Source organism: Daucus carota, chromosome 9 (assembly GCF_001625215.2).
Source record: "Daucus carota subsp. sativus chromosome 9, DH1 v3.0, whole genome shotgun sequence".
Lineage (NCBI taxonomy): Eukaryota > Viridiplantae > Streptophyta > Magnoliopsida > Apiales > Apiaceae > Daucus > Daucus carota.
Genome location: NC_030389.2, coordinates 5,023,617 through 5,167,795, shown reverse-complemented (window position 1 = coordinate 5,167,795; position 144,179 = coordinate 5,023,617). Strand labels below are relative to the sequence as shown.

The 144,179-nt window shown below is 34.0% G+C and overlaps 11 protein-coding genes, 1 long non-coding RNA gene and 2 pseudogenes across 15 annotated transcripts; 6 read left to right on the top strand and 8 right to left on the bottom strand.

Annotated features, from left to right (window-relative positions):
• Positions 1 to 15,769: 15,769 nt before the first annotated feature.
• LOC108201124 (CO(2)-response secreted protease) lies at positions 15,770 to 18,920 on the bottom strand. Its single transcript, XM_017369428.2, has 7 exons — positions 18,357 to 18,920; positions 18,156 to 18,267; positions 17,526 to 18,015; positions 17,319 to 17,419; positions 16,789 to 16,903; positions 16,483 to 16,693; positions 15,770 to 16,378 (listed from the first exon to the last, which is right to left on the bottom strand). Exons 1-7 carry the CDS (start codon positions 18,889 to 18,891, stop codon positions 15,810 to 15,812), a joined length of 2,133 nt encoding a protein of 710 aa, XP_017224917.1. The 5' UTR covers positions 18,892 to 18,920; the 3' UTR covers positions 15,770 to 15,809.
• An 18,941-nt stretch (positions 18,921 to 37,861) lies between these two features.
• Positions 37,862 to 40,972, bottom strand: LOC108201123 (CO(2)-response secreted protease). Its single transcript, XM_017369427.2, has 8 exons — positions 40,532 to 40,972; positions 40,321 to 40,432; positions 39,688 to 40,180; positions 39,455 to 39,555; positions 39,114 to 39,359; positions 38,924 to 39,038; positions 38,629 to 38,839; positions 37,862 to 38,525 (listed from the first exon to the last, which is right to left on the bottom strand). The coding sequence occupies exons 1-8, from the start codon at positions 40,926 to 40,928 to the stop codon at positions 37,957 to 37,959; spliced, it is 2,244 nt and encodes a 747-aa protein (XP_017224916.1). The 5' UTR covers positions 40,929 to 40,972; the 3' UTR covers positions 37,862 to 37,956.
• A 5,758-nt stretch (positions 40,973 to 46,730) lies between these two features.
• LOC108201906 (galactinol synthase 2-like) lies at positions 46,731 to 47,900 on the top strand (annotated as a pseudogene).
• A 5,946-nt stretch (positions 47,901 to 53,846) lies between these two features.
• On the top strand, positions 53,847 to 54,269 carry LOC108201122 (uncharacterized). The gene is made up of 2 exons (XM_017369426.1): positions 53,847 to 53,975; positions 54,057 to 54,269. The coding sequence occupies exons 1-2, from the start codon at positions 53,847 to 53,849 to the stop codon at positions 54,267 to 54,269; spliced, it is 342 nt and encodes a 113-aa protein (XP_017224915.1).
• A 5,470-nt stretch (positions 54,270 to 59,739) lies between these two features.
• On the top strand, positions 59,740 to 61,190 carry LOC108200895 (galactinol synthase 2). Its single transcript, XM_017369162.2, has 2 exons — positions 59,740 to 60,160; positions 60,260 to 61,190. Exons 1-2 carry the CDS (start codon positions 59,840 to 59,842, stop codon positions 60,950 to 60,952), a joined length of 1,014 nt encoding a protein of 337 aa, XP_017224651.1. The 5' UTR covers positions 59,740 to 59,839; the 3' UTR covers positions 60,953 to 61,190.
• A 2,018-nt stretch (positions 61,191 to 63,208) lies between these two features.
• On the bottom strand, positions 63,209 to 65,991 carry LOC108200337 (ADP-ribosylation factor). Of its 3 annotated transcripts, XM_064085040.1 has the most exons (8): positions 65,778 to 65,835; positions 65,594 to 65,676; positions 64,732 to 64,891; positions 64,383 to 64,453; positions 64,094 to 64,213; positions 63,735 to 63,853; positions 63,558 to 63,639; positions 63,209 to 63,470 (listed from the first exon to the last, which is right to left on the bottom strand). In XM_064085040.1, the coding sequence occupies exons 2-8, from the start codon at positions 65,609 to 65,611 to the stop codon at positions 63,465 to 63,467; spliced, it is 576 nt and encodes a 191-aa protein (XP_063941110.1). In that variant the 5' UTR covers positions 65,612 to 65,676; positions 65,778 to 65,835; the 3' UTR covers positions 63,209 to 63,464. The 3 variants fall into 3 exon arrangements, with proteins under 3 accessions (XP_063941110.1, XP_017223938.1, XP_017223939.1); XM_017368449.2 differs by lacking the exons at positions 65,594 to 65,676; positions 65,778 to 65,835 and adding an exon at positions 65,874 to 65,991; XM_017368450.2 differs by lacking the exon at positions 65,594 to 65,676 and having other exon boundaries at positions 65,778 to 65,893.
• A 739-nt stretch (positions 65,992 to 66,730) lies between these two features.
• LOC108200738 (LEAF RUST 10 DISEASE-RESISTANCE LOCUS RECEPTOR-LIKE PROTEIN KINASE-like 2.3) lies at positions 66,731 to 69,675 on the bottom strand. Its single transcript, XM_017368987.2, has 4 exons — positions 68,805 to 69,675; positions 68,571 to 68,612; positions 68,458 to 68,481; positions 66,731 to 68,311 (listed from the first exon to the last, which is right to left on the bottom strand). The coding sequence occupies exons 1-4, from the start codon at positions 69,631 to 69,633 to the stop codon at positions 67,182 to 67,184; spliced, it is 2,025 nt and encodes a 674-aa protein (XP_017224476.1). The 5' UTR covers positions 69,634 to 69,675; the 3' UTR covers positions 66,731 to 67,181.
• A 167-nt stretch (positions 69,676 to 69,842) lies between these two features.
• LOC108200739 (rust resistance kinase Lr10) lies at positions 69,843 to 71,921 on the top strand. Its single transcript, XM_017368988.2, has 2 exons — positions 69,843 to 70,629; positions 70,745 to 71,921. The coding sequence occupies exons 1-2, from the start codon at positions 69,882 to 69,884 to the stop codon at positions 71,872 to 71,874; spliced, it is 1,878 nt and encodes a 625-aa protein (XP_017224477.1). The 5' UTR covers positions 69,843 to 69,881; the 3' UTR covers positions 71,875 to 71,921.
• A 2,134-nt stretch (positions 71,922 to 74,055) lies between these two features.
• On the bottom strand, positions 74,056 to 77,394 carry LOC108202290 (WAT1-related protein At1g09380). The gene is made up of 7 exons (XM_017370677.2): positions 77,088 to 77,394; positions 76,398 to 76,460; positions 76,127 to 76,243; positions 75,300 to 75,555; positions 75,064 to 75,222; positions 74,549 to 74,700; positions 74,056 to 74,442 (listed from the first exon to the last, which is right to left on the bottom strand). The coding sequence occupies exons 1-7, from the start codon at positions 77,258 to 77,260 to the stop codon at positions 74,277 to 74,279; spliced, it is 1,086 nt and encodes a 361-aa protein (XP_017226166.1). The 5' UTR covers positions 77,261 to 77,394; the 3' UTR covers positions 74,056 to 74,276.
• Positions 77,395 to 82,034: 4,640 nt separating this feature from the next.
• Positions 82,035 to 84,877, bottom strand: LOC135149239 (uncharacterized). The gene is made up of 2 exons (XR_010287539.1): positions 84,651 to 84,877; positions 82,035 to 82,483 (listed from the first exon to the last, which is right to left on the bottom strand). It is a non-coding gene; the product is annotated as an uncharacterized LOC135149239 (long non-coding RNA).
• LOC108202680 (GDSL esterase/lipase At1g09390) lies at positions 83,140 to 109,644 on the top strand. Of its 2 annotated transcripts, XM_064084341.1 has the most exons (6): positions 83,140 to 83,456; positions 85,135 to 85,320; positions 85,901 to 86,061; positions 86,549 to 86,819; positions 87,057 to 87,334; positions 109,634 to 109,644. In XM_064084341.1, exons 1-5 carry the CDS (start codon positions 83,225 to 83,227, stop codon positions 87,284 to 87,286), a joined length of 1,080 nt encoding a protein of 359 aa, XP_063940411.1. In that variant the 5' UTR covers positions 83,140 to 83,224; the 3' UTR covers positions 87,287 to 87,334; positions 109,634 to 109,644. The 2 variants fall into 2 exon arrangements, with proteins under 2 accessions (XP_063940411.1, XP_017226685.1); XM_017371196.2 differs by lacking the exon at positions 109,634 to 109,644 and having other exon boundaries at positions 87,057 to 87,396.
• Positions 87,481 to 90,043, bottom strand: LOC108202679 (dynamin-related protein 4C-like). The gene is made up of 2 exons (XM_017371194.2): positions 89,306 to 90,043; positions 87,481 to 89,140 (listed from the first exon to the last, which is right to left on the bottom strand). Exons 1-2 carry the CDS (start codon positions 89,868 to 89,870, stop codon positions 87,645 to 87,647), a joined length of 2,061 nt encoding a protein of 686 aa, XP_017226683.1. The 5' UTR covers positions 89,871 to 90,043; the 3' UTR covers positions 87,481 to 87,644.
• Positions 96,805 to 99,389, bottom strand: LOC108201990 (dynamin-related protein 4C-like). Its single transcript, XM_017370345.2, has 2 exons — positions 98,785 to 99,389; positions 96,805 to 98,470 (listed from the first exon to the last, which is right to left on the bottom strand). Exons 1-2 carry the CDS (start codon positions 99,347 to 99,349, stop codon positions 96,978 to 96,980), a joined length of 2,058 nt encoding a protein of 685 aa, XP_017225834.1. The 5' UTR covers positions 99,350 to 99,389; the 3' UTR covers positions 96,805 to 96,977.
• Positions 109,645 to 111,578: 1,934 nt separating the features above from the next.
• On the top strand, positions 111,579 to 114,153 carry LOC135146768 (probable alpha,alpha-trehalose-phosphate synthase [UDP-forming] 9; annotated as a pseudogene).
• Positions 114,154 to 144,179: the final 30,026 nt, after the last annotated feature.

Sequence of the window (144,179 nt, the reverse complement as noted above, 5' to 3'; positions counted from 1 at the left end):
AAATCCTTTAAACATGAATTTTTAAATTTTGAAGTTTGATTGGTTTGACATAGAAATAATACATTTAAACAAGATATAACGTGTAATAACAATCATGTCATCCAGTAATGGCGCTAGCTTTGCATTGATTTACATGCAGCATAAAACGACTTGATGAAAAATTGCAGAAAATGCAAAAGGCGAAAGTAAATTATACGATTAGGAGATTCACCCTAGCTCTTATGCGTTTTTGGAGTTCTAAAGTGCTATCAAGAGAAACAATCAAAACCACCAACTCTTCTGTATTCCTTATAGAATTCAAAAACCGCTTGCAAATCCTTGAATTTCTGATTCAAACACGATTTCTTTTCAGCAACACATCTGACTATGTGAGAATGGTCTTGATAAAATCTTCTGCTTGTTGATAATTGGTTTCCCTACTATTATCAATAACTGTATAAAATCAAGAGAGAAACGTGTAAGAGAAACTTCTATGAGAGAGGAAAACATAGTATGTGCAGATTCAGGAGATAATCATATTGCAGACTTCTTTTATATTCTCGTGTTCCTTCTACTATTCTACTGAATAACATATCGATAATGCTAACCTTGAGTGATGTTAAGTTCTTCGTCTGTAATGGCTGGGGAAGCTATTAAGCTTTTAACCGAAGATAGAAACATGGAACGTACTATTCGTTCTTATTATTTATATGTCTGATTTAAGATAGAAATATTTAACAAAAATAAAAAATCTCTTTATATATGGAATACATCTTTGATTGAATATGAGTAAATCTGTATTCCTAAACTACCCCTTGTTAACTAGATTTAATTGCTTTTTTTATAAAATACTGATTAGATCATGATTATAAGATCAACGGTGATTAGATGGGTTTCTCAGTTTTCTTGATAAGCTGGGTTTTCTTAGGATCTTCCTCCATATAGATATATATATAGTTATATATTTTATATATTTATATATTTTATATAATACCCTTTTACCTAATTCAAGTTTCTACGAGACGACGCAACTAATTTAGTCTTTGCAAATGTTTTTGCTTGTATTTTATACTAAATTATTTATAATATATAGTAACCAGAAGATGGTGAGCATTGAGCCGATTGCAGACTGACTATGTTGGAGTTTATAAACATAATTATTTTTTAAATTAATGTTCTTTTATTTTGAAATATTATAAAATTATAATTTTAAATAGCCTTTTATAATATATCAATTTTTATAAAATAAAATTAATTAAAAGGAGCAGATATTCAATCCGAGATCTGTGATCCTAACGAATCCGGATATGGACCTGCCTATGAAAATTCGGGATCGATTCGATCCGAATCCGAATATGATAAAATAAATGGATATGGATATGGATTTAGGTCAATCCGATCCGAACTCGATCCATTGACAAGTCTAACTTTAACAATTAATATTTACTTTACTACGTATATGTTTAATTTGTCAAAAGGAATAGATTAAAAAAATTGTAATAATATATTTAAAAGAAATTATCAATGGTACACTTCTAAAGCTGTGTTTTTCGAATGATATCCAAAACATAACATTTGATAAACGGAGGTTAAGGGGTAGGGATATTAAAAAATGACATAATAGTATAATGGTACTATTGGAAACCAAAACTATTTTGTTTACCATTTAAAAAAGCCAATTCAAAGAGGGTATTATTGAGAATTTCTCTTTTTGTTAAGTGATCAAAAGTGTTATGTTGCTATTCTGTTGCAGATGTGCGTGCATTATAAATCCTCTACACAGTGATAATGTAATAGAGCATTTACGTTATGAATCTTTATAGATGTATATAGGGATGCTGAAGGATAGTTGAGTTAATTAAATGTAGCACTAAAGTTGGTAGTTCGAGGAACCACCCCCCAGGCTTTTCACTAGCAGAAGTATTCCTTTGTTTCCGTCTGTCGTCAACAAAAAGATGTTGAGCTTTAATGGCGAGAATATTAAATACTTCTTCTAAATAAATATTTACTATCTAAAATGTGGTAAAAAAATATTCACGAAACTATGTTTTAGATGCGCCTTAAAATACGTATCGCAATGTAAAAAGTAAAGGATGAGAGGGACAGAGGGAGTATTAGAGGGAAGTTTATAAAATGAGGCGTAGTTATATAAGAATACTAGCTTATCCGAGAGTTGTTCTTAATATTAATTGTTTATTATTTGTATTTTATATTAATTTGTTTTATAAATTTGTAAAAGTAAGATTTGGATACGTACTTAAGTGATGATAAATTACTAAGATAATTTGTTTAGATATGTTTGAATTAGCTTAACAATATGTGTTTTAAGTTGAATGGGTTTTAATTATGATATTTAAATTTATCGATATAAATTTTTTGGAATCGGTAAGAGATCGATGAGTTAAAATATATAATAATAATAATAATCAAGTTGGAAATAATTATAATGCTTCAAATTTAATAATATATTACATATAAAATTACGTATAACATAAAATTTATTTAAATAATATAAGCACATATTGAATATCAAAATCGAATTTATTCGCAAAACATAAATGTATGCATAAAATACACAAACAAATTAATCATTTATACATGAATAAGGGAGACATAAGTTTTTATATTAAACCACGGATCGTATTTAACCCAACCTTCATAATTTCCCAAACTATCATCACCGATTTTTTTGGCTTCAATAGTCAGGTGAAAGACTAGATCATCGGGACCTCCTACAAAATATTCCCCCTTTACAATTTTTATATAATCCAAATGATTGTAAGAAGTTTTCTCATGGAGTCGGCTATTGTATGTAGTTACTAGAAATTTTGCTAAACTCTGAATTATCGGGTCGTTAAGGTTTCCTATGGGCAAATCTGATTGGACAGAATAAGAAAGAAAGAGGAGGGTGATCAAAATAGTGTATGATTTTAGAGCCATTTTAAATCGTGATGGGGTAGAAGTTTTGAAACTTGTTGATTGGTTGAGTGATATTTATGGAGTTTTCGTAGGTAGTAATTGTCCATGAAAATCTTCCATCATCTTATTAGTGGGGTGATTTATGTATATTAATTGGGTGATTTACGTACAAGAGTCCCATTATTATTAATTGGATGATTTATTAGTGAGCCAATCATATATGAAAAATCCAAAGTATTTTTAAATTTAGTTGGCAATTAATGTGTTATTAGTTCAACTCACACTCATCAACCATCCAATTAAAATCTGCCAACATTATTTGGGAACACAATTTGGGATACGTAGCACTACTCGTCATATATTATCAAGTAAAATTTGGGAAAAACTTGAGATCCCGTTAATTATTATTAGTATGTGTAACCAATTAATACATTGCCAACTGAAATTTTCAAAATAATTTTCAAAGTACCTAGAACTTTTCTTTCTTTTTTGGGATACTTATTACAATTCACCATTATAGCGGCAAATTTTTGTCAGATTTTAATTGATTATAAGTATGTTTTGCTATAATGGTCCGGCGGATTTTATTATTCCAATGATTTCTTGTCATCATGGGGAAAATATTTTGAAGAATACAAATATACTTTGCATAGGTTTTGAAGAAATGACAAGAGTAATGATACATACCTCAGATTCTGTTCTCAATTTTAATAGGATAGTTTATGTGCATATAAGGGTATCATTGTTATTAGTATGAGTGGAACCATGCATATATTATAAACTAAATTTGAGAAAAAGATTTATAAACACTTTTGAGTTGACTAGCATTTTTCAAATGACAAAGCTAATGTTATACAAATTAAATAGTAAGTTCCTTATAATCATTGAGAACTAAATTTAAATCAATTTATTGTATTTACATACTCCCTCCGATACGTTCGTTTGTATTGGACACAAAAACTAAGAAAAGTATACAGTATAAAGTAATGTAAAGTAATGAGAAGAAGATAAGAAAGTAGGTAAAGTGGTGGGACCATTAATATTTAAGTGATAGATGTGAAAAAACAAATGAAAGTAGTGACTGAGTGGGATTTTTATATTATAAAAATTGGGTTAATAGGCTAAATCATAATCAAACTGAACTCTAAGTTGCAATTTCATAACTGAACTCAAAAAGTTTGCAATCGACTAACTAAACTAATATTTAGTTGCATTTTGATAATTGAGTTCAGTTATGAAAGTTCCTTCGAATTTGACCATATCTCTTTAATGATTTTGCACCTCATATTCTCCACTCACTTAGTGACTGTTTTAAATTCAAAGGTGGTAAAAAACCAGGCAGTGAAATCTGTGTTGCCTCGGTTTTGTGGAGTCTGTGGAGATCTCGAAATAAATTGGTATTCGAAAATTTCTACATGACTGTCTCTCAAGTTTTAAACCTTATTAAAATCACTTCTTTCAACTGGTCAAGGATCGCAAACATGATTTCCATCTCATATAGTAACCTCTGGTGGGTTAGCCCTCTTGATGCTATATCCATGCACATTAAAAGAAGATTGCACAGACTGATAGATTATTGGTTTAAGTTGGTGAACGTATAGGCTTTGTCGATGGTAATTATAAGAACAACAACAACACTGAGAGTGCAGGCATTGGCGGTTATCTTTACGGAAAAGAAGGCAAAGTTCTCTTTATTTTTTCTGGCCCAATAGATACAAAATCAGCATTCGATACGGGATTAGAAGCGCTATGTTTTCTGTTGCAGGACTTTTACTCCAGCCCCATCAAAAATTCAAGCCTTGCTATTTTTATGGACTCTCAACTGTTGGTCCATCACATAAATGTTGGAAAAGTGGGCCAAAATGGATTGCTACAGAGGTGAGCTAGGTTTAAAGCAGTGTTTGTTGCTAGAGATATGAACCATATAGCAGACCACTTAGCGAAGGAGGGGAGAGTTAAGAGATCAATGATGACAGTTTGGTTGGCATAAATTTTTTGCTTCTAAATCTGCTCTTCCAGATACGCATATCTTGCAGAAAGTCTCCTGAAGAGCACTGGTTGGCTGACTGAATGGAGGTTTGATTATAGTATTAATGGAAGCTTGCAAAATGAAGTCTAATAAATAGAATTCATTTCAGGAAAGCCATCATTACCTGAAGTTAGAGATTATGCTAGAAGTTCCTAACTGTGGTTTAGTAAAAGAAACCCTAGTTATGCATGCCACTATATATAGTTTAGGCCCTGGAGTGTTTTTTCTCAAGCTTTAAACAGTGCTAAACAGTGTCAAAACCCTATCACCCAGAAATCTTAGCAACTAATGGCGACAAGTACCGCTCTTCACTGGTCTCCTGCTCCCCCTAACGTACTCAAGATCAATGTCCACGGTCACTCAGTTTCTACTCCTCTCAGCAATGACAACTCTACTGGAATTGGAGGCATCTTCAGGTACTCAGGATATGACATGAAGCTCCTTACCACAGGATTCATTCCTGGGCTCACACCGCTCGGGAACAACCTCTAGGCTATGTATGCTCCCCTCCGAAGGGCTGCGGTTCCAGGAGTACGATGATGTTCGATTAGAAACCAACAACTTCGATGCTTACATGACTCTCAAGCATTTTGGAGATGGGGTGCCTGCTTCTGTCTTCGACATCATTGATCAGCTGGACACCCTTATCAGAGATGAAAATTAACTGGAAGTGTGTTGTCTCGTATGTTAACCCTTCTCGAAACCGAGTCGTTCGCTTCTTAGCAAAACTGGGTATGGAGTCATGCAACCGTCTCTATACTCTGGACAGGCCCGTAGGAGGGGTGGAAGAACTCTTGGACTGGGGGACCAGGGCTTGGGGATTCATCACCCAGACTATATGGACATCTTTATTCCAAGAGACGCTCCTGACCCAGTTAACTTTAATGTGAGCATGTCTCTGGCAGAACAAGTTGATGACCTGGGGTTAGGCCAGATCAACGCCCCTCGTACGGCCAGGATGGAGATGGAAGTGGAGGAGCTTGAAGAGCTCTTGGACGGGGCTGTTATAGACTCTTTTGTTGGAAGCTGGGGTCCCAAGCGCTCGCTCTTTGCACATGAACCACCCTTGGGAGATTTGGATTAATCATCTTAATGCAGCAGTTGGCCTCTGAGGCTTTACTATCTATCAGTCTTGCATGGTTCCCTTATGGTGTTATCAGTTGCTTTGTAGGTTTTAATCAAGTATTCTAGCAATGCTAGTTAAGTTAGTAGTCCAAGTTAGTAGTCCCAGTTATTTATGGTAGTAGTCTCAGTATCAGTTCTGAGTGCTGGATGTTGTCTGCTGGTTGTCTGTTTGACTGATGCTAGCCCCTTTAGGGTTTAGTTAGCATTCGCTTTGTTCCCCCTTATTTAGTACTCCCTCCGTCCCAGTCAATAGTATACATTGGGGGACGGGGACGCGGCACGGACTTTAATGCTTCAATATAGTATAGTTCTGTAAATTATTTTTAAGATTTTCTTTTTTTGTATAAAAGTATAACATTTATATTTTTATACAAAAAAAGAAAATATTAAAAATAAGTTGTGGAACTATGTTTTATAAGAGCCTTAAAAAGCGTGTCGAGCAGTGAAAAAGAAACGTATACAATTGACTGGGACAGAGGGAGTATGAATAAAATATTCCTGTTTTATCAAAAAAAAAAAAACAAGCTGAATTGGCTTATATTTCTGACTATCATTTGAATTGATTCCAACTGAAACTAGTTTTTTCTTAAGTACGTCCATTAGTTTATCAGTTACATTTAAAGTGATATTACAAATATTTTTAAGTATTAATAATAATAATTTATTTAATTTATATATTTTTTAAATAAAATATTTTATTCAAAAAAAATATTAAATAGGTCTGAAGTCTAACATGCAATGTCTTGTATCATGGACGAGAGGGAGGGAGACAAGGTACATGAAGAGTTTTGTTCGAGTGAGATATATATATAGACAATTGCTCAAATAGAAACCGCTAAAATAAAAAATAAAATAGAAACCAAGAGAAACTATATCTAAATGACCTCACCCCCTATATGTCATCACCCACCACCTATATGTCCTCACCCACCTAGGGCCCACCCTCACCCCACTCAATCCACCCCGGGCCCGCTAGGGCCTCGCCAAGGCTCCTGACACGCCCTGGACCGGCTCCAAACAGTCTCAAAGAGCCAAACTTTGGCCCCACTTAGATATATTACAAATATGCGGGACAAATTATTAATATTACATCAATAGAAATGCTGGACAAGAATAGTGTAAATTATAAAAATAGTTTTCAATTAAAACTAAAACTAAAACAAGAGATGCAGGACAAGAATTTTAATAATACTTACTAAAAATGCAGGACAAAAATAATATAAATTATTAATATTACATTACCAGAAATGCAGGATAAGAAATGCAGGAAAAAAAATATTTAATCATGTCCATTAATTCTCAGATTATTTTAATGGTAGATCTTGTAGTCTCTAAGGACTCCAAAGTTTTTGGTCTCCATTGAGCCCAACTCTATATATATATATAGAGAAAAGTTATTTGGAGTCCTATAATTTTTGGAGTCTTGGAGTCCAAATCCAGGCCATCCATTTTGTTTTAAATCCAATGGCTGATAGGTTTTTTTATTTAATTTGTGAAAAGTATATTTTGTTTTATATTTTGAGAAGTCTCTGCTTGTTGCTTGAATCACGCGACAGTTTCAACTGCCCAAGCGTCTCCTGGGCTAATGGAAGAAAAAATGTCCTGCATTCGTTGTTTTTTTTCCTTTCCACCTTTTCTTTCTTTGATCCTTAGAAGACAGTATATATAACTAACGGAGCACTTTATTTTGTTCTCCTTAACTGGTGTCTAATGTCGAATAAGAAACGCGATTCATGTAAGTTCTGCAGTTTTTTTATTGGTGCAGTTCCATTGAAAAGGATGCGCAAGATATTCATACATTAAGTAATTATCTGCAGAACTTGTTGAAGGTTTCTGTAGTTTGCTCCCTTCGTGATGTCATGCTAGAGTATTACTTTTTCGTAAAATGATAGATTATTCGTTGTTTATAATTTTTTTTCCTCTGTACATGCCTCTAATGTCTAATCAAAATGTAGATTCATTTAAGTTATGCAGTTATTTTTATTGTTTCAAGATAGTCCTATATCGAATAATTGTGTACAGGACGTGTTCAAGGTTACTGTATTTTACTCCCTTCTTTTTTTGTTTTGTTCCGCACATGTGGTTATATGCTTCATTAGAATCTGTGTACTGCATTCTTGAATTAGATGGCTGCGTGGTTCAATATAGCGTTTTAATGTTTTGGTTAGTACATAATTTTGAATTTGTTTTATATACAGGTGTGCAAGATGTCTATCACGTTGAGAGTTCAGATTCTGAACATTGATAAAGAGATTCTGATCAGGACAGTTGTGAAAGTGATGAGGATTTTGACTATATACATATGTTTGAGATATTTTCTTTGGTTAATTATGCTTTGTGTTAGTGTCCGATCATTGTTCTGTAGTATGTACATCCCGCTTGTGGTGAAATATTTGTGAGCAACTTGTGTTCTTCATGGGTGCAAGATGATTTTGTTAAAATAAACAAAATGATTTGTGTTATATGTTTGTTTTTTATTCAATGGTTCTACTGTCAGTTTCTAAACACTATTGTGCACTTTGGATGGTTTGAAATGTAGAGTGAGGCTCTCTCATTTAGAGTTTGTCTCTCTACACTACTACTTCAACAGTTCTCTGATGTCTTGTAAATATGAAAGTCAGCCATTCCCCATTAACTAGTTAACTATATAATGGATATGTGCAATACCACAATCCTGAAGACATCCATCACCAAGAACAAAGATTTAAATGCTTATAAAATATCATTCATTCCTGGAACATCAGTTATGCAAACAAATGTTACATATTACCCCACAATCTAATGTAGCAATTAAACATAAATTCTTACAATCATGGAACACATTAGAAATATATTAAAATCATTAATATCCTAACAACTTGCTTTTGCTGAAATTGACCATTCTTTGCAGCATTAGACGACACTTTTTGTTTTTGGCCCAACACACAGCATGCGGAGAAAACTACTTGTGATTACAACAGTACATCTTTCAGTTGAAGTTCACATGTCCTGCTACAGAACACATCAACTATTCTGTACCCAAGTCTGTGTGGGTAAGTAAGCATACGGAATACTAGAAGCTGCTCAAATCTTGCCTTTTTCACCCATTCTGACTGAGCCTCTGACATATTGAGCAAGACAACTTTCAAAATAGACAGCAAAAACTTCTTCTGGATATATCCGTCATAATTCCTCACCTTCTTAGCTTTGTCTCGCTTAGGTGGTGTCGCACGAACTCCTAAATGAGCCCTTTTGGCAATACTTTGAACTGCTCGCTTACGTGCCTGTACATGTAAACAACGCAGCCTGTCAGGTCTTCGTTCACAAATAGTACTACACCAGGTTCAGATGTTAAACATCTTTTACTTTAGTTAGAAAATTTGTTTTCCATGCTATTTAAATTCATAAGGGACATAAAATGGAACACTATATAAGATGCAAAATGAAGCAAAATACAAACTCCATTTCGCAAGACATAGAGTTAACGACGCTGTTATATTATGTTGATGTTGTTAAAACACAAAATAATAACCAGTACAAACTATGCCATGCAAAAATTGTGTTATAACAATTGTAAGGTACACGTACAAACCATGTTTTACAATGCGCAAATTCATGTGTGTTCTGCAACATAGAAAATGTAATTACAAGGAATGTGCCACCATTCCAACTGATTTACACACCACAGCAGTTGGTAATTTTTAGTATAAATTTGCAAGACACATAAAAGGGACCACACTACACTTCCAAAATTAGACCCATCACACAATCAGGTTCTTCAATAAGTGTGATGCAAACACGAAAATTATAACCAATTATGGACATTGCAATGTCATGCAGAAGACTATCAAAAAAATAATTTTAAACCTACACTGCAGAACACCAAAACCAAATGCATTATCACTGAATGTGCATCTTCAAAGACAAACCAGTAAAGAACCGCAGAACATAACTACAAACTGCAATTAGAACACGAAGATTCAAAGCAAACACCGCATACCCAAATCTCAACAAAGCATTCTACATTGTCCTAATATAGCACTCATTCAACAATTATCAATGTTTATTCTTAAAGATTAAAAATTAGTACATATCATGGCAATGTCAAGTGCAGAACACATATAGATTTTCAATGTTTACAAAGCCCAAAAAAATACTTCATTTCGTCTCCTCAAAACAAAACGGAATAAATGCAGGACAAGCCTCCACCCTTTAGCAAAGGTCATTATTAAAGATCCAAAATCAGTAAATGTCCTTGCAATGTCAAGTGCAGAACAAACAAAGTTTCATTGTTCAAAAAGCACAAAATAAAAATCACATTCCACCTCAAGGAAACAACAGGAACATATGCAGGACAAGCATTTATAGTATCCTAAGCTATTTGCAGAACTTTATTACAAATGTAGCAAATTGAAACATTTTGGGCTGAAAATAGATGTAAGTGAATCAATGTCCTGCAATATTTTGGGCTGAAAATATATGTATGTGAATCAATGTACTACACAACAATTTCCCCAAAACATATACCAAATACCTCACTTTCATCAATCTAGATTCATAGTACTCCCAAGCTATTTGCATTATTTTATTGCAAATGTAGCAAATTGAAATATTTTGGGTTGAAAATAGATGTAAGTGAATCAATGTCCTGCAATATTTTGGGCTGAAAATATATGTAAGTGAATCAATGTCTTGCACAACAATTTCCCCAAAAACATATACCAAATACCTCACTTTCATCATCCTAGATTTATAGTTTCCTAAGCTATTTGCAGAACGGTAGCAAACTGAAATTCTACAACACAACCTATAACACACCTTGTGCAGGCATTTCCTCCATGTCATATCCTAATTTAAATGTGTATAACGCAAAACAACAACATCCAAACATACCAAAAATTCAAGAGAATGATAAATACCCCAAAATACCATTATATATGCAAAGTGAATTCTGATTAAATAGAATCTTGTCATTGATGGGTACTACAGTTTGAATAAAATCGAGATAACATAGCATATATGCAGGATATTACACATCACATACCATTACCCATGATTCCCCAACTTTGGTTATTCGACTAGAACCCCAAATGTATACGCAAGACGCAACTCTCGTTGTAGGAATAGCAGATTACGTTCCTCACTCTAGATGGTTTGGCAGTTCATCGCGATAGTAGAGGATGAGGTTGATGTTGGGAATTCAAATTTTGTAACTGCCGATCTCTAGATGTGGGACAAAAGGGAATCACATTTACAGGACCCAGTAATTATCGTGGAAGTTATTTTTCTTCTTAAATGTGTAATATGTTTTTACTTTTTCAATCTTGGCCGTTGTTTTAAAAACCAATCCAATGGTAAGGGATTAGGACTCCAAGAACTCTAAAGGGTGGGGTTTCCAAGGAACCCAACTCTATATTATATATATATTAAGTTCAATGGAGACCACATTTTTTCTGGAGACCTGGAGACCACATATGTTCTGCAAGTAAAATATTTCATAAAAATATTGCAAAACGTATAGTTTTACAAATCATGTTCTCCGAAATCATTATTTTATTTAAAATCTTGAATATCATATAAGTTTTACATAAATTTACACATGGAACATTACAAAATGTTTTGTTTATGAAATATGTTTAGTTTGCAGAACATTTGTTCAACTTGCAAAACATACATTATTTACTTATTAAACATAGATGATCTTCAACAATTTTAATGAATACATGATATTTGTAGAACATATTTTACAAGATAATGTATTTTATAGTGTTTTGATCGCAGAACATACGTGGTCTCCGAGGTCTTCGATGAAACAGCGGTCTCCATAGAACTTTCCTCTCTCTCTCTCTCTATCTATCTATATATATATATATATATATGGGAAGGTTCTGGTACAAACTTACAAACTTTTTTGGTATAGTTTAAACATCTTTATAAATATATTCAACACAATGATAATTAATGTTCTACCCCCAATGTTAAACCCCAGTTACAAATGTGTTGAATGCACAATTTATTTATGCGTTATTTTTAATATTGTGATGTTTTTTCAATAATTTTTAACATAAATACTTTATATAACTAAGGACTAATAGGTTGGGAGAATAAAAAAAATTCAAAAAAAAAGTTTGCAAGTTTGTAACTTAAAAAAAAATTTATTTGATCCTCTCTCTCTCTCTCTCTCTATATATATATATATATATATATATATATATATATATCGGCATATCGCACACGATTGATTTTTGAACCACTTGTTCGATCCAAATCGGAACTCAGAACCTATCGAACTATCCATGCAAAAAATAATTATTTGTAAAATTCACCAGCATTAATTTGAGGTAGTATCTCAATTGGACTGAATAGTAGGTAATTTTTCAAACCAATTTTACCTAAAACTGCAACATATCCACTCCACTAATACTTCCTCTATCCCTCCCATTTTTTACTGTTTTTTTCACTGCTCGACACGCATTTTAAGACTCTTATAAAACATAGTTCTGTAACTTATTTTTGAGATTTTCTTTTTGTGTATATTTTATTCAAAAAAAAAATTAAAAAATAAATTACGGAACTATATTTTTTAGAAGCATTAGAATGCGTGCCAAACTAATACTGTAATTTTTGATTTTGGTTCGATTTCGAATTTTTTTGCTCGTCCCTCCACCAATTATGGCTCATTATACTTGTTCTTTCTCTTTCTTTCATTTAGGATCAATGCAATGTCTATGAGAGCCCATAAAAAATGTTGAAGACCAGATGTTCAATCATTGCAAAATTTGTTGCAAAAGCATGTAACTTATGGGTTTTATTCGTGACTTAGTCATTGGAGAAATTATTTAATATTATAATCCATTGAGAATTCATTATTAAAATTTTTCAAAAAAATAATATGTTTGTCTAAAACGCATTGGTTAATAGTCACCAAGTTGGTGTGACAGAGCAGAATGAAGAATACATCAAAAGATTGATATTATTAATATATATATAACTTGTTAGTTGACAGTTAATACAAACGGACTACGTACTCCTGATCATTACACTAAGAATGGTGTGATGTCCATGACACTGGAAGTGATTACTATTGTTTATTCAATCCTAGACTTTATGCACTTCAAAAACACAAAACTCTGTATGCAGACTCTCAACTCAAAAACCCATGTTATTCTTTGCAAGAAAAATACTTGGCACTTAGCCAATGAAAAGCCAAATCTGTTGCTTACGATAGCATTTTACAACACGTACATGAGCATGATGAGCATGTGATAGTAATTTTAGTTTCTACCTTTCAGGTGGTGATTCATGGTTTAGTACTACTGCTGTATTGACTGCTGATGTGGACAGAGTCGGGGTGTTAAGAAGTTAATGCTAGTGACCTTAAGAAAGAGCTCAGTGGCTTCCCATTGCTTGACCTGTGATAGTAGAGGCAAAACTCACCATTAAGGCCAAAGTTACAAATTTCTCTTAAAAACTGATTAGATAAATGTTTTGATCAAGATGTTGGGAGTTCAACAATATGCGAGAAAATATATGTGTTTTCACTCTTGTTTTTGTCATTTTTCAGATTTAGGCCTCCTTTGTTTTCTACCTGCAATATATAGGCCTGTATTCCAATATAGAATAATATGAGTTACTATGTAATTTTAATATAACATTTTAGTACTAGTTGCACAAATCTAATAAACAGGTCTACAGTAAATTTTGGTTCTAGTATAAAACCTTAAATAGTTCTTCTATACTAATAAATAATACAATAAATCTAATAATGAGATTTTGGTTCTATTATAGGACCTTAAATCCATACAAATATATAGTCCTTTAATTAACTAAAACATATATGCTTCTACTACTCTAGCATCACAAATTGTATATTTGGTTCTATTAAAGAACCCTAGATTAATAAAAGAAATTAGACATTATATTACTAACACATATATGATTTGACTATAGAATCAAATTTGAACTTGAAAATATTAATTAAAAATATTCTAATAAAGAATCAAAACTAAACAAATTACTAGTTTACAGGAATCACTAAATATTCTATCACAGAACCAGAATCCAAGGAATTAGTAACAGAGATTGATTGCAAAACCAAATGTATATATAACATTCTACTATACAGCCACCATCTCATATTATATGGTTCTATTATAGAACATTATTTTTAAATTCAAAAACAGTCATGAAATAGACAATACAAATGTGATTCTATTCTAGAACCACAATTTTACACAAAAGTTAACAACAAATACATGCTTCTATTACCAATCAGGACTTCACATGATTTGGTTCTATTATAGAACCTTGATTTCATATACAGAATTAGTCATTAAATAAACAATAAAAAATTATTCTACTCTAAAACCACAATTTTACACATAAATAAACAACAAACATGTGCTTCCACTCAAAGCCACTACTTTACATCATTTGGTTCTGTTACAGAATCTTAAATCACTAATCAGTACACATAGATTTAACAATTATTGTTATTTTATGAGTATAATCAAATACAAGAACACATGGATGTGGAATTAGATATAACACACAAATAAATCAAATCACGAGTCAAAACTGGAGAATAACCTATGTAATACACGCAAATCAGAAGTTTAAATCTCAGATTCGATACTCTAATGCTCGATTACTGATCTCCGCTTTGATTCTTCAGGCTTTCTCTCTAATCTCCGCTGTGATTCTCTAGACACTCTCTCTCATCTCCGCAGATTGTATGGGCTCTCTCTCTTTAAGAATAGTTTATTTTTTCCCGTGTGTCTATCGTGTGTGTATATTTTTTTCTATTCGTAATAAAATCCCCCGCCGTTAGATTATATTGTTGTAAATAATGGTTGGATCAGAGGTCTCCACGATTCTCCACATAAGAAGGGTCTCCATAGAGTGGGACTCATATATATATATATATATATATATATATATATATATATATATATATATATATATATATCGGCATATCGCACACGATTGATTTTTGAACCACTTGTTCGATCTATCCAAATTGGAACTCAGAACCTATCGAACTATCCATGCAAAAAATAATATTTATTTGTAAAATTCACCAGCATTAATTTGAGGTAGTACCTCGATTGGACTGAATAGTAGGTAATTTTTCAAACCAATTTTACGTAAAACTGCAACAAATCCACTCCACTAATACTTCCTCTGTCCCTCTCATTTCTTTACTGTTTTTTCACTACTCGACACGCATTTTAAGACTCTTATAAAACATAGTTCTATAACTTATTATTGAGATTTTCTTTTTGTGTATGTTTTATTCAGAAGAAAAAAGATTAAAAAATAAGTTACGGAACTATATTTTCCAGAAGCATTAGAATGTGTGCCAAACTAATACTGTAATTTTTGATTTTGGTTCGATTTCGAATATAATTTGATTTTTTTTCTCGTCCCTCCACCAATTATGGCTCATCTAATACTTTTTCCGTTATACTTGTTCTTTCTCTTTCTTTCATTTAGGGTCAATGCAATGTCTATGAGAGCCCATAAAAAATGTTAACCAGATGTTCAATTATTGCAAAATTTGTTGCAAAAGCATGTAACTTATGCGTTTTATTCGTGAGTTATAAGTCATTGGAGAAATTATTTGATATTATAATCCATTGAGAATTCATTATTAAAATTTTTCAAAAAAATAATATGTTTGTCTAAAACGCATTGGTTAATAGTCAGCAAGTTGGTGTGACAGAGCAGAATGAAGAATACATCAAAGGATTGATATTATTAATATATATATAACTTGTTAGTTGACAGTTAATACAAACGGACTACGTACTCTGTGCTGATCATTGCTCCAAGTTATCCAACCAAAGACAGGACTTTCATATGGGTAGTCTGTAGAGAATATCACCTCAAAACTCTGCTTTTTATTCTCTTTTGTAAAATGCAGCTTTTTTGGTATCACTTGAACATTCAGATATTTAGAAGCAGGAGGATCAACTGTTACAGTATAAACTGTATCCTCTTCATCACCGACATTTGTAACAGTCCTAGTAACTATCCTCTGTGTACCATGTTTGAACTTCGAGACTGCTATTGATGGATAATTCATATTGGAGATCAAATCTGCATCTGCATCCTTTGGACAAGAAAATCCCCTCGGAATATCTTTTGCAATAAGCCTAATTGTTGACAGATTATATCCATAGTTGCAAAGAAAATTATAGTAATCGATGGCAGTCGTCTCGTACACTAGGCCTGGATTTGTTACTTGAGCTGTGTTAACTTCCCCTGCCCCAAAATCATATGGTGTAGCTTTTTGCAATCCTGGTAGTTTTCTGATCGGAGCTCCAGCAGTATTTTTTTGAACCGCTGCAATAAGTGTAAAACTATTAGATATTTTGTAACATGTAGCCTTTTTATAATAAGAATTAAAGTAAATATATTGCTGAACATCAGGAAAACTAAATTATAACCTGTAGTCATAATCGCTGATCTGATGGCTGAATGATCCCAAGTGGGATGTTGTGACTTGACTAAGGCAGCTACTCCAGAAATATGCGGGCATGACATTGAAGTACCAGATTCCAAAACATAATCTGGCAAATCTTTTCCGGGGATTGCACGACGAGACTCCACTTTGCTCCATGCTGCAATAATGTTCACTCCTGGTGCAGTAATATCTGGCTGTAAATGGTACACATTAACGTGTTAAGAATGTATTACACATATATGTAACCAAGATTATATATGTATAAGATACATATATTTCATGTGCTTGCCTTGAGAATATTAGGAGCTAGAGCTGGCGGGCCTCTGGATGAGAAATCAGCAATGACCAGTGCTGGTTTGTAACCTAAAATTGTTTCTGACTTCAAAATTGTGGCAGTCGGATTCCTATAAAATTAAGTCCGATTCTCAAACTTCTACAAGATGCCAACTACTTAAGTAAGTAAGAGATTTATTTTTACCTATATGAATGCATATATAAGAGAATATCATGTCCATCCTCAAACCTCACCGCGCTGATTGGATGAGTGACATTAGGATAGTCGGTGTTAGGTTCAATATTCAAATCATCATCTATGAATATAACGCCCATCCCACCCCCGTCAATTATTTCAACTGCCTTAAAAGATCCTCCTTTGTCTTCATTGAAACAAAGAAGTATTTTTCCTCTGATCTTGTTAAAATCTATAGAACCTGATTCACAATTCCTAGAGACATTCCAAGTGTTTAGTAAAAAAAAATCGAGTGCATGCATTTGTGTGTACTTTGTCTTCCTAACAGTGTTTATTTATAGTTGATTTACCTTGATGCACTGTCTTTAGATCCGTTGATCTTGGCCAAGACACCATCTATCAGTGGATATGTTGGAGATTCACATAAATGAGAAAACTGAATGGCTGAACCCTAACATACATGATATCTAGACATGATTAGATTTTATCAAACATTATTATCATGTAATATATGATATGCATATGTGCATTAAATTGATGTAGTAAAATGATCTTACCTTGATAACTTCATTATTACCCAACACAACCCCCGCAACGAATTGTCTGTCAATGCTGGAAGCCCCAACCGTTGTTAGCCATGGTGCAAAATTTACTACACTTGAACTTGTTGGCCCTAAATTTCCAGCAGAGCAAACAACCATAATTCCATGTTCAACAGCATGAAATCCACCAATGGCCACTGGGTCAGTCCGAATATCAGTATCAGCTTCTCCTAGCGATAGAGACATTATATCGACCCCATCATGGATTGCTGCATCCATTGCTGCTAGAATTGCTGATTCAGAGCAGTCCAAAGATTGACATGCTTTGTAAACTGCTATTCTGAAATTTGGTGAACCACCAATGGCTGTTCCGGCAGCTAAGCCATAATAGGAAACTCCAGCAACAGCTGCTCCAGCTGCTATTGATGCGGTGTGGCTGCCATGTCCAAAAAAACCTCTGCATGTCTGGTTGTGTTTGTCAAAGTTTCTTGCTCCAATTATTTTCCTAACAGAATACAACAAATAAAAATTTTAATCCGCCTCTGCACATTATACGGAATACATAATCTACAACATTGTGATTCATATAGAGATTAAGAGTGTGGAGAAGCTACAAACTATACATAATGCAGAGTATACACGTACCTATTGCAGCTAGAAGCAGGGAAATCCTTCGTTTCTTCACAAGTTCCTCTCCATCGTTCCGGAACTGGACCCATACCTTCATCCGCAAAGCTCTTAGATTCTGGCCAAATACCTGAAAACCACCCCAAAAGAATACTCAAAACACTTAATTTCTAAGGATAATCTAAACATAAAAATATATGAGTGCAGGTAGATTTGTACCTGAATCAATTACACCAATGATTATATCAGATCCATTGGCAGTGGAACCGGAGTGGGATGTCGCGGAGATTGAATCACCAAAATAATGCTGATGCTCAAGAAAGGTCCAGGACCTTGTCGTGTGGAGTGGAACCGTCTTGTCAGGAAAGACCGACAGGACTCCTGGTTCTGCAGCTAGCAGTTTGGCTTCCTCTTCTGAAGCATGGACAGCAAATCCGGTGAACCCATGCTTGTATACATGCACCACCACAGTTCTGTTTTGTAGGGAGTACATGAGCCGGGCTTGATCCTCTCTCAAACTTCCAGATTTTGATGTACCCTTCCCGCCCATGTAAACAATATAAACATTGTCCGATGTAACACTGGTGATGATGAGAAACAGCAATGTGCAGACTAAAAGCTTCATTGCATGCATATTGATACGTGCTGTGGCTACACAACTTCTTGCAATATGAAAGAAAGTTATATTGAGGGTGGCATTTAAGATTTCAAAAGAGGACCTCTTTCTTCTATTATCTTTAAACCACACTGGCATACTTATTTCTTAAATGAGCAGCGTTAGGTTTTTGGAGAGTAATAAATTATGGGAGGCGTGGAGTAATTTTGGGATTTGTTTTTAGCAGATTTGAGTTGTTATTTTTATTTAAAACACTACAAGAAAAACGGGCATTTCCGACCGCCCAAATCGGTCGGAAATAAGCAAAATCGGTCGGTTTTGAGGTCATTTCCGACCACCGACCGACCGACCACGTCGGTCCCTTTAAACTGAGTCGGAAATGACGTATCGGTCCGAAATGAGTTATAAAACCGACCGCTTCTGTCGGTCGGAAATGTGTTTCCATGTCCATATACACGTGGATTGTATCAGATAAATCTGGCCCACCGTTGACGTGTCATACACGTGGATTGCCTCAAAACCGACCAATGACGGTCGGAAATGTGTTGGTCGGTAAAGAAGTTCAGGGCTCAGCTGTGGGGCCCAGTTGTAAAAACGACCACATTGTGGTCGGAAATTAGTCGGTCGGAAATGCCTTTTCAGGGCCCATTGGATGAGCTTCTGGTCTATAACTGACCACACAGTGGTCGGAAATGAGTTGGTCGGAAATGTCTTTTCAAGGCCCATTGGATGAGCTTCTGGTCTAAAACCGACCACACAGTGGTCGGAAATGAGTTGGTCGGAAATGGCTTTTAGGTCCATTGGGGGAGCTTCTGGTCTAAAACCGACCATCCAAATTGCATACATATGGTCGGAAATGAGTTGGTCAGAAATGAGTTGGTCGTTTTTCTGGATTTTAAGATATGAATTTGGTCGGAAATGTATACATCTAGTCGGTTTTTTGGGTTTTTTTTTACCATTTTTGGTCGGAAATGAGCAAATTTGGTCGGTTTTCTGGAGATAAAATTTCAAAAAAATGCAGTATTTACATTGTAAACTATACCATATCCCTGTTATTTTACCAAACCAACAATGCACATACAATATCTAATTTCAAAACCAAAATCAAGAATTATCCATCAAAATTCAGTACGACACAATTTAAAAGCCAACAAGCATTCATATATTTAAACAAGAACAGTTATAAAATTCAGTACGACATAAATGTTACAGCTGAACAATCACCCAAAAGCCAACAAAAGCCAACAATCATATACGTTACAGCTGAACAATCAAAAGCCAAAAGCAATGTTTTAACAAAATCAGCATCCCTACCAATAATGCATCTAGCTAGGTAGCTTCACTTCAATCTTCCTCATCGCCATCCCATCATCATCCTCATCAATGTCATTCTCCGAACTCTCACCATCGGTGACATCCTTAGTTGCCTCCGCAATTGCCTGCAATAATTAAAAATTTATATGCCATCACCATATATATCGATCTATATGCACACTAAATTAGAAAATTTAGTACTATAATACTTATATAAACATGAAACATATACATACACTGCATATATATATATATAAACACACAAAAAAGTAATAACCACGAGTCGTGCTACCTTGAGAAATAGCCATTTTCTTTTTGCCTTTGTCTTTTTTTGGCGCCATAGCCTATACATGAACAATGATATATATAGTTAGTCAACTTAGCCAATGACATATATGTTAGTTTCATTAGTATCACAGATTTTCACAAGACAACAATCAAGTGTAATAAGTAATAACATAATTATCCCTACTGTCCTAAGAGTTAAGAAAAATTCACTAATTTCACTTGTGATTTAATTAAATGATTTCAGAATCAACAGTAGTACCATTATGTGAATGCAGAAAATACATATTAATCAAATTAAAGACAGCCAGTTTCATTGGCTAGCTAGATGCCTAACACCAGCAGGTAGTAATTTATTAGACAATGCTGATCTCATTTATTTTTTGTTCGAAGTGGCTTGCATGACAACAAACGATTTCAGAAACAACAGAGTCTATTGGATGATTTATTGTAGGTCCTTCTATTATACATGCTTAATTTACAGGAATTGTTTTAGACCATCAAACAAAAGCAAAATATAACTATGAAAACCACTAATTGAGACTTTTCAAGAACATCAGAGTAACGGCCTCACAAGAAACAGATATATATTGATCAAAGATCATCAAGTTCAGTAGTTAACTTTTATCTCCAAAATAATCACCGTTTTTCCAGAAAAGTTATCGGTTTCCCTGTGATCTTGCTGGTATGAAACTAAAAAGAAAGTTCAGTATATGATGTGAATTCCAAGACAAAGATAAAATGCCAAGTATCAAGAAAGTTTGAAAATGAATGTTGCCTCACTATTAGATACACGTATTCATCTGTTACCTACATAATAATCTTGGCTACTTCTCTCACCGCAAGCTTAACAGAGAACATTTATGGCATTAGAAATTTTATAACTATTTATGTACTTATGAAAAACATTATTCAAAACTGGAATTTTGTTTTCCGTTTGTCTAGTAGTTAGTTTATGTAGTTAATTCCATTGATAACGCAGCCGAAATTACCTATAATAAACTACTTTGCTCTAAACAAGTTGTCTTATCTCCCCAATTCTTGGAGAGAGCTTTCCTTGGGAGGTATGAAGAACTTGATCTGAGACAGAGAGGTTAAGCACTAATAGTAGAGGATTTGCATTTCTAAATTAGTGACAGACATCAAAACAGAATGTCAATACAAACCTAGGACCAGTTCTCATTGTTAAGTTGTCTTATGTTCTTTGTAGAACTTCATACTAAGTTTTCTTTTAATTCACATAGCCATTTGTCTCATTAAAAGGAGGAAACTCTTGAAAGTATCGTAAGCTGGAGGACACAGTACCATCCAAGCATGTTATATAAAATGCTCCAAACTAAAACCAGCCAATTACATAAAAAAACAAGTCCAAGGTTATGCTAACTCTGTGTCTCTAAGACCAGGAAAATGTATCTAATTTGATACAAAATTTCATTTACGATATACGAATAATCTCAGACCTTGTAACCTGAGTTAACACCTAGAAAAGTAGTATATATATAAATAATAATAAAGAAAGAAATCATTCTCTTTCTCACCAATTCAAGTTGCTAATTCAAGTTGCAATAAAAGAATCTAAATAAAATTTAAGATTTGATTAATAACATTATTCATATATTTCTTATTCTTCATGTATATAAGGATGCTTTATATAAAAGAATGGCATGTATACAATTGTCTGTTCTAATTCAGCCACCGAACGTGAGAACATATGCAGCTAGATTTTATGTTCATTCTTCCCAAAGCAAAACAATAACCTCCTGTATAATAGAAGTACCAAAAGTGCTTAATAAGAGAACAATACTACCAAAAGTCCGATGGAGTTAGCAACCTGTAGCTTAGCTGTTGGATTATATCTTTACACTAGGAAAAGAAAAGGTTTCCTAAATTAATGAGTTTATGTTTCACCACAAAGAACAGAATGAGATGTATACCAAATGGTTAATGTTTAAAATCTGATCAGTACCTTCCTATTTGCAACCTTTGTTCAGTGGTCACTATAATTTGAATTAGCATTATGCAGAGGACTCAAAATGACATTGGTGACTTTAGCAATAAAATGTATGCAAAGGACTCAATATGTACGCACTAGACAACTCGCAACCATTCTTGATCATTTAACCGGATCACAAACTTAATAACACCAGACTTATGCAGGGGTGCTTATGCAGGGGTGCTTGCACAATAAACCAGACTTAATAACCAAACACAAAGACAGAAAATCCAAACTACTGAGAATACGAAAATCAAAACCCTAACTGATACACCCAGAAAATCCATGCATAGGCATTTTACAAACACAAACACAAGCTAATTTACTACTATACTTTACACAAACAAAAACACAAACACAAACTAATTTACACAAAATCTCATAAAACAGATCAAACAACTAAGACAACTAAAATAGAGCCGGAATAAAGGACATATAAACATATATAAACCAGATTAAAGCAACTTTGAACAAATTTGAGCCATAAAAAATCAAAACCCTAACTGATGATATACAGAGAGATACGAAACCCCAAAATGAGCATAGTACAGAGAGAGAGAGAAAGAGGGGGGAGGGAGGGAGAGAGAGGGGGGTAAAGAGAGAGAGAGAGAGAGATAGAGAGACGGAGATAGAGAGACGGAGAATCGAGAGAGGGAGAGAAGCACTTACAGAGAGAGATTCGAGAGAGTGTTGAGAGAGAGTTGGGAGAGATGAACGTAATGATTGAGATAATGCTGAAAATTGAGGAAACGACGTCGTGCAAGGAGTGAAACGCTGCGTTTTGAGAGAGCGCGTGTTTTAACTTTTGCCAAAATTGGAGAGCGCGTGTTTTAACTTTTGCCAAAATTGAGCCCGGGAAAGTAAGTGTAAACGGAGTGAAAAAAAACACATCTCCCTGAATCGAACCCGCGACCTCGGCCTTGTGCGTAGAGTGTTCAACCACCTGACCAGCTACAACATTGTTATAAAAATAATGGAACTTAAATATAAACCTACATCTATTTTACAAAATTAAATACCTAGAAAATCAATTTTTCATTATAATATTCCTTCAACTAATGTTCAAATCTATTGATTTTAAGGACCAATATAAGTTGAGTAATTATATTCATATCCGTATGGTTGGATTATTTAAATAAGTTATTTATTTTTTTAAAAAAATAACCCTCTGTCAATAAATAAGTACTAAAACCTAATATTTTCGCTATAATATGTCAAAAAATAAAATTCTATTGACTTGAATTTTGGTATATAACTACGATTAGTACTTAATTTACGATCCGTACGGTTGGATCGCCTAAAAACAAATTTATTTTTTTTGTAAAAAAAATAACCCTACATCCATATTTAAGAATAACATAACATTTTCGCTATAATATCTCAACAGATTAAACCCTATTGACTTGATTTTTGGTGTATAACTACGATGAGTACTTAATTTACGATCCGTACGGTTGGATCGCCTAAAAAACAAATTTATTTTTTTGTAAAAAAATAACCCTACGTCTATATTTAAGTATAACATAATATTTTCGTTATAATATCTCAGCGGATAAAATCCTATTGATTTGATTTTTGGTATACAACTACTATGACTACTTAATTTACGATCCGTACGGTTGGATCGCCTAAAAAACAAATTGATATTTCGAAAGTATACACCCTAGGATAACTTCTGATAAAATCCAAACCCTGAACGCCGACATTCACTGCAATGCATGATTCATAACAGAATAGTGTCTTTATAATTTTTTTTATATTTTTCTTCTTTTGCTATCATGATTAGTACCTTAAATTAGACCATATCACAAAGATTCTACATTTTTCTGCTATTTGAATAATTAATTTGAAATTAGTTAGTTTAGTATTTATATTTTGATATGGAAATAAAAAATTTTAAAAATCAAATATTAAGTGATGAATATTTTTTTGTTAATTTATTAACTGACTAAAATCTGGTTTCAATTTTTTTATTTTTTTAAAGTTTACTTAGCCGGATAATTTTTTTTTTGTTTTTCTCACAAGTCAAAACCGACCGCTAGAGTAGTAAATCGGTCGGAAATGACAGAACGAAATGGTTGGTTTTCTGCACTTGAGTTTGTGGTCGGAAATGAGTTAAATTTGGTCGGTTTTCTGTGTTAAAATTATGAGTTTGGTCGGAAATGTGTTGCATGTGGTCGGTTTTCTGTGTTTATATTATGAGTTTGGTCGGGAATATATTGAATGTGGTCGGTTTTCCGGATGTACAATGTTTTTAGTTTTTTTTAAATAGTTTACTTAGTCGAATAGAATTTATTATTTTTTAAAGAAGTCAAAACCGACCGCCCGGGTTTTAATTCGGTCGGAAACGAAGCAGGCCATTTCCGACCGTCAAAATCGGTCGGAAATAATCTGGGCTCCACCTCGTTCCCACTCAGCCAATGACAAGTCGACAACAAGTTAAAAGCTGGCCAATTGTTTTAAACCAGCCAAGGTGGTCGGAAATGACGATAGGCGGTCGGAAATGTTGCGGTCGGTTTTACTGACGTGGCGTCCATGTCAGCTGAAGGAACGGTGTTGAGCGGGACCCACGCCCATTATAACCGACCGATTTGGTGCGGTCGGTAATGGCGGTCGTAAATGACGCCATTTTTTACGACCGATCACGTTTGGTCGGTAAGTCGGTCGGAAATGTCCGCTTTTTTTCCGACCACTTTGGTCGGTCGGAAATTTTGGTCGGAAATGCCCATTTTTCTAGTAGTGAAACTTTCCTTTCTAATCCATTTAATTATCAAAAGTAGCATTAGTTTTTGCTTTACACTTTGTGTTTCAATACACTTGTGTGTGAATACATCTGATTTGGTTTCAACACTTGCAAAATCGCTTATTTCATACAATTTGTTGCGTGAGAGTAAATAAATTATGTTAATATAGTTATTATTAATTTGTCGCATAGAATAACTTGTTGACAATTGTACATATTCGGTATTAGTAACCACCGCATGTAATTGGGAGGTAAAGTTTAAGTAAAAGGCACTTGTCACATTTGCAAAAACTTCTTGTTAAGATTCCGGATAGAGGTGGCAAAATGTGGATTGGTTTGGTTTTGTTTCTTATAAAATGAATTTGGTTTAGATAAATGAATCAAAACCATTTTCAAATCATATATTAATAAATATGGTTATGATTTTGATTTGAATTATGGATAAACTATTTTAATAATATCAATAGGCCACAGCTTACTCATCATACAATAAGAATACATGTACATGACAAAACGCGGGAGTGATTTAGGCCCAATAGTCTGGTTTTAATGGTTATAATTTATAAACACAAGAGTTTAACCTCGCTTACTGCGCGCTTGTCACCTTTTTTCCCATTTTTTTAATTTTTCTCTTCTTTCTCATCTTTCAACACTTTCATGTTTATTTATCTATTTTTTATTTTTTTAACCACCACATTTAATTTTATTTATATTTATAAAAAAGCATGTTGAATAAAAGATTTATTTTAATATAATAATATATACCCCATTCTTCCATTTTTTTACAAACTAGAAGAATAACATGTATGTGTATAAGAATTATAAATTATGATTTCATCCCACAAATAATAACGAGGTCCCCCTGCATCCACACTAATTTTCTAATTAAAATTAGTCATCTAACTAAAATCAGTCAATTTGATATTTAATAATAATTTTATTTTTTATTTTTTTAATAATATTAAAAATATAAATGATATAATTCTAATCATTTATATTTTTTAATTCAATTTTTAGTTAGAAAATTAGTGTGCATACAGAGGGGCCTCGTTATTATTTGTGGGATGAAATCAATTTATATTTTTTATACACATACTTGTTACTTTTCTAGTTATAAAAAATACAAAGATTAGGTATATATTATTATATTAAAATAAATCTTTTATTCAACATGTTTTTTTATAAAAATAACTAAATTAAATGTCGTGGTTAAAAAAATAAAAAATAGAAAAATAAACATGAAAGTGTTGAAAAGTGAGAAAGAAAAGAAAAATTAAAAAAACAGGGAAAAAGAGTGAAAGCAGTAAGCGTTATTGAGCTGTCAACAACTACTGACATGTATTAAATACACCCTTAACCTGTGTGCCTGAGGGCAGAGGTTAAACAACCCGAATATATAATTAATGGGTTTTCTTGGAAACACAAAAGAGTACCACCTCCGACACTGTTGTGATTAGAGCAGCCAGCAACTGCCTGGGCAAGAATCGGAACAAGGTCGGCGAGTTGACGAGGAAGGTTTACAGGCTCGGAAGGGAACCTGCGACACTGTTATGATTGAAATCAAAATTATGAGATAAGAGGTTTTCTGGTTTGGAAGGAGTGTTAATGTCATTCAATTATAATTAATTTACTCAGGTAAAAGAACCGTAATTGATATAGAAGAATTGATTATTCAAATTAAGTACCATGTTAATTCCGCACTCCTAAGGAAAATCATATGATAAAGGTCAAATATGATATTTCATTTAATAATATAGTTTACAAATTTAATTTGGTCATAGATTTTAGGGAATTTCACAAAAATGCCCACATGTGACCATAAAATTTGCAAAATTACCGGATGCCTCAAATTATTGCACAAATACGTTATATTAATACATTTGCACAAAATATTTGCACAAATACGAACACGATCGGTCGTTATCTCCATCTCCATCTATCTTCTCTTCTCAGTACATACACCATCATCAATCGCTGCTTCACCTCTCTATTCTTTCCTCCACCTCCTATCATTCTCACCTCTATTTTCTCACGTCACAATCCATCAATCATTGCCGCTCTCTTCTTCGCTTTTTTTCAACACCCAACTATAATCCTGTCATCAATCGAACAACGCACCATAAAGGCGACTTCTTCTCCTAGCGGCAAAATCACCATCGACTTTTAACCCCTGACGGAAAAAAGAAATAGGAGTATAAACCGGAGGAGACTAAGTATGGAGGGTTAATTTGTTTTGCTTGGCCCTGACCTTGGTCTATGGGCATTTCAAACATAAGGAGGAGGTTATACAAGTATGTTAAATTAGGGATAATGTTTGTTTTGAGTTGATTTTGGAGTTGTTTTGTTATATTAGTATGGCCCCGCAGGGGCACTCTATTTGCAACTACTTGCAACCTATTTTGCAATTAAATATAATTTTTAGCAGATTTTTTAAAAATTGCATTTGTGGTTGCATATAAGGTTGCTAGGAGTTGCGGATATGGTTGTAGATGCAACCACCGTATTTTTGCAATTTTTTTTGGAAGATAGTATATTTGCAATTTGTTTAAAAAAATAACAGTATTTTTGCAATTTTTTTTTAATATGGGTATATATGAAAAAGCCCCTAGATTTTATTAATGATCTGTTTGAAAATTTGGATTTCATTTAAAATTCTGAATTTCAATAAATAATATATTTAAATTGTGGATTTTGATTTCATTTGAAACCGATTTCAAAACATAACATTCAAATATTAGTATAAAACTGATAATTTGAAATGATAACTTAGATTCAGTTATTTGAATTCATCATTTAAAATAAAATATATGTTTTCAAATGCCTTCTAATATAATTCATCCCCAAAAATTAAGATTTCTTTTAATACTAATCATAAAAAGTTAATTACGATCATGTATGTTTTTTGAGCAATGCTACCTATCCTCAAATTATTCGGATTTTCTTCTCAAATGACATGACAAATAGATTGATGATTTTAATTGGATGGTTCATGTGCACACGGGGTGTTCGATCATTTTTAATGTGAGTAGAAGCAATTAATATTGGAAACTAGAATTTGAGGAAAAAATTGAGAACAATTTCAAATATCTAACATTTTTCAAAAAATTCGGACTTCCTTCCATATCTATTTCGGGAAAATTAATTCTAAAGTCTCTGAACTATAGGCACTTTTTTTTCTAGGTCCCTAAACTATAAATGTCAATTCATAAGTAATTCAACTCTTGATTTTTTCCTACCTGGGTCTTTCCGTTAGATCTGATTTGACGCCGTTAGTTTTTCCGGCGAATTTGGTCAGAAAAGCTCAAATCCGGTGAGCTCGAATTTTCCGACGAGGCTAATTTGAACACTAAAAATCACGAAAATTATATGAACATGCTCATAATCACACGATCTATCAATCTACATCATTATAATTCGAAAAAAAAGCTATTAAAATGAAAACTAATATTCAACTCAAAATTCAAAAATTACCAAACTAAATTTTGATAGTATAGATGGATAGAGGATTGAAAAACGAGCAATTTGATTACTCAAGCTTCAAATTTGGATACCGGAATCACCTTCAAAGTTATCTTTGATTCTCATGAACTTAAGAAGAACTAACGGGGTCAAGCCAAATTTAACGGAAGGACCCAGATAGGAAAAAATCAAAAGTTGAATTACTTGTGAATTGACATTTATAGTTCAGGAACCTAGAAAAAAAAATGCCTATAGTTCAGGGACTTTAAAATTAATTTTCCCTATCTATTTCCAATGGTTCACAGTACTGTTAAGTGTTAAATAACTTAGAGGTGGCAAAATTTTGAAACTGACTCGAAACTAAGATTGGGAGTTTTATATTTTGAGTTTGAGATCATTTTCACCTGAAAAACTCAGGTCGGGTTTAAGTTGACCCAGTATAATTGAACCCGATCTTATATATTTATGTATATAATGTATATAATGTATTATGTCAATTATATATATATATATATATATATTATAAAATTACATATATTTATGATATATTTATATATTATTAAAATTATATTTATTCACATTTAATATCATTAATTATTATTTATATATTTTTTAATATATTATAATAAATATAATTTTTTTAATAAAAATAATTAATTTGAATAAAATTTATTCAATTATATCATTAAGATTGTTCAATTATAGAAAATTGTACATAGATTGATTGATTGATAGATCATATATGTATATTTATGCGCCAACTCTATTGTTTAATGGGTCCAGGTCCCGATCATATGATTGTTGGGGACCAATTAAACAACCTACACATTTTTTTATCGCTGATGTAAAGATGGACAGTTAGGATTTAAAATATGTCCAGCGCGTTTTTAGCGCTGTACGTCCAGCGTTAAAAAACCGCTTTACGTGTAATTTTTGTTTACACATCCCGCCCTTAAAAAGCGCCAGAAGCACAGTTAGATCTGAAACATTATTGCTGCTAGGTTAGGAGGCTTCTCTAAAGTAAATTCCCTTACCTTATCTTATATTTATAAATAACGTTTCTTGTTAGATTTATATCTTATATTTTATAAACAAATATAAAATGGGTAATTATCATAATCAAACAGTGTTGTAAAAAGCGGGAATCGGACTTAATCGATGAGGTTACGGAACAAGGATTAATCGGTGATTAATTGAATTGATCGGGGATTAATCGGATTGATCAGTGATTAATCAGCGATTTAATCAGTTCGGCGAGCTACGGAACAAGGATTAATCGGTGATTAATCGTGATTAATCACCGAATTTTAGAACAGAGAATCAAATATAAAATAATATACACAAATGATATTGGATAAGATTTAAAATTTCAAAAGTAATATATTAATAATTAGATTTTTTTTCAAAATATATTATTTTTAATTATTTAAGAAAATATTTTCACTTTCAAATTTTTATGAAAATAGGTTTTCTTCTTTTGTCTTAAAGTTTAAAGTAAATATTCTCTTAAAATGATTTTACTGTAACGTAGTGCATGTGTCTATACTCCTGTTTTACAGTGATGTACTTTCTGTTTTGATAGCTCACATAGATTATATTTTCATAAATATTTAATAAAATATTAATAAAATAAACAACATGCACATTTTATGCCAAAACCAGATACCATATAGAACTACACATTGGGCAAGTGATGGGTAGTGATACTCCTTTTGATATTAGCCTTTTTCTTACGGGGATATATTATTGCGACAAAATCTCCACACAAAGACTTTCATTTTATGAGGGATTAGCAGACGCCAAATCTTGTTCCAGCCTTCACTCTGTGTCACTGTAACATTGTTCATCTCTTGATTGTGCCACATTTTATACCCTGACTTGACATCGTAGTGTCCCTTAAGAGAAAGAAGACCAGGCCACTCGATCGCCAACCTCCTGTTGGGGAATAGGGACAGCTAAAATAGCTTGAGCATCCTCGTCATGGAAGTTAGCCTTAACTAAATTAACATCCCATTGCTTCGTGCCGGGTAGGAAAAGGCCAGAGACCTTTTCATTGCGTCCTTCATACATGTGACAATTCTCCACTTTGAAATCTCTCTTACGACGAAGCCAGGGATCTTCTACTGCCACTATTGCTTTGCCATCACCTAATACCCATCTAAACCCTTTGAATAACGCCTCCTTCGCAGCAAACAACCCTGTCCAGATAAAGCTAGACCCTGCAGTACCTTTCGAAGCTTTCAATAGGTGAGAATCGCTGAAGTAACGGGCTATAAATACTCGAGAAACTAAGGCCTGAGGTTGATTTATGAACTTCCAGCAGTGCTTACCCAGGAGAGAGATGTTAAAACCATGCATATTTCGGAAGCTTAGTCCTCCTTTGCATTTAGGAGAGCTCAAAGAATCCCAGGAGAGCCACCTAATTCCTTTATTTCCTCCATTTCCCGAATTCCACCAAAAATTGTTTAACATTCTTTCAATTTCCTGACATAATGTTCTAGGAATTAAGAAACATGACATGCAATAAAGGGTATAGATTGCGCAACATTTTTAATCAAAACTAGCTTTCCTGCTCGAGAAATTGGTTTAGACTGCCATCCCTGAATACGCTGCCAGACCTTATCCTTTATAAACCCAAACACCTTCTTCTTGGACCGTCCCACAAGTGATGGTAGCCCCAATTACTTACTATCATCGAGAGCTGAAGTAACTCCCAGAATCCCAGATAACTCAGTTTGTTTATCCATCCGCACATTCGAACTAAAAAATACCCCTGATTTCTGAAAGTTAACAGATTGTCCGGAGATCTTTTCATAAGTGTTTAGCAGTGCCTTTATCACTATAGTTTCATCCGTATTTGCTCTGAAGAACAAGAAACTATCGTCTGCAAACAAAAGATGAGTAATAGTTGGAGCTGTGGGACTAATCTGACAGCCGTGAATAGTTCCCAACGCCGCAGCATTGTCTAAAGAATTTGACAGACCCTCAACCCAGAGTAAGAATAAGTACGGGGAGAGTGGATCCCCTTGACGCAAACCTCGCTTTGGAGTGATAGGTCCTACAGATGAGCCATTAACACAAACCTCGTATGAAACTGTACTTGCACACATCATAATCCAATTAATCCACCTGTTACAGAACCCCATACTTCTCATTCGGTGTTTCAAAAAGTTCCAGTCCACCCTATCATACGCCTTACTAATATCCAATTTCAAAGCAACTCCTCCTTCCCCTCCTCCATGTTTCCTTTTCATATGGTGAATTACCTCAAAAGCAATGAGAACATTATCAGTGATACTACGTCCCGGAACAAAAGCTGATTGGGTTTCTGAGATTAAATCAGGAAGAATAATCTTAAGACGGTTGCCTAGAACTTTCGCCAAGATTTTATATAACACGTTACAAAGTGCTATAGGGCGAAAATCCTTCATACAGTTAGCACCCACTTTCTTCGGAATTAGAACCAGGTTTGTATTATTGAAATCTGCTGGGAAAGTACACTTAAGCAACCACTCTTTACAGCACTCAAATACCTCTCTTCCAAGCATTGGCCAAAAGTGCTGAAAGAATGCAGGGTTCAAACCATCTGGCCCTGACGCTTTGTCGGGGTGCATTTGCTTGACTGCTGCTGTGAACTCCTCGAAAGTCATTTCCTCGACCAACTTGTTATTCTGCTCAGTAGAAACCATATTAGCACTCACCATATCCTCTATCTCCACCTCTGCGGAACCTGCAAATATACTTTCATAATATTCTTTCACCACTAGACACATGCCCTCATGATCGATAATAGTAGCCCCATCTTCTGTTTGCAAACTCGAAATATGATTAGATTTTTTCCTACTTGTTGCAGACGCATGAAAAAATTTAGTGTTAGCATCACCCTCCTCCAGCCAGAATATCTTAGCACGTTGTTTCCAATAAGATTCTTCATGATATAAGAGTTCATTGAGCTTCTCCTTCTCCTCTAAATATCGTTTAATACTGTCATCATCCGTGCAGTTTACAAGATCAGCAATTACTGCCTTTTGTTTCTTCACTTTCTCTCTGAATTTGTTGAAAAAATTCTTACCCCACTTAGCCATAAAATTGGAAATATTTATGATCTTGGATAACGCTACATCTCATATAATGTAAGGATTTAAGACAATATAAAGTGCTTCACCATATTGGTATAAAAAGTAGATATTTCAATTCCAAATAAAATCAAAATCAAAAATAAATAAAATTATTCGCATAATATATAATGTTGCATAAAATGCACAAACAAGTTGATCTTCTATACATGGCTAAAGTATACGTAAGTTGTTGTATTAAACCACGGATCATATATTACTCGACCTACATAATTTCCCAAGCTACCATCACCAATCTTTTTGGCTTCAATGGTGAAGAGATAGTATATTTCATCATCACGGCCTCCTGTAGCATATTCTCCCTTTATAATTTTTATAAAATCAAGATGATTGTAAGACGTTTTCTCATGGAGTCGATTATTGTATGTAGTGACAAGAAATTTTGCTAACCTCTGAATCATCGGGTCGTTAAAGTTTCCTACAGGTATATCTGATTGGACAGAATAAAAAAGAACGAGAAGGGTGATCATAATAATATATGATTTTAGAGCCATTTTAATTGGTGATGGTAGAGAAGTTTTGAAATTTGTTGACTGGTTGAGTGATATTTTTGGATATTTTATTAGTGATAATTATTCATAAAAATCTTTTATGATCCCACCATTAAAGTAAAAGTAATCATATCTTTTGTCTTTCTTATGTTTCTCACAAGACTTGGCATGACTCATCTTAATTGAATAATTTATGTACATAGAAGGATACTAATATTGTTAGTGTGAGTGGATTTTTTGGATATTTATTACAATTTACCATTATAGCATATTTTATAAGATTTTAATAGATTATAGGTATATTTACCTATAAAGATCCGGCGGGGTTTACTATTTCTGTGATTTTTTGTCATCATTAGAAAAAGATTTTGAAGATCACAAATATACTTTGCATGGGTTTTAAAAAAGTTAATGCTATATATAAAATTAAATAGTAGGTTCCATGGATTATAAGTATAGTTATTATAGTTTACTATAGTAGCAGATTCTGTAAGATTTTAATAGATTATAAGTATATTTTGCTATAATGATCCGGCGGATTTTACTATTTCAGTGATTTTTTTTTTATCATTATTAGAAAAAGATTTGAAGATTACAAATATATTTTGAATGGGTTTTGAAAAATTACAAAGTTTTGAAATTTGTTGACTGGTTGAGTGATATTTTTGGATATTTTATAAGTAATAATTACTCATAAAAATCTTTTATGATCTCACTATTAAAGTAAAAGTAATCATATCTTTTGTCTTTCTTGTATTTCTCACAAGACTTGGCATGACTCATCTTAATTGAATAATTTATCTACATAGAAGAGATCCTAATAGGATTTTTTGGATACTTATTACAATTTACCATTATAGCATATTTTATAAGATTTTAATAGATTATAGGTATATTTTGCTATAAAGATACGGCGGGTTTTACTATTTTTGTGATTTTTTGTCATCATTAGAAAAAGATTTTGAAGATCACAAATATACTTTGCATGGGTTTTAAAAAAGTTAATGCTATATATTAAATTAAATAGTAGGTTCCATGGATTATAAGTATAGTTATTATAGTTTACCATAGTAGCAGATTCCGTAAGATTTTAATAGATTATAAGTATATTTTGCTATAATGATCCGGCGGATTTTACTATTTCAGTGATTGTTTTTATCATTAGTAGAAAAAGATTTGAAGATTACAAATATATTTTGAATGGGTTTTGAAAAATGACAAAGTTAATGATGTATAAAATTAAATACTAGGTTCCATATAATCATTGACAATTAAATTTAAATCGAGATGTTGTTGGAGACATAGATTTCATTTGAAATTCAGGATTTGAATTGTAGAATTACTATGCAACATTTTTACTTTGGTAAAAATGAAAATTTTAATCTTTTTTTGTGAATATAATAATTTATCGTGAAAACATTTTTTTGTAGAAAAATTATTGGATATATATCTCAAAAAAATATCCGTCAAAAAAATTTGGAGAAAAATCTTACTTAAGCAAAAATGTCTCCAGATAAGTTTTGAAATGTTTTAACTCGTTGAGTGATTTTGGAGATTTTATAGGTAGTAATTTCAAATTTTGTATCAATTTATTTCCCAAATGAAGTGACAGACAAGTAATAAGTGATAGTAATTTGGTTTTGTAACTACGTAAGCGGTCCGAATATTATTAATTTGAGCGCAACCAATCATATATTTTCAACTAAATTTTAAGAAAAAATACAAAAATAACTTTTGTTGTGTGTAGTATTTTCCTTACCGTAAATATGTTAAAAAAAAATTGGATACTTGTTATAATTTACCATAATAGCATATTTTGAAAAAATTGACGGAAAAATATTGCTTGAGAAAAAATGTGTTGAGATAACTCTCTTGAAAAAAATTTGTCTTGATATAAATTTTTCGAGAAAAAATATCTCGATATTATTTTTTGGGGAAAAAATTTCTCAAGAAAATATGTCTGGATATAAATTTTTTGGGAGGGCAAAAGTTTCTCGAGATAACTTAAAATTGATTATGAATTTTAAATAACTATATTTGTTTATAACTTCAAATTTCAAAAGGTTATATAAAATTTTACTAATCTGGAGTTAATCAATTCCAAGTTCTCATATAATTGGCAAACACCAGGTTTCATCAAATCGGGGAATTCGAATAAACCCCACCTTCTCAAAAGTGTCAGTGGTTTATGTGCATAAGGAGTATTATTACTGACTTTCTGTGAGTTCAATCAATCGTATATTATCAATTAAAGTTTAAGAAAAATTGAAAATAATTTTTGTTTCGATAAATATGTCAAAGATTTTTTAGAAACCTATTATAATTTACCACAATAGAATATTTTGTAAGATTTTAATAGGTTATAAGTATATTTTACTGTAATGATCCGACGAATTTTACTAGTCTAATGATTTTTTGTCGACACTAAGAAAAGATTATGAAATTACAAATATACTTTGCATGGATTTTGAGAAAATGACAAAGCTAATGTTATAATTGTAGTGTCTTGTAACCATTGACAACCTAATTTTAACTAATTCAGATGTTGTTTAGAAATATGAATTTCAGTGAAATCCAGGATTTGGATCGCAGAATTTCAATTTCAAATTCTTAGATAAAAATGAAAATTTTAAATCCAGAACTTTCGATTGAACCTTCTTTGTTAACATTTTAATTTATCATGAAAATATTTTGTTGTAGAAAAATTATTTAATAAAATATTTCAAAATAATTTTTGGAAATTGTTTAGTAAAAAATATCTCGAAAAAAGTGCTCCTGCAACATTGTTGTTGGTCTGTTACTCAAGTATCGTGAATGTGTTATTTGTATCATTAATCATGTTAAACGGATAAAAATCCTACTTGTATATATTTATTAATTTAAAATTTTTAATATGTTAATATTTTTTTTGAGAGCAATATGTTAATATTTTTATGTCTCTGTTCGGTTAACTCGATTCGATTTGCCATTCATATCGGGACGAAAACGTATCAGATTGATTTTTTGATTTTTTATTTTGGTTCCGATTAATTTTAAATAATTCTGTTTGTATCAGTTTCGGCTCTTTTCGGTGAATTTTGGATTGATGAGAGTGTCAACTTTATTGTGGAGAGGAGAAAAAAAGTCAAAGTGGAAAAATAAAGGCATGGCATGCCTATATTTACCGGGTGACAAAGAATGAGGTATATTTTACGGGACAAGATTGATGTTAAGATAATTTCAACGGTTTTTTTTAATTGTGTCGGAGATTTTTTTTTATTGTAATTTATTATTTTGCATATTTTGAAAGCACCGGTGAATAGATGATTACTTTTACTAGAATATTAACTTGTCATCAAAGTTCGTGTGTTTGAACACATTATATTTTTCAATTTTTTATTTCTGTTCAAATCCGTTTTTCTACCGAATTTTATCGATTTCTGTTTGATTTCGAATATAATTTGATTTTTATGCTCGTCCCTCCACCAATTAATTACGGCTCATCTAATACTTTTTTCATTGTACTTAGTTCCCTCTTTCTTTCATTTAGGATCAATGTAAACTCTATGAGAGCCCATAAAAAATGTTGAAGACCTAGATGTTCAAACATTGCAAAATTTGTTGTAAAAACATGTAACTTATGTGCGTTGTATTGGTGAGTTAGTCCTTGGAAAATTATTTAATATTATAATTCATTGAGAATTTATTATTAAAATTTTTCAAAAATGTAATATGTCGATCTAAAACGCATTGTTACTATGTCCTAAATAAATTTGGCCACAGAACAAGATTAAGGATGGTTAGTAGTCATCAAGTTGGTGTGACAAAGCGAAAAAAAAAGAAATCTAAACAAGTTATAGGATATATTTAAAAAATCTTATATCAAAATAAAACATTTAAGGTAAATAAAATAATATGTTCCGTTTTTTCGGTTCTTTGCCATCGAAATTGGAACCAAACCACTTGTAACGGGACAATTTTTCAACTTTCAATCTCGGTTCAGATCAATTTTAAACAGCTCGGTTTCAATGATTTTAACCATTTTGGTTTGTATCAATTTTTACAGATTTTTGTTTGGTTTCGTCTATAATTCGGGTTGTGTGCTCGTCCATACAACAAATATAGCTCTAAAAACCTCTAATATTTTCCTCTGGTGTCCTTATTCATTCTCTTTCTTTCATTTACGGGGAGTGTAATGTTACATATGTCTTCTAAACAGCCGGAGAATGGTAAGCTAAAAGTTAATGTGGATGCCTCCGTATTCTCAGGGAGCTCCAGCTATTCGATTGGAATGGTCCTTCGAAACCATGAAGGAAGCTTTTGCAAAGCTAGAAATTACTTGCGTCTTGATGGAGGAGTCTCAGTATTTGAAGCAGAAGCTCGAGGGGTCCTGGAGGCTCTTAGATGGGTTATGGAACTGGGGATTCATGATGTGGTGGTTGAGTGTGATTCACTGCTCACGGTACAATCTCTTGCTAAGGGTGCATCAAATTTTCTGGAAGTAGGACACATGCTCCAGGATAGTAGGTTGATGTTAAGGGATCGTCCAGATTTGTTAAAAAGCAAGCCAACAAAGTAGCTAGGGTACCTTGTGAGGCTAATTGCTTCAATGATTTTTCTTCTCCTCCACGTTTAGTGTTGGAGAGTATTTTGTATGATACTTCGCTTATTTAATATAATCCCCTTCCTTTCAAAAAATTTGGCCATAGAACAAGATTAAGGATCGGTTAATAGTCAGCAAGTTGGTGTAACAAAGCAGAATGAAGATTACATCAAAGGATAAATATTAATATTCATAACTTCTTAGTTGATGTTTAATACAAACGGACTACGTACTCTGTACTGATCATTGCTCCAAGTGATCCAACCAAACACAGGACTCTCATATGGGTAGTCTGTTGAGAATATCACCTTAAAACTATGCTTTTTATTCTCTTTTGTGAAGTGCAACTTCTTTGGCATCACTTGAACTTTCAGATATCTAGAAGCAGGAGGATCAACTGTTACAGTATAAACTGTATCCTCTTCATCACCGACATTTGTAACAGTCCTCGTAACCATCCTCTTTGTACCATGTTTAAATTTCGAGACTGCTATTGATGGATAATTCATATTGGAGATCAAATCTGCATCTGCATCTTTTGGACAAGAAAATCCCCTCGGAATATCTTTTGCAATAAGCCTGATTGTTGACAGATTATATCCATAGTTGCAAAGAAAATTATAGTAATCTATGGCAGTCGTCTCGTACACTAGGCCTGGATTTGTTACTTGAGCTGTGTTAACTTCCCCTGCTCCAAAATCATATGGTGTAGCTTTCTGCAATCCTGGCAGTTTTCTGATCGGAGCTCCAACACTATTTTTTTGAACCGCTGCACCAAGTGTAAAACTGTTAGATATATTGTGACATGTAGCTTTTACTCTAAGAATTAAAGTGAATTTATCTGCTGAACATCAGAAAAACAAAATCATAACCTGTAGTCATAATCGCTGATCTGATGGCTGAATGATCCCAAGTGGGATGTTGTGACTTGACTAAGGCAGCTACTCCGGAGATATGCGGGCAAGACATTGAAGTACCAGATGCAAAAATATAATCTGGCAACTCTTTTCCGGGGATTGCACTATCAGACTCCACTTTGCTCCATGCTGCAATAATGTTCACTCCTGGTGCAGTAATATCTGGCTGTAAATGGTACACATTAACATGTTAAAAATGTATGTAACCAAGATTATATATGTATAAGATACATATATTTTGTGTGCTTGCCTTGAGAATATTAGGAGCTAAAGCTTGGGGGCCTCTGGATGAGAAATCAGCAATGATCGGTGCTGGTTTGTAACTTAACATTGTTTCCGACTTCAGAATTGTGGCCGTCGGATTCCTATAAGATTAAGTCCGATTTTTTAAACTTCTATAACATGACTACCACTCAAGTAAATAAGAGATCTGTTTTTACCTGTATGCATGCATATATGACAGAATCTCATACCCATCCTCAAAGCCCACCGCGCTAATTGGATGAGTGACATTAAGATAATCGTTGCTAGGTGCAATATTCATATCATCACTAATGAATATAACCCCGATTCCACCCTTGTCAATTATTTCAAGTGCCTTAAAAGATCCTCCTTTGTCTTGGTCGAAACAAACAAGTATTTTTCCTTTAATCTTGCTAAAATCTATAGAACCTGATTCACAATTCCTAGAGACATTCCAAGTGTTTAGTAAGAAAAAGTCGAGTGCATGCATTTGTGTGTACTTTGTCTTCCTAACAATATTTATGTATAGTTGATTTACCTTGATGCACTGTCTTTAGATCCGTTGATCTTGGCCAATACACCATCTATCAGTGGATATATTGGAGATTCACATAAATGAGAAAACTGAATGGCTGAACCCTAACATACATGATATCCAGACATGATTAGATTTTATCAAACATTATTATCATGTAATATATGATATGCATATACTTATATATGGGCATTAAAATGATGCACTGTAATTCTTACAAAGTAGAATGTTCTTACCTTGATAACTTGATTATTACCCAACACAACACTGGCAACGAATTGTCGGTCAATGCTGGAAGCCCCAACCGTTGTTAGCCAAGGTGCAGAATTCACTACACTTGAATTTGTTGGCCCTAAATTCCCAGCAGAGCAAACAACCATAATTCCATGTTCAATAGCATGAAATCCACCTATGGCCACTGGGTCAATCCGAATATCAGTATCCGCTTCTCCAAGCGATAGAGACATTATATCGACCCCATCATGGATTGCTGCATCCATTGCTGCTAGAATTGCTGATCCATAGCAACCCAAAGGTTGACCGCATGCTCTGTAAACTGCTATTCTGGAATTTGGTGAACCACCAATGGCTGTTCCGGCAGCTAAGCCATAATAGGAAACTCCAAAAACAGCTGCTCCAGCTGCCGTTGACGCGGTGTGGCTGCCATGTCCAAAAAAATCTCTGCATGTCTGGTTGAGTTTGTCAAAGTTTCTTGCTCCAATTATTTTCCTGACAGAATACAACAAATAAAAATTTTAATCCGTCTCTGCACATTACACGGAATACATAATCTACAACATTGTGATTCATATAGAGATTAAGAGTGTGGAGAAGCCCCAAACTAAACAATATGCTGAGTATACACGTACCTATTGCAGCTAGAAGCAGGGAAATCCTTGGTTTCTTCACAGGTTCCTCTCCATCGTTCCGGAACTGGACCCATACCTTCGTCTGCAAAGCTCTTAGATTCTGGCCAAATACCTGAAAACCACCCAAAAGAATACTCAAAACATATTTCTTTGGATAATCTAAACAAAAAAATATATGACTGCAGTCTGCAGTGTGCTGGTAGATTTGCACCTGAATCAATTACACCAATGATTATATCAGATCCATTGGCAGTGGAACCGGAGTGGGATGTCGCGGAGAGTGAATCATGCTGATGCTCAAGAAAGGTCCAGGACCTTGTCGTGTGGAGTGGAACCGTCTTGTCACGAAAGACCGACAGGACTCCTGGTTGTGCAGCTAGAAGTTTGGCTTCCTCTTCTGAAGCATGGACAGCAAATCCGGTGAACCCATGCTTGTATACATGCAGCAGCGCCGTTCTGTTTTGTACCGAGTTGATGAGCCGGGCTTGATCCTCTCTCAAACTTCCAGATTTTGATGTACCCTTGCCGCCCATGTAAACAATATAAACATCGTGGGATGTAACATTGGTGATGATGAGAAACAGTAGTGTGCAGATTAATAACTTCATTGCGGAGGAAATTTTTAATAGTTTGCAATTGCTTGTGGAAAAATGAACATTACAAAACTATACAGCTGAGCTCTACATATATACAAGTCTGATGTGTGTCACGTCAGCATCCAGTTTTACATTTGCAGTAAGTATAATTTCTCAAGAAAAGGTAATAATAAGTAATTACTAATTGATTTAGCTAACAATTGCGGATGATATATCCACGTTTCTTCCCGTGTCAAACATATCCTATTGTCTTTGAATGCATTATCCTTACTTGTTTTCTGGATCACTACAATGCATGAGAAAAGTTAAGAGTATGTTTTACTCGTTTAAACATGAGGAAATATTGTTTATAATTTTAAAATAATTAATGCATGCATTACAATCTTGTTATTTTTTATTTGGCCAAGATATATAAACATTATTTTTTATTTCAAAAAACTAGGTATTTTTGTCTCCAAAAATATTACTGAAGCTTTTATAAGAGTGAAAGAAGGACACGGCTTCTTGCCACTAGAACTCAACATTGTACGTACCATCTCTATATTATTTATTATTGGAATAGACACCATCGACGGCTAATCTGCCCGATTAAATGTGTAGCACTACTTTGGCTTTAATCGATCAAATATATTCCTAGAACCATGTACCTAATTTTGATGATCTATAGATCTATATTCCACGCAATAAAATTATGTTAATTTCGATTATGACATTTAACCTCTTCTACAATATTCGGAGGCTAACAAGTTGAATTAAAGAACCAGAAAAAGGATATTCATAATCATTCTTTGATGTTTTAGGGTATATATATAATATATAATAATTTCAAAATAATTAATGCATCGCAATCTTGTTATCTTTTATTTAGCCAAGATAAATATTATTAGGAAACAAAGTTCCTAAAGTGAAGCCCGTTTATAAGAATATTAGTTTATATGCATGAGTTATTTTTAGTATTAATTATTTTATTATTTGTAATTTAAATCAATTTGTAATATAATTAAGATTTTAGATATGTATTTAAGTTATAATAAATTTTTAAATATTACAATTACAACAATTTTTTAATTAAATCGGTAACGTATACCTGATAACCATGAACAATATATAATATTAGCATCACTAAATTCCGAACTTGACCATATATTATTTAATAAATATTATTTTAATTTGCTCTTCTTTTTGTTATTCACGTGTTAAGGCATCTCTTTCTTTTTCGCTTTAAAGAGGTTAAACATTGGAGGAGCAGATTTCTTCCCCTTTCTTGGAGCGAATGTTTTCTTCTCTCACTTTTCATTCCATGCAGATGAAAAATAGAAAATATCGTGGAGTCCATGCAGAGAATTGCTAATTTGCTATGCTTATAAGATAGCTATTATTCTATGATAATAAGGTGAAGTCTATGCAGAGAATTGTTATATTTGTCATATAGCTGTTATTCCTTCCATGTTACTCAATTATATACTATATTTATTGTTTTCGGTACTCAGCACGCATTTTAATATTTACATCAAGTTTAAATTTATAATTTATTTTTGTGAACAAAAATTTAGATATTAAAATTTGTATTTAAAAAAATAAAATCTTAAAACAAATTATAAATATATATATTTTATTACAAAAATATTAATATTAATATATATGTCGCGTCCTCGTAAATGTATACGGATAAGAACTGAGGGAATACATTTTCATTTCCTTGTTAATGCTGTGGTGTTTACTATACACAACTTCTTGCGTATTGATCCAAAAATAAATGTTTGATTGTACCTGATCAGTGTTATGAAAAGCGCAAGTCGGAGCTAGGCGGTGGGATGACCTCTAGCGCTTAAGCGTTAACACGGGTGCTTAAGCGGTTTTTAAAGCGGGTCATTAATCGGATTATAAATAAATAGATAAATAAATATATAATATTAATTTTTCTTAACCAAATATATTCCCATGTTATAATAAAACCTACAAGCCATAATATCTTTGTTCACAAAGTCAAATGTGTACTTGACGAAACACATATCACATATGTTCAAGTTATAATTACAATCAGGAGACACAACAATTTTTCACCATCCCTGTTGATCATAATCCTCAAAATCAAATGTGAGATTTTCATTGTCATTAGCTTCATCATCAAGTTCTCGAACATTCCTTCTAGTTACTTCACCAATATCCTCACTTGTGATGTTAGAATCCTGGGAAAGCTCTTCTTCATCATCACCCCCTTCTTCATCATTAGCTATCAATACATCATATTTTTCTTTCATTTTCTTTTTCTTGTTGAAAAGTTTTGAATTAAATTGCACATATACTAGATGGCTCATTCTTGCAGCATCTAATCTATTCCTCTTTTTGGTATGAATCTGTAAAATTTATATAAGAGCGAAATAAATTAATCCTTGTAAGTTATAATTATAAGATACTAATATAATAAATTAGTTCCATTAAATCATTTAACCAACTTACTCCCTCAAATGTACTCCAATTTCTTTTACATCCCGAAGAACTTGAAGTTAAAGAAAGTATCTTCATGGCCATGATTTGCAAATTTGGAGTTTCAGCACCGTAATTTGACCACCATCCAACTAAAATAGGAGAAATGAAAGCATTAGTGAAAGATTAGATAAGATAGATATTCAGAAATTTAGAAACAAATAAATATTTACTTACCAACATCAAAAGTATCATTATTGGTCATTCTACCCATTTTTGCTAATTTTTTTCCAAACATTCCCTCCATTCCTTTATATTTCAGCAACTCAATATTAGAAACCAGGTGCTGGACATGAAAATTCTCCGAAAAGAATGCTTCAATACATGTTAAAATAGCTGTCATACATGCCGGATCTTTTTGTGCCTCGTTAGTAATAAGGATTTAACAAGTAGCCGGTTAAGTGTAAAGGACTATCAAGTCGGTCCTTGGCCCTCGAGTCTATAATTTGGATAATAGGCTCGTATATCTCTTTTGTATCTTTACAAAGTTTAATAATTTCTTTCTTTACATCTTTGAGTTCACCATATACAAAACCCATAGATGGACGCCAATCTCCGTCAACAAGTCTTAGAACCTTTACTAAAGGTTTGAACAACTCAAAACACATTGCAAGATTAGTCCAAAATGATTGATTAACAATTGTTGCATAAGAAGCCACAACTTCTGCACTAGTTGAGAATTTACATTGACCCCGTTCCTCCGAGAGAAACATAAATTTCAGCTTTTCTTTTTTCTCCAATATACTTTGCATCGTAAGAAAAGAACTTGCAAACCGTGTAACTCCCGGCCTCACAATATCTCTTTTATTAGTATACTTCCTCATCAAGGCAAAGGTCTTATGGTGCGCATAGATAAAAATGGTCAGAGCCTTTACTTTGTCAATCACGAATGTAAATTTTGGTGTTTTTCCTGAAATAAGAAACAATAAACAATGAAATTCTGCTCAAATATGCCACAATTCTGCACAAAAACTGCAGGAAAAGTTTGCCACAAATTTATGATAGGCACGCGAAATTAAATATTACTTCTTCCGTCCCAGCCAATTTTATTACGTTTGGTTTGAGCATGTAGGTTAAAAAAATATGTATAAAGTATTGGAAAAGAGAAAGGAAAGTGGGTGAAGTGGTGGGACCCAATAATTTTTAATGTATAAAAAGAAGATAGTGGAGTAAAAGTAGTGTGAAAAGGAATTAGTAAAAGTAGTGTGAAAGGGAGGGAAAATTGGGAAGTGGTAGGACTCATTGACTATTTTTGGTAGGTTCTGAAATGTAAAGAATTGGACGGGACAACCAAAAAAAGAAACCGTAAAGAATCTGGTGTGACAGAAACCGTAAAGAATCTGGTGTGACGGAGGGAGTACTGGATATGCAACCTGAGAGTGAGGCTAGAGCAGAATGTTGCAACCTAGCCAGCTATCTTTTTTTTTTTGTGAAAAGCTGAATATATACATCATAAAGTCTCAGAATTTCTTACAAAGAACCCAAAAGGGGGACCAAAAACTGATACAAAATAGAATTCCACAAGATTCCCAAACAACTACCTAAAACAACTACAGCAAAAGAGAGCACATACTACGCCGCTGAGAAAGAAAAACCTAGCCAGCTATCTAATTTATGGATATGTAATAGTTGTTTAATATTCAAACAAACTTTTATGATTAAGATTGTTCAATTATAGAAAATTGTATGACATAATTGCTTGATAGATAAATCATATATATAAGTACATAGGGATAGGATCAAATAAAAACTTTTTTAAGTTACAAACTTACAAACTTTTTTTGGAATTTTTTTTATTCTCCCAACCTGTTAATCCTTAATCATCGAAAATATCCATGTTGAAAATCATTGAAAAAAATCACAATTTTAAAAATAACGCACTGAAAAATCGTGCATTCAACACATTCGTAACTGGGGTTCAACATTGGGTGTACAACATCAATTATCATTGTGTTGAATATATTTGTAAAGATGCTTAAACTATACTTCTGGGGTTTGGGTAGGGTCTGGAAAAATAAATATTGGTTATTAAATACGTTTAACTTAGTTTTTATATTGAAAAACTAGTTTATCTACTTCTCCAACACAATTTTAATCGATGTCAACAAAATATCTTAAAAAAATGTTGAAATCAAGTTATATATGTGTTGAAAAAAAAAAGTTTGTAAGTTTATAAGTTTGTACCAGATGCCTCCCCTAAGTACATATGTGTACGCAGCAGCTTATGTACAGTCCCCTAAGTACATATGTGTACGCAGCAGCTTATGTACAGTTGGGACATGTAGTTTACGCACTGGCAGGTAAACATCATCATCCGTTTACTCCATTTGACGGGTTTTAAGAAAGATTTACATTTGCAGGTAATATATCTCAAAAAACAGATATACCTCCCTAAGTTGAATTTGTTTTAATAAAACAGATATTTTATTACAATACAAAGCTGGCAATCGAATATTGCAGCAGCTGAATTTAGCCATGGTTTGTTTCAGAAATTGTAGGAGAGTAATAAATTATGGCAGGCGTGGAGTAATTTTGAGATTTTTTTTTTAGCAGATTTGATGAGTTGTTATTTTTATTTAAAACTTTCCTTTGTAATCTATTTAATTATCAAAAGTAGTATTAGTTTTTGTTTTACACTTGTGGGTTGCAATACACTTGTCGGTTTAGCCAAGGGTCTTCGAAAGGTCAAGTATGCCTATCCTCTTGTTGTGGCTGTTCTGCCTGATGTACCTGAGGATCACCGCCAGAAGCTGCTGTCTCAGGGCTGCATTATTCGCCACATTGATCCCGTCTACTCTCCCGAAAACCTGCAGACTCGGGGGCTGTTTGGCAACGGCTTAAAAGCCGGCTTCTGGGTTTATAAGTTAGAAACACTTATTTCGTACCGTTTGTGTAAAAAATCAAGAAGCACTTATAAAAAGCTAGGAATGCTAGTTTTTGTTTCAGGAATACTTATTTACCAAACACTTTAATCACCTGTAAGTCTTAACTTGCTTCTAACTTCTACTCTTCTTATTTGTTTTAAGCAAGAAGCACTTATTTTAAACTCACCCAAACGGCCCTTCAGTTTGCCATGGCATACTATGTCATCAACTATTCCAAACTCCGCATATGGGAGGTAATTAGTCAATACTTAAATTCTACATTTTATTTTTGTCAATACAAGACAAGTTTTTTGAGTTTAGTAACCAGACAAGTATTTTAAGTATAGTAACTCAACTACAAGTTGGTCATGAGTTGAGTGACTTTTTAGCCTATTAACGTGTATAGTTAATTTAAACATATTTTTTGTGTTTTGAATGTGCAGTTTTAAAAGGGAGACTGGGAAAGAGCAGGGCTTGATGTGGGTATAGTAAGATGATATATTTGAATGGAGATATTCAAGTGTTCGGCAATATAGACCATCTGTTTGACATGCCTAAAGCGTACTTCTACGCGGTGAAGGACTGTTTCTGCGAGAAGACATGGAGTGATAGTCCACAATACAAGATTGGGTATTGCCAGCAGTGCCCCAACAAAGTCCAGTGGCCTGCTAACTTAGGTCCCAAGCCCCCTCTCTATTTTAATGCTGGCATGTTTGTTTATGAGCCTAGTCTCTCCATTTACGATGATCTCCTCTCCTCTGTCAAAACCACCCCTCCCACTTCCTTTGCCGAGCAGGTAACTTCATGTTCTTAACTTATTTCAAGTTATTATAGTGTAATTGATGTGAGGTGTATGCAAACTTACTTTGGCTGATATTAATTTTGTGCAGGACTTTCTGAACATGTTCTTTAGGGATGGTTATAAGCCAATTCCATCGGACTATAACTTGGTTTTGGCCATGTTATGGCGCCATCCCGAAAACATAAAAATGAGTAATGTGAAAGTTGTGCATTACTGTGCTGCTGGTTCTAAGCCCTGGAGGTACACCGGATCGAAGAAGAGAACATGGACAGAAAGGACATCAAGAAGCTAGTCAAGATGTGGTGGGATATCTACGACGACAAGTCGTTGGATTACAAGCCAACCACTATTTCAGCTCCAATTGTTGCTGCAGCTGAGGTTGATCACGAGGGCATAGCAGAGCTCCTGGCAGCACTGTCAAAGTCCGGGATCGTTAAGATCATTTCGACTCCACCTGCTGCATAGTCTCTAATTGTTTGTGTGTTAATTATCTTTCTTATTAGGCTAGTCTTTCTAGTTTTTTTAAGGAAAGACAGGGTTGGTTATGGTACCTAGGGCTGTTTAACGAACCGAGCTGTTCGCGAACAAGCTCGAGCTCGGCTCGTTAAGAGCTCGTTCGGCTCGGCTCGTTAAGTTAACGAGCTCGAGCTCGAACACAAAAAATTGTTCATTAAGTAAACGAGCTCGAGCCGAGCTTTTAGTATGTTCGGCTCGAGCTCGGCTCGAGCTCGACTCGAGCTCGCTCGGCTCGAGCTCGGCTCGTTAAAGCTCGAAAAAATGTAATATTTTTGGGGTTTTTTTTATAATTTATATATGTTATTGAACTCAGAATTCAACATATAATTTATATATATATATTTTAGTGATGTAACCAAAATTTCGGAAAATAATAATTTTATATGGTTTGCTATTTTAACAGTCAAGTAGAAGGTAACTAGTACCGCTAACTAGTGTTTAATCCTAAATTAGTGTTCCAATTTTTTAAAAAATATTTCTTACCGATCCAACCGTATGGATGTTAACATATATACATTTTAGTGAGATAAACAAAGTTTCAAAAAAATTAAAATTATTTGGTTAGCTATTTTAAGAGTCAACTAGCGGTTTGTCTTTATTTTTTTCTGGCTCGGCTCGACTCGACTCGACTCGGCTCGGCTTGTATTTGTTCGCGAACAAGCTCGTGCTCGGCTCGTTAGTTAACGAGCCGAGCTTGAACACAATTTTTGTTCGATAAAAATGCTCGGCTCGGTTCGACTCGTCAGAAAAAAAATTAAAGCTCGGCTCGGTTCGGTCAAAACTCGGCTCGGCTCGGTTCGTGAACAGCCCTGATGGTACCAATAGCACTGTTAGATATTTGAATGAATTTGATTATTTGAATATTTGATTTTGATTATTTGAATATTTGATTTGCATGTATTTATTTGATATTTTTGTAATTTATGATATAATTTTGTAACCAATGAAATTGATTTGTAACTCCTAATAATAACTATGGTTTTAGTGTTATGTGGGGGTTACAAATTTAAATTTATTGCATTGTGGGGGTTACAAAATTAATTGGGTTGTAAGTTACAAATTCTTACTCCTATATAAGGAGGCCTTTGCACATTGGTTGAGTACAAGAAAATATATCACTCACTTGCATTCCTCTTAGAGCTCTCTAGGATTCAGTTTTTGTGAGATAGAAGCAATACTTGTTCGGTTCGTAGGAGGCGGGTCTCTAGTGCTTTAGATCACCTCTATTCGTTGTATCCTGGGAGACGGAAGCCACAACACCTTCAAGCACCACGTGGAAGGGGCTAATCTGTTTTAAGGACAGCGTGGTTTTCACGTGCCTCGAATATTTGTTCGGTATTTTTATTGTTGATTATTGATTTCAGGTAATTTCTTGTGTTATACTTCGTACAAGCACTTCCTTGCTACCCAGCTTATACTGTATTAATTTTATGCATTGTGTGATGTAATCGGATGGGATACCATTCAAGAAACTCTTGTAAGGATCAATATATGTTAATATTGTACATGATTATTTGTACAATATTAACATAATATTGTAATCGGATGGGATACCATTCAAGAAACTCATCGAATAAAGACGAATCGATTTCGGTTTCATTTTCCAGCTCAGGTTGCACCGAAACATACAACATAGTCAAAAATATGGATGCGCAGATTTATTGTAATCTTATTGTTGTCTGAAGATATCCTGTGTAACAAAGAAGCTTGAGCTGTTAAACTGAAAGTGAACTTCCGTAGTTCAAGGATAGTAGAAGGACCGATTACTGATGAATATCTTTATTATCAAATGTCATACCTTATACCATAGGATCTATAACTTCAAAATTTTCAATTTTTTTTCGTAGTTCCATTTCTCACCCCCTTATACCATATGTCATACCTGGAATGCTACATTCTACTACCCTCAAATCTCTACTCACTGGTAATTTTTTATCAAATCATAATAATTTTGTAATGATTCGTATTTTTATCAAAACTTCCTTCCTAACTCTCATATATTTTTTTTATTTTTATTATTCTATTTCATTCCATCCTCTCCAACAAAAAAAAAATCATACTTTAGATCAGAGTTCGTGATAGATATTGATGAATTTGATCCAATATGAAATTTTGTCTTTTAAATTTAATTAATTTATCAGTTGCATTCGAAATGATATTGCACATATTTGTAGGTATTAATGATATAATTTCTTCAGTTTTTATATTTTTTGAATAAAATACTTATTTTAAAAAAGAATTATTGGAAAATATTGATTAGATCTTTAAGTCCTGCCTGCAATGTCTTGTATCATGGACGCGCGAGAGAGTATATATATGTAAACAATTTTGTTCTACTGAGATATATTGTACACGATTGATTTCTGAACCACTGGTTTGATCTATTCAAATAGGAATTCGGAATCAAAAAATATATAAAAATATTATTATTTATTAGCAATTGGAATGTAAGAAATAATTATTTATAAAATTGTAACATCTGGATTTGACTGAATAGTAGCTAACTTTTCAAACCAATTTTACCTAAAACTGCAACAAATCCACTCCACTACTAAAATTAAATATATGATCAGAATAAAAAATTAGAAATAAGTTGAAGTGGAGGTTAAGTAAAAACACTTGTCACAATTCTCAGAAATCGGTGATTTAAAAAATGTGCCATTATACGAGGAAGCAACATTGGACCAGGTTGCAGAGAAACACGAATTCATAAATTGATGCAATTTTTGCTAAGATTTGGTCGGTTACATTTAGTGTGAGGCCACTGATCTGGATTTGGTTTGACTGGAATCTAGCTACTTAAACTTCATTATCTTCCTTAAATACAGTTTGGTTAGTTAGGATTGCAGTTAGGTTACGTAACAGAGTTGTACTAGAGTTGTCTTCCTTTTAACTAAATAAAAGTAGTGCTACGTACAGAATTGGGTACAAAATTTTACACAAAATAAAGTGGCAGGTAAAAAGTTTTAATCGGTGGCAGTAATGCATATACAGGAGGCCCATTCTAATCAAAAGTTAACACATACTCTCTCCATCCCATTTTAAGTGTCCTGTTTGACTTTGAATGGTCAAATTGACCAAATTTTGAGTGAGATTTACACACATAATATAATTTTTAAAAATAAAAAAAATTATGTCATTATAAAGTACATACAATATACTATAAAATGTAATTTTTAGTTTTTTAATATAATAACGAATTTGTTCTTTATGCTTAGTCAAAAATTGGTCAATTTGACTGTTGAAAGTCAAAACAGGACACTTAAAATGCGATAGGACACTTAAAATGCGATGGAGGGAGTACTCATTATGCAAATATTTTTTACCAATTTTTTACATCTAGCATTTTCCGCTAAATAATAAATGCATGTGCTGCTTAGACCTTATGCTCAATTTTGAATTTGTACTTTATGTTAGTAGTATTTAAAAAATTGATAAGTGTATTTTATTAAATTATTTATAAGTTTCTAAAATTTTCTATTAATATAAAATTCTATAAATTTGATTTTAAAATTAAGATATTTATTAGTCTTCACGCTCTAAATTAGGATATACAATTTCTGTAAAGTATGAGTCGAATTACTATATCTTTCTTAAAAAAGTGATGATTGGGATAATGTTGTTTACGAGTGAGTAATATAATTTAAAAATTGATTTAGTTCAACCAACTTGTTGATTTGATGATAAATGGGTGTCATTCTCAAGTTTTGATAACGAGTTGAAAACGCGTACATTTCTATTTCTTCTTTAATGATTTATATTTAAAGTGTCAAAGAGGTTGTATTTTGTTGAACAAAGCTGGTTCAGAGGCTGTTAATAAGAATAAACCGAACCACAATTTGATAAATTTGATGTGATAAGAAGTTTTGACAATGACAAGAAAATGAGGCTATTTGTTTGACAGAATGCTTCTCTTGATCCGTTTGTGTAAATAAGTGAAGCACTTTTAAGAAGTTAGGAATGCTAAATTCTCTCTCAAGGCTTTTACTTCTTTTCAAAACACTTTATTAACTTATTTACTTCTCAATTCTACTCCACTTCTTTAGTTTAAACAAGAAGTCACTTCTTTTAAGTTAACACAAACGGCCCCAAAACACTTTATTAACTTATTTACTTCTCAATTCTACTCCACTTCTTTAGTTTAAACAAGAAGTCACTTCTTTTAAGTTAACACAAACGGCCCCAATATATGCGGTGTGTACACGTTCCACAAAAACTAACCTGCAACTGCAACAAATCCACCGCCAGTAATAACAAGTGAAGTGAAGGTTAAGTAAAAGCACTTGTCCAGGTTACAAAATTTATGATCATTATTTTATCCATAAAGAATATTATTTCATATCTCGTTTATTTTTATACAGTTTGTTCACAATATTTTTCTTAAGATTTTAATAATAAAACAAATTTAAAAATCATTTTTTAAAGTTTTGCTTATAAATGAAAAGTTTTATTTTTATATTTTTAAAATATGTGTCGGAGTCCTCGTGACGAAGGAAGGGGCCCTCAATAATTTATTACTACGAGGAAGCAACATCGGATCGGACCAAGTTGCTAGGAAATGTGGCTTCGTTGAGTGTCATACTACTGATTCATTGTTGGTCGGTTACAATTGGTCAGACAGTTGGGTCAGTTGGCTGGCAGTTGATACTAGAGTTGGCTATGCTCATTGTTTAGGTAATGTAAGAATTTAATGTAAAAGATTTTGGTTGGATATTTGGATTTTATTATTTGCAAACAAATATTATTCCGAAAAGAATTTATGCCATTTTCTTTATTAAAAAAATTTTCAACCACTTTGTGAAGCATATATGAGTTTACTATTACTTTTCTGTATATGTGTGGTATACTTTATAATAAGTAGGTTTTTATAAATTTACTTTCAAGCTTAGTCTAGAAAAATTATTTACTTAATATATCTCCGGTGCGATAAATCGGAAAGTATGAAATATGACTGCCTTTTTAAAATTTGATGTCGTATAATTTGAGTTTATTCAAAGTTGAATAATATTAACTAAATCTAAATAATGAGTCGGTCATATTTCTGTAACCTTCCTAGAAAAGTACTAATTTCGATAATGTTTGTTTTATACCAAAATTGGATAATGTTGTTTAATTGGTGAATAAAATAATACACAAATTTGTTTAGTGTTTTGATTCAACTGCCACACAATATATACCAATATATCAAGTTCTGAGTAGTAAAGCTTTTTCTTCTTTTATTTTCGTATCATGATTCTGATACGAGGATTCAAGAATCCTCACTTAGATACCGGAATATACCGTTGCCGACAAAGTGAGAGCAAGTACAGACGTTAGTAAGAAACCATTTTTGTTCAGAAATTTGTAACATTATGCACTGAGATTCACAGAAAAAATGTCTTTCTAAAAGCGTATTCCCTTTTTCCTGAGTATAGAAAATTAGTTTGAGTAAATTTTTTCTGACCAAAATTTACACCGATTTTTAAAAATATGGTCAGATTTTCAAATTCTCATATCAGTGGCCAAATTTTGGCTCCACTTTTTAAAAGTGTGGCTTCCATTAAATGTCACTAACGGGTATAACGAAAACATAGATAAAAATGGGTTTTCTACAATATTTCAGACATAACTGCACATCAGTTGTTTAACACTTCCAGATGCTTGTAACATAAATAGATGAAATAAACTGCAACATAATAAGAGTATCTTCATTTCAAAAGGATTAAACTTGTCATAATTAATTGTATCTGAATTTAACCCAAAGTCGTTGGAAGTTTAGCCATCGTTTTGAAAACGGTGTAACGTTTGGTTACAACTTTGAATTTTACTCTGTTATTTTTAGAATACCTCCAAGTTTTGATCATGCAGATTTTGTTCTTAATCCCTCTATGGTTGGACTGAGTTTTCGGTTGATCCGAGATTTTTGGCTCTCGGCAAATATGTGAAGTAACAGAAATAACCATATATTATTTATTTATTTCCTTTGATAATATAAATAGGCTTAAATACATTTTAACCATCATGGTTTGCACTCGTGTACACCATAACCAGCCAACTATCAAAATATACGGTTCAGCCACTGCAGTTCAGAGAAGTAGACGGTTCGACCATTGGCTCGGTGGAGAGAAAAGAACCGGGAAGCAGTGTATGTCACTCTCGGCTCGTTGCTGTGCTTGAATTCTTGTGAAGTATTACAGTATTTAAATGAAGCTTAATAAGTGGATTAAAAGCTTTAGTTTTTCCAATTTCTTACATTAAAAGCTGCAGTTGCTACTCGCTCCAATGTCTTCCTATAGCAGCTCTACTGTTCAAAATACCGATCTATGTCAATGCGGCCTGCTTCCAGTTTTGAAGACATCCTGGACTGACAATAACCCCGGCAGGAGGTTTTGGAGCTGTCGAATGTACTTGGTAAGTAGTCATTTGGTTGTTTATGGATGGGAATAATGTCTGAGTTTGTAATCTAATTTGTGCATCTTGTTAATCTTGCAGAGAAATGAGCGTAAGGGCTGTGGGTATTACCGTTGGCATGATCCACCAGTTGAAGGGAGATCGAAGAACATAATACCGGGTTTGCTCAGGAAGATTGAAATGCTTGAGGAAGAGATAAAAGAACTGAAGAGGAAAGAGCAAAAAGATGCAATGTGGTTGAGGGTTGTGATTGTTGTTGTTGTTTTAATCTTGGGACTAGCTCTGTTACGTTAAATATTTAAGCCATGGAGCTAATGTTTGAAGGTGCTAGGTTGTAATTTTGCCCCCTTGAAAAAGGATTGTACAACATATTTCATATTGATCCAGAGTTGAATTTATTAATGTTTGGCCCTGTTTCTAGTTAGCTGACATTCTTTAATTTGTTTAAATTTGCAAGGCTGCCTACCTTTTTAATGTGGTTGTAGAGGCTCAACTGTCAGTAATTGCAGTCAAGCATTGAATTCAGGCGATTCTAGTTGTAATTTATTGATATGAGTTGTGTAGTTGGCTCTGCAAATCTACTATTGGCTTAATCCTTGTAACTGTTTTGGTAACAACAACTTTGAATGTCTTGAAATGGACAGCCTTGACTGAATCAGCCAATGGTAAGGGGGAACTCTTTCCTTGCACTATAAAATCACACACCTGGAGCTCTTGTTTGCAGTACACTACACATTGCAAATTTACTTGTTACAAAAACCTGTGTGATTAGTAATGGCAACATGGAGCAGTCCCTCAGTGAATGTGGTCAAAGTTAACTGCAAGGGCATGTTTGATAGGTCTAGGATGAGAGCATCTGTTGGTTGTGTGATGAGAAACCATCGAGCGCGATGGATGAAGGGGGCTGCAGGCATGATAGGGTTGTCTGTGCCTTTGGGGGCAGAGCTGTGGTCGATCTTCTATGGACTGAAGTTGGCCTGGGAGTATGGTGTAAAGCGTGTGGTGATTGAGTGTGAGTGTCTGGAGGCTGTCAATGAAGTGAACAATCCAAATCCCTCATTCTGGTTTGCTGAAATGATTGAGATGATCAAGACCATTGAGGGGGAGGCGTGGGAATCCTGTGTTATTCAGCACTGTGATGAGGGTGCCAACCGGGCTGCACAGACACTTGCAAGTCGAAACCTTGATGGCGAAGGTGGGATCAACGAGCTTGCATCTGCCCCTGGATTCATGCAAGCAGTTCTCCAAGCCGATCGTGCTTAAAACACTTTGTTGCATGCAGCTATTTAAGGTTGAATGTTGGCCACTTTGTTATTGATTTCAGTTATTGTCTTTCAGTTAATGTTGTTTAAGACGCTTGTGAACTTTGTTCGTTTATGTTCTGTGTGGTTCATTTTCCAAACTATGATATGATATTCATGTTCTTAATGCTTATTCACTATGAACATAGCTTGAGTAGTAGTAATGCCATATAATAAAATTATGATCATTACATAAGTAGATTAGCCACGGTTTTAAGTCACTAAATAAACATACTGGCAAAGATTCCTAATTACCACAAAAGTACTTGTTCCATAACTCCCTAACTTTCATAACTAGCCACTCTTTTGAGGTTGCTCCGCGGTATTGGCATTGTCCGTGGGCTTTGATACTTGCTTAACCTTTGACTGCTGCTCACACACCTTTGATTGTTGCTCACACACCTTCATTCGTGCATCACCCATAGCTTTGTGTAGTGCTCCCGAAGTTAACACAAGTTGGCCATTCTTCACAAACTTTGCACTTTCTATAGTCACTCCACCAACTGCAGTTGTGTACTGCTTAACAGGGGCCTCCTTTGATAAGCCATGCACATTAGGACCAGAGTAAAGTGGTGGTGGCATAGCTGATTTCTTCCCTTTACCCTTACCACCTTTGCATTGTAGCTTGCCAGCACTTGTACTCGTAATCACTTCACTACAAAACCCTCCCACTTTTTCAACTCTAGGCCACGCAGGCCACTCAGTCACTGTCTCAGCAGGTGGAATTGGCCACTGAGAATTCACCGATTCTTGTGTGCCACCTGCAGGAGGCTCCTGATCAATGGTATCATTATCATTTGGCCCAGGCACCTCAGTGCTTACTTGATCCCCACTACCAGTTCCTACGTCTTGACCCTCAACCTGTGCCTCTGTTGATGAATGCTTATCTCTACAAGTCCTTTTGTTGTGTCCCTTTTGCTTGCATGAAGAACATCTTACTGTCTGAAATTTGCCCTTCTTAAGGGTGTTTGAGCCTGCAACCTTCCCTTCAGTGCAACCCTTTTCATCATTCGCATCCTTCCTACGCTTTTTTGTTGGCCTTCCAGGCTGCTTTTGAATGGTTGGTGGCTTCACAATATTCCCAGTCTTCACCCATTGAGACTCACCATTCATTGGATAAATGATCCCTGGCAAGAAGATTATGGCATTATAAACAATTTTTGTAATTAGCTCTGTAAAGAACAAAAAGTAAATTCATACCAGAATATGCATCTCTATATGTCTTCACAGAGTATGCTGCATCGATGAAGTCGTATGGATCATGTTGAAGCCTATTCATGGCTTGAATTGCATGGTGACATGGGATTCCAGTCAAGTCCCATCTTCTACAGCCACATGTCATTTTGTTCAAATCTACAGCAAATTTATGGCCACTAACTGTGTTTACCTCAAACTGATTGTACCCAGCATAGCTTGAGTAGCAACCTCCACTCCATTTTTTGTACTTCTCAACCAACACACCAGCCTTGGGTGTCACAGCAACCTCCCAAGAACTACTAATCTCCCTCTTACTCTGTAACCTTCTCATTAGGTACTCTCTAATCATCTCAAGCATTACCAATATACCTTGTTGTCTCGCAAAAATAATACACCTGTTAAACGACTCACACATGTTATTCAACAAGATGTCACACTTGTTCTCTGTTGTAAAGTGAGCTCTACTCCAATGATGTGGAGGTATAGCTGCCAACCAATCATATGCTCCAACACTTTCATTTTTGATTAACTCCATGTACTCACCAAATGACTCCGTATTGGCTGACCGCGCAGCCCCCCAAAGCTTACCTTTCAAAGAGTTTCCTGGGAACTTTTGCTTGAAATTGTTGTGCATATGTCTCACACAGAATCTGTGCTCTGCACAAGGAAGCAGAGATGCCACAACATTAAGCAAACCTTTTTGTCTATCACTCATAAGGGTCCAACCAATGCCTGAATCCAAAGAGAGATCATCTGCCAATAACTTCAAAAACCAGAGCCAAGAATTGTGATTTTCTGCCTCAACCACAGCATAGGCAACTGGATACATGCAATTATTTGGATCAACCCCAACAGCTGTTAGAATCTGCCCCTTGTAGCTGTTTTTTATGTGTGTCCCATCAAGACCTATCACCTTTCTACACCCTAACTTAAAACCATGTTTCAAGCCACCAAAACATATGTACATCCTCTTGAACACTCCTGGCTTGCCTGCAGAAAATAGTTAAGGACATATACATTTTGACCCATTAAATTCTTCTAAATCAAGAAGTTTACAGAGTAGTTTACCTTCTTCAAATTCCATCTCCACAGTTGAGTTGGGGTTCCTAGACAGCAATTCCTGTTTGTAGTCCCATAACTTAGCATATTGGTCTGCATCAGAACCATTGATGGCTTTCAAACACTTCCTTTTGGCTCTCCTAAGCACATGGGCCTTGAAATCAATCTGCAGCTCCTGCATCACCTTCTTGTGGAAAGCATCAATTGGCCAGCTTGGATTCATCCTGAAATCATTTAGATACCTCCTTGATAGAAACCCAGAGTTGATTAGAGGAAGACCTCTTTGCTCTCTAACACATATGTGGTCTGCAGAGCATGTTTTAGATCTAGGGTTAGAGTTGAACAGTTGTGACTTAATTAAACAAACAAATAATAGAAAGTGAGGTATAAGATGGGGTCCACAGTAAAGTAAGGGATACCTGGTCCTATTAATTTAATCTGGAAACTTTGGTTGAAGTTGAGAGAGGCATAAACAAACCATTTGCATGGCTCTTTGCATATAGCCTTAACTCTCTTCTTGTCTGACAAAAAGAAGCTCACCATCCTGCCCTCTTCATAGCTATGTCTTGTGATAGCATCTCTGAATTTTACATGATTTTCAAAGATCATGCCAACCTCCAGCTTTGAGGGATTAGACTCTTTGTAAATAGGCCATTTCACTTTGCTCAGTCCAGGCACACTCTCCCCATACAGGTCTTCAAACAATGAGTCTAAAGAATCACAGTCAGATGCATCACCATTGTCACCACACTCATCATCCTCTTCCTCTCCACTTTCATCCCCATCACTAAGACCTAGATTTTGTCTGATGTTCCCAATCCATTCAGCACCCTCATCGACATTTTGATCAAAGAGAGCATCATCATCACTCATGGCATAATCACTGTCTGACCAAGCAGGCCACTCCTCATCCTCTTCATCCAAATTAAAGACCTGATTACTGCCCCTCCTCTCATAATCCTTGGGGCATATATTCTCATAATCCTTGTCGGTGAGTTCACGATCATCGTCTTCCTGGTCATTGAAATGTTTAACATAAATGTCAGCTCTGTAATTGTTTTCTTCAGAGTAGCTCATCATCAAATTAAAATCTCCTGCATTCACCAAGGGAACCAAGCCAGTGTCCATACTTTTTGTAGGCACTCTAAAAAACAAATCCTTGAATCCACTATAACCCAGTGCACGCACTTTGTCTCCAATGTCCTCAAATGTTAAATTCTGAATTCCATGGAAATCGTATATGCTCAACTCACCACCCACATACTCTGCTCGTGGTAAAAACCTCAGCTTCCCTCCATGATACAGCTTTACACTAAGCATATCCTCATCATCCCCTAAACAAGCATACCAATTTTAAAACTCCATGTAAATGATATTGTACAATCAAACATGCACTGTAAACATAGTATGTACATAAATATATAACAGGAAACACAAGCATAATAGTTTTGAGGCTTAAATACACTACTTATGGGTGTTCTCCTGCACAAAATCACCTCTTTAGATAATCTCCTAACAAGAACCTAGCAAGATGAATATTACAAATGTAGTAACCAGAACAGAGGAGCTCACCGTAAGGGGGAGAATCAGTTGCGTCGGCTGGTCTTATGGTCATGGAAGGCCTCACTATCATCTTCGGAACTCAAGCAGCAGATCGTCAAACCCTAGAACTATCGCCTCAGTTGAGAGAAAACACACTGAGCTTTAGTTTGTAACTCAAACTTTAACTTCCAGTGTACACTTTGCACACACAAGTTTACTTTAAGTTCACTGTAGCTCAGCAACCCACCAGCCCTTCACTCTCTACAGCCGAGAGTGACATACACTGCTTCCCGGTTCTTTTCTCTCCACCGAGCCAATGGTCGAAGCGTCTACTTCTCTGAACTGCAGTGGCTGAACCGTATATTTTGATAGTTGGCTGGTTATGGTGTACACGAGTGCAAACCTTGATGGTTAAAATGTATTTAAGCCATATAAATATCACAATACTTTAGTAAAATTATAACTATTCATGAAAACCAGATTGTAAATTGTTACCCCAGGCCCAGCTTAAAGTCTTAAACCCAACAAAAGCGACGTACATTGACCCATACACTTGGAGCAATAGAATACGTACTATTAAATGTTGTCCATTTCTTAATCTAATATGTGACTGTTCCTAATGCCACCAATCGCCTATATAAACATCCCAATCCTATGCTCCATATTCACAAACTAAAACACAACAATCTACACAGTTAAACATTCTTGTATACTTCTCTTGAGCAACACATATTTAGCATTAGCATTCTCTTAAGCAACACAAATATGGCCAACACTAACAATGTTTTTGCTACTCCTCTAGTGAAGGCAGCTAGCTTGCAAAGCCGCGCTTACGTTACGTTCTTGGCTGGTAATGGTGACTACTGGAAAGGTGTGGTTGGTTTGGCTAAGGGGCTCCGAAAGGTCAAGTCTGCCTATCCTCTTGTTGTGGCTGTTCTGCCTGATGTACCTGAGGATCACCGCCAGAAGCTGCTGTCCCAGGGCTGCATTATCCGCGACATTGAGCCTGTCTACCCTCCCGAAAACCAGACTCAGTTTGCCATGGCGTACTATGTCATCAACTATTCCAAACTCCGCATATGGGAGGTAATTAGTCAATACCCAAGTTGTAGAATTTATTTTTGTTGTAGTTTGTAATTTTGGTATCAGTTGGTTTAAACATGCTTTTGTGTTTTAAATGTGCAGTTTGTGGAGTATAGTAAGATGATATATTTGGATGGGGATATTCAAGTGTTCAGCAATATAGACCATCTGTTTGACATGCCTAAAGGATACTTCTATGCTGTGAAGGACTGTTTCTGTGAGAAGACATGGAGTGATAGTCCACAATACAAGATTGGGTATTGCCAGCAGTGCCCTAACAAAGTCCAGTGGCCTTCTAACTTAGGTCCCAAGCCCCCTCTCTATTTCAATGCCGGCATGTTTGTTTATGAGCCTAGTCTCTCGATTTACGATGATCTCCTCTCCTCTGTCAAGACCACCCCTCCCACTTCCTTTGCTGAGCAGGACTTTCTGAATATGTTCTTTAGGGATGTTTATAGGCCAATTCCATCGGACTATAACTTGGTTTTGGCCATGTTATGGCGCCATCCCGAGAACATAAAGATGACTAATGTGAAAGTTGTGCATTACTGTGCTGCTGGTTCTAAGCCCTGGAGGTACACTGGAGAAGAAGAGAACATGGACAGAAAGGACATCAAGAAGCTAGTCAAGATGTGGTGGGATATCTACGACGACAAGTCGTTGGATTACAAGCCAACCACTATCCGTGCTCTGGTGAACCCTGAAGCTGAAACCGACGATGGTGTTGCAGAGATCCTGGTGGCTCTATCTAAGGCCGGAATCGTGAATATGGTTTCGGCTCCAAGGGCTGCATAGCTTAACAGTGTGGTCATATATATATTATGTTTACTTTCTTTTTTCCTAAGGTATATCATGTTATTAAGCTTGTCTTTCTGGTTTTTTAAGGGAAGATGGATAGCTAACAAGTACTATAGCTGCTGATGCCAGCAGCCTATGAGTGTGTGCCTGTATGGATTACTGTGTGAAAGTTCTTGTAATGATAATCAATATATTACAATTATCCAAAGATTTGTACAAGAATACTTGGATCTAATCTTTCACTCTGTAATTTTCACAATTTATTTGTACTAGCAGAGTACAATTCATTTGTATCTAGTTCATAATGAAACAACCCTGATTACATGTATAACATATTATATTACACATAAAAGATTTCAAAATAAAAACAAGCTCTTAAGATATTATTTTTCCAAACCAACTTTCTTTAGCAAAATCATTTACAGAATGAATTTTCTCGATGAACAACTTTACTAACCTACACTGAATGCATCAATCTCAATCCTGGAAAAAAGTTGAGAAATTTTACCTCTGATAAGTACAGTAAACGTGAAATTTCGAAGAAAAAAACTCTATTATAAGTATAGTAAACGTGAATTTTCAAAAAAAAATCAAAAGAAGTATGGAGAAGACAAAAATATACTAAAATTTTAAAATATGATGATCAAGATTTAAACTTCCTTTAAAATTGTCCGACTAATAAAAATTACTCTACGTGTCAACATAGGTTTGAATGAAGTTTAAGAAGGGGAAAAAAAACCTTTTTCGGCTGTCTTAACATGCAAGGAATACATTTTGCATTTTATAAACTCGGTCCCTGATCAGGAAGTCTAAGACTAGTAAACTATCCGTCACACTCTAAACTTAGATGATGTAAGATTAGTAAACGATCAATCACACTCTAAATATAGATGATTTAAGACTAGTATATCACACTCTCAACTTAGATGATCTAAGATTAGTAAACGACCAGTCACACTCTCAATTTAGATGATTTAAGACTAGTTTACGATCACTCTCAATTCTAGATAATTTAAGGCTAGTATATCACACTCTAAATTTAAATGTTCTAAGATTAGTAAACGATCAGTCACTCTCAATTTATATGATTTAAGACTAGTATACGAAATTAGATGATCTAAAATCAAACTCTCAACTTAAATGATCTAAGACTAATAAACCATCAGTCACACACTCAATTTAGCTGATATAAGTCACACTCTCAACTTAGATGATTTAAGTCACACTCTCAACTTAGATGACCCTTAACTTGAACAATAAATTCACTAAAGCGTGTAGCATATATTTAGGGTCTGTTTGGGAGTGCTGTTAAAAATTGCTGTGCTGTCAGAAAAAGTGCTGGTAAAATAAGTGCTGTTGTAGAATTCAGATATCTGTTTGGTAATTTTTTGATATTTACTTATTTTGAGTTATAATATAAATAATAATAATATTTTTGGTGAGGTTTTATAATGAAATCTATAACAGCATTCTGCAAAAGCTGAAAAACAGCTTTTTCCAAAAGCATGGGAGGACCTGCTTTTTCTAACAGCAGCTTTTCAGCTAAAAGCTGCTGTTCGGAAAAGCTGCTTTTCGCTTTACCAAACAGTTTTTCACCTGTTTTTCAGCAAAAAGCTGCTGTTGCTGTCTGCAACAGCAACCCCAAACAGTACCTTAGTAAAGTATGTTGAGATTAAAAAAATCTCGTCAGGAAGAAACAAATAGATAAAAGGTTTACGTAAACAACTTATATTAATAATTAATTGTGACAATTTTTTAGTGCCGGAGAATCTAAGAGAAACATTTCGGGATCTAACTAGCAGAAATTTGAAAGTATGGTGCACACTTTATGGATCAAAGCTACCCAAGGTTCTCCTACATCACAATTCACAGATTGAGGATATTATATTCATTCATAGATAAACGACAGACTTTTCAAGTTGTGTGTTTTGGCTTGGCTTATATACAGGACAGTCTCACATGGGGTGTGGGTTTGTGGGTGTGTTAGCTTATAAACAGGACAGTCTCACATGGAGAAGTTGAATTTTGATCATCAATGCTAATCTTTTATTCACAATGACAGATTCAGACCAATACTAACTTTACATTAATTACATATAATCGCGGAGTATGGCCAAAACTTTCAACACTCTTCCTATAGTAACTGCAGATCATGGCCAAAACGTTCATCACTCTTCCTATAGTAATCGCAGAGCATGGCCAAAATTTTGGTTTTCAACACTTTTCTATGCCTCAATTAAAATAATTTAAATGTTATGGATGAACTTCATTTCATTACTAATAGGAACCTTGATACAACTAAAGTTTAAAGAAACTCATGGACTAAAAGGCCACACTTGTCCTAACCATGCCAAGGTCAAAACTTATACAGATAAGTACTATGAACAATAAGCTGAAAACCAAACAGATCATTCACGGAAGTTAGATGAACATAACACAAACTCGAAAGAAAATGGGTCACAAATTTTTCTGACAGCTTCCACTCAAGAAGATATGAAAGATCATGTCATCAACCCTGCAACAATGTGAGACAATTAAAATGTATCAGGAACCTTTAAAAGAAGATGACCCAAGAGTATAGACGATTAGTATTTCAACATACCTTGCTAGCAATATTATTGGAGAGCCAGTCCAGACCCTCATACAGCCCTTCTCCAGAAGTTGCACATGTGCTCTGGATATACCTAAGAAATGAACAGAAACTTAATTTGGGACCAGAGGCAGAACATGCACAAAAAGGCATGACAGTATATACACAGATCAAGAATGAGAGAGATACCAGTGGCGCTGCCTGAGGGAGTGAAGACCAAGCTTATCAGTTATCTCAGCAGCATTCATGGCATTCGGTAAATCTTGTTTGTTAGCAAATACAAGAAGTACGGCATCCCTCAGCTCATCCTTTAAAAAAATGTACAAGGTGATTACTAAAGATAAAACAGTATTAGGAATGTAAAAAACAACATTATCATTAAGCATTAACATTATCATTGAACATTATCCCTAAGTTTCGAATATTAAACATTAAGTAGTTTGCAAAAAAAAAATAAAAAACTGATGCGGCTCATCCATTCTCATACCAAGCATGGAACTCTTACAGAGAAAAAGGCTAAAGAAACTAATGTCCACTTGTATAGTTACCTCATTCAGCATCCTGTGTAGCTCATCCCTAGCCTCAACCACACGATCCCTATCATTGCTATCAACCACGAAGATGAGACCTTGGGTATTTTGAAAATAGTGTCTCCACAATGGCCGGATCTACACAAGCATTACACAGTGAACATTTAAACAAGAATTTTTTAATCATCCATCAGAGCAACAGTATAAAGCATTTAGTAATATGCACATTTGTAACTGGTGCATGTAGCAAAAGGAAACTTTACTAGCCAATTGAAACAAAACTGTTTCTGAGAAAAAAACTGTATACCTTGTCCTGACCACCAACATCCCAGACTGTAAAGCTGATGTTCTTGTATTCTACAGTCTCCACGTTGAACCCTGTGCAAAGACAGTATTGAGTTTAATTACTACTTAAATGATAGGAATCAATAGATTACAATTAAATTATCAGAATCAAACCACTGAAAATTTACAACTTTAACATTATTCACAAATATTCTGCGAGTTACATAAGAGAATATCTTCTGTTGCGAACTTTACTTTAATATATTCAAATACCATTTGCATGATAAAGGCTGGAATAGAACTCGCAACAGATAGATACATACTACATACAACAGTTATTCAGAATAGATTACAAATAGTAAGAAACATACCAATTGTAGGTATGGTAGTGACAATCTCTCCCAGTTTGAGCTTGTACAATATGGTGGTCTTACCAGCAGCATCGAGACCGACCATAAGAATACGCATCTCCTTCTTTGCAAACAATCGACTAAACAGCTTGGTGAAAGACAAACCCATTTTTCCTAATATCTGGTTAGGCCAGTAAGAAAAGTCAAGCCTCGTACTCAAGTTGAATAATCAAAAACAGGACAAAGGGGAGAGGCAAAACATTATTAATCCTGAGGCTGATAAAACCATATAAAGAAAATTTGGGTAGCTATTTCTTTAATCATTCTGTACAAAACAGATGCTCAACAAAGGACTGTTCACCAATTTCAAACTACATTGACCCAACTCTACATTTCATCTCGAGTACCCAAGTCAGAAAGTCGAAAATATACATTAATGCTCAATACTTCATCAAGGACCAAAAAAGGGGCGAACTCAAAATATTGTCGAGCTCGACACATGAGCAATGGACACTATCCATTGGGAAACATGCAATTCAAAACAATGGACACTATCCATCGGGAAACATACAATTCAAAACTTACAACCAAAGTTTATCGATAATTATTCCTCAAATCCTACACCTTCTACAAAAATAGCTGAATTTACACAAAAAATCTAAATTGCCCACCGAATTAATAACCCCTCTGATTCAAAATTCAAATTCCAATCCTCCCCAAATAATTCCCAACACAAAACATCAAAAAACAATATCAATCACAACAACATCCCGACAAGAACATACAAAACAACATCCCCACAATCCAACAATCAAACACAAGAACAACATGATCTCTAACAACGCAAAACATAAAACAAACAAAAGTACACCTAATCACGGACCTTCTGAACAAACCCCATCTAACCGATCTCCGAAACAGATTCTAATGTAAACGAGTGATTAGTACTCTGAAAACAAAACACATCTGAGACCATAAAAACAACCCTTTAAATTTTCATCATCATCATTACTGTTATTATTATAATTATTAAAATTGAAAACCCAGAAAAAAACAATTAATTTAACCTCAGAGTTGGAGAGAAATCGAGAAATAAAAACAAGGAATGGATCTGAAATGAGAAAAGCGATAAAAAAAGATGTGTGTGTAGGAGAGATACTTACAAGAAAATGTTGGAGGGAGGGAGAGAAATGGTTGGGAGAGAAATGAGAGTCCTTCGTTTTAATTTTGAGTCCTGTGGCTCTAACTCAAACTCACTCCCTCTCAGATCTTGTTTTTTTTCATTTTTCTTTTTCTAAAGTTATATATTTTAAATTATCAAAAAAAAAGTTATATATTTTAAGTATTATTCTTATGTATTTTTAATAAATCATTTTTATAACTCAAGATTTTCGGTGGATATATATTTTTTATGGTTGAAAATATCACAGTACATTGTAAAGTTGATCTTCATAAATGAAATTATATTTATGAAGAAAATTATAATATTAGACATGAGTAGTCATAAATATCACCAACTCAAGTTTGAAATATATAACTTTGCAAGATACATGTGAACATGATTATTCAATAATTTATATATATAAAGTGTATTATTTTTATTTAGCAAAAAAAAATGTATTCTTTTATTTTTAAAATTTATTTCTTTTGAAATTATTTATATATGTTAGTTTATTTATTTTGGTATCTAGTATATAAGATTTTGTGTTGAAATGAAACTTTCAAATATTATAATTTTGAAAGTCTGGCTGTGAGGCTAATCAATTGGAATATTCTGTATGAACATTATGGAATATTTTTTATATCAAAATTTTTATTCTTACTTGATTATCAAATATTTGATTCTTATGCTTGGTTAGTGTTTGGCCCAGCAAATTGGTTTGATGTGCATATGAATTATGAACCATCAAAATTTGATATCGAATTTAAATGTGAGCAAACTGATGCTTTTCTTTAGAACTCTAGTTTACAGGAATCCACAGGAAGAACACCAAGGAAAGTCTAAAGAGGCTCTTCGATAGTATTATACATTCCAAGTGTCTTAACTCTTAAATAACAGAACACAGAAGAACCAGACCTCAAATAATCTTGAAGAAAGTGAATGAAAGAAATAATTTTTTCTACAGTTCATTAGTAGCAGCATAAGCAAGGGGAGAGCAATCCAGCTCTCATTGTGAGAATACTGGAGACCTGGACTGTGACAGAGACCAGATGAGAGAAAGTACACAATCCTGCGCATTGCTAATTATCTATCTCGCGGAACATTGAGCACTACATGGTCAGCTACCTCTTTAGCATCAGGTCACTATAGAAGAGAAGATATAGTCTTAAATTTAGCACATACTATAGATTGCAAGAACTTCCAGGAATGAATGCGCAGAAGCATATGTCTCTTTTGGCGGTCTTTGTAGTATTGAGTACAAGCCAGATAAATGCGGATAATTATAGGAAAGTAAACTTGAAGAACACATTCATTCCTCAGTTTGTAATAAATTAAGGGAAGAGTGAGTTGAGTTGTTTATCTCTTTTGGATCTTGTTGAGGATATAAAAAAGGCTTAGGAGGCATTACCAAGTGTTCAATATCTCCTTCTAGCATTTCAATAACTTTGTTCATAGAAGGGCGCTCACTAGGTTTCATTTGTATGCACCACAATGCTACTATTATCATCTTCTTCACCAACTTCCTTTCTTCCTCGGAAGCATTTTCAATCTCAAACTCTTTTCCTTCACTGAATTGGTCGTATACCCAAGAGGGGAAGTGAATTTGGCTAACATGGTCCGCAAATGGAGTCAAATTTTTCTTCCGGCCAGCCATATCCATCAGCAACATTCCAAAACTATAAACATCTGCTTTGTAAGAAATTCCACCAATGTTTTTGTAAAACATTTCGGGAGCCATGTAACCCATTGTTCCTCTTGCAGCCGTGAGAGTGACAATGCTGTCATCTGTGGCGTAGGATTTTGCAAGCCCGAAATCAGATATGACTGGATTGAAATTCTTATCAAGGAGAATGTTGTGAGGTTTAATATCAAAATGCAATATTTGAATGTCACAACCGCGATGCAAGTAGTCAATTCCACTTGCTACCTTGTAGGATATTTCATACATCTTTTCCCAACTCAAGGGAACAATTTCTTCTTCCGTTCCTTCTGTACTGAAAATGTACTTCTCTAAGGATCCGTTGGGCATGAACTCATAAATCAGAGCACGTTTTGGACCTTCAAAGCAAAATCCTATAAGCTGTACAACATTAACATGATGGATCCTCCCACTAGTAGCTACTTCATTAATAAATTCTTTCGCAGTAGCATTAGACTTTCCCAGTATCTTTACTGCTACAAACAAACCGCTACGGAGCTTTCCTTTATATACAGTACCGAAGCCTCCTTCACCCAGTTTATCTCTAAAATTATTGGTAATAGTTCTAAGATCTGAGAACGCATACCTTATAGGCATCAAGTTGTTCTGAGCTTGAAGAAAATTCTTGATGGTATCATACATTGATAAGTGCCTTCTCCTAGCTTGATAAGCCAATACAGCAAGCAAAAGTGGCATCCCTAGAGTAAATCTTGCAGCAAAAATTATTCCTGCATATTTACCTGATTTTTCGAAACACAGGAAAGTACAGTATATCACATATCTTACACAGTGACTTCTGGTAGGAAGTATATTTGCTAAGACACCAGATTGCAGGTAATTCCTACTACTTGAAAAGGAAAAAAGATATAAAAGAGATGTATCTTACCAATGGCCTCTTGAAAGTTTTTGTCTGTCAGTGAAGAGAAAAAGAGGAACATAATCAATAAAAACATTGATATTTTCATTTTTATTGAATAAAGCATAAACTGAAGTACTCACTCTTCATATACTCAACAATTACAGGCCATTTTTCACGCATGCCTACACGGTTCATACAAATAGTTGTTAGTAAGTAGTTCCTCTTGTAATTATACAAAATATCATATCTTGGCATGTCTGAGTAGATCATAGAAATAACTTGACAAGACCACGAGAAAAAGAAAACTGAAACGCCTCCTAAATTGTCACTTTGCTATAATAAAATGATTAATAGAATCAAGCTTCTTTACTTACACCTATCTGAAAGATCATAGAATTGGCACGACCCATAGAATGAGCAAGACCAAAAATGATGATCTGGGTGAACGGCATCGCAATTGTGATTGCCGTCATCACACTTTGCACAATAGAAGTAACTCCATCTGAAATGAAATCCATAAACCATGGCATCATGAATTTCAGAAAATTTAGAGGAGGCGGTGATTCTAAAAGGCGACTGACGTGAAACCCAAACCACATTGCTGATCCTGCAATTTTCCTCTATTTTTGATATTGGTACATATCCAAGCACTACATAAGCATAAGAATAAACATAAGACTTTCCCAATACTGCAGCAGAGAAGGAAGAAAACGTCGAAGTAATATTGATGTATTGCCTAGATATTACAGGAGAAGGACATTCTATCATTGTAATCGGCTTATTCATACTTTCCAAATCTGTGTCATAGGTTGAAACCAAATCTTCCTCTGTAATAGCATGAAGTGGACGAGAAAAATAGTTATTTTTTGTAAGGCCTTGATCAACAACCCTGATGTAAAGTTTATCATAATTGATAGTCTCAACATAATACATATACTTCCCTGGAAACAAATATATGATGGTACGATTATTAACGCAAGACAGTTCTTGGATGAAGAATGAAGAATCGCACTTCTGCTTGTCACCTTTAAGTGTAAAAGGACAGCTTATGTTTCTTATGTTACCGCAAGAAGAAGGAGATGAAGCATTGCAGCATGATGAGCTTAAAAAAGATAATACTGTGAAGACTATTATGAATACTGAAGACAGCATCGAGGTTTCTGAAGTCAGAGAAGGAGAGCTCTTGATGACTGTATTCTTCATTATCAGCTGAGTCTCAAGTTAGGTACAGAGCAAAATAGAATGTTGCACAACTCCCATCTTTTTTTTATTCACATTAGTGGGTAGTAGGTAATCGCATCTCGAGGAAAATTGCAAAAGATTGTAATAAAAAATGATTGAAACAATAAGGTCAAGAAAGTTAAAGTGCATGCCAAAAATTGCTAGATTTATAAGCCCAACTTTATCTTTAACAAAATAAATATCAATATTTGGGACTGGCTGATCTATCCATGGGTTTCCAAGTATTTGTTCATCTTTTCTGGCCAATACTACTATTTGCAATCAGTGGAGTCTTAGCAGAAAAAGCAGAAGTTGCAGGTGAGAAGTGCAAGACCAGTCGCTGCTCCCATCATGGCCCTGAAATTCGGTTTCCATTTCAGCTTAGAGACAGGCAGCCTGAGCACTGTGGCCTCCCTGGATTTCGAGTTTCATGTCACAAAGGAAAAACTCTTTTGGAGCTACAATGCACTGCAAACACCACCCTCCCTGGAATCCAGCTCTCCCTTTCTAAAGAATTAGTTATAATGTTCATCGACTACACATCTCAAACCATATTTCTATCCGAGTCACTGTCTCAAAACGCCAATCTCACACTTGTTTCCACGCCAACTTCATCTCATAGGGCAATATCTCCTCCTCCCTTTGATCTAAGTCCTCGGCTCATCCCTTGTACATTTGCCAGTTGTTCCTCCAGAGCCGAAGGTCATCAATTGCACCTTACTTCGCTTAGTGGACAAGCTTTCCCAGTCTACTATTTCACCGAGATGGTCACTAGACCCGATTACACAACCTCCTGTACCAAGTTGTTTAATTCTTATCTCCCAACATTTCTTCTGGACGATCAATCATCTTTCCTCACTTGGTCAACTCCAAATTGCGAGAAATGTGAAGCCAAAGGGGAGTACTGTAAGCTGATGAAGAATAGTACTGGTAGTAACATTCAAACAGTTGATTACAGTACTACATGTTTATCTAAAAGTATGTTATCACAACTCAACTTAAATTTACTCGCGATCATAATATTCCTACCTACCTTTACATAGTGAGGATTTGATCAATGTATATAATTTACGTTTCTTTAAATACTTTACAGGGAGGCGACGGAGTTCAGTTCAGCCAATTGCAGTTATAATTCCAGGTGCTACTTTTATTGTGCTTGTGCTTGTGGTGTTACTGTATTATTTTGTCAGATCATATAGACAAAAGAAATATGATCAACTGAAGATTGAAATGTTTCTGACGGATTACAAAGCCATGAAACCGACGAGATACTCCTATGCTGATATCAAGAAAATCACTAGCAATTTTAGTAATAAATTAGGACAAGGAGGTTTTGGATCAGTCTACAAAGGTCAAATCACGAGTGACATTATTGTAGCAGTTAAGGTCCTCAATACTGATCCAAAAGCTAATGGGAATGATTTTATCAATGAAGTAGGAACTATAGGGCGAATCTATCATATTAATGTGGTTCGTTTGGTGGGGTATTGTGCTGATGGCTGCAATCGAGCTCTTGTCTATGAGTTCCAACCTAATAATTCTCTAGAAAAGTTCAAATACTCTGCTCAAAATCACAACAATTTCCTGGGGTGGGAGAAGATGCAAGAAATTGCTCTAGGCATAGCTAATGGAATTGAATATCTTCACCAGGGGTGTGCTCAGCAGATCTTGCATTTTGATATCAAACCCCATAACATTCTGTTAGACCATAATTTTAACCCCAAGATTTCTGATTTTGGCTTGGCCAAATTGTGTTCCAGGGACCAGAGCATTGTTTCTATGACTATGGCTAGGGGGACCATCGGCTATATTGCACCTGAAGTATTTTCTAGGAACTTTGGGAAGGTTTCATCCAAATCAGATGTTTACAGTTTCGGTATGTTATTGCTTGAAATGGTAGGAGCAAGGAACAATAACGCAGTGGAAAACACAACGGACACCTACTTTCCAGAGTGGATTTATCATCATCTGGAGGAAGGGGGAGAAGTGGCAATTCAAATAGAGAACGAAGAAGATTCAAATATAGCAAAAAAGCTAACAATTGTGGGACTATGGTGCATAGGGTGGCATCCCGCGGACAGACCTTCAATGAAACATGTTATCCATATGTTAGAAAGTCCAGAATGTCCGACAATGCCACCTAATCCTTTCGGAACACCGAGCATAAGGTCATTTGGAACTGATCTAGAAGTCATTTCTGAATCTAATGACCAAAAACTATAGACAGAGGATTTACATTCATGTTTAACATGTCAAGCTAATTATTTATAATATTTTTGTACGCATTTCATGTTCATGTAGAGTTTAATTTGATGTCTGTTACAGCATGGAGCTCTTAAATCGTTTGTATTGAAGCTGTTTTGACGGTCAAGGCCTGATAAGAAGAGTTTCTGGCAAAACATGCAAGTGGCTAACCAAATTTGAAAGTAAATTAAGAACTATTCACAACAATAACAACAACAAAAGTTAGGTATCTAAAAATTAATAATAACTTACTCGCAAATTTGAATGCGCGCAAGACTCGTCTGAAATTTTGAAAATCCGCCCTGGCTCAAAAATCATACTTCCCCCGTCCCGCCCCGCCCCCCCCCCCCCACACACACCACAATTTCTTTGGGACGGGGCTCGGCACGGATTCTAATACTCTTGTGAAATGTAGTTTAATAAATTATTTTGAACTATTCAGTAAAAAAATAATGTTGTAGAAATCAATTTGATGTTAAAGATTGTTGTAAGGTACAAAGAGTGTGGGTAGAAAAACAATATTCTAGAAATTAGATAATTGTTTGATAATTTTTTTTATTTGTATATTTTGAGTTATAATATAAAACTTTAATATTTTCAGTGAGGTTTGATTATGAAATTTTTTGACGATTTTCTGTAAAATTGAAAATGAGTTTTTTCTAAAAATAAGAACCTATTTTGTCTGAAGCAGTTTTTTAACTAAAAACTCTTGTTAAAAGCTGTGTTGCAACAGCAATGGCAAACGGTGTCTTAGCTAAGCCCTTAATTGAAAATTAATACATATTATAAATAAAAAAATATAAAGATTATATTAAAAAAACTAGCTCTAATGATATATTTTTCTTATCTGTAAATATAACGAACCTTCTAATCGTTACATTATTTGTCGAATATCTGCAGACCTATAAAAAATCTATAAGAAGATTCTACATTATTTATTAGTATATTTAAATGATATATCGTATTCATAACAATATAAAATATTAATAAAATACTATTTTTAAAATATACTCAACCAATATGAATAATAGCATTGAGATATAATATATTACAAGTTCAAATAAATTTTATACGTCAAGTGGTCAAGAGCTTATAATCTATCGTCCCATGTCTGTGAAAAAACTAACTCGTCATGTTAAAAGGTACATCATGGGTCATGTTTAAGAGAGAACCGTTAGAGGGAGAACCACAGAACCTTTACCTTATTAGGTAGGGTTCTACAGCAGAATTTAAGTATTAGTTAGGGTTCTGCAGCAGAACTTCACGTACAAAAAAATGTCAATATCTATGTATTATATTTTAAAATTATCTTTGAACACACACAACAATTGAAAAACATGAAAAAAGAACATGTATTTAGATTTAGATTCTAAAAATCTATTTAAAATTTAGGGTTCTGCAGCAAAACCTTAATCATTTTATGGTTTTATTTTAAGAACTGGTTCTATCCTCGATCAATATTAACTTTGATAGTTACCGCCAACAATAAATTAAAATGTTCAAATATTAATAAGTAAGAACAGTATAATTTGTTAAAATATGTTCAAATGAAAGAGGTAGGTAAAATATCAATCCATTGACAATGTATCCAAAATTTCAAATTTCTAAATTGAATTTTATAATAATAGAGTTACGAGTTGGTAATCCATTTATTTTTTCTCTTTAATTAGGCAGGTATGTTAACTTACGATGGTTAAATTATGATGGAAACGAAAACCCATTTTATTTTTATTTACTTTTTGTCTTTAATCATGTAGATATGTTAATTTACGACGGCATAATTACGACGGAACTGAAAACCATTTTATTTTCATTTATTTTTTGTCTTTAATTAGGTAGGTATGTTAAATTAAGACGGGTTTTTTCGCGGGGAGAAATTTATTATATTTTATTAGGTCGCGCCTGAATTCTAGCGAATCATACGATGGAAGGTTGGTACGTCGTAAGTATTGACGAGAACATACGACGAATGGTGGTGTTCCGTCGTAGGTTTGGCGCTCCGCCTTTTCTGTCGTAAAATTGACGAGAATTGGTGTAGTTTATGTCTTATTCTAAAAATAAATTGCAAGTTGAAAGTCGCTTTCCCCAAAACACAGTTTCTGTGTTTCCGCAGAAAAGAATATACGAGACAAATGCAAAGTATACGTAAGAAACACAATGTAACAAAAGCAAACATTAACATGAGTTTGGTCCTCCATCTCTTCACAATTCAGGAACATGCATGCATAAATCTCTCTCCATACTTTTCTTAACTTCCATCTCTCTCTCTCTCTCTCTCCGTTCATACAATGTGAATGTTGTTTACACAACTTGGAGCTAGCTACCCATGCATTGATTTAGCATTCATACAAAACAAAACAAAATCAAATTTTCCGGATTTCTTATTTTTCACATTTTACAAATTCTATGTCGCCATTTTCGAGCTTGGCGATGTCGAATTCTTCTACATGCTTGATCTTGAAATCATTAGCAAGCGAAATCATCTCCTCCTTCTTTCCCCAAAGAACCGTATAGAGGCCCGTAACTATCAGTCCTGACCCTGCAACACTGAATTTGCGAAACGCAATTCAATTTAATTATGTTAAGTTACCAGCTCTTCTAAATCGAGTCTACAAGAGAAGATATATGTCTATATATAGCATGAAGGACTTACGTGCCAACATATAATTTTTCTTCAAGCAAAGCCCAGCTGAGAATAGCGACAATAACCAACAAGAAGGGGCTAAAGACAGAGACGTAGAGAGGTCCTTTTCTTTTTATGCACCACGACATTAAGCAATATGATAATGCATTGCACACAACTCCCTGAAAAAAACAAAACCATAATAACAAATTAGTAAATGACGTCAAATTCATACTTGATATGAGTTGATTATGAAAATATCGAGACTAATCGATTACAAAGATATACTCCTCGGTTGCATGGGATTGTTAATATTCCGTAGAGCTGGTTCGACACGTATTTTAAACCTCTCATATATTATAAGTTTATAAATTCTCGTAATTTTTTTCTTCTGAACAGAAATTTATTATCCAAACTTTAGTTGAAAAATAGAAAATTTCAAAAATAAATTATGAAATTAAATTTTAGGCACCTCTTCAAATACGTGCCAAACAGTGTAAAAAAAACTGTCTACAAATAGAAGGGACGGAGGGAGTAATTTATACCGCGTAGATACTTGAGAGAGCTCTGATCGGAGGGTTCAATGACCATGAAGAAATATGGTGATCCGACACTAGACCGATGATTACACACTGGAAACTGGCCATGAGGCACATCAAAGCGGAGCTTGAGTACGGAGCTGGATACGTACTGCTCATCTTGGCCTGATCATGACCAAAGCCGATAATTAGATAAAATCGCTTGATTAATTTTCTTAAATGAAATTGCAGTAGAGAATTACTTGGAGGATGAACCAGACAGCCCAACAGACGGGACTAGCTATGAGGAGAAAAGGGCCTAACATGAAGTTGTGATGGTTGGTTTGGTTTGTGGAATTTCGAGAATTTCGTATGATATAATTCCAGTGAATTTTGGATTCCCCTATGGGGACTTGGGAGCCATGGTAGAATGACAGCAACATTGCACCTCCGACGCATACTATTGTTCCCACTACTTTGGCTTGCCCTGATCTGCTCTTGATTGCCACACTCTCTAGTCTACATAAGATAAAAAAAATTGATGAATAAAGAATGAGAGATCAAAATTAAAGCATGTGCAAAATATAATTAGACGTTTTAAAGAACACTCACTGCGTCCCAACCATTTCGTTACCCCGTCTCAATATGATAGTCTTTTTTTGATTTGACTCCATCAAATTAGCCAAATTTAATTTGAACAGTATTACACATATTATATACTTAAGAAGATCTTAAAAAATTATATCATTGAAGTATATTTGATCAACATTTAAATGTGGTTTTCACTTTCTAAAACTTATAAAAGAATAATTTTTTATTATTATCAAAAATTAGTCAATTTGACTATTGCAATATATAGATGAAACTATTATTTTGAGATGTAAAGAGTAATATTTAAAATCAACTACTTTCACTGTTTTCCTCGGTCATATTCACCTTATATGATCGATATCAACCAGTGCTATCATTTTACCTACCATTTTTATCTCTTTCTAAATATTTTATATATTTTTATTAATTTCTGTGCGCAACTCATTTATAAAAAAAATGGAAGAAATATAAGAAATGTGACCAGAAATAAAGTAATTACCGGCAAGGAACAGCCATGAGGAAAGTAACAGCAGGAAGTAAGTTTGTCAATGCGCAAGCTATCGTCGGAGTGGAATGACTTAAGCCCACGAAGTACGTAAGCTGATTTAGTGTCAAACTGCACCAATATATATAAAAACTCGATTATTACCTTCAGAATGTACCTGTATTTCTCTTAATGGAACTGCTATAATTTTACACTGTGCCTTAACAAGAAGTAAAGCACTATAATCTGGACGCTACTTAAATTAAACTTAAGTTGGTGATGGTACCCGAAAATAGATGATAAGAAAATCTGCAAGAAAATGGGCAGTGTCATCCGAGGCCTTGTTTTCCTGCGTTTAGATGGATAAAACGTGATCAATACTTGATTAGACTTAGTTACGTTTCATCTAACTATACTAACTCTAATAAACATAAAATTAATCATGCATCTTGCTTAATTACATAGTGACTAATTACATGCTACTCCGTCCACCCCATTTTGTTTGAGGTTGTTTGACTAGCTAGCCCGGTTGTTAATAAATGAATGTTAGAACTCATTTTCAACTACATAAAAAGAGTTGGTGGATATCAAATGAGTGCAGTTTATGAATGTGTGATTGTAATAATCTTAAAAAATACTATAAATAGAAGGTTCATTCTTTTCGGGACATCTAGAAAAAGAAAATGATTCAAATAAAATGGGACGGAAGGAGCATGTGCTAACGAAATGAGCTTCTTTAATTAGTGTTAAGTTCAAAACATGTTAAGCCCGAAATTCTAATCATCTGTTTTTAGCAAACTAACTAACTTGCTTGTTATGGTGGATAGCTAGGGTTACGTATAGCTCATCTCTGATGTAAGAAATTTATAGTGGCATAAAGGATTGCATGTCATGAACAAACTCAAACTAGATATGCAAACGCACACGCATACTACACATTCTGTGCATGCATGTCCAAACAAAACAAACACTATACCTCTCCAAGAAGTAAGCAAACGGGACCAAAACCACAGCAGCAAAGATCTGCCGGTACGCGACGTGGATGAGAGGGTTCATCCCCGAATTCATGGCTAGTTTCGACAAAATGTTCATACCCGCGTACCCGGCTTGCAGCAGAACCATCACCAAGAATGGCAATGAATCCCCCATTGCATAAACAAACAAGGCTATTTACGACGGATTTATGCTGTGTTTGGAGAAGGTACGAGAGGTAAGAGGGGCTGATTTAGGTACTCTTACTGATCTCTCTGTGCAGAGAGATGGAGAGAGATGTGGGAGAGAATGAGAGAAGTGAAAGAAGCTGGGGAGGAGATTTATAGGTGCAGTTTGAGTTGCTATCGTAGTTGAGCAACAGAATGATCAAAGAGTAAAGCAAACAATTATTATAAAATATAGAAAAGAATAAACGACTTCCATATTTCTTGTAACAATGAGTATTCATATGCATGAATCAATACAAAAAAACAAAACAAGAAAAGCTTCTTTTTCTGTTGAGGAATTGTTCAAGTCTCAAGTGTTTTGCTTGTTTTGGCTCTTTCCCATATTATTTGTAACAACCATATTTGCACCTCTGAATTCTCGAGGATGCAAGGGTCCTCACATTTATTTCCGAAAATATTATTAAAAAAAAATAGTACTTAGTATATTTAAATGTATATCGTTCAATTTTGCAGGTAATAATTGCAATTGTTTGTGCAGACTATTATAGAGTATCTCTACACTACACATAACTTGCAATCTTAATCTGGCAGCTGCATGTAAATTCAAGGGTATAAATGAGCTGAGCCGAGCCGAAATCTAGAGTGCTTGTGTATTGTTTGTTAAAAAAAATTAACGAATTCGAACTCGAGCTTGGTTCGAGCCAAAAATATTGTTTTATGATCGACTCATTAAGGAATAACTATGCTCACGAACGGCTCGCAAACCGCTCACAAACATGTCTCACGAGCTTTTGCTCACAAGCCGCTCATTAACTTATGCTCACGAACATGTCTCACGAATTTATGCTCACCAACCGCTCATTAATTTTGTTCACGAGCTTGTTTAATAAACTTTGCTAACGAGCTAGCTTATGCTCGTGAATTTGTTTACGAGCTTGTTTGTTATTTAATTTAATTAAAATAAATAAATTAACATTCTAACAATATTTTAATTTATTCTCTAAGGAATCATAAATATATAATAAATCATCCATTAATAAAATTCCCACATCATTAATCCAAAATAAACAAAAAAGAGAACTTGTATCCTCTTATAAATAAACAAAAAAACAAAATTCGACATAAATAAATTAAAATATTGATCACGAGTCAAGTTCACGAGCCATGTTCACGGGCCGAGTTCACGAATCATGTTCACGAGCTAGTTTACGAACTACTCTCACGAGTCAAGTTCACGAACTCATAATTCGAACTTGTTCGCGAACTATCGATTCGAACTCGATTGTGCTCAAGTTCAGCTCGTTTATAAAACGAACCTTAAAATTGTGTTCAAGATCGACTCGTTCATGAATCGAACCAAGCTTTTTTCGAACTGAACACCGAGCGTTATCGAGCGTATCAACTCATTTACAGCCCTACATGTAATCACACATATGTACTGTTAAAAATTAAGTGAGTGTAAGATTGCTATGATGAGATTTAACAATAAATTGGGGATCCGAGTGAATGAAGCAATTCATCTAAATTAATATTGTGATTTTTGACACATGATATATAGAATGAAGGGAGGAAGGAAGGAGACTTGTTAATTACGTGTAAACATATTTATTTTTTTTGAAATCATATGTAGACATATTTTATTTTCGTTTCATTCCTTCCAGAATCAATCATCCAATCAAACACAATATTAATGTCTCGATGTCTTATCGAAATTCTTTCTATTTCTTTTGATTTCAGTCAAAAAAAAAAATCAGAAATAGAATAGAAATAAAAACGTTACACCTTAGGCTTAATGTTACTCGATTCAGTGTATTTGATATCTTTTCTATATTAAATTAAAATATTCAGATACTTTTCGTGAACATATTTTTAAATCATCAGATCGACACTTGTCCCTTAATTACTGAAGAAGATAAGTTTCCTCTGAGCTGAACTGGAGTTTGTTAATTAAAAAAATATTTTGATCATTATGACGAAATTAATAGTATGGGATCTTACGTAAATTAATCTTGTTATGTGATTGTGAAGAAGTCCAGGACTTCTGGACCTGCCAATTTGGAGTTTAAATCTCAACGAAAGGATTAATATTAAAACTGATTTAAGTATGTTTTAGTTTCGCAAAAAATAATAACGAAGTAATTTTTTCATAGCACAAAAAATTTAGCAAAATGTTTTTTTTTATAAAAATTTGTAAAATTTTCTATATTCTTGAAGCAGCGAGGCATGTTTTAGTTTCGCAAAGAATAGTAACAAGTAATTTTTTCATTGCACAAAAAAATTAGCAAAACGTCTATTTTTTTTGAAAAACGTCTATTTTAAAATTTTGTAAAATTCTCTATATTCTTGAAGGCAAGTTTGCATCCAGTCCACCACTTTGACAAATGTTCACTAAAAAAAAGCGGTTTTTTTTCTACCGCCAAAATCTGGTCGAAAATAGGAAAATGTATCAGCCATGCATCTGATAACCACTTGAAGTTCCAGAGACAAAATTCCACACTTCAAGCTTCGACATTCAGGGGAGTTTTCGTTTATTCTTTTAATTAATATTATATAATTGTATTAATACATTTATTTATTTAATATGAATCTAAATATTTATATAATAAATTATTATAAACTAGAATATGAAAATAGTCTTAATATAAAATATAATAATATAGAGTTAAGTTCTATGGAGTACATAAAAACATTGGAGTATTGGAGTACAAATCATAATTTTTTAGTTTGATCCTATATAATATCTTTGATTATCCAAATTTTGATATAATCTATCATTTATAAGTTGTCCTGCACATAATTGTCAATTAATCATTGATATCTTTCAACTTTAACAAGTATTAACATTATTGTTCTGCTTATTAGTTATATTGCATAATATAGAGTCCTATGATTTATAAAAGTAATTATTCTACCATTTGATCACGATGTTTATGTTGCAGAACATAATGTGCAGGTTGTCAAATATTTACAAATATTATTGGACAAAAAAAATTGAAATCTAGATGACTAGATTACATTTTATCAAACTTTGTACTCCAATACTCCAATTTTTTTTGTACTCCATAGAACTTAACTCTAATAATATATATTCATATATTATGAACATCTTGTTTATCTTAAGGTCACTCGCCTGAATATTATCTATCTACGTTGTTGATCAGTTTATAATTATTCTTAGTGCATTGCATAGAGTTTTGTTTTTTAGATATTTCCGAGAGATGTAATTTTCAGAGTAAATATTAGAATGTTATTTTCCCGATTATTTTTCTATGTGATTATGTTATTTAAAGTTGAGTATTATATTTTGATATCTACTATTTGTGAGATTGTTTGATTACATTGGTTGATTGCAGATTTGAAAATTATACTATTTATTCTTGTTTCATCATATTGTGATAACAAAAATGTCACTTATGTAATTCAATTTTAATTAAAGTTAAAGCTTCACCAGTTGCAACCACTACTACAACCTTCACCAATCCACAACGTACCAATGAAGGAGCAAGAAACTAGTTAATGAGGTATTTTTAAATCATCACTTAGTCAACTAGCAACGGTGTTTAACACATCATTAGGCATACAACATCCGAAATTTCGCAAAAGAGGAAAGTACAAACCTAGCTTGAAGAAACTTGAAATTGCAACGAATGCAAGGGGGGCAAACATTTCAAGAAGCCTTAGTTGAGAACTAATTTTATTTTTATCTGTTAAATGTGAATTAGGTATTCCTTGATTCAGGCACTGTAATTTTTTATTAGATTTTCTTTGTACATGAAAATCTAATATTATTAGCTTCGATGTAGTTTCAATACAAGGAATTATTTATTTTGTAATTAACTTTCATCTATTGAGCTAATTAAATTATTTAACTATTTCATAGTTTTCAATCTTTGCTTAATTTTCATATCGTGCTTCATTTATAGCATAACTTACATGTATCGGTCACTTTAGTCATAATTATGATCAATTGCTTTGTTACTTGCAAGGCCTCCAACTTATATTAGGGGCATGCATTAATACAACCATCCCATTTTTCATGCATCACCTATACAACCTCTACTACAGATGGATTCACCAAGAACTTCACACACACTCACTCAACAAACAAAAAAAATACAAAACACACTCACACATGGCAAACAATGGCCTCATGGACGAATCTAATTTCCAGTTACTACAAGATTAATGTCAAGGGAGTTTTCAACAGCGCTAAGATGAAGGCTTCAGTGGAGTGTGTTATCAAGAACAGTTACGGAGCTTTGGAAGGAGGTTGGTAGGGGTTTGATAGGCTCGGTTGTCCTTACCACTATAGAGCTCTGGGAATTTTTATGGCTTGAAGGAGGCATGGGAGAAGGAGAAAACTCGTGCAGTTCTCGAGTGTGAGTCCGCAGAAGCTCTACACCACATTATAAATCATGACGCCGACTATAATATGACTGATTTAGTTAGTCTTATAAGAAACCTCTTGATTGAAAATTGGAAAGATCTTCAAATCCAACACATCTCTCTTACTACAAATGGTGCTATTTCTGCACTGGCAAACCATTGCCTATCTATTGCGCGCGCGATTGGGGTGGGGGGGGGGGGCTAATTCCATGGTGGATCCACCAAGAACTATTAGGAGTGTTATTGAAGTAGAGATGTAGACGACGTTGGGAAGGCATGTGTGTTTTCAATAAGATTTTTTTATGTTTTTAATCAGTTTATCAGTGTTTATATATCTATCTATTTATCAACTTGTAATGGTCTTATATTTATGAATGAAATGAGAACTTAAGTCTTATATATAGCTCCACCAAAATGTCATTACATGATCACATAATTACACTAAAACAACTTGTCCAAACTATAAACTAACATTACAACATCCAAAATGTTACATATACTAAGACCAATAAAAACAACAAACATAACATATTTTAGCTACTTGCTTCCTCTCTTCACTTCTTGTAGTTCATCCATGTGCACCATCTTCAAACGCTTCATTTCATCTCCGTACTCTTTAATTTGACGCAAAAATCAGAAATCACTCTACGTGTTGTGTCACAAACAGGAGGATCAAACCAACATAAGTACTTATACCCGCTCCTTCCATTCACGCAACCACTGAATCTTCGCCCTTATTAAGTTCTGTCCAAGTAACTCGTTGAACAACCCATTCATCAAAATCACATTTTTCAACCCATTTTCTCTCCACTATCTCAAGCTCAAACTGCAGATTTAAGGATTAACCGTAAAAAACTGATGCAAAATCCTACAATATAACCGTTTTATGGATCAACCCGTTTGGCTGCTGAATTTACTAACCTATCTTTACGGTGTTAAGTAAAAACTTAACGATAGTACACGAGCTGCAATTTTTTAGACAGTAGAGATATACAAGTTACATTTTACATATTTCATGTACACATTTAAATAATGATAAAAGTTAATATACACGTTTCCATTTTTCTCTTATGATAATATTTTTTCTAGCGATGTATACTATCATAGTACAATATACAGACCTATCCGAGCACACAACAAAGTAATAATAGTATTCCCCACGTCTCACCAAATATTTACATTTGAGTCGGGAACGAAGATTAAAATAAGTGAAGTAAGAGTGAGAAGTAAGAAAAATGAGGATTGTGATGGGACTGATTGATATTTAATGTATAAAATAAATATAGTGAAAAAAATAATTGGAGTAATTAATTTTTATATTATAATTATATAATATCTGATAAATTTTGAAATATAAAAAATTGGATGCAATATTTCAAAAAGAAAAGTGTAAAAAAATAATGGAGACGGGCAACATGCGTTCACACTCCGACAAGGATCCAACAATGTACAAAAACACCGGTCAATTTGAATCTACCCAGTACCCACACACCAATACATACACAAACCCCCATAAATATTCACACACATGCTCAATAAAAACTAAACAAAAAACTCCTCTCAACCAATGGCTTCCAAGCTTCTGCTTCTTTCACTCTTCACTCTCTTTGTACTACCCAGCTCAGTGCTCTCTCTGTGCAAAAACCCACCAGTCATTTTCAACTTCGGAGATTCAAATTCTGATACAGGAGGATTAGTTGCAGGCCTTGGCTACACTGTTAATTTGCCTAATGGGAGGACTTTCTTTCGTAGATCTACTGGCAGACTCTCTGATGGTCGCCTCATTATTGATTTCCTCTGTAAGTGCAACTTTTAGACGGGTCTTGGTCAAAATCAGTTTATCTTCAAAGGCTTTCGAAAATTTTGTCCGTCTATAGTCGGGGCCACCTTATGGTATATATGTCTGTATATGTGAAGTGTTGTGTCTTGCTTTGGATTTTTGTGTGTTAGTGTCGGTGATCACTATGTGTGTTTTGGTTATTATGTTACCTACTAAAGCACAGATTAAATGTGTCAATGTTAGTGCTATTACTTCATTACTCCCTCCGTCCCCCTCAATTGTTTACATTGGTGGGGGACACGGAGACCAAGACAATGTATGAAAAATGAGTAAAGTTAGATGAAAAGTGGGTAAAGTGGTGGGACCTACCAATATTTAATAGTAGATTTGAGATAGTGGAGGAAAATAGTAGGTGTAATAGTAGTTTTTATCGTTAAATATGAGATAGTGGAGGAAGATAGTGGGTGTAATGATGGGAAAAATTTACTATTTATAGTAACGTAAAGAAATGGGAGGGATATTCCAAAATAGTAACTGTAAAGAAATGAGAGGGACAGAGGGAGTATTTTTCAATTTAAGCTTTATAAAATGTGCTTATATTTGGTCATTTATTCTACCTCTCACTTCTTGATTTATACTTGGGTTGTGAAGTAATTCACCGAGAATAAATGAAATTAAAAACTTTAATTAATCTTAGGATATTAATTTAAGGAGACTGTGAGGTGCTACTGTATTTGCATTGTAGAGTTGTAAAGAGATATTTTCCACATGTTACTTTCTGGATCCAGAAGTTTATGCATTTTTTTGTTGATACTTTGTCTTTGTTGTATTGAAGTATTAGCTTGGTTAAAAAGTGCACTAGCTGGGATTATAGAAATGGGATAAAGTTATATACTTAAATTATCGGTGATTTTTTCGCAAAAGCTAATGGGAGTCACATGTTATATGTGTAACATATTAAGCAATGTTGTAAACTGTAGGCATTCTATCTTAATGATCTTTGCTTAAATTTTAGTATTTAAAATTGTAAGAGTGAGCACTTGTTGATGGTTTGGTTTGTGTTGTGCTGAAAGTGGGTTCCAGAATTTTTTTTGCGGTTCTTTTACAATCTGAACCCCACCAATACAATTGAACTGTAAACATCAAGCATACATTATACAATACCCCGAATATATATATATATATTGTGAAGTATTATTTATTCACATACTACCTTCTATTGCCTAAGAGCTGAACCAATATGCCTTTTACTCTGCTTACTTTTGATCCTGGAGGCTCGAATCCTCAATCTCCTGTGATGAAGAGGCGAGGGATATCGGCTGTGGTCAGGCTGGTGAATTGTATAGCAATATTAGGATGTCAGTTCAAGAGCTTGGCTCCCATATATAATGTTAATATGGAATGCAATAATAGCTTTACAAGAAAGAACAAACACAAAATGTAGGAAAGTGGAGGAAGTGCATTATTGTTTTAATTTAACGTATAAATATACAATTTTTTTGATGTAATGCGTGGGCCTTTTCTTATTATATAATGCTATCTTTATATGTAAGGTAGAGACTTGAGATCACATGTGGGCTTGCTTTTTTCTTTATATTTTCAGTGTGCTGACATTGTGCTTTGGTCCCCTGTGAATCCTGGGTTGGAATATGCAATACAGGGTATGAATTTGAGGTGTTTTAATTATTTCACTGCAGGCCAAAATGTAAATACTAGTTATCTGAGCCCATACTTGGAATCAATGGGGTCCACATTCTCAAATGGAGCAAACTTTGCAATAGTAGGTTCATCAACCCTCCCTAGATATGTACCCTTTGCCCTGAATGTTCAGATTATGCAGTTCCTTCGATTCAAAAGCCGGTCACTTGAACTTGTTACTGCAGGTATACATTCTAATTTTCTGTACAGTTGAATCTGTTTATTAGTTCTCAATACGACGACCACTGAGGTTCCATAATAAACTTCTCAAGTCATGCACATCTTTTTCAGTACATTTCAAGCTTAAGTTGTGTCATTATGTGAAGTTGAGGGCTTGTTGTGAGACAATAAAGACTGGACATGTTTTTGACTTGAATTTGCTTAATGCTTACAACTCCTTTTTAATCCCTGATCCTTGATATGATTCATACTTGAAAAGAGCAGGAAAGTTTTTTGGTTTCTTCAAAGTAACCAAGATGCTATTGGTAGTCGAATTCAATTATTAAAATTAGTTGCAAGTAGTATATGGAAGACAAATTTACCAAGAACTATCACTTTTTCTCTTGAACCTGCAATCTTTCATCAAACCACTGGAAATACAAAACCTGATCAAAACTCTCTACCATTAAGAGCTCACAGATACTTCTGTTATATCATTTTTGCTTTTTAATGATGGGTTACGTATTACAAATCACAGATATATGTTGTGAAAGTTATTAATGTATACATATGCAAAAATTGACCAAACCTTAAACTTCTATCTAGGTTCACAACGTATGATTGGTGATGAAGATTTCCGCCGTGCACTTTATGTGATCGATATAGGCCAAAACGATCTGGCTGATGGATTCAAAAAGAACCTTTCATATGCACAAGTTATCAAAAGCATCCCTTCTATACTAAAAGAGATCGAGATTGCCGTGAAGGTGAGATAAGCATTTCTCTCAAAATATTTTCTAGAGAGCTTGATGTTACACATATAATTTGTTAGCTTTTCATCTTACTTTTCAAGATCTATTAACTTTTCTATTTCTCTGATTCCCGATATCCGACACAGATATATTTCATCTCCTAAATATTTTCGTATCTTTACTGAGAAAATGGCTCCTGAATATTTACTGTTCAATATAGTATCCGTAATCAGGCTCTCTAGGCTTCTGATTCTACCTAGATTTATTACTTGAATAATCATTAATATCTAACAGTTGATATTGTATATTCACAACGAAAATATTTCTAATCAGTATTAACACACCACGAGAGAGAAAAAGAAAACAAAGAAGAAGATGTCAATTAGGTTAATTGCATTTTGTACAGTGACAAATTGCAATTAATTAAACAGAACTGTTAATTTTGTTTCAAGTTTTACCAGCTTTTTCAGTGGTCACTATCTTTTGTTATGAAATTCTACAGACACTATATGATCAAGGTGGCAGGAATTTTTGGGTGCACAACACTGGTCCACTGGGATGTCTCCCTCAAAAACTTTCCATGGTTGAGAAAACTTCCGGAGATCTTGATCAACATGGATGCATTTCAAGATACAACAACGCTGCAAACCTGTTCAATGAAGGACTACACAACCTATCCCAAGGATTAAGATCTGAACTGAAGGATGCTACTGTTGTATATGTCGATATTTATGCCATCAAGTATGATCTCATAGCCAACTCTAGCAAATACGGTAAGCTCATCAATAACATATTATCATACAGCTTCCTGTATATTATAAAATACATGTTAGATTTTAAAATGCACAAAATGTTTAAAGTCCTTTAGCTATTGCTATCACCTGTTTCTTTCGATTGAGTACTGGTGCTATCTATCGCCTAAAATTGGAAATCAATATTTATAGAAACAGTTAGTGTTGATATGTTTTGCTGTGTTTATATGATTTTTGATTGATTGATGAACCATGCAGGTTTCTCAAGTCCGTTGATGGCTTGCTGCGGATATGGTGGACCTCCATACAATTACAATATCCATATGACATGTGGTCAACCTGGTGCTCAGGTCTGCGATGAAGAATCTAAATTTGTTAGCTGGGATGGAATCCATTACACTGAAGCAGCCAACAACATTGTAGCCTCAAAAATTCAATCAAATGCTTTTTCAACACCACAGGTCGCCTTCGATTTCTTTTGTCATTGATGTACTTTTAGTTTATTGTCCAATATGCATCATTGTGATGTCTATAAATTATCAGAAGGTTTAATGAAATTTTTTGATAGAAAAAACCTTCATATCAAAAGCTCATTGTCCCAATCTTTTCGTTAAGCTTGACAAAAACCTTCACAACTGGGACAACACAGTGTTGTAGGTAATTAGTGTTGAAATTCATGTAGTTCCAGAAGACAAACATAATAAGATTGATGAAAACAGAGACCAGGATTAACAAACAAGGATGACATAGGACAATGAAGTTCTTAAAGATTAAAGTAACAAGAAAGCACTATATGACTGCAATCACAGAAGAGCTAGTCCCAAGGATCAGGAGGGAGCAAGCAGACTAGTCATCAGCGATAGCAATTCGATCTATGATCTCAGCCAGAACATCCTTTGATTCCTTAAGTAAACCAATGCTTTGGTTTAATCTTCCCCTCTTAATAGTAACCGAAGGTGATTCATCCATCAGACGCTCAATGCCGCCACCTAGTGGACCCAAAACCTCGTTCACGATCTCTTCTTCCATACCCTGGTTAACCAACTTGTTTAAAGCAAGAAGCAGGTAAAGAGCAATAGAGTCGACCATTCTCTTAAGAACGATGTTCCAGTAAGCAGTTAGCCTCATCTTTAGATCAAACGCTACATCTCTAACACCTGGATAATCATCTAAATGACTAAGGTCAATACGCCCAAAACTTTCAATATCGGCTATCCAGGTAACAGGCCCTTCAATAACCTGCTTGAAATTGTCAAGTGATTTCATGAGCTTACTCCACACTGCCAAGTACTCTGGATCACACGTGTAGTCAGCAAGCTTCTCCATCTCAATAATTTCCAGAACTTGAGATGTTGACTGCTCTTTCATTTTGGAGATCAGATTCAAGGCTGCTCGTTTAGTAGAAGATTGCAATGGTGGATAGTTTCCGCAATGATGCATTAGAACTCCAATCACCACGGTCTCAATGTAGTCCCACACTTCCGCGACAAAGCTAACAGGTATCTCTGAAATCGCTTTAACCTTTAGTTGCAGAAGTGAGAGGAATGCAGATCTGGGAAGGAAATTAGGCAGCGCGACACTTTTAGTTTCCTCGAGCACAATTATCTCATCAAGTAAAAATTCCCTGTCAGAAATATTCTGAGAACTGTTTTTCAAGTCTTGGGAGAATTTGTCAAGCATTTCAGCTAAACGAGCAGTACTATGCATATTCTTATTGTCAGGATATTCATCAAACTCACCTCTCACGAGAAGTTTTTTCAGTGACTCTCTCGACAATCCCAGAATCCTCATTAGAGCAGTCAATGCTTCAGAAACAGTCGACAGTTTCTGGGGCAAATTGTTAAGCTCCGAAACATTTTCATTCAGCTTAGCATTGATCTTCCTCACAATTTCTGGCAAGCATTTGGCTATAATTGTGGCTTGAATTTGCACAAGTTTCCTAGCTAACACAGGGACACTAACCATAGACTTGTTAATTCTGGAGAGCAGTGGGTGGGATTCGAAAAGAATACTTTCTGCAATCCTTGCTTCTTCATAGGATTCATCACCAATCCGGTTCCTCACACAAACGTATCCGAGCCCTATATTCACATCATCAGCCATGACCTTTTCACGCAGTTCTTCTGGAGCTTTATCTGACTTTGTTACGACAGCCAGTGTCCTGTCCCCAGTTCTGTCCACAGACTGAGACATTCGAATAGACTCACAGGTAGGAAAATCAACAGTTGCAGATAGAACATTCAGTATAATGCTTTCCTCTGGTTTTATGTACTCCATTATTATACCAGAAATTTGCTCATATATATTTTCAGGTTGCCCGTGAACCGGAACTCTGGTAATACCTGTGGTAAACATTTGTTTTCTCACTAACATATTAAAATAACTGACATAATGCAACAAACAATACATTACTTCAAAAATTATGCAACATAATGACCTGGTAGAAGTAACTAAACAAGAATAAGCAGAGAATATGAGGTATTATATTAAAGTTAAGGAATGTGTACCAGGCAAATCAACCATAGTGAGATCAGGAACTCCATTCTTCTTAACAACAAGTGTCAGTGGTGTATGAGATATCCCCTTTCCATTCCCAGCAATCTCTGCAGTGGCCATGTTTATAGCTTCTGCAATATTTATCTCATCAGTAGAGACCACTTTGCCACAATACTCCAGATGAAGCTCCGACTCAGGTTTCGAGTGATGATGCAGCCTCATTATCAGAGGAACCCTGGTACAAATTCCCTGACCACGCGGCAAGCTGATCCCAGCCAGTGATTCAAGCACACTAGACTTACCACTAGACTGATCACCAACAACAACAATGGTGGGCAGCTGAATCCCCTCTTGCATGACCTTTAAGTTTCTGAGCTTGTCAACAGCATCCAAGAGTGGTCTGATTCTTTCATTGTAAGAAGACACAATGGGTGCATGAGAAGAGAGAGGCACAACTGATTCATCAACTTCAGTAACAACTAATGACATGTTGGTCTGTTCTTGATCAGATTTCACAACAATTTGCTTAAACTTACTATCACCATTCTTTATTCTTTGTTTTGGAATCCGTTCCATGACTCCTCACTTTCCCATTCATCTCTGCATAGTGCATACACACTTTGTTGTTATCAATCAACTTTATTCCACTTTAGTTTAAAGATTCCCAACAAAAGAAGCAGACCAGGCTACCAAGATTTATATTCGTAACTACATAAATTATTTAGCCAAAAAAAAAAAAAAAACTACATAAATTGGACCTCATGTGTTAGAATTTAGCTTAATATTATCATTTTCTTGAATCGAAAATCTCATTATCTTTTACATGGATAAATTATTTCATAGTTTAATATTTTTTTATTCTTATTTACGGTTCACACTTTTTTTTAGTAAAAGTTCTTCATTAAATCAAGGATAAATCAAACAATATTATCTCCAACAAAAACGATGAAGGAGACGTGAAATGCAAGAAGCAATTAAGCGCATGAGGAATTTTGGCAAATTTTTGTGCTACCCTCTGTCAGGGATGGAACCAGAAATTTGGATTGGGGTGAGTTTGACAAGTCAATAACGAACAAAAATATATCCACCGGTATATTTATGAGGTCCAAAGACCTCATGTGTGAGATTTAATAGAGATATACTCATTGCATAGCTTTTAGAGATCGAAAAAAAATAGAATTTCACCTAGTTCCTCTCCATTTTCTATTCTATTGTCTGTATCTAGTTGATTATATTGATGGGGCAGACTTAATTAATATTGGGCTTGAATTCAAGTAACACATAAATTGCATAATATATATAATTATTAGACTTTTTTTTCAAAAACTACCCTGGCTTAAGTCCAAGTTAGCCCTTGAGTAGTTCCGTCTATGCATCCTGTTTGCTTGCTTTCTAACAAAATCTACATAACACCCCGCCTCTACTGCTAATCACAAATCTGCACTGGTGAACCAGGTTTCCGAGCTCGAGTAGATTGGTGTTGCCTCTGTATATTGCATTGATTCAAGCAAACTAAAGGTGGGGCATCTCCAAAGCAAAATAAAAGTGGGGTAGGTCACTTCTGTAGTGTTGCACAAAATTTCCACAATTTACGTAGCCAAGATGCCAACCAAGTAGAGCATGCCCCATCAAAGATGCTTTCCGTCCATAACTTTACATGTCACTGCATATAATATCATCAACCATTACGTATGGGCAATGACGCCATTTACTGTTTTTGCTCATGTCACATGTTTCTCTATCCTTTATTGTAATACTCCCTCCGTCCCGCCAGATTGTTTACGTACACTGTTTGCACGCATTTTGTGACTCTTATAAACTATATTTCTATAACGAATTTTTAATTTTTTCTTTTTCTGACTAAAAGTTTAAACGTCAAACTTTTTTTAAAATTTTTATTTACTATGTAAGTATATTTTACGGGAGCTTAGCTTATAAATGCGTGCCAAAAAATAACGTAAAGAACCACGGATGGGATAGAGGGAGTAGTATTAAAGGAATTCTTAAACATCATTATGGTCTAAGTGGAAATTAATAATTTTATTTCGTGGTCGTCATTATAACATATATTCCCTCCACCAAGTAGTGTCGCCTGTCGGTCATTTTTAAGTCATTGATAAATCGAAGAAGCTATACAGAAATATTGTCTGGCTTGGTATAATTCTATGACACGATATGTGATTCAACTAAGACGGGGAATTTCGGATTAAGATCGGGATAAAAGCAAGTTGTTTTTTTTGTTAAATCTATGTCCGGACCAACTTGAACGCACCTCAACTAATCCGTTTTTTCGGATCAAAACCCATTACTTTTCAGATTAAGTTATATTCATGTTATTCCTCACTCGGAGAATTTATTTTTATAATTATAATGACGGTTTTACAAATTGATAAGTCTAGAAATGATTCTTGTCAAAGTACTAGCCGAACTAGAAACTTAAATTGTCCTGGACTAAAATTCAAAATAATTTTTTCCTTTAGAGACGACCCGTAATCGGCACTTCTCCCATCTTTCTATTCATGCCTCAAAGTAAATTATGGTTTATTCAAAATGATAAATTTCTTAAGATCTCGTTAGGAAGATTTAAGACCGTTTGGGTGGGTATAAAATAAATTGTTCTTACTTAAAATAAATAAGTGAAATAGAAATTAATATTAAGTTAAAACTTATAAATGATTAAAGTGTTTGGTAAAGGGCAGAGGTTATGAAACAAAAGTTACTAAACTCAGCTTTTTATAAAAACTTCTTTAACTTTTTACACAAACGATAAACGGCATAAAGAGAGGCTTATACCTTATATATCATATAAGCCGGGCTTAAAAAGTAAAAATTATACCCAAACACCCCCTTAATATATACACCAAACTTGTGTGTTAATCATAAATAATTGATTTGTGGAAAATAGTATAATCAGGTGTGGCTTTATCAAATTACCCTTGGTTGTTAGGAAAACAACCCCACTCAGAAGACAGTACAACTCCAAACCCTACCAACTTGCCCATGAATTATGATCAGCTGAGAACCCTGGTATATATACTTGTGAGTACCCTCTTGACTAATCTCAATAACTATTGAAAAACTCATGTTATTCTAGTATTTCACTAGTATTTCACTAGTTTTTCAGCAGTTCCCACGTAACATGCACCTGTTAATAACATTCTCATGCCATAAAAACCCCCCTCAGACTCACTCTCCATCATTTTAGCAGACATATATGGACAAGGGAACGGAGAGAAAGAAGAGGAAGGTAGAGGATGATGAGGAAGAAACCGAGGACGAAGAAATGAAGAAATTCTTCGCGCTGATCAAAAGCACGCGACGTCTAGGTGGAGTACTAGACAAATGGAAGGAGAGCCAAGAAGATCCGGTAAAGGAAAACCAAGAAAAGCTTCTAGAAGCAGCAACTGGTTGGTGTCCCAAGTTCCAGCCCGAGGATTTCGAGATCGATAAAATTATTTCTGTCCAAGCTCCTGCAATTAATGTTGCAGGTCCATCGACCCCTGCAGAGGATGATCAACAGAAAGAAGAGATTGCAGGGGAAAAGAGTGATATCTTGAACCTCAAGCTATCTTTGTAAAATGTCATCAAGTGTACTTTTGTCCATATATGTTGCATAGTAAATAATATTAAATCGAGTCTTAAGGTTCCAGATGTAGATGGAACATCTTTATCATTGTACATGGAATGATGAATTTAGATTATGCAGTGTAATAATAGAGTTAAGTGTTCAAACTAAACTCTATTATTGTGTTGTTTCAAGGTAGAGCCAGTCAAACGGGCGGTTTGGCAAGACCCAAGTCGTTCAGAAAATCGGTCAAAATACGACACAAATCGGGTCTGAGTTGGGCACGGCACGAAGAGAGCCACAACCGGTTTACGAGACCGTGAACTGGCATGGACCAGTCTGTCTAAGCGAACCGGCCCGCCCGCTCTTCAATATCACTGCAGTGCAACGGCTACCACTGAAAGAAAGCAGCAGAAAGCACTGCACCTCTGTCCTCTGCTCACTGCAAGGGCATTTCCTTTTGTAAAAAGTCAGATTGTTTGATTAAATTGTTTTTGTTGTGTTTAAATTTTTAACTTTTATTCATTTTTGTGTAAATCAAATTTTATTTTGGTGTATAAAATTTGATTTCTAAAATTTTTGGTAAAATTGCCTCATCATTTCGTTTTGCAATTTCTAATTTCATTTCGTTTTATAAAGATGATTTAATTTCTAATTTCTAATTTGTTTTTCAAAACATTCGAAGCGTTTGAATAATTATGAAATAATTCAAATTTTAATAAATTCTAATTTACAAACAGAAATAACTTAATTTAAATAAATTCTAATTTACAATCACTAATCACAATTTAAAAATTATTCATTTGTGTTAAAATGTACAAACCAATATTCTATTAAGATAATATATAAAAATTGAGTGAAAATAAAATAAATCACAAACCTGCCCAGTCTCCCGGGCTTGTTAGTTGTTAGAGTATCTCCAACCATTGAAACCCCTTAGTTAAAAAAAACTGAGTTGGCATACTATAAATACAAAATTTTAGCCAACTACTCGAAAAACTCAACTTCAGCTTTTGTCTATAATTTTAGTCAACCTCCTGGCTAAATTTGTCGAACATCTGCAGGTCTGTAGGAAATCTTACAGGTTCATCAAATTTTAGATAATATCATGTCTCATTTAGCCACTTATAGATGCTCTTATAGGTTACGTTTCCCGGCATTCTGTGCACAGATGGGACGAAGTTATTGACCTGCATGACAAGACATAGATCGAACCACTCATCTGACTTGCAATGCTCGAAGGTGATTGCATCTTGGTTTTACATGCTCCAGAGTATTACTCCCTCCGTCCCAGTCATTTGTATACAAATAGTTGGGACACGGAGACTAAGCAATTGTGTAAGAAATGAGTAAAGTTAGATGAAAAGTGGGTATAGTGGTGGGACCTATTTATATTTAATACTCCCTCCGTCTCTTTGATTTCTATACACTTTCTTTTTCGGAATGTCTCATTCAATTCTATACATTTCAAAACTTTCCCAAAATAGTAAACTTTTTATAATATAAAAATCCCACCCACCCACTAATTTCATCTACTTTTTCAAATCTATCACAAATATTAATGGGTCCCACCATTTTACCTACTTTTCTTTCTCTTTTTCATTACTTTACATTACTTTATACATTTTTCTTAGTCTCCGTGCTCAATACAAATATATATATCCAGATGGACGGAAGGAGTAATAGATTTGAGATAGTGGAGGAAAGTGGTGGGTGTAATAGTGTTTATATTATCGAATTTTCTATGGTGTGCCCATGAGCACACAATAGTCACTAACTCCCATGGAAACACTAGTTTTTGATTGGTGGATAGATAATAAATGTTGATGGCGCCCTTGCATTTACACCAATTCCACCAATCAAAAAAAGCTATTTTCATGAGAGTCGGTGCTTATTGTGTGCCCTTGGGCACACATTAGAAAGACCGTTATATTATTATAGAATGAAGATCGTGGAATAAAGTAGTTGATGTAATGATGTTTTATATTATAAAAGTTTACTATTTTTGGAATGTATACAATTGATGGGACATCCCAAAAAGGAAACTGTATACAATTCATCGGGATGGAGGGAGTACTCCCGTATATATCATCATTATGTCGTTTTTAAAAATAAAATTTAAAGTTTCTAGTTTACTACTCCCTCTGTCCCCCTTATTTCCTTACGTTACTTTTTGGCACGTTTTTCCACACTCATTTAAAGTATAGTTTCATAATATATTTTTTAATTTTTTTTTCTCTGAATAAAAATTTTATGTTTAAACTTTTATTCAAAAAAAGAAAATTACAAAAAAAATTATGAAACTATACTTGATAAGAGTCTCAAAATGCGTGCAAATAGTGTACGTAAACTACCACGGGACCGAGAGAGTATCAACAAATTTGGGATCTCAGAGTTTAAATGTGTTGCTATCTTCTTCAAATTACCACTGAAAATTTTGATTTTTCTTTTAATTATATAATCACCAACTTCATATTTAACCCTGAGAAGATAGACTATTGGATAATTAAGAGGATTAAGAGTTGATGTGAAAGAGGATTTTAGAATTTTCAATGCTGCACCACCAGATAACTCCCGGTGGAGGGACCCCAGATATTTGAAGTCTCGAGAAAGAAAAATTTGCGTCCAAAATATTTGGAAAAAGGTAAAAATTTGACATCAATGAAAATTTTAACAGACCAACCAAATAATATATATGATTTGACAATTTCACTCGAAGTATTTAAAAATTTGATGCTCTTTCAAAATAAAATTATAAAATATGTGTCTTGTAATTATATATTTTTTGGAAAATTTTTTACATCCATTTATTAGCATAACCAGCTTGATCTCGGCCTGACTCACACTAAATATACCATTAAAAAGAATTTGTCTGGTGGATGCTTACGTACTAAACACTAAATTTTATATGTTTCAGGTCATTTTCATGTATTGTTATTGCATATATAATGGATCCACCATTATTAAGAAGGGTTTGTCTAGTGTGTCCATGGGCACATGTTAAGCACTAAAATCTATGCATTTGGAGGGTTTTGATTGGTGTGGTTGTTGTAAATGCAGGGGGGTCCACCATTATTAGAGAGTGTAAGCCAATCAAAAGCTTCCAAATTCATAGATTTTAGCACTTAGTGTGTGCCCATGGGCACACCATAAAAAAACCGTATTAAGAAATAAAAGACTATCAAAATAAGTTAAACTTATAAATTTTAGTGGGTGTTTGGCGGGGCTTTTAAGCCCCGCTTCTGGACTTTTAAGTTGGAAGCACTTATTCGTACCGTTTGTGTAAAAAGTTGAGAAGCACTTATTAAAAGCTACGATTCCTAACTTTTGTTTCATGAATTCTACTTTTTACCCAAACACTTTTATCACTTATAAGTCTTAACTAACTTCTAACTTCTACTTCACTTTTTTATTTTAAGCAAGAAGCACTTATTTTAAGCTCACCCAAACGGCCCCTTAGTGTTTAGCATCTCTATAAGCACAACAGAGAAAAAACCGATATCTTAAGTGTAATTTATACTCCCTCTACGGCTCTATCCCATCCAATTTTTACCACGTCTAATGATATAGGTTAAAAACCTCTCCTCTTGTCAATTATAAGAGGTCAAGCGTTCAGAAATCAGTCGATACAAATGTGTTTATGTGTGTCAAGTGGTAGTGGTGTATGATCGCTTCTGTAATAAGAACCCGTCACAAGCCATCCTGAAAATGATAAAATCCATTAGCATCTCCTAAGATTATTTCTTGATTGGCAATTTCAGATATCAGTTTAATAACGAAATGGCAGTTTTTACAAACCCGAAAGTTCTTCATTACTCGTATATACGCAGCTTCATGCACAAAAAACTTATGGAGGAAAACTTTGAGACACAAACAGAAGTGACATGGACTACAGCATTTCGTAACATCAAGTCATTAACAAGAAAACAAAGTTAATTAACGAAATTAGTGCAGTTCCAAAACACATACATGACAAGTTTCATGAAAACAAAGTGGCCAGAATCAGCAAAAAGGATTACTTAATTTGGAGAATGCAGTTCCAAAAGAGAACAGAGAGTTCAAACCACTTCACTGTAATCACAAAACAACTGGCCAAATGGATTAGCTAGGACTAGACTTTAGTCATCGACAAGAGCTATTCGATCAATGATCTTAGCCAACACATCCCTTGATTCCTTAAGCAAACCAATGCTTTGGTTCAATCTTGCTCGCTTAATAGCAACCGAAGGCGATTCATCCATCAAACGCTCAATGCCACCACCTTGAGGGCCCAAAACCTCGTCCACTGCCTCTTCTTCCACACCCTGGTTAACTAACTTCTTTAACAACAGAAGCAAGTGAAGAACAATAGAGTCAACCATTCTTTTCAGAACAATGTCCCAGTAAGCCGTGAGCCTCATCTTCAAGTCAAATGCTTCATCTCTAACACCTGGATAACCCCTCAAATGCCCGATATCAATTTCCCCAAAACCCTCAATATTAGCTATTGACGAATCACTATCAAAAGCCTTTTTGAAAGCTTCACATGACATCATGAGCTTACTCCACATTGCCATGTACTCGGGATCACACGTATAGTCAGCAATCCCCTCCATCTCTATTATTTCCATCACGCGATATTTTGATAGATCTTTCATTTTGGAAATGAGATTTAAGGCTGCTCGCTTGATAGATGATTGCACTTGAGGATAGTTTTCACAGTGATGCATCATTATTTTAACTACCACAGTCTCGATGTAGTTCCAGACTTCAGCGACAAAGTTAACAGGAATTTCTGATACTGTATTAACCTTGTGTTGCAAAAGTGAGAGGAATGCAGACCTGGGAAGGAAATTTGGGAGTGCAACACTTTTAGTCTCCTCGAGCACAAAAATCTCATCAAGTAGAAAGTTCTCACAACTATTATTCGGAGAACTGTTTTTCAATTCCTGAGAGAACTTGTTAAGCATTTCAGCTAAACGAGCAGTGCAATGCATACTCTTACTTTCAGGATACTCATCAAACTCGCCTCTCAGGAGAAGTTTTCTTAAAGACTCTTTAGACAATCCCAGAATCCTCATGAAAGCTGTCAATGCTTCTGCAACAGTCGATAGTTTCTGTGGCAATTTATTAAGCTCCAAAACATTTCCATTCAACTTACTATTGATCTTCCTGACAATATCTGGCAAGCATTTAGATATAATCGTGGCTTGAATCTGCACAAGTTTCCTGGCCAACACAGGAACACTAACCATAGACTTGTCAATTTTCGACAGCAGAGGATGTGATTCGAAGAGCATGCTCTCCGCCATCCTTGCTTCATCATAAGATTCATCACCAACCCGGTTTCTTACACAAACATATCCAAGCCCAATGTTCACATCATCAGCCATGACTTTCTCACGCAGCCCTTCCGGAGCTTTATCTGACTTTGTAACGACAGCCAGTGTCCTGTCTCCGGTTCTGTCCACAGACTGAGACATCCGAATAGACTCACAGGTAGGAAAATCAACAGTTGCAGATAAAACATTCAGTATAATACTTTCTTCAGGTTTTATAAACTCCATTATGATATCAGAAATTTGCTCATATATGTTTTCTGGTTGCCCATGAACTGGAACTCTGGTGATGCCTGTTACAAATATTTGTTTCCTCACTACATTATATATGGCATAATGACCATAATGCTTAAAAAAAACCTATAAGAAAACTCTGGCCTTGAAAGAAAACAAATTGAAACATAAAATTTGCTATCAACAGTAAGTTATGTAATCTATATTTCTTGCTCTAGAATCTATACACAAAGTAAAGAAAAAGGTTCAGAATCCATTGTTTCTTACTGTACAAATGTAAACAAAATAATGCAACAAAATGACATGATAGAAGCAACTAAACAAGAACAAGCAGAGCATTTGAGGGTTTATGTCAAAGTTAAGGAATGTGTACCAGGCAAATCAACCATAGTGAGATCACGAACTCCATTTTTCTTCACAACAAGTGTCAGTGGTGTGTGAGATATCCCTTTTCCATTCCCAGCAATCTCTGCAGTGGCCATGTTTATAGCTTCTGCAATATTTATCTCATCAGTAGAGACCACTTTGCCACAATACTCCAGATGAAGCTCTGACTCAGGTTTGGAGTGATGATGCAGCCTCATTATCAGAGGAACCCTGGTACAAATTCCCTGACCACGCGGCAAGCTGATCCCAGCCAGTGATTCAAGCACACTGGACTTGCCAGAAGACTGATCACCAACAACAACAATGGTGGGGAGCTGAATCCCCTCTTGCATGACCTTCAAGTTTCTGAGCTTGTCAACAGCATCCAAGAGTGGTCGGATTCTTTCATTGTAAGAAGACACAATGGGTGCATAAGAAGAGAGAGGCACAGCTGATTCATCAACTTCACTTATAACTAATGGCATATTGTTGGTCTCTTGATCGGGTTTTGCAACAATTTGCTTCAACTTATTGTTATCCTGCTTTACTCTTTTTCTGGAGCTTCCTCTCATTTGGTACTAGCATATTTTGTTTCAGATGAGTTTATAGAGAAAATGTATTGCAAAAGGATTTTTTTATTTGATTGGATTTACATGCAGGAAGTTCTTCCGACTACCGACTGATGTGACAAGTGACAACCACAGCCGTCAACTTTTTCACTATCGATCAGCTTCTATTTTAATTAGTATAAAGAGTAGTGCTACATGCACAAAATTGGGTACATAATTTTACATAAAATGACATGGCAATCTAGGTGGGGAGTTTTAATTGGTGCTATTAATGCATGTGCAGGGGGCCCATTCCAATCACAAGTTAACACATACTCATTCTGTGAATATTTTTGTACCCATTTCTGTGCATGTAGCATTTTCCTAGTATAAAATCGAGAAAAAAAAATATCAATGTGTCTTAACTAGACCTGGTAAACAATTCATGTGGTTCACTTTTGTGCATGGTGTACTTTCGTATTTTCGTGTCCAGCAACCTAAATCTGAATTCGAACTGTTTCGATTTCATGTATCAATTTCTTGAACAAGTATACGAACCGAATTACTTCATGTATCTTCCGTGTATCACAAGTGGTCCGGAATGAAATGTACACTAAATATACATGTCTATATGAAAGTACACGAATTTCACAATAAATCTAATATTTTTTACAATTTTTCTATGACAAACAATTGAATAATAGATTAGACATAAGATAACAGAAATGAAATTGATTAAAGAATATAAAATAAATAAGCATAATATATTTTTTCATTTTATTTATTTATTTAGTTCATGTACCTGTATTAAAAACCGATCCCGACACTAAATGTAAGTGTGTATTTTTCGTGTTCGTGTATCGAATATTGAAAAGTAAACCTTAACTTTTTGTGTCGTATTTCGTGTCGTGTACCGAATTGTCAGGTCTAGTCACAACAAGCCGATAGTTAAAATAACAAATTTCGGAGAAATGTTCTAAAATATTACTCATCAGTCCCATTTTATTTAAATTTGTTTGACTTTCACGAAGATTAAGAAAAAAGAATAAATTTAGTTGAAAAGCGGGTAAAGTAGCGAGATCTATCAAAATTTAATACTCTCTCCGTCCCTTTTTAGTTGTCACGTTTCCATTTTTATCGGTTAAACTGAATAATTTTGGACCCAAAATTTTAATTTACTTTTACATCATTTAAACAAACTAAAATTTACATATTAAAGTAGATTAAAAGTTATTTTCGATGACATATTTTTTTATTATTAATTGATAAAATATTAATAAAGTAGTAAGTTCTATAATATAAAACTCAATCTCACATCCTAGTTTTATCTACTTTTTTAAATCTATCCATTTTAAACATAGATGGTCCCACCACTTTCGCCACTTTTCTTTTTATTTCTTATTATCTTATACTCCCTTTGTCCCTCTATATTCTTTATCGTTTCTTTTTTTGGACGTCCCACTCATTTCTTTACATTACACAACTTTCCTAAAATAACTAATGGGTCCCACCACTTTCCCACTTTTTCTTCCTTTTCACACTACTTTTACTCAGTGTTCTAAAAATCAGTCTAGGCGGTGCCTAGGCGCTAGGCGGCCCCGAAACGCCCCGATTCAGTCCTAGGTGGTGAATTAGGCGTTTTTTACAAAAATCGGTCCTAGGCGGTCAACATCCCGCGGTCTTGGCGGCCAATAACCAAAAAAAAATTAATAAATAAAATCTAAAATTATGATTTTATTATAAGAAATTAAGTAGTCACTTGTAATTAACTTAATATCTTATAAAAAAAGTAAAATGATTAATATTTTTATTTAATATTTCTTACATTATTTATAAGAGACTGATTGGTATATATTTATTTAATCAACGATTTTGTATTACATGTATCAACTATCAAGTATTTATTTTATATATGATATTATATTGTTTACCAGTTTGACTCTACTAGTAGTGAAAAGTAGATAAAATTATTAAATTACATTTAATTATAATAATTTAAAAATAATATGTTCGATTAATGCTCCGATTAATCTTTCCAATTAATCCCCGATTTCCCGATTAATCGCTAGAAGGTACCCCGCCCTCCCTGGGACGCCTAGCGATTTCTAAAACACTGCTTTTACTCCACTATCTCCCTTTTATATATTAAAAATCAATGGGTCCCACCACTTCACCTACTCTTCTTTCTCTTTTCCACTACTTTATACATATTTCTTAACCTCCGTGCCCAAACTCAATGTAAAGAATTGAGGGGACGGAGGGAGTACTACTTTATATATGTTTCTTACATCGTGTCCAATCTCAATGTAAAAAATTCACGGATATAGAAGAAGTATAAATACTAACATCGTGTCCAATCTCAACGTAAAAAATTCACGAGTACAGAAGGAGTATAAATATGACATGAATTGAGGCAATTATTCTTTTCTTACTCACTCCGTCCCACCCAATTGTTTACATCGGGTTTGGGCGCGGAGGTTAGGAAATATGTATAAAATAATGGAAAAGTGAAAGAAAAGTAGGTGAAGTGATGTGACCCATTATAAGTTTTAATATATAAAAATTGAGACAGTGGAGTAAAAGTAGTGTGAAAGAGAAGGAAAAATGAGAAAATGGTGGGACCCATTAACTATTTTAGGAAAGATTTGTAATGTAAAGAAATGAGTGGTACGTCCAAAAAAAACATAGGGGCTGTTTGTTTAAGAGAAGCAGAAGCTGCTTCTGGCTTCTGCTTTTCTTGACCCGTTTGTGTAAATAAGCAGAAGAACTTTTAAGAACCTGAAAATGCTAGCTTCTCTCTCAGAACTTCTGCTTCTTTTCCAAACACTTTATTCACTTATTTATTTCTCACTTCTTATTCACTTCTGCACTTTAAGCAAAAAGTCACTTTTTTTAAGTTTGCCCAAACGGTCCCATAAAGGGGTCATTTGGGTGAACTTAAAAGAAGTGACTTCTTGCTTATAGTAAAGAAGTGAAGTAGAAGTGAAATGTAAATAAATTAAGAAAGTGTTTGGAAAAAAAACAGAAGCTGTGAGAGAGAATTTAGCATTCTCAGCTTCTTAAAAGTGCTTCTACTTCTTTACACAAACGGATAAAGAAAAGCAGTCGTCAGAAGCACCTTCTCCTTTTTTCAACAAACACCACCAAAGAATCCGGTGGTAATGAGGGAGTATCCACAAAAAGCCACTCCCTCTGTCCCATTTAATTGTATACGTTTCTTTTCAACTGTTCGACACGCATTTCAATGCTCTTGTAAAATATAGTTCTGTAAATTATTTTTGAGATTTTCTTTTTCTGAATAAAAATATAACATCCAAACTTTAATTCAGAAAAAGAAAATTTTAAAAATAAATTACACAAATACACTTTACAGGAGCATTAAAGTCCGTGCCGCGTCCCCGTCCCCCAATGTATACAATTCAGGGGGACGGAGGGAGTACATGATTCAACATCAGTTGTCAACCTTTCTGGCCATCAATCAAGAAACGGGGCGTTGCTGTGCCCAAGAAAGCTCTGTCTGACCCTCTGGCCATCAAGTTCCAGAATGTCGTCATATTTTGTACAGTAACTCTTAATCGGAAGGTAACTAATTTGGTCCGGTTGTGACCTGGTTCGTCTCTTTCATGAATAAGTCCATCACCAGCTTATTAATTTTGTATTTGATTTATAATTAATTGATTAATGAATAGATAAAATATAAAAATTTATTTGATATTTTAAAAAAATTTATTGTCTTACCTCATTATTCAGTTTCTAAAAATAAATATGTAAACTTATACTCCGTCTGAAAGCAAATAATATTTTCTAAAATAAGAAATGACAAATACTCAACATATATTTATTTTTTGAAGAAAATATGTGAAAATATTATATTTAAAAAATAAAAAGATATTATTATCTATGATAGCCTCATGTATTTGATTTTTCCGGTTGGTACCATTACATTTCTAACTTTCACACATGATATCTTTCTTGTATTAAAACTTTCCAAACAACACACTTGTGTTAGAACTTAGACTTATTATCATATTGTATAAAATGACAATAATGATGTGTAAGAAGATTACACATCATTTACTATCATATTGAACTGATATATTTTATTTTAATAATTTAAAATATTAATAACGTATTATTTTTAAATTATAGCGAATCAATATAGTTATACCCCACCATACCAACCGAAGCGTGTGAGTGCCTTTTATAACCACTTTACACAAAATACTGTCCAAAATGACTATGTGCGGACCTTAAATGACCACTCAAACACGCATTCACCACATGCGTGTATAGAAAACAAAAAGAAACAAAGAATACGCATTCGTGATATGCGTATCTGGTATTGAATAATTACATTCACGCATTATCTGCATGCGTATGCCACTATTTATGTGGCCCACTATTTATGTGGCCCACCTATCTGCATGCCATCTCACGTGGTCAACTGGTACATGTCTTTGCTTAAAATATTATAACACAGCTTGGAGGCAACTGAGCAGAGTGAATGCGCATTTGCTCAGTGCGTCTTCTTTATGTTTAAAAAAATAAAATACATACGCATATGGAAGATGCGTGTTTGAGTAGGTAAAATGAACACATTTTTTGTATATGGTTATTTTGGGCACATGACCCCTGAAAAACAGTTATTTCTGGCATTTTCTCCACCGAAGCATAATCTCTTACAAGTTACCAAATTTTACATAGTGGGTGTTTGTTTCGGACTTATAAGTCCAACTTCTGGATTATAAGTTAGGAGCACTTATTCGTACCGTTTGTGTAATAAGTTAAGAAGCACTTATAAAAAGTTAGGAATGCTAGCTTTTGTTTCAGGACTTCTACTTATTTCTCAAACACTTTAATTACTTATAAGTCTTATTTTGCTTCTAACTTCTACTATACTTATTTATTTTAAGCAAGAAGCACTTATTTTAAGTTCACCCAAACGGTCCCATAATATCTTGCATGTCAAATTTGACCAACAATTATTGCCAATCTCAAACGATAAGATCTTAAAAATTCTCAGAACCATGTAATCAAAATATCACCATTCGCCTTGTATACATTCTTTCTGTCCCCTTCATATTTTTACGTTATTTTTTGACACGCTTTTCAAAACTCATTTAAAGTATAGTTTTATAATATATTTTTAATTTTTTTCTGAATTAAAGTTTGATGTTTAAACTTTTATTCAAACAAAAAAATTTTAAAAGAATTTATTAAATTATAATTTATAAGAGGTTCAAAATGCTGCAAACAGTGAACGCAAACAACTCAGAAAGACAGAGGGAGTATATAATATTAAATTAAGAGTAGGGTTTCCCATTTTGGGCTACTACACAAAATTTCCACATTTGTCGTCCCAAGCGGGCAAGCAGCCATAGGCCCATAGCTTACGATAGAAGATGCTTCCCACCATAATTTTCATTATATTTTCTTTTAATTTTCAGAAAAAGTAAATTTTTATATAATTTTTAAATTTAAAATATTAAATATATCATATTTATTATTTAAATTTTTTATAAAATTTTTAAATTGAAAATATTAAAAATATTATATTTATTATTTAATAAAAGATTAGTTACCTATATATTTATTCATTTTTATGTAATTAAACTTTTACTCTCAAAATTAAAATATAGCAAATACACTGTTTATATGGTGAATATCATTTTTATCATGTTTTCATATCATCTCGTCCAAAATAACGTTTCTCGGAAAAACTGTCCAAAATAACATATTATACACGCAAGTAAATCATGCGTGTCTGCACACACGCATTCGAGCCATGCGCAGCTACTGCCTACGCATCCATAACATGCGTGTTACTATTACTTCATATGGTATTTATACTTCTCTTACTTGCGAACACGTATATTTGCACATATTCTTTTTTAAATCTCACATATTAATATGAAGTATTCTCTTGATTCTCTATTAGCAATACATAAGTACACATTTCTTCGTTTTCTATTCAACTTCAATCTCAAATAATATCACAACGATTAGCGTTTTCGAGTTCGAGGATATTGTAGAATATCCAACTAATTTTGATTGTGATGAAAACAAAAATATGCAAGTTGGAAGTAATGTGCATAATTCCCGACGAGTCTTCCCGGTGTGAGCTTTTATATGTAATAGATGTATAATACAAAGTGATATGAATACTTGGTCACGTGAAGATAGATAGTAGAGATAGTATGTTAATTATACAGGAATGAGAGTATGCAGAGAGTATGCAGAGAGAGACATGAACATTTGAGTTTATTATTTACTTGATTATTAAGAGGACACGCAACACGCATCCAGAAACTGCGCATAAAAATGGTTAAAATGGACACCTTGAACGATATCTGGTATTTTGGACATATATGTATATAAATTATGATATTAAGGTCATTTTCTCTGTTTATATAGTATATATGACCAACAATGACGTACGCGCACTGACGCAAGGCATCTGACCATTCCTAAAATTTTGAAGTGGCTTTCTCGTCTGCCCTCTTGTTTATGGTGGTAGGACTTGGGAGTAACAAATAATTCCAATTAAGAAGAAGGTTTAATTGAACAAAAAAAAGGGATAGATCTGCATATTTTGGGAAATGACTATCACATAAAATTTGTCTAGACTGCTTTCTTTAACATTTATCAAATATTTTTTTTTCTTTTTTCGACAAATATAGCTTATATAGCCTTAAGTATCTGTTCTACGAAACTCTCATTCGACCCTGAAACGACAGAGGATAAACTCTTAACCACCGAGTTATCCAACCGCTCAACATTTATCAAATATTTACTTAATTAAATTGGACCCTTGGTTTTCGTAAATAAAAAATAAAAAAAATTGGACCCTTGGTTGTTAAGAAAGCAACCTTACGGGAAGACAACAGAGCTCCCACGGTCCAACCTCACCAACTTGCGCATGAATTATATATATTATAACAGTATCTTATCTGGACACACCATTATTGTTGGACCGGACAATTTTTGATCGGATACGATACAAAAATTCTGTATTCAAATTTAAATCTTAAATATAGATATGAAAAATATACGAACATCCAAATATGACTTTGATTTGTGTTTTCTTCTGGAATACGGATACCACATGACTTCACGATATTAAAAATAAACATATCAAGTAAAAATAAGTTTAGGCTGCACACTTTAAAGGGATAATTTTTTATTTTAAACTAGAATATTTCGTACTTCTGTAGTAAATTATAAAATAAGGCTAAGAATACTCGTTAATATATTTAAGCAACTTTAAGTAGTTTTTTCAAGTTTACCCGAGCTCTACATAATATGTATAAATACTGATAAACTCATGTATTCTAAGTATTTCAGTAGTTCCAAAGTAACATGCAATTGTTAAATAAATAACAGCCCCGCTCCATAAAAACCCTTACAATCTCAATCATTTTAACAGTCATACATGGATAAGGGCAAGGAAGGAAAGAAGAGAAAGGTAGAGAATGATGGAGGAGAGACTGAGGATGAAAAAATGGAGAAATTCTTTGCACTGATTAAAAGTACGCGACGTGTAGGCGGAGTAGACAGACCGAAGGAGAACGAAGTTCTGGTGAAGGACAGCGAAGAAAAGCCGAAGATCAATATGGTTGGTGTCCGAAGTTCCAGCTGGAGGATTTCGAGATCAATAAATTTATCTCCGTCCCAGCTCCTGCAGATAATATTACAGGTCCATCTACCACTGCAGAAGATGATCAAAATAAACAAGAGATAGTAGAGGAAGAGAATGATATCTTGAACCTCAAGCTTTCTTTATAAATTGTAAGAATTTGTTGTCCATGATTTCATTACTTCGCATTGAGTTTCAAGTTTAATGGATCATTTCTACCATTGGAAATGCATTAAACTAATAATCGGTCAAGGATTTCCTTTCTGCCTAAATTTTTAACCCCCAAAAAAAAAAAAAGAGTTGATCAGAAATACTATTTAACATGACCTGTATCTCAATGTTTAGTTGCGCTCGACAATCTTTATGTCAGTAAATTATAAGTGTGTGTGTGTGTGTGTCTATAGAGCAATACTTACTGATCATTTTTGAGTTGAAGGGATGGACAAAACCTCAAGATGATGAACTTGGATTAGAAGTCGTCTGTTCTTAGTTCAAACTCTGGTTTTGTTTATTTACGTGAAGCTTTTATGTTCATTTAGTACAGGTCGCTAGCAACTGGGTTTTTGTATGCTTTAAAACATTAAAACATAGAATTCATTTAGTGGCATTCCTAACAAATAAAGGTTAGGGAACTGGGAAGAGATAGGAAGTCTCATATTCGACCCCTGATATTAAAATTTAAGGTTACACTCGTTCATAGCCCAGGAAGATGTGATTCTAATGGTTGACTGTTTACTATGATGGTAATCGGAGTATTACCTAAACGTCAAACGACTTCAAGGGTTTAAAGCTCAGTGAGTGCCAGAAGCTTATGTATTTGTTGTATGTGCTAACAGATCTTATTTAATTGACCACCAACTGAATAAATTAGTTCAGTAGGTGGTAACTTAAACAAACACATACAAAAAATTTGCTAACATGTGTTCAAATCTACTATTCTAATTGGAAATTAAAATATATATTAGATTATTGATCTGCTTACACAACAGAAATATAATTCTCATCTGCAGATCAAGAGTTGGTGGAGAAGAGTCGAGATTCATGAGTTCTGACTAAGAGAGACAAATGAAGATTGGTTAATAAAAATTGAATCTTTAACACTGCAACCCTAGATATAGTCAGCAACCAATGGAGTTAAATAGATGCTCAAGAGAAAATGATATATAACTCACAGTAAATATAGCAATAAATTTCTCAAAAATTATGTTTATACCTTTCAAGAAAAAGTGACATGAATATTGGAGTAGTTTTGTAGCCTAGCTAGTGGATACCTCTCCCTCTTGAAAATGAGAGATCACGGTTATCTTGGTTTCCGGTGTCAGTGGTGAAACATGTGTATATGTACATGTACAATGACGCCGGTCATTTCACATAGGATAAATTGTCTCACCAGCCATCCTCAACTCTTCTATTAAGCTTTTATATATAAGTGTTCAACGATCTGTATTCAAGCATTGGACCTCTCAAACTAAATTAGTAATCATTGGATCCATAGAAATGTAAAGAAGCATGGTTCACGAAAATCCTCATCCAAAACTACTCCGGCCATGACTGCAGACAATATAGCCATCACCAATAATCTTTGCAAGAACACAAGCCATCATTAAAATGATGAAATCTATTAGCATCTCTTAAGATTATTTCTCGGTTGGTGATTTTGGATATCAATTTGATAGCAAAATGGCAGTCTCCACAAACTTGAAGGTTCTTCATTACTCGTATAGGCACGTCTACAGGGACAGTCAAAAGTCCATATGCCACAGCCAACTTCTCACTGTGAAGCTTCAAGCTATGTGCCTTTTCTTCTTCATCAACATCTGCATCACAAAGGTACCATCAGGACAATATCCTGCTGCTTCTTTTAACAGATGACCCAATACACCGTAGAAATCATTCTTCACGCAACATGACAACGAATCAAAAACGCAACAAGACATACACCCAAAAATTGGGGACAATCAACAACCCAAAAAGATGGGTACGGTAACAAGATCACACTCAAAAGGATTCAGATCTCGATTTTATTGAAAACTATTATAATAGAAATTAAAGATATAGAAATGGAGGAAACGGGATGAGAGGATGGATGGGATGGATGTGGTTTTGATGGAGGAAACGGGATGAGAGGATGGATGGGATGGATGTGGTTTTGATGGAAGAAGGGGGCGCTGAAAGATGGATGATAATTATGAATGGCGGCTGACTCTCATTAGGGTTTTGAGAGAGAAACTTCTTGCTTAATCTTATACAATACAATAGTTTAGTTCACTCTAACTAAAATAGAAAACATAAGATAAGAGGATAAGATGTAAGTTATCTAATAAGATTTTTGAAGTAAACTCAAAAGTCTCTATAGTATAACGATTATGACATCAAATATAACTAAAAGAGCAAAAAGGTTTGATTCTCTTTGTCTAACAATCACTTTTTAGTTATGTGTCTATCGATTCTAATCTTATTAATAATGATGACCATGCGTAAAAATTTACACTAATCAAAATATCTCTAAACTAGTTAAAAATAGTTGTTAGTGTGTGCACATGGGCACACACTAGAAAAAGACCCTTAAAAATAACATTATTTTGGATTCTGTTATGCATTCCATTCTGAATTTATAATATTTCTTATTAATAATTTGGATGAGCTTGGATGTTAAATTTAATATGGGTTAAATATCAGAGTGGTCACCGAAGTTGAGATCATATATCACTTTGTTCACTAATCTTAACGGGGTTTCATTTCAATCATTAAAGTTACAATAAATATCAATCAAGTACCTTCAAATTATAGTTCAAGGAGTAAAAAAATTATTTATAGAGTTTGACACATTATTTTTTAATACTAACACAACCAAGTAAAATGTTATGACTTCTAGTATTTATGATAATATATTTAGATTTTATAAAATCTATTTACTATTTATTTTTTATTATATTAATATTTTCTTTGTTTTAATTAAAAATAAATAGTAACTAAAATTGATAAAATCTAAATATATTGTCATAAATACTAAAAGTCATAACCTTTTAATTGGTTGTGGTAGTTATCAAAAGTAATGTGTCAAACTCTATAAATAATATTTTTACTTCTTGGACTAAAATTTGGAGTTACTTGATTGATATTTATTATGACCTTAATAATTGAAATGAGACCCATTAAGATTAATGAGCAAAGTGATATATGACCTCCACTTGAGTGACCACTTTGATATTTAACCCAATTTAATATATTAAGTTTTATTGGTGTTTAACTATATTATTATAATCTTAACAAATCATTTTTTATGAAAAATAAAGTGTTATGATAGTGTTTTATATTGTTATTTTTAAAGGGTTTTTTGTGGAATGCAACCCATACACACACACACATATATCCACACACATTTACTTTACGTGTACATTAAATTAATATATGATATCTGTGTGTATCAATCGATTACTTTTTAGTTGGCGAGTACATTTAAATTTTGTTCACATTTGTATCATATCACTCGAGACTAGATACATATCCGAAAACGATAACATTATGTCACATGATTGACTTTTTATAACCATTATGTTTGTGAATTTGTTGAAGTTAAACCTTATTTTTAAATGAACACTTTTTAAAATGTTCAGATTCAAATAAATATAAATATTTAATTATTTAAATATTTGATTTTCATGGAAAAAAAATCTCATGTATATAATAGATATGGATTAGATTTAAGAGGATTAAAATAGTTTGTATCAAGTACAAAGTATACACAATAAATGAGAAATTTCTTCCCATTTTATCTGTACCATGCATCACTATTTAGTTGAGAGTCTTACAGCTCAAATCTACAGTCGCTTTTAATTCTCTCTACAGCTGAAATCTTAATTCTCTCTACAGTTGAAATCTACCTTGACTTTTAATCCTCTCTACAACTGAAATCTACATTGGCTTTTAATTCTCTCTACAACTGAAATCTACATTGGCTTTTAATTCTCTCTACAACTGAAATCTACCTTGGCTTTTAATGCTCTCGCATTTTCATCACAATCTATAGTATTTTCAAACTCACATCACTTTAGCAGGATCGTAATAAACTCAAAAACTAAGGGCAACTAGACTAAGCAAGCAGCTCCAGAAAGTGTATAAAAGCACCCCGACCCCCCCTCAAGTTCTCATCCAACGAAAACACATTTTATACTTTAAGGTATTTGATATAACTCCAGCTAGTTCAGCTACTTAAATACCGGTGTACAATATTAAACTAGCTGTGTTCCAGCTTGTTTAAGCGGCCGAGATTTAGTGATCATGATCATTTATCATTACAAATTTATGATTCAATTATTGAATTCATAACTATTGATCATGTTTCCATGATTGATCATGTTTCCTTATAAGTATATATATCAATTGTATCTGCAAGAAGTTATGATTATAAGTATAGAGCATATCATCATCAATTATCATGGCCTATAGTATAATAATCTTTTCCGTTTTCAATTATCTATAAAAGAATTTCTCTTCAAGCCATTAGATTTACTTGTCTAACTTTAAGGAGCTCTTGTGTTTTCTTTTTACAGAATATAATCAGATCAGATTATATTCTTGTTTGGAAATAAATCGATCATTGATACAAGTTCACGTATGAATTTTGCAAATCTGGCTTTCAGGGACCTGAACAGGACTAATCCTTGTATCAAATATGTGGATTCAGATGGTACCTCATCTACAACTTTCAAAATTATCATCGTGTCAAACATGTTGCCTCTTCACGCACATAAGGATGGGGAAAAAAAGGGCTTGAGCTTTAATTACGATGAAGATTCACCTCTATGGCAACGAAAAGATGGATTTTCACCTGATACAGTGGTTTTTTATGTTGTTTCACTAAATGCCGATATAGATGTTAATAAACAGGAGGAGGTTGTTGAGAGACTGATGGATGATTTCAACCGCGTTCATACTTTTCTTGTGAATGAACTCTTCTCTGAATTCTATCATGGTTTCTGCAAGCACCATCTATGGCCTATATTCCATTACATGCTCCCAATGTGCGGAAAGCATGTTGACCAATTTGATCTGGGACTGTGGCAGGCTTATATCTCTGCAAATAAAATATTTGCAGACAAAGTATTGGAAGTGGCAAATCCCGAGACTGATTATATTTGGATTCATGACTATCACCTCATGGCGGTCCTTGTGTTCTTGAGAAATAAGCGCTACATGGCCAAACTCGGATTCTTTCTCCAAAGTCCAGTCCTTGCATCAGAGATCTATCGAACACTTCCTGTAAGAGCAGACATTCTGAGGATTTTTTTGAACTATGATCTCATCGGGTTTCATACTTTCGATTTTGCTCGCCACATCCTCTCATGTTGTAGTAGAATGCTAGGACTGGACTATGAGTCCAAACGAGGACAAATTGGGCTGGATTATAGTGGTCGCACGGTGTATATCAAGATTCCGTCTATAGGAATTCATTTGGGAAAAGTTGAAAATGTTCTGAATATTCCTTCTACATCAGTGAAAGTTAAGGAATTCAAAGGGAAGTTCAAGGGGAAGCATGTAATTGTTGGTGTAGACGACATGAACTTATTCCAGGCAATTATTCTGAAGTTATTAGCATTTGAACAGCTATTGAGGTAGTATGAAAACTTGCGGGATATTGTGGTTCTTGTTCAAATTATCAATCGTGAAAGAAGCTCAAGAGAGGACATCGAGGAAGTGAGAAGGGATACATATGGAACTGGTAACAGGATTAATTAAATTTATGGTTCTTGTGGTCATCAACTAGTGATTCTAATTGATCGACCAGTTGATCAATATGAAAAGAGTGCCTACTATGCTGCCTCTGAATGTTGCATAGTAAATGCTGTAAGAGATGGAATGACTCTAGTCCTTCACATGTATATCGTTTGCAGGCAGGGCTCTTCAACTGTGGATGAAGATAGGGGAATTATGTCATATTTTCCTCGAACAAGTGTGCTAATTATTTATGAATATGTTGGCTGTTCTCCATCTCTGAGTGGAGCAATCAGAATAAATTCATGGGATATTAGTTCCATAGCTGAGGCTATGCGTTCTGCGGTCTCCATGGATGATTCTTTAAGGCAATTAAGACATGAGCAGAACTATAGTGACGTTCAGTCTCATGATGTGACATATTGGGCTCGCAGTTTCCTACATAGCATGGAGAGAGCATGTCTTGATCACTATAATTATCAATGCTGGGTTTTGGGATTCAGTTTCACATTCAAAGTTGATGCCCTCTCCCTAGGATTTCAAAAATTATTTTCTAAAAGCATAGTTCCTGCATATAACAGGACAGATAGGTGGGCTATATTTCTGGACTTTGATGGCACCCTTGTTCCTCATTCCTCGACCAAGAAAAATCTCAGTAGTGAAGTTGTCACTGCTCTTAACACTCTGTGTGATGATCCTAAGAACACTGTCTTTATCGTTAGTGGAAGAGGTAGAAATTCCTTAACCGAGTGGATGGCTCCATGTGAAGGTCTAGGACTAGCTGCTGAACACGGGTACTTCATAAGGTATTTTCCTTCACAAACTTCTTAGAGACCTTTTCTAGTGGCATTTGTAAATAAATTGCCTTTGGCTTGCAAGTGGAAGAAAAATTCTGAATGGCAATCCATTTTGGTTGTGGATCTTGAGTGGAAGGCAGCAGTGGAGCGTATAATGAATCTGTATACAGAAGCCACATATGATTCCACCTTCGAAGTCAAAGAAAGTGCTTTGATTTGGCACCATCAAGATGCATATCATGATTTTGGATCCTTGGAGGCAAAGAAATTGTCGGATCATTTGAAACACGTCATTGTTAACGAACCTGCAATAGTTAGAAAGGGAAAAAAATGTTGAGGTTAAACCACATGTATGTGTCTCTCGTCTCCCTCTTTCGGTCTCCTTGTGCATTGTACAGTAATTTACTTAACTAGCAACCTAAAATATATAGGATGCAAGCAAAGGCTTGGTCACAGAAAAGGTAATCGCGACAATGGTTAGCAATGGCGAGATCCCTCATTTCATTCTCCGCATTGGAGATGATAGGTCAGATGAAGACATGTACGACGGTACTTTGAAAATTGTTTCATCTGTGGTGGTCCCTGCTGTTCCAGAAATCTTTTTCTGCACTGTGGAGCAAAAGCCTAGCAAGGCCAAGTACTTTTTTGACGATACTTTTGAAGTTCAGAAGCTACTCTAGTGGCTTGCTAATGTTTCGAGTACACAGCCAAGCTCTGCTGAAAATCCGCCAAGTATTCCTTGACAACTGACAAACATAGTGTTCGTGAACATTGGTATAGGAGCATATATAAATGTAATATAGCAAGTTCTTTTTTGTAAAGTCAGCATCTGATCTATTACTATGTATTAATGCTTGTAAATTTGTATTTGGCCAAAAGCAGAACAGGTAAATGTATAGCCCACTTTAAATGGATATTTTAAAAAACAGTCCCAGTATAATAAAGATATTGTATATTAAACCTCGTTCAATTAATAATCTTGTTAAATTAATAAAATTTATCATTTTTGTGACTTAATACTCTCAGATAATTTACTATATTGTATAGGTAAACTTACAGAAGTTTCATGTTATATTTACTATACAAATTGAGGATGTTATATATCTTTTTCCCATTTAAGAATGGAACTGCATAAGAAATGCTTGTTCAGGAAGTAAAAAAAGTTTGGATTTCTAATTCCAACATTAAAACCTTGAACAATGTCATACAAGCAAATCATATTCAGGTTTACACATGCTGGAGAAAGGTCTCTAAATACAAACAATACTTCAGAGATCAGATATCCAAAGTAAGACTGACACTAAAATATGATACACTGCATTAGAGAAGCTTGTAGCCTTTACTTTCAATGCTCATGACAGTACTGGAACTGTTCCTGACTAGTGAGGCAGCGCCACCGATTCTGTCTGGTTAAAGAAATAAATTAAATCACATTGTATCTTTTTTTTCCGATCTGGCCAATATTGTTATATGAACTATCACCTAGTTGTTCAGTCCTAAGTCTAATCTAACAACATAGTTAGACCTGGCAATATAGTCCCAAAACCATATATCCAGTCCAAACCAAACCATTTTTTAAAATTTGGTGCAACAAAAAAATCACACAATTTATTTGCATATGTTGGTTTTGAAATAATGTTTTTTATTTAAAATATGGACCCAATATATGATAACCATATTTAAAAAAAAGACTTTCATTACCCGTACAATTCAATTCGTTGCTTACCTACACTCGTACAATTCAATTCGATCTCTCCTACTTCTCCTGTTGGATCCCTGCCTCCACCGACCACATCATCACAGCTGAGAAACGTCTTCCCTCTCTTATCAAATACTCTCTCTCTCCCTCCCCCATTATCTCCCTCCCTCCCTCTCTCTCCCTCTCTGATTTTCGTGTTATCCATGTTTATGTTGTCTCCTTGTTTTACTTGCCGATCTGTTCTGTATAGATAGGCTTACGCGATTTGAATTGATTTTCATAGTGTGCCTAATCTGCTTAATGCTATTCTCTAAATCGATTATATTATGTTTAGGACAGATTTAAGCACTTGCTAATTCAAGTTAGGGCACCTGTTGTTTAAACAAGGCAGCAGACAAACAATTGAGTATCATGTGATAATTACATCAAATTGAGTATCATGTGTTTATGTATTTTTCTCATTTGGGTAGTCTAATTCTAATGTGTATATTTATATTTTCGTGTTTCTTGGTTGTTTAATGTAGATTTTAAGTTGTAATGGAAGAAGAACAAAGTTCGACCTCTAGTAGAACTACAAAAAGATATAAGAAATCTACACCAATAATTTGGGAATTATTTCATAAGTTTGTGGAGAATGGAACACAAAAGTCTAGATTTAAAAAATGTGATCAAGTTTATATAAGTGAACATGGTACCTCAAATATGCGAAAGCATATGATGTCAAAACATGGAAACGTCTAGATGCAAAAAATGTGATCAAGTTTTGACATCATATGCTTTCGCATATTTGAGGTACCATGTTCACTTATATAAACTTGATCACATTTTCGTTTGGCCATGGATCTTTTCATTCAAAGAACTATATAGACAATTGTTTTGTTTCCTGCCAAGCCGATTGTGCATAATTTATTATGTAGATGCACTACGCCATAAGTGCTCATATGCAACATTTCGTGTTGTTGCATTACACCCCATATGCTGTTGCCTTAGACTAGAAATCGATATATCCAACACTTTGTATGTGTTGCGTCTGTGGCCGTTGCCTTTGACCTCTAATGCAACACTTATCCTTTCTAATGCAACAGCAGAAATATATTGCTTTAGAAGGATAATGGAACACCAAATGGTCATAAATGCAACACATTACAGTGTTGGGTATTAGGGGATGAAACTTGCATGGTCAGCAGTGGGGCCCACAATGCCACATCAGCAGGGGGCACTATGCCACATCATCTGTGGGCCCCACACTGCCACATCAGCTCTGGGGCCCGCAGTTGCTACGTCAGCACTGGGGCCCACTCTGCCACGTCAGCACCGGGGCCCACTCTACCACGTCAGTAGGGGCCCACTCTGCCACGTCATCTCTAGGGCCCGCAGTTGCCACGGCAGCACCGGGTCACACTCTGCCACGTCAGCCGGGGCCCACTCCGCCACGTCAGCTGTGAGGTCCACTTTGCCACGTCAGATGTGGGGTCATTTGCCATGTCAGCTGTGGGCTAGTTTGCCACGTCAGCAGTGGGCCAGTTTGCCACGTTAGCAGTGGGGCCCACATTTCTTATGCAACACTAGCATGGTTTTTTAAATTTGAATAATGCAACACTAAATTTTAATATGCAACACCAGGGTAGATAAATACAACAATAAGTTGTAGATAAAGGCAACACTGGGGAACATAAAATGCAACACTTTTTATAAATTGTTTGCAATATCAGTTTTGTAACTACACCATCCCATGCAAATCAACCAACATCCCACAAATCCAAGTCTGTGCACCAACATCAAAATACCAACTGTCCACCAACAAATCTACCAACTAAACCTCCACCAACAAATCAAAATACCAACTGCCCACCAACAAATCTACCAAATAAACCATACTGACTTAACAAAGTGACCAATTTTTCAGTCCAAATTACATAATCCCCTTGTCTAAACCACATTACCAAAAGATAATTATATTACAAACAGATATATATCCAGAATTTCACGAAGTCGCTCCATCTTGAGTCATAGGTGTACCATTTTCGTCATGTTCACTTGACGAGGCTGGACAATAGTCTACAATGTCCAGTTTAAGCCCAGGATTAGCATCTCCCAGTTTTTTGAGGAACCATGCCATATTCTCCTGCACTTTCTTGTTGACCTTGGATTCCAATTCTTGTTCAAGGTCGCGCTTTATTTTTGTGGCCAACTCCTGCACATAACGGTCAGAAGGGGCATGATCTTTAACTCCAGAAGCTTTGCCTCCCCTTCCTACTAGCCAGGTGCTGCCATGCTCCTTATCATGACTGACCAAAGCATCAGCCTCGTCTTGCTGTCCAGAACTAAGCATATATTTGAGATTGGTCTACAAGAAATTAAAACACGTAAATATTTGAAATCAAGCATGTAATCAGGACGCTTTTAATCACTAAATAAATACATACAATTTTTTTTCCAATACTTTAGTATTTATCTTGTACTCCTTCCCCTTCTTGCGCTCACGGGTTTCGACAAATACTTTAGCATCTGATGGCTCGGCATGTTCTGGGTCGTCAATTTTCTATAGATTATTGATATAACAAGTCAATATAAGGGTGGCAAATTATACCGCAACAGATACATAAATTCAGAATTAATCTTCAGTGATTTTAATTTGTTGGCAAATATTTATTTTAGATATATTTCTCAAAAAGACAATATTTAACTACAATGGTCATGAATTAAAAATCTATATGAAATGAGGGACACATACCATCTTGTGTTTAAACTGCGCTAGAGATTTTGGACCCATGGTGTGTGTATCAATAATTGAACAGCGACTTGCTGTATTATCCCTTGCAATTTTCTAAAACCACTCATAATGTCGTGTTATACTTTGAAAATATTTGCGAGAAATTGACTAGAAACAATATATGAATTAATTGTTTAATGCAACTTAAAATGTAAAATTGAAGCAATAATAAATACAGTAAATTAAGGAGCACAATTTAATTTTTGATACTAGTACTTTACCTGGACATGCTCGTCTGCCCAAAACTTCAAAAGTGTTTTAAATCCTCTAGTGGGATGTCATCAGGCCTTTTGGCCCTCCTCTCATCATCATTTGGAAGGTTTGAATAATGCTTGGTCTTCATAGGACTCTTGTATCCCCTCCAAGCATCATTAAGTGTAGAGTAGACCCATTTTTGACCTTCATTGGAATAATATACCTAGCCTGCCATCATATGAATATATTAATAAGTTGCTAAACAAAGGCTATTATGTAGTAAATGCAAAAAAAAAATGAATTATTCAAGCTGTGTTTTAGGCAATGAAAAATACTCGAGTATATTCCCACAACTCCTTCTTCAATTTGTTTGGAACTACATGCCAGTTTACATAAGTCAGGGACACATTATCTCTTGCAAGTGACCCCACAAAATTAGTCAGCTCAGTGATAATCTTTTGATTATCGGAAACAGGTTGATGATCTTCATTCATTGTTATAGGTATCTTTTCAGCAAGACTCCTAGCATGAACCTTAGCCATTTTTCTCCGTCCCCTTGGCTTTCTAGGAGCTAGTACAATATAAATCACAGTATATATAAAATAGCAACTATTAATATAAATCCCCAAAAAATAAAATGTTCACGTCAAAAAGGAATAAATGCCTTACGCATTACCTGATTTAACAACTTCAGCTTCAGGTTCTTCCAAGTTCAGTTCGGGAACCTCGTGCGGTGTTGTTGGAATTTCAATGTTCTGTTTTTGACATTCCCTCATTGCTAGGTAAGCATTTATCGACCCAGGAGCTTCTTCCATGTTTGCCTGTTGAAAAATTTTACTGCAGGTTGGTTTTAAAACTGGTCTAGACTTCGAAGTTCCAACTTTCTTTGCATTTTCAACTCCATCTTTTCTCAAATCCTTCTCGAAATCCTTCTCAACCACAGCTGTATTCGCTCTTGAACGAGTTCTCGGTCCCTGCACAGGCCTCTTTTTCTGAACAACTGCCATTTCCTATAAGAAATTATAAGATTAGTACATGTGCAAATCATAAAGAATTCAGTGCAGGCAATTAGCATATAATTATTATCTACCTCAGCTGAATTGTCACTTTCACCATCATCCTTTTTTTCTTGATTGTATTCTTCATCCTCATCATGATCCTTATCATGATCCTTATCATCACCATTTTTTCTTTTTTTGTTACCCTGTCCCGCAGAAGCCTTTAGACTAGCCACTAATGGCCTGATCCCAAGTGATTCAAGCTTTTGATGATTTTCTTTCAAATGTGAAATTCTCTCTTTTTCATACTTTGTTAGGGGTGGTTTCTGCACAAGCCAAATTTATTTAATTACATTACTAATATTATAAGTTTCCCTAAATTTATCAATTTGTTATTAAATTTCATATATTAGTCAGAAGATCCCCAAATATAATTAGCACTTGGTTCACAGATATGGTGGAATATTATCACTTGATATTAATCACTTGATATTCTTATAAATAGTATATCTTTTTTCTATTTTCTTATAAACATATCAAATAAACAGTATACATATTAATCAATTTTCTTATAAGCCTAGTACGTATATTTTGGATAATATAATTAAATAAACACGAATATAAAAAAAAGACGTGGATAGTTTTTCTTAAGTAATTCTAATTAAATTGAGGGATAAAGAAACTACCCTTACAAGAACATCATTCTCCTCTGTTCTTTCTCCTTCACTTGGACCAGTATGTAGATCCAACTTCCTCCTTGCCGTAACTTTATCCTTCACAACTGGAGCTTCTCCAGTACTCGTCCCACACATATCCTTCACAACGGGAGCTTCTCCACTCCTCCCACACAGCCAAGGAGACTTCCTAGTTATCTTTTGTTGTAATTGTTTCTGTTGGAGCTGATGCGTGGTAACGAACTTACGCTTCAATTGTTTCTTAGCCGAAACTGAAAGAAAAAGTTCAGACATATAAGAATAGCATCAACATTACAAATACATATATTATCTCATGTGGACCATAATTGTAAATATACATCTACCTTGAACAAGGTTATTTCTCGGTCGTACAGTCACATGTGGTTGCATTTGATTTAGAGGCTCAATATCTTTATCAACAGTATTGTCGACATATAAGTCTATTTCTTCTCCATGTTTACATCCTGCAACAATATCCATCAAATCTTTGTCGTTGCTTATTAGCTGCCAACCACCCTTCGTCATTTTGCTACAGACCCCTCCAATTTCTGTATAATGGAGGTAATCTCTCACAAACTCCATGAGGACAGTGTAAGAAAAGGTGTCGACTTCGACACGTGTTACAACCATACACATTCCACCAACATAATTTTTGGACTTAAACTCCCCAGCACGGTTAAACCTTATATTGATTTCAATATCACTCATCCTGCATAAAATGAACACACGAGAATGAGTTAAATTCAAATTAAAAATGGCAGGACAACATATAACATTGTGAATTGATAGAACAATATTGTCAAGGGCAAACGAAAAAGCATATTGCATAGTTAAACTCAATTAATATCATAAATTAAGACAAGTACTTAAAACATTTATAAATGGAGCAAAATACATATCAAAAAGTTAGACTACAATAACACAATAGGAGAATTATAAAGAGTGACAGTTACATTCCAAAAACTAGGACACAACTTAAATAATCAAACTAAGATGGAATAGGGATTTGGGTCAGAGGAACGTCATCCCTTGACCAGCTGCCATCAACAACTTCAGTTTGTACCCGTGGTACGAAATCATCTTCCTGTGAATTAGCTTTTGTTATGTCTTCTTCAATTGCATTATGGATTTCAGAATCACACCAATCTCTAGGGAGTTTTTTAATAACATAATTCACCAACTTCTCAATGGGATCTTCCACGTAAAAAATTTGTTGAACTTGAGAAGCAAGCACATAAGGATCATTTTTGTGGCACAATCTACCAAAATTCACTTTAGTAAGACCAAAGTTATCCTTCTCTTCCTGGTACCAAGAACATTTAAAAATAACCACTGTCAAAGATCCCCAGTAATCAAGTTCAAAAATTTCCTCGATTGATCCATAGTAGTTGACACTGCTGACTATAGGGTTTTGGTCTTTTGAACTTGCAAAACTAGTCGTTGTAGCAGTTAAGAATACACCACTATTCTGCGTGGTACATCGAGAGTCCCTAGACTTTGTATGATATCTATAACCATTGATTACATATCCGGTAAACCTCTTAGCTCTACGATTAGGACCTAGTGCTAAAACCTATAAATCTCTTGAATTGTAGCCGCTTTCAATAACCACCTCCTTTAACCACTTTGAAAACTCATCTGTATGAGCGCGCTCTGTCCTGTATCTTTTTGGACCAGCATGACCATTCATTAAAGCTCGATGCTCACTAAAGAAAATTTAAGGTACAAACAAGCAAAGGATTAATATGTAGGTATATTTTATATTATTACATTATTATTTAATTATAATTCTCTTAATAAGAGTATAATATTATAGTGTTATATGTTGTATTATACCAAAAAAAAAGATGTTTAAATTACAAAAATAGAATACAGAACTTACTCAATTAGCATCTCAATGTCCTCGTTACCAGAGTTAAACAGGACATATCTATGAGTTGCTTCCCATTCACTTTCTTTTAATTTGAATATTTTTCCATCTTTATTCTTCTGTGTACCAATATGATACTGCACTGCTGCTGGGCAGTGCTCCAAGTTAGTCGAGTACATGGAATTTTCCATCCCCCCATCACCACCCAGGAATCTAGAGCAGAATGTTACACATTCCTCCGCCAAGTAACCTTCTGCGATTGATCCTTCAGGCTTACTTCTGTTTCGAACATAGGATTTGAGCTTCCCAAGATACCTTTCAATGGAAAACATGCAACGAAGGTGTTCTAGTCCATCAAGCTCTACTTCATTGCATAAATGAACAAGCAAGTGGACCATGATATAAAAAAAAGGTGGTGTAAAAATCATCTCAAATTGACAATGTATTTCAATAATCTCTTGTTGCAGCCTCTTAATATCTTCCAAGTCAACCCATAACCTTCTAAGAAAAGCACTTAATCTTATCAATGGTAATGCCACCTCAGGCTTTAATGTTCTCTTGACACAAAATGCTAGCAAATAGTGAAGCATAAAATGTGAATTTTAATAATTTCAAGAACTTCAAAAATATTATCTTAAAAAAGAATCATTGGGTGTATTTTTCTTTTCAAGACATACATGTTTATTTTATTTCTTTATTTCTATTTTAAACATATTCTATTTATCAACAATTTTATGAGTTCTACTTCATCACTCTCTCATATACGTACTCCATGAACTTACGTTCATTGTAAAGGAATTTTCAAGTTGTCTCTCATATACATACTCCATCAATTTACTTTGGCGGTAAAAGAATTTTCTAAGTTTTTTTCTTGTTATGTTGCAAGTTGATCAGTTCCATATATGTCTAGGCTTATTATTAAAAACCATTTACTAAGGTAGGTATGAAAAAGTTAGTGGTTGGTTAGGCTTGTCCATGTATGTAGCTGTTTGGATCTTTTAGAGTCTTAAAAATTTCATTATTAAAAAAATATTGATTATTAAAAAAAATAGCCTTATGTCATGATTTGTGAGAATGTTTGGGGGATTTCATAGTTTAGCTCAATAAATTTTTGAGTGGGTTGGAATTATCAATTTAAATTTTACATCGTTATATTTCAAATTATATATAGGAAAATGCTAGGTACTCTAAAATTTGTTCCCTTTTTTTTCACAAATCCTAGTTGGCGATGTCTGATGGGTTCCAGTATTCATATTAATAATAATTAGTCATTTATTTGTCATATCCTTTGCGAAAAAATTGGGACAAAATTTGGGGGTAACATTACTCTTAGTATATGCATTATTCTTATAACAAAAATTACATTAATTGATGTATTCACAACACCAAAAACATATTGACCATATTTATTAGCACTAATATGTTCTTGTTTGCACATTTTAATTTTTCTTTTTCTGTTCCTGGAGAATTTTCTTGATAACTTATTCACAATTGCTTCCCGTTTGTGTTGAAAAGTAGTTTCATATTCTTTTCAAGGAATCATGAAGAAAAGAAACTTTTTTCAAGGGATAGCCTTTTGTATTTAAAAGCAAAAACCACATCGTCATATTCTAGTGCATTCATCATAAAAGTTACAAACTTCAATATCCTAACATCACAACATGACCTAACATTTACTTAACTCATTATATATCATATCATACAAATAATTAGAAAAATTCAAATTTTAGACATGTTCCAAACCTTAAAGAAGTTCAAACATTCAAATTAATACAATTTTAATAAATAATAGGGATGACCACTTGTTACTTTTTTAAAAGAAAATATTTAATTAATTGAAAAAAGGATAAAGCAAACTCAATTCGAACCCTTACTAGAACAAGGATTAATTAAACGAGACTAACATAAAATGTAATGAGACTAAACACCTAAGACCACAATAAATTAGATTTAAGGCAAGTACAAAAATCTAGCAATTACTACATCCGTCCAGTACATCAAACAATAAGTTTACTTGAAAAATAAGCTAAAAATTTTCTCCTTGTTTGCTTACACAACCTACGTTATTTACACCTTTTTCTATGACATTTTTCTTCCTCTTTTTCCCCCGGAGTATCATTTATGGAGTTTCAATTAATCCCTATGGTGCAGCACATCCGTGCCAAGATTCTTCGGTGGCCTTCCCCTGCATCGTTTTGCACTTTAATTAAATACCACTTATAGAGCAAAACCTTATTCCTTAGGGAGTGGAAAAATTCATGCCCTGATTCTTTCATGGATGTCGCCTTATATGTTTTACACTTTTAAGTGCCATCTCTGCTGCATCATACTAATCATTGGGCAACAACAACATCCCGGTCATGGTAGACAGTCAAAGTGTCAAGGTATATAACTTCCACCCACATGCTCCAAGGCTTCTTATGCCGCCTTCCCCGGCCTCATCTTGTACATCTTGGCTCTAGTTGTTCAATAATAATTTTCTAGGGTGGTGCTTCATCAACAACCTACTATGTGCCATAACACTCTGAGTGTGTCTCAATGTGTCGGATAGTGTTGCACAGGTGATGTTGTAGCCAGGCCATTCCCAGCACCATAATTATTACTAATCATTTGAAACTTCACATAATTGTCGTGTTTATCACCAACAGTAGTACGAATCAGCGGAATAGATGTTAAGCACAAGTTTCTCCTGAATCCCGATCGGGTCATTTTTGTTCTATTACGTCTCCAATTGTAGAGTCATTGTGTGAATCAGAGCAATAATATACAATAAATTGTTATAAATTTCTCTCATTTCAATTTTGGTTGTAAGTACTAGGTTCCAACCCTCGTACATGCTCGCAGGTATTGGTAGTATGGTTAAGTGAAAGATGCATCAAATAAAATTTTAAATTTTGTAGGTAAACCACACTACCATGGCCATGTTTTTGTTTCCAAGATCCGGGAGTGAAGTCATAATAAGGCCAGGAAATTCCCATCATAGTTACCGTAAAATGAGCGCATTGTTAAAAGAAGAATTCTTGGTAGCATTAATAAAATGTTTTAATTGTTAGAGATCTTGAAAAAATCATCATGGGGCTCAATTAGTCAAGTATAAACGTTATCTATTCTAATCATTTTATTGGGATAATACATTAAAGATTCAAATCCTTGAACATAAGGATTAATCTCTAAACAATCCTGCAATAATAATAATATCATCACTAACAATAAGTAAGGAAAGAAAATATTCTTAAGAATGAAAAACACATACACAAATACACATAAAAAAAATAAAAAAATTTTTTAGATTACTTTCATTCCGGAGCACAAACAATAATCTATCTTGGATGGTGAATCAACCCGGAAAAATTTGAGAAAGATGAATTATGAATTGGCTGATGTGGGGGGTCATGGTAATTATATACACATAAAAATATAGATTTTGTAGTCTAGTGATACTTTATGCCCATGTTAGTTTAAGTTTTGCAAAAGGTCATGCAATTCAAAATTTAAATTATGTGTTATTTTAATATCTTCAATGAAATGATAAAATGTATGTATTTATCTGAAGAATTTAGATGATATTTTTACAAAATTATTATGAAAAAAGATATTAATATTTTGATGATATCTTATGTCTATGACTAGTTTTGATAATTCTTGTATAAAAACAATCATCAATTAGAATCATCAACTCTACTCATAGACCTAAGATATATCATCTAAATCTCAATATTCCTGTTCATAATAATTTTTCTAAAGTTTCATCTAAATTATTCATATAAATTCATATATTTTTATCATTCTACAAAAGATATCTAGATAACAAATAATTTAAATTTGAATTTCACCACCATGTGCAACATTTATTATTAACATGGATATAAAGTTTCATGCCGACTAAAAGAGCTATAATTTTTATATGTATATAATTATCATGACCCCTCACATAACTCAATTCATAATTCATGTTTCTCAAATCATTCCAATTTGATTTAACGCTGAAGATAGAAAATTGTGTGTGCTCGAGAATGAAGGTAATCTATAAATTTATTTTATTTCATTTATGTGTGTATGTGTGTGTATGTTATGCTTGTGAATATAATTACCTTTCCTTACTTATTGTTAATGATGATATTGTTATTATTGTAGGATTGTATCTTTAATATAATATCCTGATAAAATGATTAGAAAAGAAAATCATGTACTTGAGATTAATCCCAACATAGATTATTTCAAGATCTCTGACAATTAGAACCTTCTATAAATGCTACCAAGAAGTCTCCTTCTAATAGGCACTCATTAATATGGAAATTATTGTGGGAACTTGTTGGCCTTGTGTTATTATGACAGCTTCCTCCCGCGTCTTGCACACAAAAACCATGGTTAATGTGGCTTACTTATAAATTTCTAGAAATTTTTTTGATGTGTCTTTCACTTGACCATACTCCAAAACCTACGACGAGATCTAGTTTGTGGTACTTACAACCAGAATCAAAATGAGAGAAATTTATCAAAATTTATTTTATATTATTTCTCTTATTCATAAGATGACTCCACAAATAGGTGATCTAAAAGCACACAAGTCACTCAGGACTCATCAAAACTTGCAATAACATCTATTCCGCTGATTCATACAACTGTTGGTGTTGGTCATTATGATCATATGCAAGGTTTTTTGTTTCAAAAGTTAATAACAATAATGGTGATAGGAATGGCTTGGCAACCACATCACATGCGCAACAACTTCGACCTACTAAGATGCATTTAGAGTGTCATGGCATAAAGCGGGTTGTTGATGAAGTACCATCCTAGGAAACTAATATTGAACAACTGGAATGAAGATCGAGGTACAAAATGAAGTAGAGGAAGACCGGGAAAAAAGCCCTTGAAGCGGGTGGGAAAAGTTATGTGCACACCTTGTTTATCTTCGGTGATCGGGATGTTGTTGCCTAAGGATCAAGTAATGCACCACAAAAAGCCTCTAAAAGTGTAAAACAGGTTAGGGAAATACGGTGAAAGAAACTGGGCACGAATGTTTTCACTCCCCAAGGATCATTTGTTGCTCTACAAGTGGCACTTAAGAGTACTGCAAAATAATGCATGGGAAGGCCACTAAAGAATCTGGGCTCAGATGTTCGCTACTCTACATTGATTAATTGAAACTCCAGAAAAAGTATCTAGGAGGGCAAAAGGAGGGGGAAATGCCATAGAAAAAATCATAATAACATAGATTTTGAAGGCAAACATGTTCTAAACCTTAGAGAAGCTCAAACTTTTAAAATTATACAAACTTACAAATATTAGGGTATAACACCAGGTTATTTTTTTCAAAAGCAAATATTTATCTAATTGAAAAAAAGATAAAGCAAACTCAATTTAAACCTTTATTAGAACAAGGAGTAACCGCACCACACTAGAATCAAATGCAATATGACTAAATACCTAAGACCGCATTAAATTAGATTTAAAGTGACTACCAAATTTAAGAAATTACTTCATCCTCATACACCATACTATAAGTTCATTATAAATAAGCTAAAGACTTTCTCCTTGTTTACTTACACTACCTACGTTAGTTACCGCTTCTTTTATGACATTTTTCTCTACCTCTTTTTACCATTCCCAGTACCAGTTATGGAGCTTCAATTAATCCAAACGAGTAGCACCTCCGTGCCGATATTCTTTGGCGGCCATCCCCGGCCTTGTTTTGCACTCTAATTACGTGCCACTTGTAGAGAAAAATCTCATCCTTCGAAGAGTAGAAACATTTGTGCCCCAATTCTTTCTTTGTCTAAAACTTATTTTACACTTTTAAGTGCCATTTGTGGTGAATCAATTAATTATTAGGTAACAACAACATCATGATCATATATAGGAGATAGAGAAGGTATTCACGTACATAACATCTTCCCACCTATTCCAAGGGCTTCTTGTGCGGCCTTCCCATCTACCATTTTGTACCTTTTGGCGCTAGTTGTTCAATAATAGTTTCCTCGGGTGGTGCTTCATCAACAACCCACTATGTGCCATAACACTCCCAGTGTGTCTCAATGTGTCTCATGGCGAAGCACCACCCTAGGAAACTATTATTGAACAAGTGGCACAAGAGATAGAAAATGAAGCAGAGGAAGGCCACACAAGAAGCCCTTAAAGCTGGTGAGAAGAGGTTATGTGCACACCTTGTTTATCTCCCATGATCAGGATGTTGTTGTTGCCCATAGATGAATTGATGCACCAAAAAAAGCCTTTAAAAGTGTATAACAACTTTTGGGGATACCTTGAAAGAATCAGGACACGAATGTTTCCACTCCTCAAGGATAGGTTGTTTCTCTACAAGTGGCACTAAAAGTGCAAAAACATGCGGGGGAAGGCCACCAAAGAATCTAGGCACGGATGTTTCTACTCCGCAAGGATTAATTGAAACTCCACAAATGTTACTCGGAATTAAGGACAAAAGAGGGCAATAAAATGTCATAGAAGAAGCAGTAATAACATAGATTGTGGAAAGAAACAAGGAACAAGACTTTACTTATTTATTTAAAGAAACGTATAGTATGGTGCACCTCATTGATGCAATAATTGTTAAGTTTTAGTAGTTCAAATCTAATATATGGTCTTAGGTGTTTAGTTTCATTTCATTTTATTCTATTAGTCTGATTTAGTCATTCCTTGTTCTAGTAAGGGTTTGAATTGAGTTTATTTTATCCTTTTAAATAATTAAATATTTTCTTTGAAAAATAACCTCGGATTGTTCATATTATATTATATTTTAAGATTGTATTAATTTTAAAGTGGGAACTTCATTAAGGTTTGGAACATGTTTAAAATCTAAACATTTAATTATTTGAATTATATGATATAATGAGTTAAGTAAGTGTTAACTCATGTTGTGATGTTTAGACATTGAAGAATGTAAAGATGATGCATTCACTAGAAAAAATAAGAATGTGATTATTGATTTGAAATACAAAACACTATTCCTTGACAAAATTTCTTTTCTTAAGGGATTTCTTGGAAAAAGATAAAACTACTTTTTAGGACAAAGGTGGAAGCAATTGTGAATGAGCTATCAAGAAAATTCTCATGCAAAATAAAAATTAAAATGAGAAAACAACATATTTGTGTTAATTAATATGATCAGTATGTTTTTGCTTGATGTGATACAGTAATGTACTTTTTTCTTATAAGAATAACCCATTCAAACAGATATTTGGATTCATTTCTTTTTCTACTCTAACTGCCTGATTCTTCCATGAACCTCTTTACATTTTGTAACCAGCAAGAATTTCAATAAAGACATTATTCTATATTTGTTTGGGGATGGGTAAAGGGTGATCCACATCCTTCATAGAGCAGCTTCTTCATTACTTTTCTGGATTTATAGTTTAAGAATAGTAATCGATGGAATATGATAGGAGGCTTGAGGTTACAATGATTTATCAGAAATTTTATTACATATGTGACATAAATTAATAACAAACATGGGCGTTAACATACAGGAATAAAGGGTATTTTATAGCAACTTCATGAATGAGAGTATAGCAAAATATAAATTCAAGATTTAAATCAGAGTTAAGACGGAAACATGATTGCAATGCATGAGCCTCACTATTATTGAAATTTGACAAGAAAATTAAAAAATGTCGAGAATAACATAATAGATAAAAACAAATAAACTAAAAATAATCACTGATATATGATACATGCTAACACAATTCCAATAACATAGTACATCAAAAATCAAGTAAATATTAGAATGGGCATAGTAAGTTTATATACCATCTGGTTAGCCACATTATTTAGGCCAGAATGTTTAATTCCACAAACAAGTCGGTGAAAATCCTGTATATAAGCATAACAATCAATTAGACATATCATTTGCTAAAAAAAATTTAATATTATTTGTCCATCTTCTTTGTCCAATACAAATATTATACAAGTTTCAATGTTAATATTTATTAGGCCACACAATTTTCATGATTTACGATGCAAAATTATGTTGACTTTAAATGAAAATTTACTAGTATTTTTGTATAACCAATGCATGACAATGATAAAAACATGTCACATCTAATATTTCTTAATATGTATGAGTTGTGTAAAATGGACTATTAAAATGAGAAGGAGGGAGTATATGTTAAGTGGGTTGGAAGGAGAAGAACACATCTATGCATTATAAATATTACATAATGTAATATCATATAATCATGAACCCTATCACTTTCCCTCATAATTAGTATAATTCCAACCCACTAAAATCATGTATAAAAACAAATCAACTAGTTAAAAAAGAAGAGTTATTGAAAAAACATCAATAAAAGACTTATATAACAACCATCTTTTGGAGAATTTCACCCTCTAATATGAAACAATAACCATATTTATAGAAAAGTAAAACAAAGTCAAATCCATACGATGCTTAATAATAAGATGATATACATCACAAGATAGATAAAATAATCTTACCTTCCTTATTGAAATGGTGAGCCATTGCTTCAAATTTATTTTGAAAGGAGGCTCTGCACAAATCCTTCTTATTATTATTGGTTTCGCCGCCTTCTAATATGAAGTACAAACCCTAATGAAGGGTGTTGTATTCTCCGCCCAAGTTTTAAAATATTGATTCTATTAGGCCACAACTAATATCTAGAGTCAATATGTCTGGTTTGGCGGCCCTTCTAATATGAAATACAAACCCTAATGAAGGGTGTTATGTTCTCGGCCCAAGGTAGATTTTATTGGGCCACAACTAATATCTCGAGTCAATAAGCCTTATTCATGTACACGTCTGTGAAATTCACGTCCAAACATAATGATTAGACTGGGCCGTTCAAGGTTATTTATTTAAAAACACGTACTAATTATGTGTCATGACCTTACAATTAAATTATCTTCATCTTCTGTAGTAATTAAAATTTATGACATCATAGTTTAATGATTATTCAAATGAAAACTTTTTAAAGAGTTAAATGGATTTCATGCATAGTTAGAATTGATTTTTTTACAAAATTGATTTTTTCTTTGAATTAAAATTATAAAATATAGTATTTCTATCAAAAGTTTATAATTATATTATTATATTTTTATACATTTTTAATAAATGAAAATAAATCGTAATAAAGTTTCATAAATAATGTTGGATGAAACTCAAAAACTTAGTGAAGAATAAATTAAAAATAATAAAATATATAAATATAGGTAATGAAGATAGAGAATAATGTGTGTGAGTGAAATTTTATAATTTTAAAAGATGGGTGATTGGGTACGGCCACAATTGTATTTATAATATATATATTGCTTGTATAAATCTCTTAGATTTCTTCAAAGAAGTATAATGCTCAAAAACAACAATGTCCTGCATAACTTTTTCAAGAAAGGAATTGAACAAGGGGGGAAATGGAGGCTTTTTTAATTATTTTTTTAATAAATAAAAAACCCCATGGACAAGATTATTTTAGGATTACCTTTTAATTCACCGTGCCACTCAATTTTACTAACTTATAACAGTTATAGTCAATCCTAAACCTCCTTCTTTAAGCAACCACGTACAATCTCCTTTTGCTAGGAAGAGATTGTTCATGGCACAACCTCTTCTTTCTCTTCTTTGGGAGTACAATTATTGGGTCACATGACACCAAAAATGTAATGACCAACACAAGAGAGTTTAAGATCGCAGTGACGAGTCCGTTCGATTACTTATGTCTTATGATCAAAAAAATCAATTAAATAATAACATTTTAAAAATTTATTTGAAAGAAAATTAATTTTTTACATATAATGAAATTTAATTAACTCCAAAATTTAAATTTATAGATTATTAAAGTTTTTCTAAAATGCTTAAAATTAAGTATACCCAACAAAAATAAAACTAATCATCACAAATAAAATTTAATTCTTAAAAACAAAGTAGGAAAAAATAATAAGATAATGAATGATATATTAATATTAATAAAACACCAAATACACGTAGTAAAAAAAAGATTATAGTATAATTCAGTATCCGAACATATAAAAAAAGTTAGTGAAAATTGAAAAATAAAATAACTTTTTATCTAATAATATTACTAAGGGAAATCCTCAATTCATAAAAAAACAAGTGCACTCAATCAAAATCTATTCTAAATATGAAATTTTTAGTATCATATATTATTATTTTTCTAGTTATCAGACTAAATTTGCACTCATTAAAATTTAAATTACTGCACTCACAATCATAGGATCTCATATCTCCGATAGTTAATTAAAATTTTCTCAAAATAATTATGCTCTATTCACAAAATCTTGTATCTCAAAATTTAATCACCCAAAATTTTATTCAAATAATAAAAATAACTAAATTATGACTATATTTACTATAAGAATTTTTTTTTTTTTACAACTTGCTAAGAACCTAGATTTAATACAACATTTATAGTCCACCTCTCGTCCAACCATCTCTAATTTATAATTTCACTTTCATTAAAATGTCATTTGAATCCATCTTTCTATTTTATTAAGCAATTCATTATCCAACATTGATATACGAGTCTCCTTTTTTCGACAATAAATAGTTGAATATTTTTATTTTCGACCTTTCTGCAACTATTCGAAATTAAACATGTCAAAAATAAATAAACGATCGAACTTAATTAATTCCGACCAAAATATGAAAACCGGGTAATTTCGACCATGAATGATCACGATTAGCATTTTGAATTTTTCAGCCGAAAAATTATTTCAGGCAAAAAATGTAATTACCCACCCAGAATTAGAAAAAAAAATGCAAAACTGATTGAACATACGTATTAATTTCGACCAATTAGAGTCGAACATACTTGGTCGAATTTAATTGGCCAATCTTTATTTTTGATCGAATTTAATTGAACAATAGCATGAATCATGTGGTCGAAATTAATATATCATTCTCTTTTTATAGTCGAATTTAGATATTCGAATGAAATCGAATCGCCTCCAATAATATCACATAAATCATTTTGAAATGTTTTTTTGGAACAATGGTGGGAAAATTTCCACTCATGGAATTAATTTTGAGCGCTATCTTTTCAACCAATATAGTGGAACGAAAAACTTTCTCCATGAGATATTTTCGACCAGTCACATCCGATCCCCGGTGGAACTTATATATGTTTTGGACCAGTTATTTTTTTATCAAAGTTATTTTCAACCTCTTTTAGTCGTAGTTCGTATTTTAGACCATTTATATTCTTCCGTGTTTATTTTCGACCATTTATATTCGACTGCCTTTATTTTCGAACTTATGTTAATTGATTTGTGTAACTCCTATAATGATGAGTCAAGATTAATTTGTTCATTACTGTGTAGGTTACAAATTATTTAAATTGGGGTTAGAGAATTAATTTATTGGGTTACAATTTTAATTAGCTTGGGGTTACAATTTCCCCCCTATAAATTGAGCCCATTGCTATATTGTTTGACACATAGAAAAATATACAACTCTCTGGTATTTTCTTGTATTCGTCTAGAGTTTTAGGTTCTAGCTTTCCCTGAGATAGAAGCACTGTTTGTTATGTTCGTAGGAGGCGGGTTTGTAAGTACGTCAAAACACATATATTCGTTATATCCTGGAAGACAGAAAGGTAAAACATGCATGTTACCACGAGGAAGGAGCTTATCTGTTTTAAGTACAACATGGTTTTCACGTGCCTTGGAAACTTGTTCGGTATTTTGGTGTTGATTATTTGATGCGAGGTACTTTCTTGTATAATATTCTTACACAATTATTATAACTATCATGCAGACCAAGATTCGACTCACTCAGGATACGCCTAGCACAATAGCACGCTTGCCCTTAGTAGTTGGCGAAGAGTCCATAACCCCATAATTGAGATCCCCCAATAATGGGGTAGTTCCTCGTACAGGAAAAAAGAAAAGAAAAAAAGATTCCAGTTTTAATTCGACCTAAAATATCATGTTTTGATAGATTTTCTACCTTACTTCATGTTATGTTTATGAAGAAATAAAATTGTGAAAGAAGCATCATAAGAGTTACGGCTCGCTGACAAGGTGAAAATATACATATGAACCAGTTTATGGTATAAATAATATACATATAACCAGAGGAAAATATTATATTGAAAGTTCTGTCTGCAACTACGGATTTTACTACTTCTGTGCTATTCGAATGTTGCAGTCTGTGGACAAAACAGGCGGATATAGGACACTGGCTGCACATACAAAATCAGATAAACCTCCGGAGGGACTGCAGGACAAAGTCACAGCTGATGATGTCAATGTTGGGCAGAAGCAAGTCAGATAAAACCGGGAATTGGATTGGTGATGAATCGCCGAAAGTATGCTTCCATCCACTGTTCTCTAAAGTTGACGAGTCTATGATCTGTGTTCCAGTGTTGGCGAGAGGAAGCTTGCGCAGATTCAGGCTACAATCATATCAAGTGCTTGCCTAAAATTGTCAGAAATATTACTTGTAAGTTAAATGGTAAGTTTTCAGATAATTAAGTTTCGAAAATGGAAAAGATCAACGAGTACTGGAAATTATAGAGATGGAGGAGATTGCTGACTATACCATACTTGTGATCCACAGAGTATATGGAAATGTGGAGTAAGTTCATGACATCACCTTACACTTTTAAGGGGAGTTTTGATGGTGATTTTTCAGACAGCTAATATTGAAGGTTTTGGGCAAGTTGATATTCTGTTGACTTGAAGATGGGGCTAACCTCTTGAGTAATGCTATCACAAACAAGAGTTGGTAAGGATTTGCTATACATTGCACTAAAATCTATCCCACAATTTGTTTGTTTATATTTCAGATTACTTAATTATACTATGTGACCGATACCTTTGTCCTCCTTTAATATTACAAAACACTACTTGCATTATGTGCATAGAGCCCTTGGCTAAAAAATGAGCCAAATATACCATCAAGATGCAGATCATGATTTTGGATCTTTGCAGGCAAAAGAATTGTCGGATCATTTGAAACACGTCATTGTTAATGAACCTGCAGTAATTAGAAAGGGAAAAAAATATTGTTGAGGTTAAACCACAGGTATGTGTCTCTCGTCTCCCTCTTTCGGTCTCCTTGTGCATTGTACAGTAATTTACTTAACTAGCAACCTAAAATATATAGGATGCAAGCAAAAGCTTGGTCACAGAAAAGGTAATCGCGACAATGGTTAGCAATGGCGAGATCCCTGTTTTCATCCTCTGCATTGGAGATGACAGGTCAGATGAAGACATGTATAACGGTACTTTGAAAATTGTTTCATCTGTGGTGGTCCCTGCTGTTCCGGAAATCTTTTTCTGCACTGTGGAGCAAAAGCCTAGCAAGGCCAAGTACTTTTTTGACGATACTTTTGAAGTTCAGAAGCTACTCCGGCGGCTTGCTAATGTTTCGAGTACACAACCAAAAGCTCCGCTGAAAATCCGCCAAGTATTCCTTGAAAACTGACAAGCATAGTGATCGTGAACATTGGTATATATACGAGCATATATAAATGTAATATAGCAAGTTCTTTTTTGTAAAGTCAGCTTCTGATCTATTACTATGTATTAATGCTTGTAAATTTGTATTTGGCCAAAAGCAGAACAGGTAAATTTATTGCCCACTTTAAATGGATATTTTAAAAAAAGTCCCAGCATAATAAAGATATTGTATATTAAACCTCGTTGAATTAATAATCTTGTTAAATTAATAAAATTTATCATTTTTGCGACTATTAACTCTCAGATAATTTACTATATTGTGTAGGTAAACTTACAGAAGTTTCATGTTATATTTACTATACAAATTGAGGATGTTATATATCTTTTTCCCATTTAAGAATGAGACTGCATAAGAAATGCTTGTTCAGGAAGTGAAAAAAGTTTGGATTTCTAATGCCAACATCAGAACCTTGAGCAATGTCATACAAGCAAATCATATTCAGGTTTACAAATGCTGGAGAAAGGTCTCTAAATACAAACAATACTTCAGAGATCAGATATCCGAAGTAAGACTGACAATAAATTATGATATACCGCATTAGAGAAGCTTGTCGCCTTTACTTTCAATGCTCAGGACAATACTGGAACTGTTCCCGACTAGTGAGGCAGTGCCACTGATTCTGTCTGGTTAATTAAAGAAATGAATTAAATTATATTGTATCTTTTTTTTTTCGATCTGGCCAATATCAATATTGTTATATGAACTATCACCTAGTTGTTCAGTCCTCTAAGTCTAATCTAACAACATAGTTAGACCTGTCAATATAGTCCCAAAACCATATATCCAGTCCAAACCAAACCATTTTTTAAAATTTGATCCAACAAAAAAATCACACATTTTATTTGGATATGGTTGGTTTTGAAATCATGTTTTTTATCCAAAATATGGAAAGCATATGATTTCAAAACATGGAAAAGTCTACCTCAAATATGTGAAAGCATATGATGTCAAAACATGGAAGAGTCTAGATGTAAAAAATGTGATCAAGTTTTGACATCATATGCTTTGGCATATTTGAGGTACCATGTTCACTTATATAAACTTGATCACATTTTCATATGGCCATGGATCTTTTCATTCAAACAACTATATAGACAATTGTTTTGTTTCCTGCCAAGCCGATTGTGCATAATTTATTATGTACAGGGGATGTGAATTTTAATAATTTCAAGAAGTTCAAAAATATTATCTTAAAAGAGAATCCTTGGGTGTATTTTTTTTATTTTTAAGATATACATGTTTATTTTATTTCTTTAGTTCTATTTTAAACATATTCTATTTATCATCAATTTTATAAATTCTACTTCATTGCTCTCTCATATACGTACTCCATGAACTTACGTTCATTGTAAAGGAAATTTCAAGTTGTCTCTCATATACATACTCCATCAATTTACATTGGCGGTAAAAGAATTTTTTAAGTTTTTTTCTTGCTTTGTTGCAAGTTGATCAGTTCCATATATGTCCACGCTTATTATTAAAAACCATTTATTAAGGTAGGTGTGGAAAAGTTAGTGGTTGGTTAGGCTTGTCCATGTATGTAGCTGTTTGGATCTTTGAGAGTCTTAAAAATTTTATTATTAAAAAAATATTGATTATTAAAAAAATAGCCTTCTTTCACGAGTTGTGAGAATGTTTGGGGGATAGTATAGTTTAACTCAATACATTTTTGAGTGGGTTGGAATTATCAATTTAAATTTTAAATCGTTATATTTCAAATTATATATAGGCAAATGCTAGGTACTCTAAAATTTGTTCCCTTTTTTTTCACAAATCCTAGTTGGCGATGTCTGATTGGTTCCACTCGTATTAATAATAATTAGTCATTTATTTGTCATGTCCTTTGCGAAAAAATTGGGACAAAATTTGGGGGGTAACATTACTCTTAGTATATGCATTATTCTTATAACAAAAATTACATTAATAGATGTATTCACAACACGCAAAAATGTATTGACCATATTTATTAGCACTAATATGTTCTTATTTTCACATTTTAATTTTTCTTTTTCCGTTCCTCGAGAATTTTCTTGACAACTTATTCACAATTGCTTCCGCTTTGTGGTGAAAAGTGGTTTCATATTCTTTTCAAGGAATCATGAAGAAAAGAAACTTTTTTCAAGGGATAGCCTTTTGTATTTAAAAGAAAAAATCACATCGTCATATTCCAGTGCATTCATCAAAAAAGTTACAAACTTCAATGTCCTAACATCACAACATGACCTAACATTTACTTAACTCATTATATATCATATCTTACAAATAATTAAAAAAATTCAGATTTTAGACATGTTCCAAACCTTAAAGAAGTTCAAACTTTCAAATTAATACAATTTTAATAAATAATAGGGATGACCACTTGTTACTTTTTTAAAAGAAAATATTTAATTAATTGAAAAAAGGATAAAACACCTAAGACGGCAATAAAAATTAGATTTAAGGCAACTACTAAAATCTAGCAATTACTACATCCAACCAGTACATCAAACAATAAGTTTACTTGAAAAATAAGCTAAAAACTTTCTCCTTGTTTGCTTACACAACCTACGTTATTTACACCTTTTTCTATGACATTTTAATTTCCGCCTCTTTTGCCCTCTGGAGTATCACTTACACCTTTTTCTATGACATTTTTCTGCCTCTTTTGCCCTCTGGAGTATCATTTATGGAGTTTCAATTAATCCCTATGGTGCAACACATCCGTGCCAAGATTCTTATGTGGTCTTCCCCTGCATCGTTTTGCACTCTAATTAAATGCCACTTATAGAGCAAAACCTCATTCCTTAGGGAGTGGAAAAATTCATGCCCTGATTCTTTCATGGACGTCCCCTTAATTACTTGTTTTACACTTTTAAGTGCCATCTGTGATGCATCATATTAATCATTGGGCAACAACATCCCGGTCATGGTAGACAGTCAAAGTGTGAAGGTATATAACTTCCACCCATCTGCTCCAAGGCTTCTTATGCCGCCTTCCCCAGCCTCATCTTGTACATCTTGGCTCTAGTTGTTCAATAATAATTTTCTAGGGTGGTGCTTCATCAACAACCTACTATGTGTCATAACACTCTGAGTGTGTCTCAATGTGTCGAAACTGTTGCACAGGTGATGTTGTAGCCATGCCATTCCCAGCATCATAATTATTACTAATCATTTGAAACTTCACATAATTGTCGTGTTCATCACCAACAGTAGTACGAATCAGCGGAATAGATGTTAGCACAAGTTTCTCCGGAATCCGATCGAGTCATTTTGGTTCTATAAGGTCTCAAATTCTAGAGTCATTGTGTGAATCAGAGCAATAATATACAATAAATTGTTATAAATTTCTCCCATTTCAATTTTTGGTTGTAAGTACTAGGCTGCAACCCTCGTACATGCTCGCAGGTATTGGTAGTATGGTTAAGTGAAAGATGCATCAAATAAAATTTTAAATTTTGTAGGTAAACCACACTACCATGGCCATGTTTTTGTTTCCAAGATCTGGGAGTGAAGTCATAATAAGGCCAGGAAGTTCCCATCATAGTTACCGTATAAAATGAGCGCATTGTTAAAAGAAGAATTCTTGGTAGCATTCATATAAGGTTTTAATTGTTAGAGATCTTGAAAAATTCATCATGGGGCTCAATTAGTCAAGTATAACGTTATCTATGTTGGGATTTTAATCTAAATTTTATGTTTACAATATGTTTTGTTTATTTGAATAAGTCAGCCTGGTTCACAGCTTATTAGTAGCAGTAGGATTAGTACGTGGAAGTAGTAGTCAGTTAGGTTTAGAAGTGGAGAAATAATAGGAAGTAGTTGCTGTTTTTACGCTACCACCTTGTTTGTTTAGATATATTTAAACTCTTGTAATCTTTCTATTACGCAGAAGATATACAATGTAGTCTCAGGAGTTTATTGGCTCTTGTACATATATATTTTCATCTTGTCATATATGAAGTTATCATTTTAGTAGTTTAATTTTAACATGGTATCAGAGCCAGGGCGAGTATCAAGGCTTAACAGCCTTCCCTACGGTTCCTTGGAAGGATAACGATTCATTTCGAGAAGAAGCTCCATGGGATGAAGCTGAAGGCCAGGAAGAAGTCCCAAGAAAAGCATAAACAGAGGAGCAGACAAGAAGAATCGTTTGTCATTTACAGGGGTTTAAAGGTGCAGAGGTCCATTCACTCTAGGCCCATTCACCATATATAACACTCACATTGTAGCACTGGAATGTGGTAGAATCTTGGAGGCAGAAATAGCGCTGTTTACTTGGTTATTTTTGAGCTGTATTAAAAGGAGTGCCGAGAGTGTTAATATGCAGTGTGTGAAGGCCGGGAAACAGGAGGAGGTTTGGATGGTCGGAACTGTCGACTTTGTGTGGACTGTGTGCATGCATGTAGGTGTTAACAGGCTGATGAACAGGATGCCAGACGGGCAAAACAAAGGCCAGACGGGCCAGGCAAACAAAAGGCCAGACGGGCCAACCAGACGGGTTAAGTTTAAAAGCCATACGGGCTTGTGAAGAGTAGCCATACGGGCTCAGAAGAATAGCATACGGGCTTAGATTAATAGCCATACGGGCTCAGTTTAAAAGCCATACGGGCTTAGCCAAAAGGGTTGATGAAGGTGTTGTAGAACACAGCATTGTTAAAAAGACTTACGGGCTAGGAGGATTTCTTCAGGCAAATTTAGATTAAGGGGGAGATTGTTGGGATTTTAATCTAAATTTTATGTTTACAATATGTTTTGTTTATTTGAATAAGTCAGCCTGGTTCACAGCTTATTAGTAGCAGTAGGATTAGTACGTGGAAGTAGTAGTCAGTTAGGTTTAGAAGTGGAGAAATAATAGGAAGTAGTTGCTGTTTTTACGCTACCACCTTGTTTGTTTAGATATATTTAAACTCTTGTAATCTTTCTATTACGCAGAAGATATACAATGTAGTCTCAGGAGTTTATTGGCTCTTGTACATATATATTTTCATCTTGTTATATATGAAGTTATCATTTTAGTAGTTTAATTTTAACAATCTATTCTAATCATTTTATTGGGATAATACATTAAAGATTCAAATCCTTGAACATAAGGATTAATCTCTAAACAATCCTCCAATAATAATAATATCATCACTAACAATAAGTAAGGAAAGAAAATATTCATAAGAATGAAAAACACATACACAAATACACATAAACCAAATAAAATAAATTTTTAGATTACTTTCATTGCGGAGCACAAACAATAATCTATCTTGGATGGTGAATCAACAGAGAATAATTTGAGAAAGATGAATTATGAATTGGCTTATGTGGGGGGTCATGGTAATTATATACACATAAAAATATAGATATTGTAGTCTAGTGATACTTTATGCCCATGTCAGTTTAAGTTTTTCAAAAGGTCATGCAATTCAAAATTTAAACTATCTGTTATTTTAATATCTTCAATGAACGGATAAAATGTATGTATTTATCTGAAGAATTTAGATGATATTTTTACAAAATTATTATGAAAAAAGATATTAATATTTTGATGATATCTTATGCCTATGACTAGTTTTGATAATTCTTGTATAAAAAAATCATTAATTAGAATCATCAAAGCTACTCATAGACCTAAGATATATCATTTGAATCTCAATATTCTGTTCATAATAATTTTTCTAAAGTTTCATCTAAATTATTCATATAAATTCATATATTTTTATCATTCTACAAAAGATATCTAGATAACAAATAATTTAAATTTGAATTTCACCACCATGTGCAACATTTATTACTAACATAGATATAAAGTTTCATGCTAACTAAGACAGCTATAATTTTTATATGTATATAATTATCATGACCCCTCACATAACTCAATTCATAATTCATGTTTCTCAAATCATTCCAATTTGATTTAACGCTAAAGATAGAAAATTGTGTGTGCTCGAGAATGAAGGTAATCTATAAATTTATTTTATTTCATTTATGTGTGTATGTGTGTGTATGTTATGCTTGTGAATATAATTACCTTTCCTTACTTATTGTTAATGATGATATTGTTATTATCGTATATACAATCCTGATAAAATGATTAGAAAAGAAAATCATGTACTTCATATTAATCCCAACATAAATTATTTCAAGATCTCTGACAATGAGAACCTTCTATAAAGGCTACCAAGAAGTCTCCTTCTAATAGGCACTCATTTATATGGAAATTATAGTGGGAACTTGTTGGCCTTGTGTTATTATGACTTCCTCCCGCGTCTTGCACACAAAAACCATGGTTATAAATGTGGCTTACTTATAAATTCTAGAAATTTTTTTGATGTGTCTTTCACTTGACCATACTCCAAACCTACGACGAGATCTAGTTTTTGGTACTTACAACCAGAATCAAAATGAGAGAAATTTATCAAAATTTATTTTATACTATTTCTCTTATTCATAGGATGACTCCACAAATAGGTGATCTAAAAGAACACAAGTCACTCAGGACTCATCAAAAATTGCAATAACATCTATTCCGCTGATTCATACAACTGTTGGTGTTGGTCATTATGATCATATGCAAGATTTTTTGTTTCAAAAGTTAGTAACAATTTCGACCTATTAAGATGCACTCAGAGTGTCATGGCATAAAGTGGGTTGTTGATGAAGTACCATCCTAGGAATCTAATATTGAACAACTGGCATTAAGATCGAGGTACAAAATGAAGTAGGGGAAGACCGGGAAAGAAGCCCTTGAAGCAGGTGGGAAGAAGTTATGTGCACACCTTGTTTATCTCCCGTGATCGGGATGTTGTTGCCTAAGGATCAATTAATGCACCACAAAAAGCCTCTAAAAGTGTAAAACAACTTAGGGAAATACAGTGAAAGAAACTGGGCACGAATGTTTCCATTCGCCAAGGATCAGTTGTTGCTCTACAAGTGGCACTTAAGAGTGCAAAATTAGGCATGGGAAAGCCACTAAAAAATCTGGGCTCAGATGTTCGCTACACTGCATGGATTAATTAAAACTCCAAAAAAAGTACTTAGGAGGGCAAAAGGAGGGGGAAATGCCATAGAAGAAATCGTAATAACATAGATTTTGAAGGCAAACATGTTCTAAACCTTAGAGAAGCTCAAACTTTTAAATCTTTATTAGAACAAGGAGTAACCGCACCAGACTAGCATCAAATAATGCAATATGACTAAATACCTAAGACCGTATTAAATTAGATTTAAAGTGACTACCAAATTTAAGCAATTACTCTATCCTCGTACACCATACTATAAGTTCATTAAAAAATAAGCTAAAGACTTTCTCCTTGTATACTTACACTACGTACACCATACTATAAGTTCATTAAAAAATAAGCTAAAGACTTTCTCCTTGTATACTTACACTACCTACGTTAGTTACGGCTTCTTTTATGACATTTTTCTACCTCTTTTTGCCCTTCCCAGTGCCAGTTATGGAGCTTCAATTAATCCATATGAGTAGCACATTCGTGCCCATATTCTTTGGCGGCCATCCCCTGCCTTGTTTTGCACTCTAATTACGTGGCACTTGTAGAGAAAAACCTCATCCTTGGAGAGTAGAAACATTCGTGCCCAATTCTTTCTTGGTCTTACCCTAACTTATTTTACACTTTTAAGTTCCATTTGTGGTGAATCAATTAATTATTAGGTAACAACAACATCATGATCACAGGAGATAGAGAAGCTATTCACGTACATAACTTCTTCCCACCTATTCCAAGGGATTTTTGTGTGGCCTTCCCATCTACCATTTTGTACCTTTTGGCGCTAGTTGTTCAATAATAGTTTCATGGGGTGGTGCTTCACCAACAACCCACTATGTGCCATAACACTCTCAGTGTGTCTCAATATGTCTCATGGCACATAGCAGGTTGTTGAGGAAGCACCACCCTAGAAAACTATTATTGAACAAGTGGCACAAGAGATAGAAAATGAAGCAGAGGCATGCCACACAAGAAGCCCTTAAAGCTGGTGAGAAGAGGTTATGTGCACACCTTGTTTATCTCCCATGATCAGGATGTTGTTGTTGCCTATAGATCAATTGATGCACCACAAAAAGCCTTTAAAAGTATAAAACAACTTACGGGAATACCTTGAAAGAATGAGGGCACGAATGTTTCCAATCCTCAAGGATAGGTTGTTTCTCTACAAGTGGCACTTAAGAGTGCAAAAACAGGCGGGGGAAGGCCACCAAAGAATCTAGGCACGGATGTTGCTACTCCGCAAGGATTAATTGAAACTCCACAAATGTTACTCGGAATTAAGGACAAAAGAAGGCAATAAAATGTCATACAAGAAGCTGTAATAACATAGATTGTGGAAAGAAACAAGGAACAATTCTTTACTTATTTATTTAAAGAAACCTATAGCATGGTGTACCTCATTGATGCAATAATTGTTAAGTCTTAGTAGTTCAAATCTAATATATGGTCTTAGGTGTTTAGTCTCATTTCATTTTATTCTATTAGTACCGTTTAGTCATTCCTTGTTCTAGTAAGGGTTTGAATTGAGTATATTTTATCCTTATAAATAATTAAATATGTTCTTTGAAAAATAACCTCGGATTGTTCATGTTATATTTTAAGATTGTATTAATTTCAAAGTGGGAACTTCATTAAGATTTGGAACATGTTTAAAATCTAAACATTTAATTATTTGAATTCTATGATATAATGAGTTAAGTAAGTGTTAACTCATGTTGTGATGTTTAGACATTGAAGAATGTAAATGATGCATGCACTAGAAAAAAGAAGGATGTGATTACTGATTTGAAATACAAATCACTATTACTTGACAAAAGTTCTTTTCTTGAGGGATTTCTTGTAAAAAGATAAAACTACTTTTTACGGCAAATGTGGAAGCAATTGTGAATGAGCTATCAAGAAAATTCTCATGCAAAATAAAAATTAAAATGAAAAAACAACATATTTGTGTTAGTTAATATGATCAGTATGTTTTTGCTTGATGTGACACAGTAATGTACTTTTTTCTTATAAGAATAACACATTCAAATATTGATATTTGGA

What these genes read in the sequence shown, in the direction of transcription:
- LOC108201124 (XM_017369428.2), bottom strand. Translation starts at nt 18,891, where the DNA reads ATGCCAGTGTGGTTTAAAGATAATAGAAGAAAGAGGTCCTCTTTTGAA. An exon ending in CATTGGTGTAATTGATTCAG is followed by an intron (nt 18,268 to 18,356) that starts GTACAAATCTAC and finishes GGTGGTTTTCAG; the next exon opens with GTATTTGGCCAGAATCTAAG. An exon ending in TCTAAAGACAGTGCATCAAG is followed by an intron (nt 16,904 to 17,318) that starts GTAAATCAACTA and finishes TTAATTTTATAG; the next exon opens with GAATCCGACTGCCACAATTT.
- LOC108201123 (XM_017369427.2), bottom strand. Translation starts at nt 40,928, where the DNA reads ATGAAGTTATTAATCTGCACACTACTGTTTCTCATCATCACCAATGTT. An exon ending in GTAATAATCAAGTTATCAAG is followed by an intron (nt 39,556 to 39,687) that starts GTAAGAACATTC and finishes CATGTATGTTAG; the next exon opens with GGTTCAGCCATTCAGTTTTC. An exon ending in TCTAAAGACAGTGCATCAAG is followed by an intron (nt 39,360 to 39,454) that starts GTAAATCAACTA and finishes GAATGTCTCTAG; the next exon opens with GAATTGTGAATCAGGTTCTA.
- LOC108201122 (XM_017369426.1), top strand. Translation starts at nt 53,847, where the DNA reads ATGTCTTCCTATAGCAGCTCTACTGTTCAAAATACCGATCTATGTCAA. An exon ending in GGAGCTGTCGAATGTACTTG is followed by an intron (nt 53,976 to 54,056) that starts GTAAGTAGTCAT and finishes TTAATCTTGCAG; the next exon opens with AGAAATGAGCGTAAGGGCTG.
- LOC108200895 (XM_017369162.2), top strand. Translation starts at nt 59,840, where the DNA reads ATGGCCAACACTAACAATGTTTTTGCTACTCCTCTAGTGAAGGCAGCT. An exon ending in CCAAACTCCGCATATGGGAG is followed by an intron (nt 60,161 to 60,259) that starts GTAATTAGTCAA and finishes TTAAATGTGCAG; the next exon opens with TTTGTGGAGTATAGTAAGAT.
- LOC108200337 (XM_064085040.1), bottom strand. An exon ending in TACACAGGATGCTGAATGAG is followed by an intron (nt 63,854 to 64,093) that starts GTAACTATACAA and finishes ATTTTTTTAAAG; the next exon opens with GATGAGCTGAGGGATGCCGT. An exon ending in TCCCTCAGGCAGCGCCACTG is followed by an intron (nt 63,640 to 63,734) that starts GTATCTCTCTCA and finishes TTCATTTCTTAG; the next exon opens with GTATATCCAGAGCACATGTG.
- LOC108200738 (XM_017368987.2), bottom strand. Translation starts at nt 69,633, where the DNA reads ATGAAGAATACAGTCATCAAGAGCTCTCCTTCTCTGACTTCAGAAACC. An exon ending in CTATGATCTTTCAGATAGGT is followed by an intron (nt 68,613 to 68,804) that starts GTAAGTAAAGAA and finishes TGAACCGTGTAG; the next exon opens with GCATGCGTGAAAAATGGCCT. An exon ending in AAACTTTCAAGAGGCCATTG is followed by an intron (nt 68,312 to 68,457) that starts GTAAGATACATC and finishes TCGAAAAATCAG; the next exon opens with GTAAATATGCAGGAATAATT.
- LOC108200739 (XM_017368988.2), top strand. Translation starts at nt 69,882, where the DNA reads ATGGGTTTCCAAGTATTTGTTCATCTTTTCTGGCCAATACTACTATTT. An exon ending in TACTACATGTTTATCTAAAA is followed by an intron (nt 70,630 to 70,744) that starts GTATGTTATCAC and finishes AATACTTTACAG; the next exon opens with GGAGGCGACGGAGTTCAGTT.
- LOC108202290 (XM_017370677.2), bottom strand. Translation starts at nt 77,260, where the DNA reads ATGGGGGATTCATTGCCATTCTTGGTGATGGTTCTGCTGCAAGCCGGG. An exon ending in TTCTTATCATCTATTTTCGG is followed by an intron (nt 76,244 to 76,397) that starts GTACCATCACCA and finishes ATATTGGTGCAG; the next exon opens with TTTGACACTAAATCAGCTTA. An exon ending in CTCATGGCTGTTCCTTGCCG is followed by an intron (nt 75,556 to 76,126) that starts GTAATTACTTTA and finishes TATCTTATGTAG; the next exon opens with ACTAGAGAGTGTGGCAATCA.
- LOC108202680 (XM_064084341.1), top strand. Translation starts at nt 83,225, where the DNA reads ATGGCTTCCAAGCTTCTGCTTCTTTCACTCTTCACTCTCTTTGTACTA. An exon ending in CCTCATTATTGATTTCCTCT is followed by an intron (nt 83,457 to 85,134) that starts GTAAGTGCAACT and finishes ATTTCACTGCAG; the next exon opens with GCCAAAATGTAAATACTAGT. An exon ending in AGCCAACTCTAGCAAATACG is followed by an intron (nt 86,820 to 87,056) that starts GTAAGCTCATCA and finishes TGAACCATGCAG; the next exon opens with GTTTCTCAAGTCCGTTGATG.
- LOC108202679 (XM_017371194.2), bottom strand. Translation starts at nt 89,870, where the DNA reads ATGGAACGGATTCCAAAACAAAGAATAAAGAATGGTGATAGTAAGTTT. An exon ending in CACTATGGTTGATTTGCCTG is followed by an intron (nt 89,141 to 89,305) that starts GTACACATTCCT and finishes TGTTTACCACAG; the next exon opens with GTATTACCAGAGTTCCGGTT.
- LOC108201990 (XM_017370345.2), bottom strand. Translation starts at nt 99,349, where the DNA reads ATGAGAGGAAGCTCCAGAAAAAGAGTAAAGCAGGATAACAATAAGTTG. An exon ending in CACTATGGTTGATTTGCCTG is followed by an intron (nt 98,471 to 98,784) that starts GTACACATTCCT and finishes TATTTGTAACAG; the next exon opens with GCATCACCAGAGTTCCAGTT.